Here is a 116,477-nt window from a genome sequence, read left to right as displayed (position 1 = left end):
GTATTAATGATTAGAAATTAAGAAGAATAAACGTGAATTCTAAAAAAAAAAAAAAATTCCAATAAAAATACTATTGAGAAGTTCAGACAGTTAAGGAATCTGACCCACCCAACAGGCACCTAGTTTTTATTAATTCTTGGTAAATTTTAATAATTTTCCGTAAATATTGTAATTTAAAATTCCCTCAACGAGGCCCTGAATGAAACACTAAAAAAAGGCAGTTTTTTTCAAAAATAGTTCAGTTTTGAATTAAGATTTTTCTGTATAAGGAAAAGTTTAGCACTCAAGCACTCGGGTCCCATTTTCAATAACCCAATTTGAAAAATTAAATTAAATAAACAAAATCTGTCATTATTCATTATTCACCCATCATGTTTAAGTTATTAATCCGAAAACTAATTAATTTTAGGCCCTGATTCTAAACCACGAAAGAGAGAGAGTTGGCTGGGTGAAAAGCGAAAGATTGTGCGATTTTTTGCTCTCTCTCAATTTTAGTTTTTTTCCACTAATTTTCGCATCAATTACTGTTCTGTGTGGTGAAAATTTTTATTGGAAAGTTTACGGTAAAAGTGGACGTAAAGTGAAGAGTTAAAACAACTTGTGATTGTCAGGGGCGTTTCGGTGGACGAGACCACTGCGAGTCTTTCATGTAAAAGACAGCTCTGATCGCTACACTGCAAACTAGTTACTCAGTAGGTATGATAGAGACCATAGCGTTAGCTTCTTTAAAATGGGTCTGTTCTGGATCTGGACCTTGCCCATGCCCATGGGAATTGCAATGGTTCGAGAAAGATGAATATATGTACCTCACTTGCATTAGCTTAATTCCCAAAGAATTAATACTCTTAATACGCTTTACCATAACATTAAACCAGATCGGGAAAAAATGAAAAAAAAAAAATCAAGAGAAAGTCAGGAAAAGTCAAGAAAAACCAAAAATAGTTGTTACCCGCTCGGTAATTCCCACTTAATTTAAAACCGGGATCCTGACTTACTAGAATTTTTTGTCGTCGTGATCTAGAATCAGGACATGTAAGTTTTCGGATTCACATGAAAACCATTTGTGAAGTACATGTTGTGTAAATGTAAGTGTAAAGAAGCCACTAAATTCATAAGAAACATACGTATTACTGCTGTTACTAATCAATACTTTTATTGCTAAATTCATAATAATTATTTAAAAAGATTTAATCATCTATTTTCGCCTCCAACTCCTTAATCGCATTCCTCCTGACCGATTCAAAACTGCAATGAACAATAAATCGCTGTCAGACAAAATCGTTTTCATTAATAATGTTCTTTCCACTTACCGTATCCCTGTCACCGTCATAACCAGTTGCAAAGTATAATTTATTTTGTCTGCTGGCCAACAATCCGTGAACTTTGTCTTAGGTGGAGCCAATTGTCGAATCTCTGCAAAATCTATTACTTCAATGTCGTCATCAAGATCATCATAAACCTTAGAATTTCGTTCAAATTTGCAACAAAACTTCAAATACAATGCGTCGTCATCGGACAATATCCGAGATTTTCCTTTCAACAAATCGAAGACTCTTTCATCACAATGCAAGTAACGCAATGGGATGTATTTCCGTTCCCTTAGAAGTACGTACGGAATAAATGACTTTTTGTTGACTAAGGTGAAACCAAATTCCAAACCGTCCGATTGTACTCGTATACCTTTCATCAAAGGCTGATGACAAAGGTCAACGAAGGTGTAATACTTGCAGGCATCGCTCAGTCGAACCAATTTATCTTTCATCGAGAACCTTTCCTTGCCGTATGCACCGTCGCAGTGCTTGAAGTTTATCTCATTCAATAATTCACATTGAACCAAAGACAGAGGGAAGTATTCCACATTTTCACTGCATTCTCCGATTTTGGTGGTTCGCTTTTTGTACTTGGCCAAAGCAGATTTTTCCAGAATCCTTAGAGAACAGAATTTTTCCGAATTATGCAATATGTAAGGCACCGCATGTGGTCCTATTAAAGTCCAACCAAAAACGCAATCCTCTCTTTTCAATGCTTCAGGTTCGACAATGACATCTTGTTGGCTTATTGACGTGGCCTTTTTACTGAAAAATTTGTCGATACTAAGCTGGTTCATGCTGATTGGCATCAGTGCTGATTTTTTCGTTACTTTCGGCACACGCGTTCGCCCATTGTTGCTTGAAGTCACTGGTTGTTGTTGGATCATAAGGTTTGACTGTATAGACGAACGTTCTTCGACGGAAAATTGATTCTTGGATTCTGTCGATAGACGATAAGGCCGTGGAGTGTCGCGACGTACAACGGATATTAGATTAGATTAGATTAGATGGGAGGGTGTAAGCCCAGCACCTAAGCCTCAGATGGGCCTGTTGTGCTATTGTACAAGTCTCTTGATCATATGGACTGTGATTTTACATCATATCTCTCCCGACTTAGATTGTTCACAAATCGACCGTGTGTTAACGTCCCATACGTTGTGAATTCTCCAAGCCGTGGGTGGTATGCGAATACCACAACCATCACTAATTGACCTGTACATTTTCCCAAAGATGGCGCTATCAACATTGTCATGTTGTAGCTCTTTCTACTATTGACATTATGTCGATATGGTTTCTTTTATGGAGAAAGCGAATGTTGGGTTTTTTGATATTTCCGACTTTGTTACGGTTACGGCTATTAGTTTTAGGTAATAGCAAGTGTCTAATCACCATAGGCCATGAGTTGCCTCTTCGTATAAATCGCCATGCCACCATGTGACTGAACTCGTTCTGGCGTTGCAGGTTGTAGCGTTTGAATGATTCGTATTTCGTCATATCCCTTGACATCCATACAACGTATCAATCAATAGATCTGTTAAACCTCGCGGTCATTTTGGAGTACAAGATAGTTTCTGTATCTTGGGATTGTACCACAGCAAATTTGTAAAAATTTGCTATGTGGTTTTGGGGTGTCAAATGAGAACCCGAAGCGTTTGTACCTTACCTGCACTAAAATTGACTGCCAGATGCCATACGGCAATGTGTCATTTTCGTACATTAATCGAGCACGTAATTTAGCATTAGCTTCTGGTAGAGTCGATTGTTAATCCGTAAACCGACGCCACGAAGCACATGTTAAATAACAAAGGAAATAACACAATTGTTGATATCGCACAATGAGGCGAGAACGACTTTATTGATCAAAGAGAAAATGACCTACGAGAACAACACTTTGACTTCGTTAATAAAACCTTTAAAATAATTTCACCATTTAAACATTACAGCAAAATAAAAACACCAAAGCCGTAAAAGTTGGCACAGAAATTAGACAAAATCGAAAATGAATTCACACACAGCCACACAAAAGAAACACTTTTAGAGAGCAACGCATAAACACGTCCGTTCTCTGTGACTGCCGTTGTCCAACCTACAACGGATATAGTGTCAACGTTATTCGGAGTGGTAACTGAATTGCGTTGTCGTTGATTCCCAGGGGTGGAGGCTGCAACTTGGTTCTCTTTACCAAATTCATTTGGAGTCAAAACAGCTGCAACAGCTGTCTTTCGTTTACGCTGAAATGATTTTTCAGTAGATCGCTGTTCGATGCTTGATTGATTCTGAGAGGTGGAGGTTGCAGCTCGATTTCTTATGCCAAAGTTATACGGACCCATGAAAACTGTATTTCGTCGTGGTCTCATTTCACTAATTATTAGCTCTTCACTCTTGTTGGCAGTGCGTCCCTGTTTCTAGTAATAAATTGTGTGGGTTAAAGGCCTTTCCTTAGAACAACAAACATACACACAACTCACATTGTTGCTCAATAAAACGTTTCCATCGGATCCTTTGGATGCATTTAACGTAGTTTTAGTGGAACGTTTTTCGACGCTTGGCTGGTTCTTGGAGATGAGTGGTACTCCCGTTTTCGGTCTTTTCGATGCAGAGTTATTTTGTTGAGCGTCGCTAGCTTCAGCTATCCTTTTAAGAATAACAACTGCACGACGTTGTCGTCGAATGGTATTGTCAGGCTCTTCAGGGGATTGTTCTTCGACGTTAGCCAGATTAGCCAGATTGCGACGTGGCCGTTTTACTCCAATTGAAGGTCCTGGAGTCATACTGGTGTCTTGTCCCCTTTTCTACAATTCGATAATTTGAGTTGAAACATTCCGAACACAAAATAGAACTCACATTGTTGTTTAATAAAACGTTTTCATCGGAACTTCTGGACGAATTGAGCGTAAGTCTGTGCGTTGATTTTCGAGCTGAATTCTACGGACGTAAAAACACGAGAGTTATTGTGAGCACTCTCTTTTCGATCAATAAACCGAAGCAATCGGAAGGATAATGTCTGGTTGTATAAATTACCAAAGAAAATGGAACTGCGTCTTTCTTCAAAACCACTTCGTTTCCGGTCCGAACGAGATATTTGCCATCAAAATGTTGGGAACAAACCCGAGACGATCTTAACGGTTTAAAAAATGACCTCCCAATAGAATCCAACCAATTTTGTTTCCTTGTTGGTGTGGATGGAAATCTGGTTGAACGTTTAGGGAAGACGAAACTTTATTTAAAAAAAAAAAAGAATTTTAGGTTACAAGTTTGCATACTCAAAAAACGAGACCACATCATGTGCCTTTTTGTCGGAATTTATATTACACGATAACACTGAACATTTAGAAACCATTTCTGCTCGTGATTTTGTGTAATGTGTAGTGGATATTCGCTGCGGCTAACAAAAAAAGAATGCCAATTTTAACCCTTCACGTGCTCACTTTTTTTAGCCTTGCTAATTGACAATCAAATGAGTCAACTGCAACACCTTTTTGTTAAAACTTCTGTATTTTTGAATCCTACATGCGCTGTGTATGCGTGTGAGGCTGATAATGTTGTCAATATAAACTCAAGCACAAATGTAATAGATTTTCGAATCCTTCTATTACGTCTATAGTACATTTCGACACAAAATTACTAATTTACGTGCTCTATTTTTTTCAACCCTACGCTGCTACGACATTTACTGGATTTTACCAGGAGCACATTTATTTCACCAGAAAATACAGTCGAAGAAATTTAGTTTTCGGGTTTTCCAAAGATATTAATCTTATTTAACCCACACTTTATCCCACAACAATGGAATCCACAAATTTAAATTTAGTTAACACAGCGGTCACAATGATGGCGCTGCAGTCACGATTTCAAAAAGTGATATATGGTGGCTAAACTAAATTTTGGTTTTAGCTACATTTTCGCTTGGTTTTTAATTATTACATTAGGATTCTAAATTAAGAATATCTTTATGCAATATAAAACGTTTGAGTTTGAAAAAAGAGGTTTTGTATCAGTGAACAATATAGGAAAACGTTCAGTACGTCTCAACAAACAAGAGAACGTAAAACATATTTGTACATTTAGCCACCCTACGTCCGTCATAGCTTCTATTGTCTTCAAAAACATATTGTGCGCTTGTCATGATATGTAGTTATCAGAAGTTTGTTTATTTATGTGTCTCATCTAAAATGCTCGGCAGCAAAATTTTGATCATTAAATTCAACGGCAAAATTGATCTAAATGTTAAAATAATTGTGAATAAAAGTGAAGTTACTGTGGTTTTGTTTTCTCCTCATAAAGGAATTTGCATCAGTTCGATGTTAAGTGCGGAGCACCATTTGAAAAAAGACTTGTCGCTTAAGAATGGTCAAAAAGTTGCTGGACGCAGTAGCTACAACTAATGCTTTGCAGGATATAGAATAAAAATTAGAGAAACGCCAAGAGCCGTCCATTTGAAATCTTCATCATCATCATTTCAACTAAAGGCTTTTTTTTTTAAACGAAACGGAAGTTCGCTTGTATCATTCGGAACATTCTTTTTGCAAAATTACAATTTGGCATAGTAAATAAATTCAACTCTTTGTATAAGTGAAGCTCATGATTGAGCTCAATCATGAAAACAGAATCTGGCCAGGAATAAGATAAGAATATGAATATGACGAACTTCAAAGTTCATGATTTATAAATGCCTGCTCATGCAGTTATGCTTGCTGTTACGATTTCCAAAGAATTTTAATATCAAACAGAAGTACAATTTCCGAATCGGTTTTCTATTTATTTTATTGTATTTCCGACCTCGTTCTAGAGTAATAAAATTTTCTGTGGATCATTTGTAACTTCATGAAAATATTAAGATGGAAAACCTCAGAAACATTCACATAAAAATTATGTTTTCCTAACTAGTGTTGAAATAGCCTTTTTGCATTCATTAGGAAAATAACTACTGGACAGTCGAGACGGTTTACTTGTAGTCCGAAATTATATTTTGGCTTCGTAGAACACAGATAAACACAAGAGGAATTATATGATATGCGGTACAGTAAATAAATAGAAAGTTGGACTAAGTGTTGCTTTAAAAAAAAAATCTTCTGGAAGTGTATCCATCCACACAGCACTGAAGTATCGTCAAAGTCAAATCTACAATATTGTATTATTTGGTGATTTGTCATATTTTGGAGTTTCTTCACACTTTGGCGATTTTTCTTGACAATTCATCATATTTAGTTGATTTGTTAAATCATCAAGAAAAGTCTCAGAAGTGTGAAGATACGCCATAAAGACAAATTTTCAATTCTCTATGATCCTTGGGCGATATTTCTTGGTTTTTCTTCACAATATGACGATTTTTCTTGTTGAGTTTTCGAATCAACCATAATCAACCATAATGATGAATTGCCAAGAAGAATCGATAGAGTGTTAAGAAGAGAAAAATCGCCAGAGTGTGAAGAAACGCCAAAGTGTAAAAATACGTTTTTAAAATGTCTTTACATTATCTTTCGTAAAATGATAGTTTCCTCGGGATCTTTCGTTAAAGTATGAATTTCCCAGTATCGAACAAGATGCCTTTACTTTACCTGACGTAAAATAAGAGTTTCCTTAGGATCGAACCAGGCAGCATTTCGTAACCTTTATAAAAGGATAGATTCACTAGCATCGAACAAATACCGCCAAATACGATACCTTTCGTAAAAGGATAAATTTCCAAGGATTGAACAAAATCATTGTGGTTGATTTGTTTAATCACCACGAAGAATTGCCAAAGTGTGAAGAAACGCAACAAAGACAAATTTATCATTATTTGTTTCTGTCGGCGTTTCTTCACACCTTGCCGATTTTTTATTTTTGGCGATTCTTCACGGGAATCTTGATTCACGACGGCTACGAGCTTTAGCGAAAAAGAATGTTGTTCCGATCCAAATCTGAGAGCGAACCTCCGTTTCGTTTAAAAAAAGCCTCACTTGAAATGATGATGATGAAGATTTCAGATGGACGGCTCTTGGTGTTTCTCTAATTTTTATTCTATATCCTGCAAAGCATTAGTTGGACCTACTGCGTCCAGCAACTTTTTGATCATTCTTAAGCGACAAGTTTTTTTTCTAATGGTGCTCCGCACTTTTCATCGAGTTGATGCAAATTCCTTTATGAGGAGAAAACAAAACCACAGTAACTTCACTTTTATTCACAATTATTTTAACATTTAGATCAATTTTGCCGTTGAATTTAATGATCAAAATTTTGCTGGCGAGCATTTTAGATGAGACACATAAATAAACAAACTTCTGATAACTACATATCATGACAAGCGCACAATATGTTTTTGAAGACAATAGAAGCTATGACGGACGTAGGGTGGCTAAATGTACAAATATGTTTTACGTTCTCTTGTTTGTTGAGACGTACTGAACGTTTTCCTATATTGTTCACTGATACAAAACCTCTTTTTTCAAACTCAAACGTTTTATATTGCATAAAGATATTCTTAATTTAGAATCCTAATGTAATAATTAAAAACCAAGCGAAAATGTAGCTAAAACCAAAATTTAGTTTAGCCACCATATATCACTTTTTGAAATCGTGACTGCAGCGCCATCATTGTGACCGCTGTGTTAACTAAATTTAAATTTGTGGATTCCATTGTTGTGGGATAAAGTGTGGGTTAAATAAGATTAATATCTCTGGAAAACCCGAAAACTAAATTTCTTCGAGTGTAGAGCATAAAGAATGAAGTACTGAAAAAAGAAATGTGCCGCCTCTACAGGCCATCGGAGGTTTCCTACTCAAAATCAAAATTCGTGTAATATTTTTGACGTATCTCTGGGGTAGACGGTAGATTTTAGGCAATTTCGCGAGTTGTAGCAGGCAAAAATATAGATTATTAATCGAGCGTGTAAAAGTTCGCGAGTCAGTCATATGCAGCTTAAAAGCGCTTGTAACGTAACGTTAAAAATTTATTTTGTTGAAAATGGGAGAAGATTATGGGAATCAATTCAACAACGATCGAGTCATGACCACCACAATCCTTAAATAGAAACTATGTCACATTGTCACACATTGATTCACGCCGTATGTGTGCCTAAAATTTGAATTATTCGGTGTATCGGTAAGCTAATATTCTACCGATGGATGAATTGAGTGACACGCTATTGACTTTCATTGATTGACTTTGGCTGCCCCATCGAATACAACTCTGACCTTATCTGGCTTTTTTGGAGATGTGATGCTCGAATGTCTTCGTCCGTTAACTTAATGGCGTAACCTTTCTGTAGATATTCTTTAATTGTGCGATCGATCACTTCAATTACTTTTGGTTTGTGTTTTTCTAAGCACTGTAATCTCTTCAACGCCATACCGTAATTTTATGGCAGCTTAAGACGAATCCACACATGGCTAAATAGTTGCCTACATTTCGGGTCAAAATTATTATTATTTTGATGATAATTTTGGACTCGAAGTCTTTTTCGAAAAAGTACGAAATACTGAGTTTTCTCGGACTGAGGTTACATCACCGCAAACATTTAAATTTTTGCTGAGAGCTAACTCATTTTAACACCAAACGATGGTCGTACTTTTTCGAAAAAGACTTCGAGTCCAAAATTATCATCAAAATAATAATAATTTTGCCCCGAAAAGTAGGCAACAATTTAGCCATGTGTAGATTCGTCTTAACGACATCATATTTCCATAGTAAAGCTGTTTCATACCGGTTCCCGGTCCGATGGCTTGATTTCAGTGTTCATTTGATTTCATTTTCATGTGGTGTATTAGGTCCCTTCTTTGACTTTCCAAAAATGAACCGCTCTTGTCTGGTTTACTTTACTCTGCCGTGATGATAGAATAGTTATTACTTAATCTGTTGACATCAGTAAAGTAAATCAGGCAGCAGTTGGCGATTTGACGAGTGACGCGTAATTGACAAGTAGAATGCTTTAAAATGCTTGATTTTTTTTTGTGAACCAGAGAGAAGTCATTTTATAGGAGAATAGAGTTTAGAAACTAAGGATAAAATCTATTGCAATTTAGTACTTTTCTTCATAAAAAGACTGCTGTCACTGAATTATTTTTTCATGAACAAACTTCACTGTTGTGACATTTCATGGGAATGAATCAATGTGAAGTTGTTACACAAAAAAATAGTCCAGTGAGATTGAAGTACTATAAAAAAATGTGGCGCCTCTACAGGCCAACCGACTAGGCGAATAAGAAATTAGAACGCAAAGAACGAAAAATTTGTGGCGCCTCTACCGACCTAAGTCAAACATTTACCAATATAGTTCATAAACCTTAATCGTATGCCATTAGTTATGTGTGGCAAATCGAGGTGTCCTACTAATGCTCATTGTTTTTGCCGCCACTGTCGATAACATAATAATAATAAAAAAAGCTTCATCAGAATACTAAGTTTAGCAAATAATTTAATGTCTGTTTAAGTATAAATATATGATTATACTGCTACGGTTTTCTATCTGTAAATTGAAATAAATGGAAAAATATCAAAGTCTTATTATTATGTTTAACCTTGGTTGTTGTGTCTTTTTCACTTTAAGGAGCAATATAAATAGTGGATTTTGTGTTCAGTTATGAGAAATGAGAGTAATTTTAAAAGTAATCGATGCTTCGCTGAAAATTCCTTTATTTCTACATCTATTTTACATCTATTACTCCTTTTGTTTACACCACTAAATGAGCTAAACTACTTTGAGCTCTACTTATAACGTTCCGTTAGGCTCATTTCCTAGCAAAAAGTAGTAGCAAAAAGATGCTATGTATACGAGTCACCGAAGGAAACGTTTCTAATAACAATTTTGAGTAGAGGTTGTGCTACGACGAAAATTTCAGACTAACATTTTCAATGCCTATATTCGCAAAAATATGTTCACGAATTTTCTCAAAATTTCGTGATTTTCTCAAATTTTCACAAATTTTTTTTTTGTGAAAATTTAAGAAAATTTGAGAAAATCACGAAATTTTGAGAAATTTCGTGAAAATATTGTCGCGAATGTAGGCACTGAACATTTTTGGAATCAATTTTCTTTTATGTTTTCTACATGCAATTATCCAATCCAATCATTTAATAGGATAAGAATTCACATTATAAGATTGAGACAGCTTCAATCATAGACATTATGTTACTACAATTTTTCATTACTGCCAGTCACGAAAAATTCAAATCAGGCAAGATTAATGTTCTTTTTTCGAAATTTAGGATCGACGATGCCCAAGTAAAGCCAAATTGATGTAGCAAGTAAAATTCACAGATATTCTTTGACAGCGTGCGTTGAAAAACAGAACTATGCAGCATTTTTGTTTATTAAATTTATAGTTTATTTTAGTGGTATTTTCCTTATACAAAGAGCAGAAATTTACAAACTAGCAAAAGAAGTCCGAACTTTTGACACAAAACTTATAATAAGATTACGTCATCGAAGCAAAAAATAAAATTGAAAAAAAAAAGCGCGAGTGGCTTGCAAGTAATTTTTATTTACTTTAATTTTAATTTAACTGAAGCTCGATTGTCACAAGACTGGGATGAGAGATGATTTCGTGTAACTGCGAAATTTCTCATCAATATGGCAATGGTCAATGACGTAAGCCTATTAAAAACTATGATGTTTTTTCTTTTGCGTTTGATTTTTCGAACTTGAAAACATTTCGTGTTGAGAGGAGAAAAAAAATAATTGTAACGTCAATCAAATCCAGTGTAAGTATCAACGGAATTCTTCACTGATAAAAAAATTTCGTCAACATACATCCAGTAGGTATGAAATGGCTGGCAGACAGCTTCCTTTCTGCCTTACTTCGGATATGTATATTCCAACGTCTGGCAAGTATATCGTACATGTTCGACGTACAAACATACGAGTGACACGAATAGTCACGAGCAGTACATATGACTATACGTCGGACGTGTACGATATACATGTTAGACGTTGGAATATACATATCCGACGTAAGGCAGAAATGAAGCTGTCTGCCAGCCATTTCATACATACTGGACGTAAATTTTTTTATCAGTGTTTCATCACATTATCTCACTGAGATGATAAAAACTGATGCGATTTTAATATTAACATCTAATTCATCTAACTCTCCACAATGTATAGTCGTATTGAAAGAGACGTCCCAATACATAAAATAACATACAAGTGGTGCAACTTCAAATGTGGAACAGATTTTACCCTCATGAGAATAGGAAACAGAATCGTGCAATTAGTAACGCACGACCAATTTTCACTTCAAGTGGATTGATAAAATTTAATTACCGAACCCCGATGCCGCTACGTATCGGCACGCATGGAATAAATACATATGTATATAGAGTACGTTGGTGTGAACTCATTTCCATCAACAATTCAACATTCCTTTCAATCGAAAATAATCTTCGATTCGAAAGTTCTAAGGGATGAAAATCAATTTCCATTTTGCCTTATTCCCGAAGTGGTGATATATGTTGTAAATTAGATATTCCGTCACACAATGTACGAGTAATATTGTAATATGCATGGTTGATTTCTAGGTTGATTTTCTAAATATATCACTTTCCTTTGGAGTAATATATCTTTTATGGCAGCGCAAAGACCATTAATCAATTGTTATTGCTTGCTATCGGAAGGTTTTTTTTATGTTAAATGGATTAACCGAGACGTTAATGCTTCCACTTGCAATGATTGCTCCAATTGCAAATTCTATTCAATTTAAAAAGGAAATCGTCTTTTCCACACGAAAAATTAAAAGTTCATGGACAGTGAAATGGAAAAAACGGAGCGATTTTCTCATTATTTCACTCTACTTCAATTATCTTGGGACTACAAATACCAACTTTTAATATTCATAAGAGCCACCACACATACATATACATATTTACACACCCGCAAACCTGCCTGGGAAAAATACACTTTTTGAAATTAAAATTTTTCGAATTCCAATGGTTGTACATCAGCGCATATCAACATCAGACGTGACTAACTGTTTAAAGCTCAAGTTCTTTCAATTAAAAATTTCCCTTCAACGAGTTTACCATTTAATCACACTGGATACTAGATGATGTTTATGGATATATATGCACTACACATCTACACAATGTTTCTAAATAACTATACAGTCGGAGGCAGTGAAATTTCAGCATGAATTTGCTTCAGATGTTTTTCAGCTGATCCGCACAAACAATCAAAACTGTTCATACGTCTTTATACGTTTTTACCAATACCATGCGCGTGCGTGTAGCAGCTTCGGCCTTATAAACAAGTTTAAACAGATTGTATGTGTTGAAGCAGCTGAAGCAAATTTCTTGCTGAAATTTCACGGCCTCTGACTGTAATAATTATTCAACGTCTTGAAACTTCACATATTATTTATACACACAACCCCCCACAGTATATACGATGTACGTACGTACCTACGACACTGTCTACATTAGTTTTATATATTACCAGTTTTGAAGTGTATAATTGTATCTTCGTGCAGAAGTTATGTTTATCATTCCAAAAACAATTCATGAGATGACCTAATAGCACAGAATCTGAAAACTTGAGTTTGTGGATTACAAAAGGGAAAATGTGTAAACTGGGTATGGTACTGGTAATATGGGAATTACGAAAAACGAGTGCAGTGTTAGACATTAATTAAATAAATTGGCATCAATTAAAATGTTGAAAGAGTTTTAATTATTCGAAAATTGTATTCAGAGGGTGTGGTGTGTAGTATGCAAATAGGATGAGGAATAATTTTTTCTCTATTTCAAATTCGTAGGAGATATTACGTTTTTGCACACTGAGTTACGGTTTTATATTGCGTTCTATTGCGATCGCTGAAATGCTTCGTTACAATTTGTTTTGTTGTTATGTGTGCGGTGATGGTAATTTATGTCGGACTATTTTTCAGACACCTTTGACCTCGATTGGGGTATATAAAGTACAAGACATGAATATTTTCGTTGCCTACAAATTAAGTAATATTTTAATTAAGGTGTTCATTGTGGACGCACATGACTGTTTAACTTTTTTTCATTGTTCCCATTGTTCAACAGGTCGGTTTTCATCTTACCAACTGTAATAAGTTGCTTACTTGTCTAGTAGACTGAATCTTTTCTGTGTCGAAAAACCGGTAGTTCTTTGAAGGGAAGATGTTTGAAATAAGACTCGGAATCATACCTGACATGAATCTGTAAATGTCTGACCAGATTTAGAACAGGTTCAGGTCTTCGTGAAATCAATACGTGAACTCAAATGAACTTCATTTTCCATAGACAAGTACACCTAAATTTCCATACAAGCTGAAACCTGACAGCCTTTTTAATTAGTCCTCAGGTTTCAGGACAATTCACACAGATCCACCTGACCTAATTTCGATCCTTATTTTGAAACGAAAACACTCAACCTTGTCATACAGTGCCGGACATCAGTGAAGTTTTAATAGAAATTCACTTCAGCTGATCCACTCGTGCAAACCAAACGTCTCATACCCTAAAACGCATGCGTGCAGCTGTTCCACCCGCAACTATTATCAGTTCTCTTTGTATGAATCGATCAGCTGAAGCAAACGCCCATATAAATTTCTCTGACGTACAATAACTGTTGTGCTCATCCAGGTACAATTAACAACAGGTAGGCTGATGTCATGACATCTTTATTTAAAAAAAAAAAAGTTTAACAAAACTGAGACAAAAATAATTTTTCGTCGACACAGTTACGCGAGTGTAGGATTAAAATGGTCCAAATAGTGAGGAAAATAATAGGTAAATAGAACGGTACATCAACATATTAAGTTGTTTCGTAAATTATAGCGTGGGCTCGTTTAATTTACAGAATATTAGATCACAATGAAAAATTGGTGTAAATGCCAACAGCAAGAACTTTCGCAGAGGCAAAAGTTGGCAAAGGTTATTCCACATTACGTTAATCAAAAAGCAAGATTGCTTATCGCTTCGGTTATTTTTAACGTAAAAATTGACGAAAATATTTACTTCACTTTTTGTTTTCCTATCAGAAGTGAACATACGACCAAGCAACCTTCTGCTTAACCTAACAAAGGTGTGGTTATCTCAAAAAAGGGCCTAATTTTCTAATATTTACTACGGCAGGCATTTAAAATACAAACTTGTCAAAATTTCTATTGAGATCCTCCAAAAAGTGTGTTCGTAGACACAATCCTCTTATAAGAAGACAAAAACACTTTCAGAAAAATCCATTGTCATCATCATAATATACGAGCGAAGCGAGAACAAATTTACACAACACGTCGTACGTAGCACTCAAATACAAGCTCGAAACTCAACAACGACAACAACGACTCAACCCGCACCAGAGCCCGACAAAATTGAATTAGGCTGGTTTCGGGTTGGGCTGGGTTTTTCTCATTTTCCATCGTAATGACCGCTTCCAAAACAGCGTAAAGAAGAACTGAGAAAAGAAAATTATTACTCGAGCAAGATGTGGCATTCAACAGGTTGTGAATTTGTGCTCTAAGATTGAACCTGATCTAACTGTGCTAATGAGCTGGATGTCCCATCAGTGAATAAAATCCCGAAAATTCGTTCCGAAAATGAAAGTGTTAGCATTTCTACAGATTCTAGGATGATCTGACATCGAGATAACGCCACCTTCGTTGGCAAAATGAATGAGACGTGAATGGTAAATTCCCTGTTGTTCGTTTTGTTTGGTTTTTATTTTAATAATTTTTATGAATTATTTCGGTTTAAGAATTTTTGTTTTTGTTTTTATTTGACAAATAGTAATGGTTGGTTTCAAGTGCATCAAAATTACAGCCGATACCAGAACATGGATGAACGGATTCGGTTGTAATCGGGAAGATTTTCAATCGGACCAACAGCAGCCACAGCTGGACAACGGTCATAAATGTATTTCATTGCAACATCGCGAATATTCTTCGCCGAAACGCTGTTGATTCGTCTCTCCAATTCGTGCAATGGAATCCTTTGGTTATAGCACAACTGTTGACGGCCAATGTCTTCGCAAATTGGTGTTGTACCTGTTCACGAGGAATGGGTGGATATGACGATGTCAATAAAGCGAATGTGACGAAAATCACAAAAAACTTACCGTCCAACTGCAGTAAAAAGTTGGTCTTTAACAAATTCTTGGCTCTATCGACTTCATTGTCGGTCGCCATCGTACATATGCGCATCCATTCGTTCTGAATGCTGGCCAACATGCCGGCACACTTCATTGGATCGCAGACATAATAAATGCCCCACAAGCCAGTGTCTTTATAGCATGTATTGAAGGACTGATAACTGTTACATAGCTCTGAAACCGAAGCCAAAACATTAGGGCCCATGTGAAGCAGAAGGTGCCAGACGTACTCACCATTTTCAGCACTTTCACGAGCCAAACTGGATGCGTTGTTGACGCCACCGCCTTGTGATCGATCCCAAGCTCCAATCAACGTATTGGCAACCATCAACGGAACATTGTCTTGATTGGTCCAGCCACAACCTTCTACGGAGATGGCAATATGTGCCAACGGTATCGAATCATCACGGACACGAACTTCACTGCCGGTCAGTTTTGGGACCTCACCATCGAATGTATTCTCCAATTTGCCCAGTTCTTTTTTAGCTAATCCAACCAATTCGTTGTGATTGACACCACCAGCAGCGGCCAACACAATACGAGCCGCCTTGTAATGGGTGCCGATGTAATTTTGTAGATCCGCCTTGCCAATCGACTTGATGTTTGCTGATGGTCCAAGAATTGTCTGGCCCAACGGTGTAGCTTGATAAGCTGTAGCATGCAAATGATCGAAAACAACTTCTTACAAATTGCTTTCCACCTCTTGCATTTCACGTAGAATGACACCGCGTTCGCGTTCGATTTCGGACTCGCCGAGCTTCGAGTTGTGAATGATGTCGGCTAGGATCTCAACCGCTTTCGGGATATCTTTGGACAAGCACTTTGCGTAAAACACTGTCTGCTCCCGAGATGTATAAGCGTTCAGATGTGCTCCCATATTTTCCACTTCCAATTCCAAGTCGGTTTGGGAGCGTTTGGCCGTTCCTTTGAATGCCATATGTTCCAGGAAGTGGGCAACGCCATTGTTTGTTGCATCCTCATACCTACAATGATGCGAGAATGTTACATTGCCGTTCGAGTTGAAAGCAAACAAACAACTGATGGAAACAAACCTTGAGCCAGCATCGATCCATAGACCAACAGTAGCTGTCTGTGCTCCCGAATCTTCTGAAGCCACTCGTAGACCGTTGTCTAGCTCAGTACATTGAGTTGCTGGAACATTGACTAAGGCAGCCTTAAAATCGGCGGCATGGGTTGACTTGAAACGCTGTAAGGCAATGCACACAAATTAATTGGGCGACAAAACGTTAATCGCCAACGAAATGTCTCGACAACGTTTGGGAATTTGAACCAGAAATTCTAACTTCAAATTACGTAATTTCGTCGATTGACATTGCACAAAAACACATGATTTTCCGCATGAAAAGAATGATCTCCGTCAATTATTTGACACTCACTTGGATTACATTGCTTCCCTTAGACAATGAACGCAAATTTGTCACCTCCTTTAAGTGCCCGACAATTTTTGTGATGACAATTTTTGTGATGTCACAAATAATTTGTGACAACACAAAATATTTGTGACAACACAATTTATTTGTGACATCACAAAAATTGTCATCACAAAATATTTGTGATACTCAATATTTGTGTTGTCACAAATTTTGAGCATCACAAATATTTTGTGATGCTCAATTTTTGTGACAACACAAAATATTTGTGACATCACTAAAAATTTGTGATAAAATTTTTTTGTAATATTAGAAAACGGAAAAATATGGTTTATTCGTAAATAACGGGGGTATGGGGGTCAGAACGTTTGAATGTCACTAGAAAAATGGGTGAATTCGAGCACACATTTTAAAATTAAACAACTCTGAGATAACAATGACAACACCTACGAAATCCGATGTTATCCAAATTAGAACTGTTCATTTTCATACAACGAAGATAACTTAAGCTACAAACGCAACACCGTTTGGTTCTCCGTTTACGTTTTAACAATGAAAAGTGGAAAGAGCTTCTGTTGTTTGTTCGTAAACGGATTTCTAAACGGCGCAAGTGTGTGGACATCGACGTTATGTCCAAAAAATTATTTTCACAAAAATACTCTAGATGCTGGTTTCGCAGGGAAACTCAAATTTAAGCTCGTAGCTCACTTCAATTCATAATAAAAATCGTCACAAGCTTTTTTTGAAAATATCTATTTTTTACTGGCGTCATTATTGTGAGCAGTCTTTTTTGAGCATATCTGATTAATAAAAGTCACAACCGATTGTATTTTTATTTTTAAAAACGAAAAAAAGGCTGCAATGCGCAACCAGTAAAAAACGATCTTTTCAAAAAACAAAGTAACAATAAATAAAAACCATCAATTCTACTATGGCCTAAAGTCCCCAAAATGCAACTAGCGTTTCTCCGTTGAATTGCAATAGAAACCTTTTGCAATAGGTAATCCATTGATCGTGGTTCGCCAGAAGCTTTTCGCATTAATTTCTTTATAAATGTATTTGTTTCAGGACCCATGCAGCCTAGTGATTCAAAAGCAATAGGTGTAAATAAGTAATTTTCTTTTAAACATATGTAATGATTATGCTTGAATCTTTCAGCATGTCGTATCCTTCATTTCCTCTATCCAATTATTCGAATCCTGATAGGTGGAATAAGAATGCGATGCTTTGTGGTTGACACAAAATATTTATTTTATTTAGTAAAATTCAGTAAACACTTCTATGCACGACCCGAAATCACTTTTCAAACACCTGTTTGTCCAATATATATACTTGTTCAGAATAACTCTCTCAACTATTCAACCTTTCCAGCCGATGGACAAAATACTTCTGACTTTCTATGTTCATTGCAATCGACCGTTCGGTACGATTGATATTCCACAATTTTCCTATTTTGCGTTATCAGCAAATTGATGCGAGTGCAATTGCACTTCACATCCGTCCAACCTCGATAGCGATTTCGTGGACAACACATTCTCATGATATTCGATTCCGAATATTTGAGAATTCAACGATTCAGCAAATTGTGGAATATTTTCATCGCCATTCGGCATGAGGGGTACCACAATACTCCCTCCTCAGAAAAATAAGATCATCGTTCAAACGGGATAACAGTTTTTCATCTCAATACTTCTCCTCACATTCTTCAACCTTCTACTATATTGTCTTGAGCCATTCGCTCATTTGACTAAGTTTTTGAGAAGTGATTTCGCGCTTTCACATCGGTTCTTAATCTATACAATCAAAAATATAAACTCGAAATGACCAAATGGTCCTAACTACGACCCCAAATGAAACCCCAAATATAATTGTAACAGTCTAAGTGACTATAAAAATCAAAAACATTTTAAATGACTATAAAAATCAGAAATTTTGACCCCCAACCCTACTCTAAAATCCTCAACCATTGAAAGATTGTCCCTGGATCGTGCCTGGATCGTGCCAATTCGTGCATCCGCTGTATTCCCTCCGTGGCACTCCGGAATATTGTGCTTCGGCATCGTATGTACCATACGATACCCGCCCCCATAATGAAAAGGACTGAGACAAAGGCCATCAACGACCAAATGGACCAACCGTAGCTTTTGATCTGGTCAAACTGTCCCTGGTGTTCTCGGATTATCGTTTCGTCACGCCAATCGTTTTCCAACTGTTCCGTTTCATGAATGGCTGAAATGATAGAGCGAGATAAGTCCGCATGCGAGCTTACCCGTAGTTTATCGATCTTTCTCTGCGGCATCTCTCTGTCTGCCAACCATTTTTCATCCCATAGTGGTTGTATCGGTGCCACCTCGATCACGCGTGTTGTCTCAATCTGTCTCTCCTGAGTGTCGATTTTTCGCCGGAACATCAATTTTGATTCGCCCACCACCACATCGCACGCTTCAGTTATTTTCAGGATTCCATTTCCCTGTATCACCACCGACTGTATGTTCCCCGAATTTTTGCAAATTGGACGAATCGTTGTGCGCCCATGAGTTATGACTAACGACCAAATTGACCAACCATGACTCTCGATTTTGTTGAACTGTATCTTGTTTTGTCTCACTACTTGCTCTCTCTTCCAGTCGTCTTCGATCCTCAACTTGTCAATTTATCGGTTCGACCCAGGTCCGTCCAACAGCCATTGCTCATTCCGCTAGGGCTGTCTTGGTGCAATATTCATAGTGTTCGTTGTCTCGACTCATTTCTCGTGCGTTTCAATCCGTCTCAGGAGCAACAGTTTCGTCTACCCGCTCATCCAGTTTATACAAGGCCTGCCGAAACAGTGACTGTCCATGGTTACGACCGTCGATGTTAGTGACTGTCCATTGACTGTCGGTGTTGGTGACTGTCCATGGTTAAAACTGTCGATGTTTGTGACTGTGTAAGTCAGTGATTGACCATGTTGTTCAAAGATTGTCAATGTTTCTAAAATAAAATCAAAAATATATAAAGCAAGAATTTTCAAAAAAAAAATTATAGTGACACTGCGACAGCGAGTGGCCGTTTTGCTGTAACTACGAAATATATCATTTACATTATCATTTCCCCATTGTAATTAATCGGATACCCAATGCATTTTCACCCAAGCGTAAAGATAAAGTAACTATCTCTAAAATCACCTCATCATCATTGAGGTTTTAAGCATTCGTCTTTTTCTCACTCGTGGCCTGGCCACATTCATTCACAGTATGCTATAGGTCTCACCTTTCATAAAAAATGCCTTCATATCATCAACTTCAATCATCATTCAACCCGCGTAATTCATTCATTCATAAAATTTATCTAAACGCAAATATTCATTTTCCCAAACAAATGCATTTTCCTATGCCCAAATCAAAGATTTCATATATGATTCAATCGTCCATCCATTCATCATTTACAACAAATAATATCGAGCTCAACAAATTTCAACCCGATACGAGACAAAACAGAACTTCAAATCGAAATCTGCAAAAATGAAAGTCGGATCAACAACCTCAACGCCAAAACATGGCAAGATAAAATTCTGCCAAACATAAACTTTTTCAATCCAAAATAACAAAAAGCAATTTCATCTTGCAATTACTGAGGGAACAAAAAGTAAAATCAAAACTCGAATCTAACTAAATCAAATTCAAACATATAAAATCAACAACTTGAAAAATACAACTAAACATGAATTTCGACCACAATGAACCCGATGTATCAACATTATTTTCCCAACGGCCTTTTCCACAAGCTGTTCGTATCAACGGAACATCCTTGAATTTGTCATATTCTCATATTTAGTAACGGCTATCATGTCATGTTTCTTCGAGCCACTATTCTCAGCCCAGTCTCATGTGTTCTGACAACAGTTTCATCATTTTCATACCTTTGCCAGTTCAGCTCAGCGGGTTAACCCAATTAAATTCAAACTCCATTTCTTCCACTTCTACTTTTTCGTCGTTTTACCAACATTTGTTTTCCAATGCTCATTCGTGTCCAACGTTTACAGTTCATATTTGCCATACGTCCATACGTAAGTACGTTCATCGACCCTTTCAACAATTTTCATCATGGATCATTACCTTACTTAGCAAGTACGTTTTTAACTTGCTATCGTAAGTACGTTCATCGACCCTTTCAACAATTTTTATCATGGATCATTATCCTGCGGCAGCGAGTACCTTTTTACTTTGCTATCGTAGGTACGTTAACCGATCCTTCTACCAACAATTTTCATTATGGATCATTACCCTACGGCAACAAGTACGTTTTCACCTTGCTATCGTAGGTACGTTAACCGATCCTTCCACCAACAATTTTCATTATGGATCATTACCCTACGGCAACAAGTACGTTTTCACCTTGCTATCGTAGGTACGTTAACCGATCCTTCCACCAACAATTTTCATTATGGATCATTACCCTACGGCAACAAGTACGTTTTCACCTTGCTATCGTAGGTACGTTAACCGATCCTTCCACCAACAATTTTCATTATGGATCATTACCCTACGGCAACAAGTACGTTTTCACCTTGCTATCGTAGGTACGTTAACCGATCCTTCGAACAATATCAATTTGTACCCAGAGCGCTATTGTCTCTGATGTTTCATTTCTATTTTACTAGCAACCAAAACCAAAACCGTTTCAACGAATGAGTGAGAAAACAAATTTTGAACGACAACATACTAACTCACCGTCTTTTTCACACTCACCCTTCATTTTCATCCGAGTCAATTTATATAAGCTCAGGCCCGTCACTCACAATTTTTGATCGTCAGTTATTTTACGTTTGCACCCTCTGAAGTTGTGTTTCTCTCCCCCACAGCGACGACATAGAAGTCTCCTCGGACATGTTCTAGCAACATGCCCCTTTTCGTTGCAAATATAGCATTCTTTCGCGATTTTCATAGTTTCACGTGTAGTCTCGCTTTCGCACGATCCTTCCTTAACAACATTCAATTTGTTCCCATTGCGCAACGAGTATATTTCAGCTAGCATTGACTTCAAATCGTGACGCAAACGCGATAATTCTTCCAAGTAGTCCTGTGTGTGACCCATGTTCTTCCAGTTGACTGTATTTGGCGCCGCTTCTGCCCGTTCTTTTTCGTTGACCCCATTTGGTATTATTTCCGCAAAATCTTTTTCATATTCCAGGGCAAGTTTCATCGTATCTTTGATGTTGTCAGGTGCTGGTCTACAGTGTAAAACCATGTGCTCGGTAATATCTGTCCTCAACAAACCCATTTTCATTGCATAAACGGCTTCTTTCTCCAACATTTTGTCGTAGAATTCAATTTCAAGCTGATTTTGGTATTCTGATTCGACTGCTTCACAACCCAATCTATAAAGAGTTTGCACTTTCAGTAAAAAGCATTCCAAGCTCTCATTCTGTGCCTGTTTGCAATTCCATAGATCTTTTTGACAGTCTTTGAATGAGTATGGTTTTTTATATTTCGAAATCAGCAGCTTTTTTATTTGTCCATACGTCACACACTTCTCATACTTCACTTCTAGATAAGCTTCTCCAGTCAGTTTCCTTTTAATACATTCCAGGATGTTTCCTTGCTCTTCGGGTCTTCCTATCTCCAACGCAATTTCACATCCTTTTAAAAACTTGTGTAAGTCCGCCTCTGTATATTTTTCACCAGGGAACGTTGGTATGATTTTGTCAGTTATTCCAATCAACTCAACAATACTTCTCATTCTTACAATATTGTTTTAGGCATTTATGCTTATACCCTAATTCGTTTCATCGACCCGAACACTTCTGAATTTCACATGTTTATCAGATACATCTTATTGTTTCGTCTCACAACTTACACGTCGTTTGTGCATGCTACATTCATCTTCTAGCCACCTCCTCAAAGTTCAACACGTTACAATTTAACCATCTTCTAAGTTTTTTCCCACTTATGTCTATCGTATCTATATAACGCAAAACTTGTCAAGAATTTCAAAATTTCATCAATTGACTTCTTATAATCGTTGGTTCACACACGTATATTCATCACCGTTCTCATTTTCATTCTAGTTTCAATTTAAAATTCTTGTGAGACGAGTCCCCATAAAATTCACAAACGTTTCTGTCAAAGTTCACTGAGTCTCCGAGTTAAATTTTCCTTTTTATTATTAAGATTTCTTCACCGCTTTAGTTTTCCGACCTTCACATTTAAATAAACAACACACTGCCCGTCATATGCAAGCTTTATTCATGATTAATGTCATATAGAAATATGCATACGGTAACAAATTCAAGCGCGAATTCATGTTTATGTGTACTGTCTTTCTGGTTACTTTACACGTAACATTACACGTAATACACGTAACGTTCTCATATTTTGTTTTTATATGCACATCAAGAATTGCACATTATTGCACATATACACAATTTCCATCTTTCAACGATAACCTGTCACCGAAATAAGAATTGTCCGGTATTTGTACATATCTTCATTGAATTCTGCATATTTATAGGCTTCATCACATATGCGTTATGTGCGAATGTCAAAATTATTTAACCGTGGGGTTTTCACGTTGGGCGCCATTGTCGTATCCTTCATTTCCTCTATCCAATTATTCGAATCCTGATAGGTGGAATAAGAATGCGATGCTTTGTGGTTGACACAAAATATTTATTTTATTTAGTAAAATTCAGTAAACACTTCTATGCACGACCCGAAATCACTTTTCAAACACCTGTTTGTCCAATATATATACTTGTTCAGAATAACTCTCTCAACTATTCAACCTTTCCAGCCGATGGACAAAATACTTCTGACTTTCTATGTTCATTGCAATCGACCGTTCGGTACGATTGATATTCCACAATTTTCCTATTTTGCGTTATCAGCAAATTGATGCGAGTGCAATTGCACTTCACATCCGTCCAACCTCGATAGCGATTTCGTGGACAACACATTCTCATGATATTCGATTCCGAATATTTGAGAATTCAACGATTCAGCAAATTGTGGAATATTTTCATCGCCATTCGGCATGAGGGGTACCACAAGCATTATCTGCAATTGATCCAGATTTTTTGGATGATTGACTTATGTAAGATGGAGCTAGTGTGTCTCTAATGGTTACATCCCACAAAATCGGTTTACCGTGACTCCATGAAATTAGAGTCATACCGTCCGGTCTTTTACCGTCGTCTCTAGAAATGCCACAAGTCACAAGCTTCATATATTTTGGACGGATTTATTATATCGTCACAAGCTTCATATATTTTGGTCGGATTCAATATATCAATATATCACAACCTTCATATATTTTGGTAGGATTCCATATATCGTCACAACCTTCATATATTTTGGTCGGATTCCATAAATAGTCACAAGCTTCATATATTTTGGTCGGATTTATTATAACGTCACAACCTTCATATATTTTGGTCTGATTCCATATATCGTCACAACCTTCATATATTTTGGTCGGATTTTATATATCGTCACAAGCTTCATATATTTTGGTCGGATTCCATATATCGTCACAACCTTCATATATTTTGGTCGGATTTATTATATCATCACAAGCTTCATATATTTTGGTCTGATTCCATAATTCGTCACAAGCTTCATATATTTTGGTCTGATTCCATATATCGTCACAACCTTCACATATTTTGGTCTGATTCCATATATCGTCACAACCTTCACATATTTTGGTCGGATTCCATATATCGTCACAGCCTTCATATATTTTGAACGGATTTATTATAACTTCACAACCTTCATATATTTTGGTCGGATTTATTATATCGTCACAAGCTTCATATATTTTGATCTGAGTCCATATATCGTCACAACCTTCACATATTTTGGTCGGATTCCATATATCGTCACAACCTTCATATATTTTGGTCGGATTTATTATATCGTCACAACCTTCACATATTTTGGTCGGATTCCATATATCGTCACAACCTTCATATATTTTGGTCGGATTTATTATATCGTCACAAGCTTCATATATTTTGGTCTGATTCCATATATCGTCACAACCTTCATATATTTTGGTCGGATTTATTCTATCGTCACAAGCTTCATATATTTTGGTCTGATTCCATATATCGTCACAAGCTTCATATATTTTGGTCTGATTCCATATATCGTCACAACCTTCACATATTTTGGTGTTTAGCATTCCGTCTACGAACGAATGGAAGATCTTCCCACTTTTCATTGTTAAAACGTAAACGGTGTAGGTGCGATTGCAGCTTAAGTTATCTTCGTTCTCGTTGTATGAAAATTAACAGTTCTAATTTGTATAACATCGGTTTTCGTTTAACTTTTAATTGTGTGCTCGACTTTACCCATTTCTCTACTGACATTTAAACGTTCTGACCCCCATACAGTTATTTACGAATAACGCATATTTTTCCGTTTTCTAATATCACTAATATCACAAAAAATATTTATCACAAATATTTTGTGACATCACAAATATTTTGTGACATCACAAATATTTTGTGACATCACAAATATTTTGTGACATCACAAATATTTTGTGACATCACAAATATTTTGTGACATCACAAATATTTTGTGACATCACAAATATTTTGTGACATCACAAAAATTGAGCATCACAAAATTTTTGTGATGCTCAAAATTTGTGACAACACAAAATATTTGTGACATCACAAATATTTTGTGATGACAATTTTTGTGATGTCACAAATAATTTGTGTTGTCACAAATATTTTGTGTTGTCACAAATTATTTGTGACATCACAAAAATTGTCATCACAAAAATTGTCGGGGACTTAAAGGAGGTAATTTGTCGACAATTTCACTAATCTGAATGCCATTTCTCGGTGCTGCAATCAGATATTTTTCTTCCAAGACGATTGATTCTCAATATTCGATGATGTTAGAGAAAAAAAAATTTGTCCGTTTAATTCCGTTTGGCTGTTCACACACAGTTGATGATTTCAAATGTTGGCGGCACACAAATTTTCCTACTCGTTGTCTTAAACGAGTAGGACAGAGGTAACTTAATGATTACAACTGATTGGTTGATTTGATAGGATAACTGGGAAAAAAAAAGTTTTTCTTTTCATTTGACCAAAATCTCAACCAGACGATAAGAGTTTGGAATTTCTTGACGAACATTACGCTCAATTTGTAGTTGGCTTTGTGACAACCTGCGACAATGGATGATTGATACATACATTCAGTCGCTTGGCTGATCATCATCACAAATAAAATTCAATTTTTCGACGCAACTTTCGATATTTATTTCCAAAGAACATAAAACGATTTCGACAACGAAATCCAAAGACAATACACATTCTACACTCTAATCACACACAAAACGTTTATGGTGACGATGTCACTGTAACTGTATCCTCCGTCAATTTGATTGACGTTGGATTTAAAGCCGATAAAATCGCCGCAAAAATGATATGTAAAATGAGAGTGTTGTGCTCCATCCAGCGTTCCTTCCTTACGGGCAGATGCATGTACGTTGTGATGAGAACCTGTTTCTCGAACAGTTTCACTTTCGGTTCACTGTCACCGTTATATTTCACAAATCTCCACTCTAGGCCATTCGTTGTAAATCCGAACGTATCACCGCCATCATTGTTCGTATCGTAGATGTGTTTCAGTGCAAGGATGCACTGTACCAGTCCAAAATCGGCATTGTGTCGCTTACATTCGATTACGACTAGTTTTCGCTTACCATCCGTCACCACGAAATCCATGCGCCCCCTCATGTGAATATTGAAATCTTTGAGTGGTGCTTCGCTTTGCACAGACAAATCGTATTGGTATTCTTTTCGAATGAATGCCGCGATGCTAAATAGTACGGAGCCCACGAAAAAGTTCTTATCACTTTCTTTCGTATTGATTGTAGGCACACCAAGTAACGAGATTAACTTGCACAGAGACTCATAAATTTCATTTATCACCGACATCCGCAACTCTCGCACCTTAATCATTTCGTTTATGTTCTCGATTTCGTTTCTAATAACGTCATCAATATTCACACCGTCGATCTCTTGCAGCTGTTCGATTTTAACGGACGTTAATGATGTGTAAGATGACCTAAAAATTGGACGAAAAAAAATGTTATCTTATCGATATGACCATAGCAAACAGCAAGGTCCTGCAACACTTACATATGACGGGAAATTGAATTCAATTTCGGTGAATTATTTTGAATTGGCATATTGATGAATGATGGCACCGATGATTTACTGTTGCAATAAGCCCTATGAAATGTTGATGTTCTAAATGTCGGATCCCGAGAAGTGTAACTAGCGTTCAGAACTACATCCCCTTTTAAGTCAGTTGGCGAGCGTTTGGATCTTCCTTGAGATGCCATATTTTCCGAAATGTGGGCAACGCCATTGTTTGAAGCATCTTCATACCTCGAGCCAGTGTCAGTGTAATGACCAACAGTACCAGTCTGTGCATTCGAATCTTTGGCAGCTACTCGTCGACCGTTGTCTATCGCAGTACATTGAGTTGCTGGAACATTGACTAGGGAATGACAAGAATTGAAACGCTGCAGAAGAATGCACACTTTGAAATTAACGAAATTTGGTTCGATCAAAAACCATCAAACGATGGCGTTGTTTCTACAGCACTCACTTGGATTGCATTGCTAGCCTCAGACGAAAATCGCAAATTTGTCAACAATTTTACTAATCTGTAAGCCATTTCTCGGTTGAGTCTTTGCTGCAAGAAGATATTTTCCTCCCGATCCGTTCACAATATTCGATGATTTTATGAGAAATGTGTTGGGCCTTTTCCGCCAAATTTTACGGCGTAACACTCGATAACTTGATAAGCACCAAAGCACAGCACTTGTTTTCAATACATTTTGACATTTACGTAAACAATGTATCGAAAATAGTCGTTCCGTGTGTTTCTGTATTAGTGACAAGGAGTGTGTTCGTTTGATTCAGTAACTGTTCGCCTGAAATTATTGATTTTAAAAATTAGCACAATCTTTTCCAGCTTGTTTTTGGTGTAGAATCTTGGGCAGCGATCGGAGAGCTCCGGATAATTTTCATAAGCAAAATGAACAAAAGTCTTCTAAACCGGAAAGTGTTCGATTCATAGTACAAAAGAACGGAATTATGAAAATGGCAGGCACATATTGGCAACAAGTGGAAATGGATCGTTCGGAATGGAAAGAAATTGGGGAGGCCTTCAACCAGCAGTGAACAGGCTGAAAAAGAAGAAGAAGAAGGGGTGGAACAAATGTGTTTCTAAGCCCTCACCCGATATGCCCGACATTCCTGATGACAACGCGAAAAGTCCATTGGCTCTGCGTCTATTGAAGGTATGATAAATGCAGAGACTTTGTCTAACGGACTCTTTTCAACTGCTATCAAGGTGAAGATTTTGGGTTATAACAAAAGACTAACAAACGCAAAGGTTCGTGAGTGCCTGTTCTTTCAGAACCTTTCGTCAAATACTCCTGTCAGAAACCAAAAGGTCATGTGTTCAATGGAAAATACAAATCAAGTACGGTCATTTGAGCACGGTTCTGACTATCATGTTTAAAGTTTCAAAATAATTTTTCGGTTAGGGGTAACAATATATGTAAGGTGACAGCGTCAACCGAAAACAAAAGCTGCCAGAGTTTGAATTCGATTAAGGGAACATACTTTGCATGCCAGTGCTTGGTGGTGTATGTAAATGTGTGTGTGTGTGTGTGTGTGTGTGTGACCGAGCACGTTTGACTCCTCTACACATGCACCATAAAAATACCGTCTCAGCTGTCAAAGTTTTGGTTTGTAACCTCAAAAACTTTGTTGGCTCAGAAGAGTATTGATACTTTTCCTTTAGAATTTTTTCTTCTAAAACTACAATGGCAACGTGTAAAATTAAGGAAGTCATTCCTTTGAGTCCCGATACAAATAATCCGACAATCGGTAAGAATAGAATATCATTGTACGACAAACTGTCACTGGTTATTATTGTTTTGACATAAAATCCGATTTGTAGCTTACTTCGAGCACGGTGATATTCTTCCGGAGGGAGCCAAAAGCTTCAATTGTCGCTATGCCGAAAATGTGGACGACAATTCAAGTTTGGCACTTGCCACAACGGATACTAACGTTTATTTCGGGAAAATAGATCACGGTTTCGCCACTGACTTGCAACGGACATTTATTGCAATCAGGAATGAAACAACGAATAAGGTAGGATGAGCTTCAAACCAACGAACGACAGTGCATTTCGGTTGTCGGGCATCTAACGCAAGGACAATGTAATGGGACTATCCCAGAAAACAAAAAACTGTTGATTGTACTACCAAATGCGTTCCAAGTGCTTTCCCATTCCATTTCCATATTTGTGTAACCGGCGAAGTTGTCGTTCACATTACCTCATGAGCAAACGTTTTGTGGTGTCATAGAGTCATAGTCTCCAATGAAATCTTGCAATTCAAATTTTCAATGTCATTTCAATCGTCCAACCAAGTTCTGAAGGGGTGAAATTAATGTAGTGGTTGAATTGCGCTCTTCTAAAACTATGACTCTGATCGCATATGCGAAGCAGCGGTCGTTCATGTTTCATTTCCGATCATCGAAATTTTCTTTAATTAATTGCTCGTTCACGCAGATTCGACTGGTCGAGGTGAATCAGTGTACCATGCTGAGCCAGCATTTCGATCGCTATACCTCGTCAACGGGTCAAATAACTGGCCGCAATTTACAAGACATACATAAGATGTCGCTGGATACATTCGGCAGTAAACGAGCGAAACGGATGTTTGGTCAGAAGGCGAAAAACAATTACAATCCCGATCTGGTGAGCGAACAATTGGAGGCGACGTTAGCTGGTAACACACCGGCACAATATTGGAAATTTTTCTCGATAAATTTCTAAAATTTCGGTTTTCAAAACATCAAAATAAGGAACCGGAAGTGGAAGACGAATTCGACAAGAAAAGAATGATGGGCGAACTGTTGTTGAAATCGCGACTACTGAAAGTCAACAAAATTGTGACAAAAATTAGCGAAATTTATCAACTGGATGGCCTAATTGACATGTCACTGCTGAGCCGGATGGACGATGAAGCGCTTGCTGTTTTAAATATCGAGGACTTTTCGAAAGAGTAAGATTTTTGTGGTTGCTGTTTAAATGTCTATCAGGCACAGTAAGTCACAGTTTTCCTCAAATTTTCAGCTTTAAAATTCCATTCATCGTCGAGGCTCTGGATGCGATCAAGAGATCCAAAGAACCGGATTCCAGTCACAATTTGAGAAAGGTAAAAGTTTGCATCTACCTGGACGCACTGATCAATTTCCTGTCTGGCATCAAGAAGCGCAACAACATGAAACGGGAGGATTTTTCGTTCGTAACAACGAAAGTCGAAGGTGACATTCGGTCGAAATTCGTCAATCCACATGACCAGAAAATGTAAATTGTTTAGGGTCCGGTCACATCCATCGTCCGTGTTGAACATGGTCGCAATCGAACAAGAGGAAATCGTCGTTAGTCGTTGCGGTATTTGGCTGGGATGCGCACAATATTGGAATGTGAAATTCTCACATCGTAACGTGTTATCACAGGACGGAACGGAAAGAAATTAGGAAAAAAAAGTTTCTGTTTCAAAACTCACCCGTCATCACCTGAGGACAGAAAATGTTCTTCGTTGATTAATTTCACATTTTCAATGCTACCTTTGTGGCCGTTGTAAATCAATTGTGATTTTCTATATTCGAATCGTACAGTCACGGCCACCGGATGTGATAGCCCGCTCTCGTATCGACGCATCGATGCCGGTTACGGGTGACTGATGGCCGAATCTGTCGAACATTTGACATTTTTTTTTGCATTAAAATTTATGTCGCCTCAGTTATCACACGAGATCACACGAGTACAGTACACATGATACAATTGTACTTACAGGATCTCAATGTAGGCCATTTCATCGACAGACCAAATTTTCACCGACCGATCATTGCTGGCAGAGAACAGTTGATGAGAGTCTTTTCGAAAAACTAAGGCCGTTACGGTGTCCCGATGACCGGTTAACGTATGCAGGTGGATTAGATCTTTCGGACACCAAATATGAATGGATTTGCTCATATCTGCTACTGCCTGTGATGGTAGAAATAATCCTTACTGTTTATGGCATCTGCTTTTCTTTAATTTCCGAAGCTCAATGGCATTCAGCCACATGCAAGACGTTCCAACTTACCAAAAATTTAAAGTCGGTCGACAAAGCCATCGCCCATATTTGCGGTCGATGTTTTTTACTGGATCCATCATTTGTGTTTGGCACTTTGAGGCAATCGAAAAATCCTATTGGTTTCAAGTCCTGCACATTCCATTTAACAACGAACTTCGACTTGCTGCCACTAAACATAAAACTTCCATCCGCTGCCAGGCACACGCATGTGATCGGAACTTTTTGTAATTTATGTTTCAGCACAGTAACACAACTGTCATCATAGCCGGCCAATTCATCAGCCACAGTGCGTCGCAATTTGCCTACACTATCCAAATACTGTGGCGTTTCGTTGTCCTCTTCATTGGAGAATTGAAAATTTTGTGCCGATTCGGAATGTTCCATATCCTCTTCGTCATCGCTTGGAATTTTTTCGTTATCATCTTCTTTGGTGGACTTTTCGACAATCTGCTTAGTGGACGACGGTTTTTTGTCGTTCGGGAACTGTAACAGAATTTCGACGAATATGAACCTGACTTATGTGGACTCACTGATGACGAATGATGTTTACCTTTCGCTTTTTGTTTGGTTTCGGTTTTTGCCTATATTTCTTGTTCAAATTCAGAACTTATAAATTGATTGAGGTCACCAGAGGTCTATTCATTCCGTGTTCATGAACTTTAGAATAATGATGCTAATTGCGCGCAAAATGTGCACATTTTGTGAGCAACTTGTGCACAAAAAGTGCACATTTTGTGGACAAATCACGCACAGTTCGTGAATAAAATGTAACCATATTGTGCGCAAAATATGCACATTTAGTGAGCAACTTGTGAACATTTTGTAGACAAATCACACAAAAACGTCTGTCGTCTTTTATCACCATATAATAATTAAAATTCACAATCAACAAAAAATGGATTTCGTCGAGGGAAAGAAGTCCGTAACAACGAACAAACAAAATGCGCAAAAACTGTGCATAAAGTATGCGTAAAATGTGAACAAAATACGCACAATTTGTGCACAAATGTGTACTTCGTACGCACAATAAGCGTACTTCGTGCGCACCAACCGTTGCAATTGGCCTGAATATTCAAATAAGTTTCTTTTGGTCTCTTTCTTGACTCAAGTGATAGTTAAAGATTAACCTGTTTTTGGAGGATTTTATTTATTGAAATTGGAAAATCCTGATCACAAACTCAGTTCCAGCTAACCAAATGTCTACATTTCTTCCATAAAATATCGATATAAGTCGACTCATAGCCTATGGACTTTGACTTTTCGATCACTCATGAGGCAATGGGTAGAGATTAATTCGAATGCTTTAGTTTTCGGAAGGAAGAGAACCATTTGCTCTAGAGCCCTAACGACGGTAGCCCTAGCCGTAGTCCCTAGCCCTATCAATTGCCTTATGAGGAATCGAGTAGCCCATGGGCTCTGAGTCTATATAGGTCATAAGAAAAAGGATTTCTCAAAAAAAAAAATTCAGAGATATTCGGCTTTTGAATTCCGGCCATTTTCCATTTCCCGGAAATTTTCAAATCATAAAGTGGAGAAAACCATCATCCAATTTTCGAATTATATATTTTTATTCCCTTGACTGAAAGTCAGGGTCTAACGGTCGAAAATGGTTAAAAATGAGGGTCCGTAACCCAATTTTTTTTTATAAAAAAATGAAAATGAGGGTCCGTAACCCAAAAAATTTGGTTGAAAAAAAAAAATGTAAATGAGGGTCCGTAACCCAAAAAAAAATGGAAAAAATGAAAATGAGGGTCCGTAACCCAAAAAAATTTTGTTGAAAAAAAAATGAAAATAAGGGTCCGTAACCCAAAATTTTTTTTTGAAAAAAAAAATGGAAAAAATGAAAATGATGGTCCGTAACCCAAAAAAATTTTGTTGAAAAAAATGAAAATGAGGGTCCTTAACCCAAAAAATTTTGTTGAAAAAAAAATGAAAATGAGGGTCCATAACCCAAAAACATTTTTGCCACCATTGTTCAACAGGTCGGTTTTCATCTTACCAACTGTAATAAGTTGCTTACTTGTCTAGTAGACTGAATCTTTTCTGTGTCGAAAAACCGGTAGTTCTTTGAAGGGAAGATGTTTGAAATAAGACTCGGAATCATACCTGACATGAATCTGTAAATGTCTGACCAGATTTAGAACAGGTTCAGGTCTTCGTGAAATCAATACGTGAACTCAAATGAACTTCATTTTCCATAGACAAGTACACCTAAATTTCCATACAACCTGAAACCTGACAGCCTTTTTAATTAGTCCTCAGGTTTCAGGACAATTCACACAGATCCACCTGACCTAATTTCGATCCTTATTTTGAAACGAAAACACTCAACCTTGTCATACAGTGCCGGACATCAGTGAAGTTTTAATAGAAATTCGCTTCAGCTGATCCACTCGTGCAAACCAAACGTCTCATACCCTAAAACGCATGCGTGCAGCTGTTCCACCCGCAACTATTATCAGTTCTCTTTGTATGAATCGATCAGCTGAAGCAAACGCTCATATAAATTTCTCTGACGTACACTGTAGATATTTCAGTTGGCAGCCGCTTTTCACACTACTCAATAACTGTTGTGCTCATCCAGGTACAATTAACAACAGGTAGGCTGATGTCATGACATCTTTATTTAAAAAAAAAAGTTTAACAAAACTGAGACAAAAATAATTTTTCGTCGACACAGTTACGCGAGTGTAGGATTAAAATGGTCCAAATAGTGAGGAAAATAATAGGTAAATAGAACGGTACATCAACATATTAAGTTGTTTCGTAAATTATAGCGTGGGCTCGTTTCATTTACAGAATATTAGATCACAATGAAAAATTGGTGTAAATGCCAACAGCAAGAACTTTCGCAGAGGCTAAAGTTGGCAAAGGTTATTCCACATTACGTTAATCAAAAAGCAAGATTGCTTATCGCTTCGGTTATTTTTAACGTAAAAATTGACGAAAATATTTACTTCACTTTTTGTTTCCCTATCAGAAGTGAACATACGACCAAGCGACCTTCTGCTTAACCTATTTTAATATTCGCACAATCAAAACCGAATGATTATTTAACGCTAATTGTTTGTTGGTTTATTATTGTTGGCATATTATGTGAGAAACAATCGTATCACATTTCGTGCGATAATACTGCGAACGATTCGTTAAGTGAGCGACTTTGATAAACTCTCGCTAATCGCACAACGATTTCATAGCATTCAAAACAAGCCTCCCAAAATTTATATACATTTGGTGGATTAGGTTTTTTTTATTTGTTTATAATTTCTGTTGTTGTTTAAATATAGGAAATACGTGTATGCATATATTATATCAAAAAGGAATAAATGGAACAGCAGGTTTAGTGCGTCAACGTCTATTTCTGTGATGCTTGCAGGGCCGTCTCTAAATCGTCCAATAAATCTTGCACATCTTCTAGACCAACAGACAAACGAATCAAATTGTCCCAAATGCCCAATGTCTTTCTTTGATCCTCCGGAACGGATGCATGTGTCATAACAGAGCTGTTGCGAGAAAATTCAATTTAGTTCAAGTTTGAAATGAAATTTCAATCAAAGCTACTTTTGCAGTTAGGAAGGTCTCATACACAAGTGAATATTCGAGAGAAAATGAACGGATCGAAATTATTGAAATTTCTTTAAAAATGTGGTGCACAGGGTGCGATTAGTTCTAGTAATCTAGATCAGCTTGAATTATTGTTGTTGACAACTGCGACTCTATTCTCCGTAAAGATTGAGTTACCATCTTACGATTCCCAACCATCTCTAACTAAGCATGTATTACAAGCAGCGCTTTTTTGGGAACTTTATTTCTGAAAAAAATGACAAGTCATTAAACGCACTTATTACTGGTCTGTTAGTACAGGATCTTCGCTCGATTTTTTAAAAAATTAATAGCTCATCTTCGTCATTATTTTTCAAATCAATGTGGCATCACCTGCGGGTAGTTTTTCTTAGAATTATCATTTCAAAATGCTGCAAAACTTAAGAGTAAATTCAGTTTACCCAACCCCGATACAAAATTTTACACCAACCAAGAGACAACGAGCATGTTTGTATGAACGTTTTATCAACGTTCGCAATCTGTTGGAATGGTTTTGCCATCTCTCGCATATAAAGTTAACACCCAGATCAACATGACAATCTTTGTGGAACAACTTTCGTGAACGTGTATTTTCTTTCGATACAGCGAAGCAACCAGTAAAGCAAAAATAATCAAATTTCCTATCAGAAGCTCTTGTTTCAACGCAACTCTAAATTGGCATTGCAAGTCGCGAGATATGACTACAAAACTATATCAAATGCCTTTTCATAAGACCTACGTATATCCACTCCACATAGAAATACGTTCAGCTTTGTCTTGACGAGTTCGATAAAGAAGATATTTTTGTGGTGTGAGACGTCTCCCATTTTATAACAACTAAATTCGATTATCTAACTGTACTCTTAACAGTAGTTTTGTTTTAGTGACACCGATCAATGAAACTTACGGTAATTCAGCTAAACTTTCATATCCTCCCAAACTTTCGGCCTGAAAAAAAAAAAACGAAAATCGTAAAGAGAATTATCAAGCCCCATTGCACATCGTTATTCATAAAATATTTTACGATGCTACACAACCACCTACCAACGTAAAAACTTTGATGGATTGCAAAAACTTTTTCGATTCGTTCAGTCCGCCTTTGATGTAAAACGACATAATGCCGCTGTGCCCGTAGGTCTGCCGTAATGCCAGTTCATGTTGCGGATGTGACGGTAGACCGGGATGTAGAACTTTTTCAACAAATTGATGTGATTCCAGATATTTAGCTACAATTAACGATGATTTGCTGTGCTGTTCCATTCGTATGGCCAATGTTTTCAAGCCACGGTTCACTTGATAACAATCGAAAGGTGAAGGAACGATGCCGGATGCTTTTGGGAAAAATATTTATGTTTGATGAAAATTCGCTTTAAAAGTTTAATTTTACTTTCAAATATTAACCGGGCGGGAATACGAAAATGGCAAATGTGAAAGTGCTAAAGAGTTCAGAGTCGAGAAAATTGCCAGTTGGTGGTAGTTAAATGTGATGGCTTCAAGTCATATTATACCGACCGAAACCAGTACCAGCCATTACAGTTTGTACTAATGTACACATTAAAATACGAAAAGTGATGTTTGCTCATCTAGGACAATGGAATCATAACTTTTACTATTGTAAATGCGAGCGAAGGTTAATGCATAACTTCAACATAATAATTCTCGTTGATCTTCATTTTAATCTTTTCTCCGTTTTTTTTTTATTATTTCGCTGTAGATGAGATTACGTGGGTTATAAAGTCAACATTATATTCTTGATTTTATTGCTCTTTATACCAGGGCTCTGGGTAGGAAATTTCATTACAACAAATGGGCGGGGAGTACCAAGGAATCATAAACTTTTTATTAGAGCTACATTGGAAATGTCCACGTCTAAATTAAAAAAATAAAGAAAATTTACTCTGTGTGAGTCAGTCTGTCTTCTGTGTCTCTATACCAATATATACATGTATATACCAATGCAAAATTTATATAAATTAAATTCAATTTGAATGTTTAGCGATAACGTCTGTTTGGAGTGTTTAAACAATCGAATTAAATTTTTTGCAAATAGGATCTGTTTCGCTGAATATATTATTACGGATGTTATCGTAATTGTAGCACGTTATCTGAGCAAAAACTTTTGTTCATAAATAGGTATGATAGAAGCCAATAATGATTACGTTATCTGAACAAAATATTTACGCGAGCAACGAAGACACACGGGTGTAGGTAACAATAAATTGTTATACGAAAATGTCAGAAAAGGTTGTTGTTTTTGGTGTATTATGATGGATTTCACAGTGTAATTAACATGAGAAATTCTTGTTGTTTCCAACGAACCATCTGATTTCCATGAAGAAACTACAGAGTACAGACTAACGAAACAGAAAACTTTGTAGGTTTCTAACGAGATGTGTTACAATTACAATTCGAACTCACTGGGTTCTTTAAGTAGTTAACGGGCGTCTTCAAAATGAATTGTATTAGCAAAGTTTTCGGATATACAAGTAGCTTACGCTGTACTGAATGTACCTCTCATCTACCTTAGTCTCGCATTTATCCCTTTAGTACAAAACTGTTTATCTCGATATAGCTGTTCTCGACAGATAAGATAGTGTTCCCACCTCTGTCCAAAATTTTTATTTTGACGATATGGATTATGTACCACGCCTTAGGATCGGTACATAGAACTTTCAATACGTCAAGGTGAACAGAGGTGAATAATCTAGTTTTGTTTGCATCATCAGAGTTCCCACGGCTTAGGAAGGCTCCTAAAATTAGGAATTTTAGGAAATTTTAAAGGCAATTTTAGGAGTATTTTAGGAGATTTGGAAGGTAATTTTAGGAGAATTTTAGGATGAATTTTTTAAAATGTGGGAAAGGTTGTATAAGTAATTTCCGGAGGAATTTTTGCTCTGTTTCTCATACACTTCGTAAAATACTAAAAATGTTTAAGAAAATTGACAAAAAGTTTTTTTTTTGTCAAAACATATTTTTCCTTATGTAGTTTAATAATTGAAACTTTTATGATTTCCTCTTTTCTGACGCCAGTCTCGACTAGCCAGCAACTTTGTCTTTATCAGGTTTTTCTTGTCGACTGCGCCTTTCGAATTAAAAAGATTCACCATAATTTTGTTTCCATCATTTATCAGCTCTTGTGCACTAAAAAGTTTTTTTCTACTGGATCTGGAGAGATTTCTCGATTTCGGAAAGTTTTTCTGAACTCGATTTTTTTTGTGAAGATGCTTTATTGAGATTATCTTCCGCCTCTTTATTCATAAGAAGTAGTACCATCTCGACTTTTTGTTGTTCGAGAAAAGTAAAGTACATTGGAGCACATCTGGAAAATACGTCGATTCATTAGGAAGTCAGTGACGTTTATATTATTGAATGTGTCCTTAAACGTTCGAAGTGACACGATAGTCGCATCTTCTAACAAACTGCGATCCTCGATAATGTATTTATTTTCGCCAAATCCACGTTCAGGATCGCTATTTGCATGACTCAAAGAAAGAAGTGTTTTCGCAAGTTGAGTCAGGTTCATACAGAAGTTCAAATTCACTGCCGCATAATTTTGCCGTTTTTACCGTTTTTAGTTTTTCAGTATTATTAAAAAATTTCTTCGAGAGTGTGAGCTCATTTTAGGAATTTTAGGAGTTTTAGAAGATTTTAGGAGATATTAGGAGGATTTGGTCCATTTTATGAATTTTATGAATTTTAGGAGGAGTGGGAACTCTGCATCATTCATACTGACTCTTAGCCAATCGCTTTTGAACCGTTGTACTCATGGGTCAGAAATCTTACGAAGCAACCAAGCATGCGCTTGTAAAACATCTTGGATATTGACATTTTTTTGGGGAGAGCACTTCTAATTTTTCAACACTAAAGACTCATATGACTTACTGACATATTTGTGGCCAAGACATTCTTTAAATCGATTCTTCCACATGAAGACATGATGGCTCATTTTTGGCCAAATGGAGAAAAATGTAGATCTAGTTGTGAATTACAGTTCCCAACAATAAGCCCTGATTTTGACACACCAAATAATCAATTACTATGCTAGGTGCGTTGTTTGTACGGATCCATATCGATGTGAAATGAATAGGAAGAATTGGATTTAAATTGTCGGTCAACGTAATTCTCTAACAGTGAGAAGTTTTTGGCGAATGAGATAAGTGATTTTTTTTTTGAACTTCTTGAATTGTGGTCGAACTAATCATTATATAACGTTGCATACATGGATTCAATCTTAAATTGAATAATATTCCACTGCTATAAATGCACGTAGATCAAAGAGGCAAATTATCCATCGAAATGGAACGCAAAAACGGAACAATAACATCATCCTAGAGAGACAACACTAAACTTAATTGAATTGCCTAAGAATGGCTGAGCGATATAATAATTTGATTTTCTTTAGAAAGCATTGCATCCATTTTTCATGGCAATTTAATATTCCTTTTAGCTCGCCTCTACACACACATATACTACCATAAAGTGAATATAGGAATTTTCTGTGCATAAAATGAGATACGGCGGAGGAAAAAAAGCTACTTACCATTTTGTAAAAATCGCAATTTATTATGAATGTCTTCATTATTTGTTACAGCAGCTCCCATAATAACGTCTGAATGGCCATTCATGTATTTTGTTAGGGAATACATAACGATATCGGCTCCCAATTCCAAAGGACGTTGGAAATACGATGTTAAAAATGTATTGTCCACAACAACAATAATCTGCAATCGATGTAATTGTTTGAATATTAAGCTACAGTCCATAAAATCGATAATAAAATTTCATCTCTTACGTCTGGATAGGAATGTGCTACTTTTGATATGGCCTCGATATCAAGCGCTTTCAGTATCGGATTGGTCGGCGATTCCAACCAAAGAAGCTGTGGAATGGTTTTTTACAATAAACTCAAATGTTTACCGCAAAAATTTTCATTTATTAAATTCAAACCTTTGTGTTCGGCTTGATAGATTTCTTGAGATTGTCCAGATTTGTTAGGTCCACCATATCCACTTCTACTCCCTGATTACGTATCACTTTATTAAATAAACGATTTGTACCGCCGTATACATCATCACCGCATAAGATGTGGTCACCAGTGCTCAGTAGTTGAGTTATAGCTGTTGTGGCGCCTAATCCAGATGCGAATGTTAGACCAAACTTTCCGTTATCTAGGGCAGCCAGACATTTTTCCAAAACTACTCGTGTTGGATTCCCGCTCCGACCATATTCGAATGACTAAAATTAGAGATTGAAGAATTTTGGTAAACAACAGTTGGTAGCTTCAATTGATACGAGTGATACATTAAAGTAGACCAATACTATAATATAGACGAGCTTGCAAGAGCAGGCGCAGAAAAACTCCCTCTAGGGCCGGAGCCTCGACTAAAAGCTCCCCCATCCTACTTCAAAAAATTAAACCTAGAATGGAAAAATAAAGCTTTCACGAAACATTGGAAGTCTATCACACACGCCCGTCAATCTAAAAACAACATCTCAATTAACCAAAAGAAGTCAAGATACTTCCTATCGCTTAGCAAGAACAACATCAAAAGAATCACCGGCGTCCTCACAGGTCACTGGTTTCTTAAACAAACATGCCCATACAATCGGTATACACAGCGACCCCCACTGCAACAAATGTGGAGAAATAGAATCATCCGAACACTTCCTATGTAAATGCCCAGCGTCCATAACCGAAAGAGCCAAATGCCTAGGAGCTTACATCCTCCCACATAACATAATATGGAGCATTTCGCCTAACCACATACTTGATTACCTCAACATAACAAACAGGTTGTAGGTAATTCACGCCGTAAGTGCGGTCGAAATTCAAAATGGAAAGTGCGTAACACTTTCTAACGCAGCGTCATTTTCATACAAGAAAGCGTTGAAATTTACTTTTCGGTTCACTTTTTCATCGAATCGTTCACTTGAAATTCAAATTTTAGGCACACTTACGGCGTGAATTATAGATGGGTAAGCACAACAGGCCCACTGGCGGCTTAGGTGCAGGGGTTTTGCCCCACCCACTAAACTAAACTAAACATAATATAGAACAATATTGTAATTTTTCGCATCTCAGAACAAAGTCTCTGTATTTTTGGGTGACTGTAGCAAACTTTCTTAACTCACGTGGCGCATGAATTTCAGAGGACAGTCTCAGTTACAGTGAGCTGAGCAATATAAACTGTAGGAGATTACGATGCGTGAGCTCTAAGAGAAGTCAGCAATTTACGCACTTTTCTCTGGTCAAATTACCTCAAACAAATCTATTTTTTATTGAAAGCTATTGCCAACGCACTTCAAGCAAAAGTGGTACTCTAAATAGGGTACTGAAACTTGACAGTGCTCCATACAAAAAATTTTTACACTGTAAAAAGAGTGGGGATAAAATTTCATACAAAATAGTAATCTATTTGACAGCTGTCATAAATAGCACTTTTGCTTAAAGTGCGTTGTTATTGCACATTTGAGGTGTCTATTGCAATTCAACATTTTTCAAATGTGATTTTTGTATAAAGACATCAAATATAAAATAAAATCCGCCCAAATGTAGGCTAAAATATCAGCGAAGCATCAATTATATTGCTCTTAAACGGTTAATCAGACAGTGCGGTTAACTAGATCGTACGGTGTAATGTTTCCTACCGTGTTTAATAATTATATGTGTTGTCGTATAATATACTCAAATTATCGTTTAAATTCAAGTTCGACATTATACAGAATAAAAATTTAAAATTAAAAAAAACTAAAAATACGCTCACATTGCATTCTGAAAAATTGAAACGAAATTTTCCATTCAATCGTCGATATATTAATTCACAACACACATTCTACCTGAAATAAACATCACCACACCACTAGGGCAACAGCGTCACTAGCGATAATTATTCGCACACTACGAAAGCAGAAAATTACAAATTCTTTTTGTGTTCAATGTCAATGACTAAACTTAAGAAAATGATAAACCAACGAACGGTTAGTAAAGGTAACAGAAAATACATTTTCCGAGTGAAAACGATAATTATTTTTCCGCCATTTCGTCACTGATTTTAACAAGATATACACAGAATAGATTTGAAAGAAGCACTATCCATAATGGCAATGATGTGCTCTCGTATTAGAATAAAATGAAGTTTTCCAATGGATTCATCCTTATGTCCATCCTTATGAACGTCCCAAAGATCATTTGCACAATGAATTGTCTCGTTTAGTTCTTTTGTACGCAGATACCTACTTCCAATTAAATCAAACCATATTATCAATCCTGTCGCGAGAGGTTGTCATAATAACTGTATGAATACCTAGTGGTTGTACACAACATAAAACCTCATGCTTCTTTCGAAATAATATTTTAAAACTATCATTCGTACAGTGTTTGGTGTTAGTGTATCCTTGAATGAGTCATGAGACCGAAATATAACATATGAACGTCACAGTCGACGCTTTTGGAAAAAGGAAATGTCTGGACAAACAAAGATCGCAATGACTCGATGCTATTATTAAGAATGTTTACACCCTTTTTGATTCTATACACAAAATGGACAAAGTGATCAACCTCCGATTGAAAATATATTTTAAAAAGATATTTTTGGAACAATAACCCAAGATGCACCTACACATCTGAAGGAAACTAAAAATAACCGAACCAATTTCCACTAGACAGAAAATATCAACAAAGAAATTGCAGTTAAATTTGTTGAAGTTTTCCACAAAAAAATACGACAGAAAGGAAAATGAGAGAATCACTTGAATTCATCGAACAAAAGGCACGTTATGTCCAACTTTGTATATCAAAGAATTAAATTTTCTTTATGACTTGTCGTTCTTTGTTTCGTTCTTTCAATACATTTCGTTTTGAATTCTCACTTCCTTTCATTTTTACATTTTCATTCGAAAGAAAGTGTAGCTAAATGAAATGTTGGTCAAAACAATACTCATTCGCAGAGGGTCCAACTCTGTTCGAATTTTCTTGTCCGAGAGTTTCACACAGAATACTATTATTATATCGACCGAGTTATGCATTTTACTTTTCACAACTACTAAAGAAAACTCGACTTTCGCCACACGTTATGACGAAATTTTACATTTTCACATTTACACGTGTATTCCGGTAGGCGTTTGTGATAATTTATATGAAATTTGTTTGGCAATTATTCGAACGCGTACAGAAAATTTCGTTGAACATTTCTGAAACATGTTGCATAATGCGAAAAATTTGGATGGCATGAAGGTTGATGCTTACGATGCATTTCGTTTAGGTTTACTCGATCAATAGTAACCACCGGTTGATTGACGCATTGCTGATAATTTATTTTCGATGTAAAATCATTGAGACAAAAAGTCACAACTGAAATTAATCTTCAAGTGAATGCGAGATTTTAAGTTATTTGCGCAAACTACCTAATTCAAACACTAAAAAATTTGGCTTTAAGCTAACCTAAGCCAAATTTAATTGTGTGACGTTTGTAAATCAAGATCATGTTTCTGATAATCAAACAAAATTGCTTGGATTGATTTAAGCAAAGAACAGACGGTGAAACTGCTTACGTGTACAGAAATTTTTAAACAGAAAAGTCCTTTCGTTGATAACGTTGACCATGGTCTAAAACAATCGAAACATTAATATAAATAGAGAACAATCAGTGCGGTAGAGGCACCACAACTCAAGATCTTTGAGTGTAAGTTCAACAGGACAAGTTGATATTTGGAGCGAGTGTTGTCCAAGTGAGATAATTTGACTACATTACCAGACCAAAGGGCCCACTGGGTGATGTAAGCGAAAAAAAGATCTAAAAAATTGAAGCTTTTATACAAAAAAATTAAAAATTCTAGGATGACCAGTCCGGGCCTAGTTTGATACACCACATTGAAGTTGAGTTGAGTTGAACTTAACTTTTTTTTTTAACTTATCATCCCAGGTAGTGTCAAAGGTCTCTCTCTACGCAACAAACATTTTTCGAAGAAAGAACACCACGAAAAATTGTTTGAACCACTAATAACTAAACAAACTTTTTAGCGATTGACTATTAGTTGGACTAAATGGACTAAATGTAACTGAAGACTGTCATCTGACTTTCTTGATAAAACTAACTAATTTTTAGTTTTACTTCCAGTTTAATTACTTCGACTTCACGAAAGTTTTTAATGTTTTGGCCGAAGAGCTTGAAGAAATCTAAGTAAAAATTCGAATCCATATAATAATACGAATTGTAGACCATCAATTGGTCTGCAGATGGCATCTTTAACATTCCGACCGTTTATTGGTTCATCCCTATCCATTATTTGAGTGGCCAAATAAAATAATTTATTTTAACAACAACCACCATCACCACCGACAAACAACTAATTTCAATAATTAAATAAACAGAACTGCTTGCAAAATGTAAATTTCAGCAAATTATGCATGTACTCTCTAAATGAAAACGATGAGTGTGTATCGTATCACACACCAACCTTTAATATATTTAGTTCCCAAACGAACTAGTGAAAATTTTTCATACCAAAATGAAAGCGATCTAAATTGAAATCGTCACGAATTTTATAGAATTTATGCAAAATCAGTATTTGAAAATCGTTGCATAAACGGCTTCATAATTACATGCTATTTGAAATTAACATTTTAATTTAAGTTTTAAATAATATTTGATTAAACTCAATTAAGAGACTATGAATATCGTGTGGTACATTTTATCAACTTGCACTGAAGTATAACTGTAAGTAAATGGAACGTTGGTTCAGTGACTCGTTTCTATGCTAAATGCAAATATATGCTTTAAAAGGTCACGGAATTTTATATTATAATTGCTAAATAGGAAGTTCTGTACGAAGTGTGGAGCCTTTCCTAAATTTCACCGACCAATGCTGGACTCATTTGGTCATGCATGTCTGCACATTGCCACTTTTCACACAATTTACTTATGTCCCTCAATTTTGTTGCTTCCGATAAGAATGACAAAAAAATGCTGTGAATGAATCTTATAGACAACGCACGAATGAACAAAAAAAAAACTCAAGAAAAAGTTGTCAACATCAATTCTAAATTAGGTCGACTCCAGTACATTGAGTTATCTAAGAACGGATAACAAATTGAATAACAAATTGAATTACATCAGATTCGATGGTGCCCCCAGCGCTCGGATCTCTTTAACCACTTTATTTTGAATAAAACCAGATTGTACGTTGAATGCTCGTTTCGTAATTACACTAAGCACAAAACAATTAAGATTATTTTGCGATTTTCTTTTTCTTTTGAGTAAAAGAAATGTGTGGAACTTAGAATGGAGTCCTGTTTAGGCCCAACTAAGCAAACAATCATTTTTGTCTTCTCTTTCTTGTAGTCTCATTAGACAGTTGTAACTCGTAAGAAAATCTATCGGTTCGGTTATGAAAAGAAACTGCATCATAGCTTGAAAACCGAAAATTGTAAGTTGAGTTACTGCTCAGCCGTGGGTTCAGTTTAATTAATTTTATCACGACACTTGTCGTTGTTTTGTTGATTGCATGTGGAGACTCGTAATTAGAGTATTCCATCCACGCGATTGTTACATAAAATTATATAAAAATTTGTCGGAAATTAGATAAATCAAAAACTATCATTAGCTCAACAACATAAGCCATTCGATACTTTTTTTTGTTTAACAGCTTCTGAAACACTTAATATGGGGAAGTTCTACAAGTATTTCCATATACTACATCCGCAAACCTTGAACTTGCATCATTTTTTCATGCATTATTGAAGCACTTCTCTCAACACCCTCAACAAGTGAAATCCTTTACACCCTCTCAACCATTAATGACTTAGACCAGGGGTATAAAATAGTAACACTCGGCTTGTAACAGTTATTTGCATTACTTGGAGTGACACGTTGAACGAAAACGTTTTCACGAATTTTTTATTCATTTCTCATTGGTCTTCGTGATAGACTGATAATTTTTGTCGAATATGTAAAATTAACAGAAGGTAAGCATCACGCGTGTGTAAGTGGTAAAACCGTATAAAAATGTATAACCAGTTTTGTTTGCATGAGGGAACCAGCTGGAATACAGCTGGATCAATTCCTACACATATATCACTGACGTCCTCTGTATTGTATTCCATTTTGCTCCAAACATTCAATCCCATTTTGTTTTCGTTGTTGTTGTCGCTAACAGATAAAAGAACGGCTTGTGAAAGATTAAGAAGTTACAACTGCACTACTGCTCATAAACTAACTGGTGTTATATGCATCACATGGATGACCCTAAAGTTCATCATTAGCCTATATGAATGTCTATCTCATATGGGGATTCCCCATAACTTACACATTATTTTTGAGTCAACTGAAATGATGTATTTGCGCAACGTGTCTAGACCAAAAAATATTTCGTCGCTCAAAATTTTACAAATGATTTCATGTTTGTTATTATAGCTTTAAAAATGCTGATAAGACAAGACATTTTATTGCACTAATTCAATACCATGCATGATATTTGAGCAACAATTATTTCTCATTAAGGGGCCGTTCATAAATTACGTAACGCTAGAGGGGGGAGGGGGGGGGTATGAGGCAAGCGTTACGGTTCTAACAAAATTGGGTCAAACTTGACCCTTTTAGCGTTACAGACCCGGGGGGGGGGTCTGAAAAATGTTGACTTTTGCGTTACGTAATTTATGAACGGCCCCTAATAGATTAACTTTTGTCATTCGGTTGGATTTTCATGATCGAAATGAAATTATAAATCATTATACATATCAATAATAATACGTTTGCTTCCTGACTGTGTGTCAATCTTGTTGTTTATGAAGAATTCTTTACGTGCACGTTCAGCACCTGTTCCACTTAGGTCAATGCTGTAACCCAAAAGGTATATTCAAAAAAGAGAATAACAAATGAGAGTTTTGGGTGCATTGTGGACGATTTTTTTTTGCTCTCTCTTAGTCAACATTCTTAATGGAAACGGATACCTTTTTGTTGGCACAAAAACAAACAGAAAATTGAAACGAATGAAAAATCAATTATTCAAAATCTGAGAGACTTTTACCTTCGCATTCAGGGATGACTTAAATTAACAGTCGACTTATTCTGATTTCTTAGGTTGGATGTAGGCGTGCGGGCGATAATCCTAAAACATTTTCTTCGACATTTTCTACCAAGCTTCCAAAGGGAGCTCTGAAATTCAAGTTTTTTTCTTCAGAAACCTCCGTACCTCGAATCCGAACCCTTTTAACGACAATTTCATTGCTAGAGCTGTTATTTCTACTCAATTCATAAATTTAGAGAATTAACTTCCTTGTTCCACGGTCTGTGTCATAGTAATTACGTCTATCAAGTTCAAAACCTTGAACCCAGACAAATCAATTTCCAAACGGTTTGACAGCCCGTTTTCAACCAAATCTAGAGTGTAGCATGCAAAGGACAACCTTTGTTACTATAGTCATTCCTCTAACATTTTATTAAAATGACCATTACATGTCACACTCTAAGTTTGTTGAAAATATAGTCAATTCAACCGTATGAAAAGTAACGCAACCCAGTCAGAAATTCGTATGCCATTCCGTTTCTAGTCTCTGTTTTACGTTTCATTGAATCTTTACATTAATGGTCTGACAATGTTCACCGTAATGATCGTAATAAATGAAGGGGAGTTTGAGCTTAGAAAACATACACAAAACATTATCGAGAATTCGATTGAATATGCAAGTTGTGGTGGAGCACAACACACCTTTTGTTCAATACATTTGATCAAATCCATATTGCATCTTCCTTCCAAACCAAACCATATCTTCCTTTGATGTGGTGTTCATACAAAAAGCATCACATGTTTCTGTGTTTGAAATCGTTTGTTTCGTTTTATACGCACATGGATATTCGAATACTCGAAGGTGCCATATTTTGTGTGATCAAGTGTTTTTTCGTAATTCTTTTTAATTATTAAATTGAAAATGCACTCCACTGTGAATGAGTCTATCAAAATCAACGATTTTTGTTCGCAACACCCCCCCATTTACATTTTAAATTATTCGTCGTCAAGCAACTCTCTAAAATGATATTTTTTATTAGACTTCCGTTAGTCTCGAATCACGCTTTACATTTTACTAAGTGCCTTATACTATCGTGCAAACTTTAATTTCGCGAATGTTGTACTTATCACATGGCTGTATCTCTTTATATATAAAATATTATACTCTAAATAAGCTGCGATCTGCGCTCACATCAAAACCTATCATTTTCAACGATAACACTCTAAAAACCACCTTTATTAAGCCAGCGGCAATAACGAAAATTTCGCTATACGATCAGTAATGTAATGCATACTCACTTTAAAGTCTGCAGGTCCAAATTGCTTAAAAGTCGTAGACGTGACGATTGGTGGCACAACAGATAAATGAGACCATTGCTCGGCTTCTTGTCCCGAATGAATTGCTTTGGTTGCAAATCCTTTTGGTTGTTGTTTAAAACTCATTTTGAATTTTTTTTTATTTAAATTGAAAACTATTTTCGTTTAAATATCAATTTAGGTGTGACGTTATTAAAGAAACACGTGTAGCGTAATATGAAACGTTTTTTTGACGGAAAAACACTAATATATTGTTGACAAATTCAAAATTAAAAAAAGTCACTCAGCACCAATAGCAACACAAACAACAAACTAACAACCGACTAGAGCCACTGACTAACCCGGTATAACCATACATACATCATTATCAGCGGTATTTATATGTTCATTTTAAATTTATCGTAACAGACCAAGTCATCGCAATATATGCGTATGTCGGTTCAATTGAATTTTGGCAGTGTTTCAACTGTTCAAGTTCAATGTCTCTTTGTTACACAAGTCGTTTTGCTAATTCTACTGTCTCGTGTTTTTTTTCGCTCATGTATTAATGGGTTTCGATATATTCTTTTCTACCTAGTGTTCGAATATGTGACGCTATAGCGGCATATGCTACACGAAAACTTTTTTAAAGTTTATCATATGTCGTTGTAAAAATGATGTAAAAATGATTTAATGTGTGAGAGTTGATAAGAAAAAAAATTATTAGAGAACAAGTGCCGGCCAGCCAATTAAATTAGTACCTGGTTGTGTCTTTGGGACTTTTATCAATGAGAGAGTTTAGGTGCAATAGGTGTTTGGGTTTAGGTGTAAAATAAAATGAACCGCTGTGGTTTCGTTATTAAATAAAAATTGTACGGGTCAGGCGTCAGGGTGTGCGTCACAGCGTTGAAAATGTTGAAGAAATTTCACCAGAATTTATCGTTTCCCGACATAGATTTTCCCTTTTTTTCTTATGCAATAAAATAGAGTATTGACATATGAGGGGAAATCTCCGCAAACCTCGATGCTTCCCCTCATATGTCAATAATCTACTATTACGTAAAAAATTTGACTCATAAATTAGATCCTTAAGACCTTTAATTACTCTCTAAACATGTGAAAATTTTGTGAAATAATTTGTATTAACTGGGGCCTGCCCTCCGGCAATTATTTTGATATTTTCAGTACTCTGTTGTATGCTATGAAAAACATACGTAAATTCCTAACATTAATGATAATACGAACTACGCACATCCCACCAATTTGTTCCACTTTACGGTATTTCTTCTCAAACACATTCGGGCTTTCATTATAAAATTATTAGACCGCTGTTGGTACACTAAGCCACATTTCTTATATGATTTATATTAGACTCAACAACGTTATCAGATGGATGGCGTGACACAGCAAATTTTCCAATAATTTAAATGTCTTGACCTTGCACTCTCGCCAAATGTGTTGTGAATTTAAGATAGAACGCACAGTGTGTAATACACACTGTGTATGCGTATACGGAATGGTCTAATAAGGAAAAGTGAAAACAGAGAGAATGCAATTTTCTTTGTGGCGCATATTTTAATAATTTCGATCGACCTTCACACGGTAAAATCGTTACCTCGTGTCCTTTCTTCAATTTTGAAAACAAATTAGTTATCTGAATAACAAGGAATAGTTTTGATCTGTTTGACAGGCGGGACATCACATAACGTGACTGTTTTAATTGTGTATGAGTTTCGCTTTGTCACCTAGCAACAAAACGAACTCTCAGATATGATATTCACCCATATCTCTATATTCTATAATAACAATATAAATCCTTCATGAACAGCCACTTTATTGTAAAGAAGACTGTAACGTCCTCTTCTAGAGTCTACTTTTGTTTTAGTCGTTAATGGATCAGCGGAAAAGAGGATAATAATAAAGAAAAGTGGTATGTGTATGCTTCCTGCTACTATACCGTGTTTATCGATCTCGGTGAATTGGCACAACCTGTTTCAATGAAGATGTGCTATTTTTACCATAGAATTTTTAATTGGATTTTTTTTTCATAATGAATTAAGCCACAAAATATTGAGCATAATTATCAACACTCTAGATAAATGTCCGCATTAATTACATTTTCACATAGTTAAATCTGACGGATATGAGAGTTGTATGTATGCTTGTTTAGCAATCACCGTTGACGAATGAACGGCTGTACTGATGTTCACAAGAACTTTGTTTATAACAAAAATTTCATGAGATACATACAGCCGAATAAGCAAAAATAAAAGCTATCTGTACCGTGCAGGCGATTCTATGCCTAGCCACCACACCGTACGGAAACCCTAGAAAGCAGAGCTCTCCATAGTATGTATTCACATTACTGTAAATACGATTCGAGTTTGCGTAATAATGTGAGTGGACACATTTTGCCATCGAGGCAAGTTGAGTAAGACGTGTATACACATAGGATATGATGCAACATTGGAAGAAAATGTCTAGTAGTGTGATTCACACTAAAGTGCAAAACGTAATTTTTCCGTTTAGCAGATGTTAGATACCCTTTACAGGTGATATGTAAACGATTTTATCGTACAAAATTTTGATTGGTAACAACAATATGTATCAAACATCGAACCGTTAGACGCGAAAACGGGAATTCCTCCTAATTCGATTGAATATATCACTTTACTACAAATAATTTGTAGAGCTTGTGTTTAAACTTTAATGATTCGTTAACGTACACTAACACTGATTTTACAATTTTACACCAAAATCACTGTACGGTTCTTGAGAAAAACCGAGAAAATTAAATCTGAATGTAGGTCGTGTTTACCGCTGTCTTTAACACATGTCTTCGATTCTATAGTGATGTGTTTTCCTTTTCTAACATTTGTATTATAAGGTTAGGGATATCCTTGAAAAATGTCTGAAAATTTAGCATGATGCCATCTATATTTAGCTGCAAAACATAATTTCAGAGAATTTTTGTTTTCTTCTACTGCGATGTGAGAAAATAACAGAGCGTTTTCGTCTTGTGGATATGTTTGCATTCGAGACCTCCAAAACCCTGACCAGTTAACCCGATGACGAGAACCTCATCTGATTGTTTTACAGTCTATTGCAATCCACTCTGCGCTGGAGAGCACGTTGCATAAACTGACCTTCTCTATTAATTCCCTACTTCAAATTACAGCGTTAAAATCCAATGTAACATCAGGTTCGGTATAACCTACCATCGGGTATTTGAAATGATAAAGACGACATATATGGCGGTTCGTATAACTCTATAATATCTCTGTACGCGCTGTACACACTTAGCAGTTTCTGCATGAACCGCCAACAGATGTCTCTATTTCACTGCCAACAAAAATAATATATGTCATCAGTCGCTGATGTACGCTGAGTTTGACATTACATTTTGAAAAACAAAAAAGTTCAAAAGTGGATTTGCTGAAGATATTTTAATTAAATAAAAGCAAGGCTTTTGTCGATAACAGCCCGTATTCGTTCTGGTAGTAAGGGCTCTATTCTATATACCATTGAATTGTCCAGAATTAATAGAAAAAAGGGATTTGCAACACTAGCTACATATCGTCAGTGAGTCAGTGAATCAAAATATTGATTTTTATTCTTTTGTTGTATAACGTTAGGCGTAATTTTTTTATAGAAACAGAAAATTCCCTGTGGGATTCTTGCATTAACCAGTACACGACATTGAAGTAGACTAAATTAGCCATGATGTCTGTGGTAAGTAGGATTATTAACGAAATAAAATGTTTTTCCATTCAATTGACTCACCGAAAAATAATCCCAAAATCTCTATCATCCAACGAGACTTACTCTATCGATACATTGTTTACGTTTCAATTTTTCGGTTCAATTTCATAGCGAATGAAGGCCACAAAGTGTCCCACTGACGAGCTATCATTAACTAATAAAGCCATTGTCAACATATCAGACTTTCAAGATGAAGTTCAATATATCGAAGTGTCCACTGGTCCCGGCCAACATTTCGTGTTTGCAATTCATCGGTCGGACGACGTTCCACGGAATGCAATTGGATTTTCATTGCTACAACGAAAATGGGCTACACTGTCCATCAATCAGGATATTGACATAAAACCATATCGTTTCAATCCCACCAGTGCGACCGAATGTCTCTGCAATGTGGTCATGGAAGTGGACTTTTTACAGAAGAAGACGTAAGTGTTAGATGAACATTGTAGCCAGAACTTTGTTAAGACAGTTCGGTGGTCTCTATGTAGTACGACGCTGGAACCATACGATTCGGATTTGATGGCGAAAGATTTCATTATGCAATTTTCGGGCCTAGCACTCACCGTCGGTCAGCCGTTGGTGTTTAGCTTTCAGGATAAGAAACTGTTGGGCTTGGCAGTAAAAACATTGGAAGCTGTGGATCCACATCTTGCCATGAAAGAGAACACAGAACCGAAGAAAACGAGGTTCGGTAAACTATCCGGAAATTGCACGGTCACTTTTGAAAAATCGGAGGGATCGTCCATAAATTTGGTTGGAAAGGCTAAGGGGTAAGTAGACGCACATTCATTCGATTGAAAGTTATTCTAGCCAAGACCTTAAAAATACAGGAAAATTGTGCGTCAGTCCATCATCAATCCAGATTGGGATTTCGGTAAAATGGGAATCGGTGGTTTGGACAAAGAGTTTAACGCAATCTTTCGTCGAGCATTTGCTTCGCGTGTATTTCCACCAGAATTGGTCGAACAGTTGGGATGCAAGCATGTCAAAGGAATTTTGTTGTACGGTCCACCCGGAACCGGTAAAACATTGATGGCTCGTCAAATCGGCACAATGTTGAACGCACGCGAACCGAAAATTGTCAACGGTCCACAGATTCTGGACAAATATGTCGGTGAATCTGAAGCCAATGTTCGACGTCTTTTCGCCGAGGCCGAAGAAGAGGAGAAACGGTTAGGTCCGAACAGTGGTCTGCACATCATCATTTTTGACGAAATTGATGCGATCTGCAAGGCGAGAGGATCCGTGGCTGGAAACAGTGGTGTGCATGATACGGTTGTCAATCAACTGCTGGCCAAAATCGATGGTGTTGAACAATTGAACAACATTTTGGTGATTGGAATGACAAATCGACGCGATATGATTGATGAGGCGTTGATGCGTCCAGGTCGTTTGGAAGTTCAAATGGAAATTGGTTTACCGAACGAGGACGGTCGTTTCCAGATATTGAACATTCACACAAGACGGATGCGCGAATATAAGAAGATTAATCCTGATGTGGATTGTCGTGAACTGGCAGGAAAAACCAAAAATTTCAGTGGTGCCGAATTGGAAGGTTTAGTAAGGGCTGCGCAATCAACAGCAATGAATCGATTGATTAAAGCTGATTCGAAAGTCGCAGTCGATCCCGAGGCCATGGAAAAGTTGTTGGTGAATCGTGAAGATTTCTTGCACGCTCTGGAGAACGATATAAAGCCTGCGTTTGGTACAGCGGCTGAAGCTTTGGAATCCTATTTGGCTAGAGGAATTATTAACTGGGGCACTCCGGTGTCGAATCTAATTGAAGATGGTAAATTGTATACCGAACAGGCAAAAGCGTCTGAGAGTGGAGGTAACACATAAACCGAAAGTACTTTGCAGTTCTTTTTCATTTAACTATCAACTTCTTCGGCTAGGTTTGGTATCCATTTTATTGGAAGGTCCACCGAATTCCGGTAAAACGGCACTTGCTGCAAAATTGGCTCTAATGTCAGACTTTCCATTTGTTAAAATTTGTTCACCTGACGACATGGTCGGTTTTACGGAATCAGCAAAATGTCTACAAATTCGGAAGATCTTCGATGATGCGTATCGATCGACACTCAGTTGTATTGTCGTTGACAATGTAGAACGATTGTTGGATTATGGTCCTATCGGTCCACGGTATTCCAATTTAACTCTACAAGCTCTGTTGGTGTTATTGAAAAAGCAGCCGCCTAAGGGACGAAAACTGCTGATTTTGTGCACTAGCAGCAGACGGTAAGAAAATTACTTCTGTTCCAGTCTTGTTCAGCTATTGAATGCTTTGAAAATGGATGTTTTCAGGCAAGTACTCGAAGACATGGAGATGCTGTCAGCATTCACAGCAATTTTGCATGTTCCGAATTTGTCAAAACCGGAACATGTCCTGGCTGTTCTGGAAGAATACGATCTCTTCAGCAAATCCGAACTGAATACGTTGGCTAAGAAAATGAGTGGACAGAAGTGAGTACACAGCCGACGAAATAATTGAACATTCTCTTGACAATCAAAATTTGCAGAATTTTCGTGGGCATCAAAAAGCTCCAAGGACTCATCGATATGGCACGTCAAACGGAACAGGCATATCGTGTCACAAAATTCCTCTGCAAATTGGAAGAGGAAGGTGGTCTGGATGCGGGCACCAGTATCCATCAGTAACTAGACGGGGCAGAATAGCATATTCAATTTAATGTTGTTACGTTTAACGACATTTTTTGATCGACAAACACACCAATATATTTGACATTTAATTACTTATAATCAATGGATGTGAATTTTCGTTTGTCCGGTTCGGTTTTTGTGTAGCGCTCAGCTGTTCGTGTGCTGACAGCGGAATAAGTGAGGAGTTTTTTGGCTGATAGTTTTTGCATTTTGTAACGAGATGTGATTTTTTGCATGAGAAATTGTCGGTGTCACAGTTTTTGTTTTTTTTGTTAATTTGATCCCAAGTGCAATGTTCAATGGCGGTATCACACATCAAATTTGTTATTAAAACACAAAACGGTGGGCCGGCATTTAATGTTGTAACCGAAAGATGCATTCCATTTAAACTTTTACCAATTCTATTTGAACCGGTCAACGTGCTGACGTTGGTCCGGTATCAATGAAATTTTGATGTGAAATTTTGTTCCGGATAAATTATTGAAAATAGTGGAACACTTAACAGCTATAAGAATATAAATGCACTGCAAGTAGTTTGATTTGAAATTTACACTTTTTGTTACGTTCAATAAGCAACAATTTGCGTTAAACGAAAAATCTGCCATTCGTATTGTCGTCGTACATTGTACGCAATTACGCGAAAGCATTTTATGTTGGATTATCTCATCAATTTTAGTGACTTGAATGTTGATCGATTCAACGAAATTTGTTCAATTGACACACGAGTGTTATATTTAGCGATACAATCAGGCTCATTAAAGTCCAAGTCAAAGTTTATACATGAGTTTTGACGCTTGTACCCTTTTTAAATTACCAGATACGGAAAACAATTTCCTGCAAGGCCCCTAAGGAAAGAGGACACACAGGTGAAACTTAATGATAAAATAGTTTCACTTCAAACAACAACACTGTCGTAGCCGCACTGTGTCTGGTTTGACTTAAAGCCATAAAGCCAAAACAAATTGGGGCTCCCCATTTTCTTTTAAGAAATTATCATTTGAGTGATCACCGACAGACAAGGAAGAGACAATATGGTTACGTGTCGTCCTTAATACAATACCTACAATTACTACTACAATTTCAAAGTTGGACCGATCTGAACACATTCAATTCATGTTTATATTACTATATGAGCCATAAGGAAAACTTAGACGCCATGTACAGTCAGTAAAATAACCTAGCGTGTGTTATACTCAAAAATAAAAAAAATATTTTGTCGATTAGAGTTGATTCGCTGCCGATTGCGACTGAAAGACTGATAACCTGGCTTGCATTTCGTTTGTAAATAAATTAGAAAATCTGTCTTGTTCGATGATATTCCCACTTAGCATGCGATTATAGTTGATATTATAATCGACAACGTAAGGGGTCATCCATTTAGTCCGTCCACACGATTTCCGGATTTTTTTGAACAGAATTTTTTCTCTTTGCGGGCGTTCTTTATGGTTGGCTCCTGCAGATCACTTCGCGCTGACAAACTGTTTGCACATGCAGCCAACGTGACTTCGTTATTTTTTGCATATACTGCGAACACACTGCGAATGCGGCGAATGTTCCAACAGATTGACGGAGTTCGAAAAGTGACGACATTATTTAAGTCATTTACAGATCTAGTTTTAAATTATATTTGACCGGCGACACCCAGTTAGAGTAGATGTGTGCAAATAATTATAGTTCAAATTGTAGATTGGGCTGGAAATTCGACAATTGGAAACGATGGTTGTCCGAGAGTAAGGAACGGTTGTATCTTTGCTAGTCATAAAAAGAAATTTCTGAGCAATTTCCGTTTACCATTCAACAGTTGTGTGATTGGTAGAACTTCCTTGATTCGCTGCTACACTCACTTTTGCAAATTTCATAAAATATAGCGGAATGGGGTAATGGCGATCAGTTAGACCAAAGTCAAATAAAATTTTAAGATGATCGAAATTACCCGCTGGTCGCCATTAGCCCAGATTAGTCCGGAAATGAGATTTTCGTTCATCGTATAATGTGGTTCGTAATTGCTTAGTAATCACTTTTTATGACTAGCGAAACTGTTCTACTAATTTCCACACTCGTCGAAATTAAGAGCAATGACTAGTATCAATGGATGCATAGTGTTGCCAAAGCAAAGTGTAAATTTCATTTCACAGCACCACAATCAATTTTCGCTTCTTTTGTAGGAAAAAACATTGTTTATTTTGAATGAATTTTTATCGATTGGTTGCATTTTTTGATAATAAAAAAAAAACATTTTGCATCAATGAAAATTTAAAAAGAAAGCAAAATTAATCAGGAATTCAATATAAAATGAATATGGTACGTTTAAGACAAGCAATACAATTAACGATATTAAAAAATGCATCAATTAAGTCAAATGCGGGAAACTATTATAGTGCTACAATGACGAAAATATTATACATACACACGTTGAGGTGATTACCAGTAGAGTTAGAAAAATTAATTAAAAATTATTTATCAAAATTAAGCGTAAAGATAGCTAAAGGCAAAAAAATAAAAATAAATTTAAAAAGAAAACGTAAAATCAGTGACCAGGACCTCGATAAACACCTCCGGACAAGTGATAAAATTCAGTTCGGTTGGTGAGTTCGTTCCAAACATTCCACATCGTAGAGTCAAGTATTATTCTCAACCGTGTCAAAGATACACGTCCTACGCTTAAATATATACGAGCACTTCTACCCTCCGGTATTTGATCATTTGTTAACCTTTGAACCTTCTCTTCTTCAGAATTATTACTACAATAAACTCTCGTGTCGTGTGATAACATTCATTGAATCTAAACCTCCTATGCTCGTTAGACAGTTTAATAAAACTACACTCGTTCACTTTCTATGAACATTACACCAACTGTAGCCATGTCAGCCACATTAGCGTAACAAAAACAGAAAGTGCGTTCTCCAAATTAAATTTGTTGTACTTAGGTCCTCGTCACTAAATAAAAATTTAAATCCATGGTATTAAGTGTGTCCTTTCTATCTCTCTTGTCTGCGTATGATACTTTGTTACTAGCAGGTTATATTGTTCGACTTAATTAATTTTTTAAGTTTTATCATTATTGTCAGTCTCGGTTTTATCGGTTTAAAAATGAACATCATTGTATTAACACATATAATATAAATAAACCTTCTGCTGTTTGTTGTTATAATCTTTGAGTCTATAATATTTATCGAATGTAATTGCATTTAAATAAGAGATCGTTTATTCAAATGATTAGCGAAAGAAAAGTTAGATCTAAAAGAAAATTTTCCATTTTGTTGATTTTAATTTTTATTATTTTTGAATTTATTATAAAATTTAGCGAAAATTGTTCAATAAAAATAACTAAAGATAATTAAACAAAAACGTTTTCTTGTCTTGTCAACGAAGAGATCATCAGTAAATCTTAATCCTACATTAAAATGATATATTATTAGAGGCGCTTCTGTGAGATAAGAATATTAGACTTTTTTGAGGATTCAGTGATGGAGTAGAACACCGAAAAGTGCTAGGAGTTTTTTGTGAATGCGTCAGTAGAAGCGGAGAATGAAATATACAGGGAAATATCGGGTCTTTTACCAGGCATTCGTAAAGTTGACAAAACTTCTTTCGAATTGCTTGGAGCTCCTATTTTCGAAGAAGGTGTCCATGGATTGTTTTCGACTAAGGTTGAAAGCGTCGAGCTGTTGTCAAAGCATTTACAGCTTTTGGACGTTCATCCTGCTTTGTGTGTTTTTAAGAGTTCTCTTTCAGCTCCCAGGCTCAATTATCTCTTGCCCGATGTATTAGACAGACTTCGTACTACGCTTAAAGTTATTACGAACACGAAACTTGGAGTGGTTCCCTGGAAGCAGGCATCTCTCCCTCTTTCGTTCGGTGGTTTTGGGATTAAAAAATCCTTGGGGTTGGCCTATCCAGCGTACTTGTTGTCTGTCCATCAGTCTTCGAAATTGTCGAATGAGATCCTCAGCAAATTTGGTTTAAAAGTGTTAAACCGTGACGTTCTATCGGTTTTGCAAAGTCTTCCTTCTGAATACTATTTGTTAAGTGAAAAAGCTAAAAGTATTCAAAAGAAATGGGACTTGATAGGTGTGCGAAATATTTTTGGCGAGTTGTTGGCTTCTATTTCTCCAGTAGACCGTGCTAGGTTACTTGCATCATCAACAAAAGAGGCTTCAAAGTGGTTGCAAGTTATAACTTCAAGTAATCTGGGGTTACTTTTAGACACTAATGCGGCAAGAATAGCTGTAGCGCTTAGATTGGGTTGCAAGATATGTGAAGAACACCGTTGTGTTTGTGGGAAGCTAGTAGACGAATTAACCGTCATCATCTTGTAAAAAAGTAAAGGATGGATTCCGAGACACAATAATATTAACAAAATCTTCTCGCATGCTTTTTCGTGAGCCGGTATCCCTATTATTTTGGAACCACCGATTTCGAAAGACGATGTGAAAAGGCCAGTCGGAATGACATTAATTCCGTGGAATAGAGGAAAATCACTGATATGGGACATGAAATAATATTTTTGACATTTTAACAAATTGGTGAGTAAAATTTTTGCTTAAAAATCGAGCAACTTATCGAAAACAGCTGTGTACTTTTAGTTGAATGTCTTGAAGGATATCGAAGGTCGTTAAAAAATATTGTTTGTACAAAATAACTGATTCGCAATACATATCGTCAGACATATTTCTCAGAACAGCTAAATACACTTCTGAGTTGATCACGAACCTTCCGTCGTTGCTGGAAAATCGAAAGAGTGACACTTTCAAAAATTCCGCTAAAAATTTCTTCGATATAGATGTCGTGGCTGTCATGACCTGTCATGCACTACAAATATTTTTGTAGTTTTAGTTTTCGTTTTTTTCGATTTTGTGTATGGAAATTATTTGTGTTGGTTTTGTATCTTTCATCGCAAGCTGTTAAACACTGTTAATCAAAAATGGTTCTGCGATTTTCAACATACTCAATTCCTTACCGCAAGGAATTTAATTCGGCTAACAAACAGGCCGACGAAACACTGAAAAATTGGTACGACCGTTTGAAAATCCTAGCACAACCGTGCGACTACGGACTGCATTCGGAGGCGTTCATTCTGAACCAATTCATCTGCGGCCTGGATACATTGATTCTGGAATATTTGAATGCGGAACAGAAGGTTTTGTCGGTGAACGATGTGTTTGATTTGACAAAGAGTTTCGAGCACAGTAACGAGCTGGTGGATGAGGTAGGTATCAGAAAACGAGACACTTTTTGTGACTTGAGTAGTTTAAGATGTAGTCCGCTCTGACACAGAAACAAGTTTTGGAGATCATAAAAACAGAAGAACTCAATTCATCCGATGGTGAGAACTTCAACGACGATTCGGCCAGTGATAGTGAGGAAGGAACAACAAATGAGGTAAGGAATTGGCGACACAACCGTGAACCGATAGATGAAAGTGGAGTGAACAGTAAATCGCGAAAGGATAACATTCAGGCGATGACGGAAAAGCCATTCCCATCGTTGAAAAGTACAAAACGGTTCGAGTGCTACTTGTGCCACAAGACTTTTAGAACGGCTGGTAACACTGCGATCATTTACTAATTGGAACAGTAAATTCTATTTTTTTTTTCGATATTGCAGGCAAATTAACTTATCACTTTAACCGTTGCCACTCAATTCGAAGAAAAACGAGATCCACTGTGAAACGAACAATCGAATCACAGGAACTTCCAACATCGTTCGAGTGCTACTTGTGTCAGAAATCTATGAATACGGTTGGTAAGAAGAAAAGATTTTGAACAAAGAGATGTCATAGGTAATATGGTTCCGATATTGTAGGTCACTTGCTGCATCACTTCACTCTGTACCACACAATCGGAAAAACCTCGAAATGCATCCTGTGCGGAAAATGGATTACCAAAATGGTTTATCATTTGAATGCGCATCTAAATGTGAAACCGTTTCACTGCAATATGTGTGATGCAGCGTTCAGACGGCCCGAAGTGTTGAAAAAGCATTTACTCAGTCACAGCAATCCGCACGTAAAACAGTTTAAGTGCTCCAAGTGCTCGAAGGTTTTCATTACGAGGATGCAATTCAAGACACATCATAAAGGGCACGTGAGTTTAGATTCGCAGGCTATGGATTGTGCTTAGACTTAGACATTACGGCTGTTTCATTTCTACAGAAACGACCTGACAGGAGTCTGAGTGAAAAGTTAGATGATTTATACAGAAAGAAGAAAGAACAAACGACCGTTACTGGCAAGTACAAATGTGATGTTTGTGCGACAGAGTTTGACAAAGAAGGTAGGGAGGCCTGGTGTTGCATTGCAAATCGGGAATCTAAAACAAAACTTTGCAGGTCAGCTAATTGTGCACTCAAAAGTGCACAACCAAACCGAATGGCTCTGCCATCTATGCGGAGCCAAACTGAGCAACAAGCGAAATTTGATGGTTCATTATCGCGTACATACAGGAAAGCCGTTTCAATGTAACGAATGTGATCGAAAATTTTCCACCAAAGCAAAGGTCAACAGTCACGCGAAAATTCACACTGATGCAGGTCGACCTCACAAATGTACGATTTGTTCGAAGGGGTTCATCCAAAAGGTTCATCTGGCCGGTCACATGAAAGTTCACGTGAGTTGAGTACCATGGAGATGGAGCATATTATCGGAATTGTTGCGCTTTCAACATCGTTTCGCCTTGTTTTAGTTCCCCGTCAACCGGAGATTTAAATGCGATCAATGTCCGAAGGATTTTTTAAAAGAAGATCAATTGACCAGGCACAAGCTTTTGCATGCCGGCATAACAAGACCGTGGCAATGCAATTACTGTAAAAAAGGATTCAAGACGAATTATTGTCGCGAAGAACATGAGCGAACGCATGTAAGTGAGCCACAAGTCCTCTAATTAGGAGATCGAATTTCTGTAAATCAATTTACAATGAACTGAAATTCTAGACCGGCGAGAAACCGTTTGCCTGTTCAATTTGCGGCAAGAAGTTCGCGCAGCAGTCATCTCTGCGCGGTCATCGAAAAGTTCATTTGAAACCTCCTAAGCCAAAGACAGAACATCCGAAAAGGAAGAGGAAGCAGTAGAAAGATAATTCGATTGCAAACAGTATTACAGGAGAGGCATATTTTGGTTGAGAATGTAATTTGCTTTGATTTGACTATTTCTTAATAAAGAAAATGAATACGATATTGCGCTAATTTTATATGGATGAAGGTTAAACCACAGATATTTTATTCGCCTTACCTCTTAGAAAGCGAAATGAAAAATTGGCGAGCTACTCGGAATACGTATGACACGTTCGATGACAAGTTCTTCTTGTCAACATTTCAGTTTAAAAGTAACTGGTTACGATGTTCTGATCAAGACAATACAACTCTCAAATTAGTCGAGGCCTGTGTTGAGATTGAGGTTTGATTGAGTTCAATGATTGAGTTTATTTTTGTGCAAATTTTGTCGTTATCATCGAAGTGTATCGTTGTTTGTAGAATAGAACAGGAGCGGTTCATTTTTGAAACGTCAAATAAGGGACCTGATGCAATGTATGAAAATGAACTCAAATTAACGCTGACACTTGCGCTGACATAAATTGAATCTATTGTCGTTGGAAACTTTAATAGTGTATACGTATAAATAACCGAAAAAAGAGAGAAAAAATCGTACACAATGTCAAGAAGTTTTGTAAATGGGTTGTTTAGCTTACATTTTGTCAACTTCGCTGTTTTTTTTTTTTTCATTTAAATAAAAAACGAAAAAAATAGAACATACCAAACTTTCGAGAGAAGTTTTTATGGAATTCTATTGGTAACAGTGGAATATTTCATTTGTAATAAGGTAAAAGCTCTTCAAATCTAACGCTGCAGTTCTATAGTAGTCGCCATAATAGTAGATTACTTTGGATGCTGCGAAATTAATTTATTGCATAAGGTAGAAAATTTGGGATAATAGCAAATCAGTCAAAAAAAACCCTTAAAGGTTAAATGTGACGCAGGTCCAAAAAATTTTGAAAGAAAATTTTGCAAAAAGAATTTTACGTCAAAAGTGGCAGGCGATTCGGCTTTCTTCCGTTTAAATTCTTTCAGTACATTTTTGAACCGGTTTCCTAACAAAGGTTTCCTCAACATCTGCATTCTTCTGAAGCAAATTTCTTTTTGTAAAATTTTCTTTCAAAATTTTTTTGGGTCAATTTTTTGTTGATAAAACTTTTGCAATAAAGGACTTGCGTCACATTTACCATTCAAGGGTTTTTTTTGACTGATATCACCACCTTTGATAAAAGCTTATGTAAGTTAAAAAAAATCTAGAGACATCAGTCTGAATCCTAAAATCTAGAACCCCATCTTGGAACACCTCACTCATGTCGAAAAGAACCCAAATCCATCAAAAAGTTCGATGGAAGTTAGTTAGTGCCAGAGGAATCATCCAAAGTTTTAGGAACCAACCTAGTGGTTTGAAATAATAACACAGATGTGTTTTTTGATTAACGGCCTCCTCTGACTGTCTTTTCGACAAAAGTAGAGTTTGCTTATGCGAGCCGAAGGCGATGTATGCAACTATAAACTTGTCGAAAAACATTTACTGAAACAAGTTGTTTAAAAACAAACAAGTCAGTTTTCGGGTATCACAAAGTTGGTTCCGAATTAATGAATTACGAGGTCGCATCTAAAGTATTCTAGTTTATTGTAATAAAGTACTTCGTGAAAGTTTGAGACAATCTTCTGTAGAAGTTCATGACGAGAAATGGAATTTAATTTTTAGAAATTGTGGTACAACACCTTTACTCCTTTTTAGGGCCAGACTGGCTACCAAAAAAACCTTAGGACGTTCAATGAAGAAAATTTGAAAAATGACCTTCACTCATACACGATTAAAAAAAAACCCAACGATCATAGGGCCCAACGCTCATCATTTTTCAGGCAATAATTACTCATGATACCTCTAATAGGTTCATTCATCCGTTAAAAGAGGAAAAAAATCACAAAACATTCTTCGCTGACACTACTACTACGGCCTAATATTGATAGATATTTCATTTAATTTCACTAAAAAATTCACGAATTTCAGGTCCTGAACGGTAGGAACATATAGTAACGCGAAAAAGACCTAATTACCATTTTTCTTTTTCAGACAGCAGAAAGAAAAAATTGAGTTAGGTCTATTTGGGTCTATTTTGCGGTATGTGTAGTTGGAGTAAGAAACGATGTACAAAAGGTCCTGATCCCTATTTGTTGTAATCGAATCGGTTATTGGACGAGATGGTTCGAGTTGTCTGGTATACGTAGTGATACCTTTGAAGTATTCCTCAGCACCCGATTGTCCCAATTTCTGTTCATTTGAAATTGACCACTTAATGACAATAGGATGGTCACGGAAAGAATCCAGAATTTAAACAGAAGAAATTCGTCACACTTTCATAGTTATTCTTAAAATTCGCAACGATATTTACATATCTGTTTAGGTTTATACTGACGCCCAAATGGTGGCATTCTCACACTAAATTTCATTGACAGCTGCAGCAATTGCGATTTAGGACAGAAAAAATTACTGGCTTCATTAGTTACGACATTTTCGCCATGAAAACCAGGGCAAAAAAAACATTTCGTATGTGGACAGCATCATCAGCATCAGCATCTCTGAAGATACGTACGATTTTCCTTGTAGAAGAAGTCAACTGCGAATGGTCAATATGAATGCTATTCGCAGATTAATGGTGCTTCGAAAATTCGTCTATTTTGGATTTTAGTAGCTTCGGCAATGATTCACTAGAGATTTTTATGGATTCATTTTTTTAGGTAGTAATTATTTTGTAATTTTAATAAAGTGTGCAACGGTTATTGCTTAAGTTGCTAGAAAGATTATTTCATATTGCTCAACAAATTATTACAGTTGAAGAAAAATAAGAAACTGGCAATACAATCCAATCAATGCTATTTATCCCACAATCCCACATGCATTACCAAACACTTTTCTTCGTCTCTACAGATTCGGATAGTGAACCTTCTTAAACGTCGAGAAAACACTTTTTAAGGATATAAATTGCTACCAAATAACAAACCAGAAAATCAAACCAAACTTCCAAACCAACTGATATATTAGTCAAAAACACTCAAAGAGTAAAAGTGACGCAATTCCCTGGACATACTTCCAAAACAACTGATATAGCTATAGGTGACGCATTCTGCGCTTGTACGCAAAAATTGTCAAAGCAAAAATTAGGCCAAACAAATTCTAGAAGAAAAAGTTTACCAACAAATTTTTGCGTCACAAGTTGCAGATGTTGAAGAAAGTACTTTTAAGAAAATTGCGTTACAACCCGTATGTTACACGAATGATTTTAATAAAATGTTAAAAAAAAAAATTGTTAACATAGGGACAAATATGTTCTGAAATTTTTTTGGTAAAATTTTTGCGTTGACAATTTTTGCGTACAAGCGCAGAATACGTCACCTATATGGACTTGCGTCACTTTTACTCTTTGAATGTTTTTGACTGATACGAATAAACCACGCAAAATTATTGAGATCTCAGGATTACCTCAAGAAAATCTCGAGATGACTTCACCTACATTGCCGAAAAAAATTCCGTATGTGTTCTCATTTACGTGGAACTTTTCTTCTGAACCAACTTTACAGTAATGATGTTGAATGACTTTAGCGAAACTAAAAACGGTTCGAAGAATATTGTACCCTTAAGTAAACAAACAAAATGGCCAACAATATTGACATAAAGAATGTTTGGCTTCTTTACACTATTTGACGGAAGCATACCTGACACAGCATAGGTACTTTGTATTCCCGAATATAAGCCCAAAAAAAATGGTCGAGTAATGACTCAAGACTTATCTCAATAGATATAACTATTTGATTCCTTTGCGTGACTCCTTTTAATTCGTTTCTAGTCATAGTAAAACTAATGTTAAAACTAATGACTCATTAGAAAAGATTTTGAATTACAACAATGCACTTCAAGCAATAGTGGTACTCTAAATGGTGTACTGAAACTTGACAGTGCTAATAGCACTGAACCATGCACTAGAACAGATTTGTTTAACGGAAATGTAGCCTCTCTAATATGATCTGACACAAAATAAACAACATTTTTTGAACCGCCGCAAGTAAAAATTTAATGAGATTGAGAGCCTTTAAAGTGGCACAAATTTAAAATTTTTAGTTCACTTTAAAATGTAGACAAGTAGGTCATTTCAAACAGATTTATAGAAATTCACACAAATAATTGTCAAATATTATTATTTAATGAAAATATAGTACACCGGCAACTCTGATCTTTTATAATGGCAACATAGTTGGGTTGCAGAAAATCTGTTCTACTGCTTGGTTCAGATGCTATGCAGTGCTCCATACAAAATTTTACACTGTAAAATTTCATACAAAATAGTACTCTACTTGGCAGGTGTCAATCGAAGCACTTTTGCTTGGGGTGCGTTGATTCCAACTTTGATCAAATGAAGTAACAGATTCGTGAATGATATTTTAGGTGCTATAGTAGCTGTTCGGTTAATCCATCCACATAAACAAATATATTCCACTTAAAATAACCTCTCATTCTACTTTGTAAGATTTTCCATTACATTCTTGATAATAACTTGACTTCAAAGTATTTTTCTACAAAATGTTTGTTTTTGTAAAACATTTGTACAGATACAGATAAGCGGATAAGTCAGCTGCGTTTACATTTTTCATAACACAGAATAAGTTTAACTTCTTCACAGTATCTAAAAATACCTGTCATCAACTGGTTTTATTACCTCAGTCAGATCGTACTTATCTAAGTCGAGATAAATTTCTTGCTTTTGACGCGAACACTACGTGTGTCTTCATCATAATATTTATATCAATGTTTGACTTGCCACAGGTCTTGAAAGTGATACAAACATGACACAAAAAAAATTTACATTATCTCCCCGTTTAGCTGTAATCAGCGTACGATACGACCGATCGGAGAACACATAAATATTAATTTCTGGTGTTCGGCTTCAGTTTACAAGTGACCATTCAGTGAAGCAACAACAATGACGGCTAAAGTAGCATTTAACTTTAAAGGACTTATGGCACCGGTGTTCACTGCGTTCCATGATGATAAGTGAGTGTGACGATTTTGTTTATTTTGTGTGCAAATTTTGAAGTTTTTTGTTTGTTTGTTTACTCCAGACGAAGAACCGTAAATCTAAATCAGATTACCCCGTACGCTGAGTACTTGAAAAAGAACGGCGTTGACGGTGTTTTAGGTGGGTGTTCTTGAATTTGGTCAACTTAATTTAAACGTTTCTTTAACTGCGTATGTTATCAACAGTGAATGGTACGTCCGGCGAAGGTATGAGCTTAAGTGTTGATGAACGGAAACAGACGGCAGAACGCTGGCAAAAAGTGAGCCAAGATTTGAAAATAACGACAATGATTCAAATCGGTGGTGCACCATTCGCAGATGTGATCGAATTGGTAAGACTTTTTGTTGTGCGCAAAGACGGTATAAATTTACAAAATTCCGCATTCACCAGGCAATCCATGCTGAGTCGATCAAAGTTGATTCGATTTTATGTCTACCCGAATTGTACTTTAAGCCGAAAACCGAAGAGGAGCTGGTCAAATACCTGAAAGACATTTCGCAATTCTGTCCGACTACTCCATTATTGTACTATCACATACCATGGATGAGTGGAGTTAACTGTAAGAAATTATTCTTTGATAAACCGTTCTATTAGCTGAGGTGACCTTGACCTTTAACCATATCTATTTACAGTGAATATGCCAAAGTTCTTAAATCTGGCCGAAAAGGAGATTCCCAACTTTGTTGGCTTGAAGTATACATCCGGTGATTTGGAACAGGGAACAGCCTGTCTGAAACCAGGACGTAGTGTGTTCCTTGGAGCCGATACTATTCTGTGTGCTGCCGCAGCTATTGGTTTTGAGTCATCCATTATGACGACCTTGAATTTCTGTCCAGAGTTGTCGCTCGAAATTATGAAATACGTCAGAGAAAATCGATTGCAAGAAGCTCGTCAGACACAGGAAGTGCTGAGCAAACGAGTCCAGAAGATATTGGAAAATGGTAGGTTGCCTCTTTTGAGTAGTTTATTTTTCTTCGTACTAATTTGCGAACCATTAAGGCGAATGGGTTCCGGCAATGAAACTTGAATTCAACAAAATTCATCCGGCATCGATGGACTCGGGGCCAGTGCGTCTAGTGAAACAGCTTTAAGTAGACCATTCGATTTGAGACGATTATTTTTTGAGAATTTTTGTGTATTTTGTAAAAGAAAAAGAAATTGAATGAAAACCAAACCAATAAATTTGTAAATTTATAAACATAAAAACGATGAAAATTTCATTTGAACCCACCCATCCGATCAGGTATCCATATTTTAACAAATCACATTTTGCTTATTGGTCGTTCGCCGACTCTTAACAATAAGGAATACATAGCTTCAAGAGCTTCAGTCATTTGATGAGCCATTACTTTGGAACAAGTGTCCGGGCAAGAGTTAAACGCCGAAATAGCAAACAGCATGTCATCATCTCGGGGATTGTAGCAAAGGCCGTATCCATCATCAACAGCTGGTCCATAGCACATGAAAATACGATTTACCGATGCAACCTAATTATTGAAATTCAATGTCATTAAACACATCGGCCAACCGAATTCTGATGGTCGTCCAACAAAGAGAGTCGGCAGGTTGCAAGACAATCATTTCAGACACTCACTTGACTAGTGGAAATCCTGTAATGTGTACTCTTTACAAAACCATCATCCGCATACAACTCCGGTATGGGCAGACCATTCTCCTTGGCAATCATTTTCAAGCCCAATAAATGTCGGTCGATACCTTCACCTTTCATTGCCATGGTGGTATAGTTCTTATGACCGGTAACGGCAGCCTTCAAGGCTTTCAATTTATCCGCGTCGCTGACCGTGTTGTCGCACATAGCCTTTGCAAACGCTAATGACTCAACCGAACACGAACGAATGGTTTCGGTTCGGCCGTGGATGAAAATACGTTGCTGGCCGGTCTCATAATGTGCACCAGCGACACCATGATATCTGCAAATTTAATATTTGATTGAATATCGTACGCTTCGGTTGTTAACATTGTTCGTAATTTACTTGTAGAACGCATACTGCATGGCCATCTGAATGAAGCTGTCTGGACTCATTTTCTGCGATTTGATAAAGTTTTTACCGTATCCCTTGTAGTCGAGGACGGTCATTTGTAAGTTTCCAGCGAGCCTTCAAGAGAACATTGAAAATATGAGTTTCGAATCAAGCAATCTACACGAAAACTTAAGTCAAAAATTAGAGGAAAATTATTCGCTTAAGGTTCTAAATTTCAAGTCAAGTCATGTCGAATATTTCCACTTACCAACACGATTACTATCCACGCATAGACATGAAAAGAGTAAAATTAAGACCAATTCAAGAAGTACAACATCTCGCCGAGAAACAATTATCTCTTCCCGACCCAATGCCAATTAGAACGACGTCAATAATGGCTATCAATCATTGTCTCGTAAATCAACCGAATCGCTATTTGGCTAACCTTCCTGTAAACAACGGTGCGCTCTACAAGAAACTCAGGATATTGACGCCATCGGACGTGGAACGTAGTCGCAATTTTTTGCGAACGAAATCGACCTATCAAATTGACTATGGTCAAGCTAAGGAATGGTTGGATGGTGTTTATTCGTAGTGTTCGGTAGATGGATCCTAGATTGGTTGATTCTAAATAAAATGACCGAAGCGACAAAAAATGTTTTTCGCTAAAATTTTGCGACGATCTCATATAATATGTCGAGAACACGTTAAGGCTTCATGGAGATACAATTGAAGAAATTGTCATGCATCTAGTTGGTGTTATTTTGCTGAGATAAGATACATTCAGTTATGGTTTGCTTAATTTCAGATTAGCGATTCCCTTTACACTTCTCACCACAAGCTTATTATGAGTATCAATCAGAGATTACGTGTGACGTCACGCAGAAGTGAAAAATTAAAACATCTGATTTTGAATCTTGCGTCATTATCTAACGTAATTGCTATGGGAGTAGACAATAAAAGATTCGCGACAAATTAACATTCGTTCATTGCCAGTATTCACCTTTTAGGTGTCTAAAGTCTAATATGGGATTAGTTGATGATATATGATCAGAGTAACTGATCATAGCGTGATTTAAGCAGTTTCTCATCACATCAATCGACGATGGATGGATAGGTGATACAATCATCCAGCATATGAATTTAGAATCTGACTCAGAATCTGGAGATATGGAAGTATTAGGCATTCCCTCAGGGATTTGTTACTTCGGAGGCAAGTTGTAGATCTAATCGAATTGCGTATCCTATAGCTGGCAATTGGTAACTAGGCCGTTTTGTATATTGAGCTGAACATTCGCCCACTGTTTCAATCTGAGAGAAAATTAAACACGTCTTTCGACGTTTTGCATTGATATGCAGTTCAAAAATACCATTTCTCATATGTGTGGCTTATGAAGGTCTGAAAAAACTTTATTTCTTCACGCTCAAACATATGTGCAAACATTTGATTTGCTTATCTTGAGTTCTAACTTCTAACAGTTTGTAAGTGTTCCGAATAAAAAGCGGTCTAATTATTCTATACGTAAAGTTCTGAGAGATAAACGCGAAGGTGTAAGTCAAAGCCTGAAGGACATCAGAAACGGAAACGGGGACAATTGTTCTGGCACCCTCAACTGACTTGATTTCGACACTTCGCATCGTTCTCTGCAAGACAATATTCAGCTTTGTGAAACACTGTGGAATTTTACACAGACAGTTTTTGTTGGGCAATACTTTTCCTCGATGCGAATTATACAGGCAACAACTGCGCACTTCTTTTATTGAACAGTGCATATAAAATATTGTTGTTGTTCCTTATAATGAATCAAAAAACAAATGGTTGATGAAAAGGCTACGAGTAGAATCAACAGTGCAGACAAAACCTAGGTTACATTTTTGAGTTAGATGTGGTGTAAGATGTACAAGGCATCCTGAATCTGGTATTGTTCATCCAACCGTTGAATTATACGACAAAACAATTTCAGATTTCAAGAGTTCGTCACAGTAAGAGGCATCCAGTGCCTGGATTCCAGGCAGAGAAATCTGCTGAAATCTTTGCCTTTAACTTATAGTAAGAATAATGACAATTCGATTAACGCTGTAAAAAGATTGAGTATGTCTTTGAATCTACAGTGGACGCGAGTGGAATTTATTTAGAATTATCTTTTTGTTGTTTTGCTCACACAAATATAACTGTTTACGCTTTTTTACACGAGAGGAATGGTGAAACCGTATAAAGACGTGCACGCAGGTTTGTATAAGTGAACTAGCTGATGTAAATTCCTATCTAAATTTCACTGACGACCAGAGTACAATTTCCGAGGCAGATCGTTCATTCATGTAGCATTCTACTTACTCATCAATATGTGCCGATGCTGCCAAAATATCTTTTTCAGTCTGCTGTGAAACGTTGAATTCCAACTTTTGCGGTTGAATTGTTTGCTTCGATACCCTTGGCTTGGTGTCGGATGGTTTGCTGTAAAAACAATCGTTTAGTTCAGTAAGCAATATTATTTGTATCAGCGACACTTACAGCACTTGAGTGTTGATGTAGTCAGCTAACACAGCGATGGGCTGTCCTTCAGCCGGTGAGTGTTCATAGTTTAAGCCGTTCAGTCCATTTTCATTGATAATGAATTGAATCGTTTTATTGAACCATCGGTTTCCGGAATTTTGCTTAGAACCACCGCCATGAATCAATTGATGGCTGGCAATATTCAGTAGTTCCGATTTGTTCAATGGAACGGCTTCATCAAGACAAACAATGAATAATGCTTTGGTGATGCTATCCATGGATTTGGCATTTTGGGGATCTGTGACAGAAGAGCGGTTTATTAGAAAAAAATATTTTTTGTGTGGCAAACGATCCGCGTACTTTTAATCAACTCCTCATACGCCTTGGCCAAATCGTCCCGCTGTTGGGAAGACAGCATTCCAATGGGTACGTTTTGGTTACTTTTGTTCGCAACAATTAACTGAAATTGCTCGACCAATTCCGACTCGCTTAAAATGTCATTGGAGTTGTTTCCGTACACAGGAACTTTATAAAACTGAAATTTTTGCAGATTTTCCGTTAAAAAAATTCAATCCGAAAACAACATTGTTCTTCACTCACCCCATTTCGATAGGCAACCACAATATGTCTCGAGCCGGGATTGAATTCCACCTGGTCCATGTTATGCCCGGGTATACGACATGTACCGAAAATTTTCTTATATTGTCCCATATCCAACAATGCCTTGCCCATTTTGTCTTTTGGTATTTGATCGAAGTCGATCATTTGCTTGTACTTCAGCGCAGCCGAAGTTACTTTCGCCGAATACTTTAACCAATCGTCGGTACCGCGAAATTGTTGCGCCGATAAATATAGTCCCGGATTCGAATAAACTACAACCGGCGAACGCCATGTTAAGTACGCAGCAATTAACCACCAATCGGATAGCCAATTTTCATGAGTGTCGGCACGTTTTTGAAGTAGTTGTTGGAGTTTTTCGCCGAGGCCATTGGATTTAACGAATTCCCTGATTAGATTTTCGGTAGTCTTGTACGACTGTGTTGAAAGCAATGGTTGAACGGAGCGCAGAAATTTCTGAAGAGTGTCGTTCAGCTTCGGTACAGGAAAATGTGGAAGATTGTCGGGATTGGTGGCAGACGTTTGATTCCTTGAAATGGTCGTAGTAATCGATGGATTGACCACTTGGGGTAATGTGCGTACTGGTTTCTGTAAAATGGGAAACAAAAAACTTTCAATTTAAACGCAAGCAAGATCTACTTATGGGTTTGTGTGTGTTTTGAGTTAGAAATTCTAGTCGAGTCTAATACTACGAGCAACATTAATCGAATATCGAAAGCTTTCGAGGAAGGAGGATCATCGGTTGAAATGCAGCAAGAAAATTCTTGTTTCTTCAAATGAATTGTTTGAACTAATTTCGCAAAAAGGGTGGAGATCAAACAACGTTACGTTCTCCATGCATGCAATAAAAAAAAACCTGAGCTTAAAATACCAAAAACTAATTGAATTATTAAGGAAATATTGGCCAGCTTAGTACAGTTCTGGTTCTACTGTTTTCCTTTCTCAAACATGTTTACCCACCCACCATATTTTTGGATAAAGAAACCGTACTTTAACCACCAATACAAATCTTCAAGTTGAACTCCCACAACAAGTTTAACACAACAAGAGAATCAACAATTTTTGTGAATGTTTATTTCATGCGTGGCATATGATGTGTATCTCCCTGTGACCACAAAATATTTTGTTGTTGTCAGTCGATGCTTATCTAATGCTCGCAAATTTTAGCAACAAAAATGCGTCGTTGCATTTTGAATAGTTTAAAAGGAAACTGAACGAACATCTTATATCCAAATATTTCTGTCGATTTCCTATTATAGGCAAAGATCATTAAGTCATTGTCTCGGCACATAAACTAGCATTTTAAGCTACAACCGCAACAACACTCATCGACTTTGTTTTTTTGTAATTCTGATTTCGATCAAAAATTATGAATTCATGATAGGTAAAAGGTGAATGCGTGGTAACATTGATAGGTAATATATATACCAACAACGAACCTTTGCACTCCTTTCCGTAAAAATTTAGTATTGCAACTCATCAACATTTACTCGGCTCGATAACGAAAGCGATATTCATTGTTATCAATAGATACAACTGAAAAATATGAGGGAAAAAACACTCACCAAATGATTGTAGCACCTAGATGAAAAGCGCAGCATATTGATGTGTTCTTGAATTTCTTCAAAATTCAAACTGGAAAACATTTAGAAGGAAATTTATATTGAGAAAGTCGTCGTCTAAAAACTGTGTTTAGCGAACTAATTTAACGTCTTCAGATGTTACAATAATTGTTAACCTTTACACACTCGACATGAAAGATAAACATACAACCAACAAAACGTAAATAAAACTTGTGTGTGATATTTTACAACAGAGCTGAGCGACGGGCTTTTTAAGTACTGATATTAATAAGTATTGTTGTTGAATAAAACGTCGTTTGTGCAGTCTTGGCATATGATATAATGAAACAACATACAGACTCACATATTGTATACACTACACACTCTTCGCAATTCGGTTGGCGTATTATACAAGTGAAAGTGAATAAAAAAAATGTTTTAGTTATCATACAATGGAACGATGGTTGGGGCCCACAAGATTACGATGTGAACGTTTTTTTTTTCGTTTGCGGGGAGAGTTGGCTGGCAAATTAATAATTAACTTACTGAATGTTGATTGTGTGTATGAGTATCGAGAGTTCCTTGTCGTACCGGTTTAGCCAGTCCATTGTATTTACGAAACGATATGAAATTTTGGATTCGTGGCAAAACGTAAGAGATAAGTGGAGCTCTTATTGTTTATTTCCTTGGACACATTCACTTTGCTGATTTGGTTTTATTGTTGTTGAAACTGAACTGGAAATTCAACTCTTTTTTTGACAAGGACGACAATTTCGATCAACCACAGTCTCACTTCTCAAATACTCTCTCGCACTCTTTCGTCAATTCCGTGGCACCCTTTTGTCTTGTATATGAAATTTAATAGATTTCGGAAAAGTGTGACTGTGGTTCGAAATTGTCTGCTCGGGAACGCTTGGGAAGCATATACTGTACATACATTCCTTCTCATTTATGGATAAATATTAGAATAGAAGTAAACACGTCCCGTCGTCAGGGTTTATTTTAGCATATTGAATGTAAGCTAAGCTGAAGCCCAAAACACACGAGACATCGAAAACATGTTTCGATCAAAATTCTCTTTATTATAGTTTCGTTAAACTTCAAAGAACAATGAATATTTTGGTCGAAACACGTTTTCGATGCTTCGTGTGGTTTGAACATTTACTTAAAGCATTCTGATATGATCGTGTACTCAAACACTTGTCCACTCAAGGTAGAAAAACTAGTGTATGAGTTAGCATCTGAACTCTGTAACTAAATCCGTATAAATGAACGATTTAAACAGATATTTAACTGTTCAAAAGAATGATCTGACAAACCCGAATATAGAAACCTAAAACCCGTACAATGTCCGGTATTACATAAAGTTGACCTTTGATTATTTTCTTCATTATTCTCGCGACGTTTAAAGAAAGGAAATCACGGTGGAATGATATTTCACGACAAGTAACACAGCTTACCTGTGACCGAGCTTAGACAAGCAGCCAAGATTCAGAAAATAATTTATAATTCAGGAAATAAAAACTAATTTTCGACTCTAAAACGAACCTCTTATCAAAATGTGTAAACAAAAACACTTCATTTCTTCTTTACAACATTTGGTTAAACATACGTGTTGAAGTGTACGATCCATATAGCTTGCCATTTAGTGAACATTAAAGCGCTGAGGAGAGGAGAATAGGAAAGAACTCTTTGCTTACTTCTGATGCCAAAAACACTGTGAATGCATGGTCGTCGACATCTAATTCTTATACTTGGACACGAAGGTTGATTGATACTGAGCACGATGAATGAAAGTTTTCTCGTGGGCATCAATATTCATCAATAATAGTCGGTCGCTGAACTGTTTCAATTTCTAAAAGCACTTCTAAAGTGTATTCTATAACAAGTAGAGGCGGAATAACTAAGTCTATAATCGCATGTCTCTTCTTGTAAGAATGTATTCGTTGGTGTTGGCAGAAATTGAATCAGTTGGAGCTTTGATAACGGTTGGACTTATTGACTGCACTAATTCTTCTTCTTCAAACATATTTTTCTAGACAACAACCCTGTTGCCATTGAACATAATGATTTATCGATCCAACCCTGCTGAAATGTATTAACTGACGATTTAATTTAAATGTATTCATTCGTCTCTTTGCGAAGGTCTGTGTGGTCCAGTTGGTAAGATCATTGACTCCACGTCGAGTGGCTCCAGTTCGATTCTCGTTCATGACAACTTTTTTTTTTAAATAAAACTAATAAATTTGAGTATGCTTTAGTAGAACATATTTCAATCAACCATCCGCAACTAAATGGCCGAGTCGGTTAAATGTTGGACAATAGATCCAATGGTTGTGTGTTCGACTCCGTGCCATGCCTTACATACGGCTATGTCATCTGTTATCGAAAAAAAAAGTTTAACAAAACTTTTTTGTATTTTGTTTGAATTTTTTCTAAAGTTTTTTTTATTCATTCTGTGGGCATATTATCTTTTCAATGGCCCTACTGAGTAATATAGAGGGATTTTTTTTCCAACCGATCTTTTTTGTGCAATTCCGGCCACTGTGTCGTCAGGGGGAGGTGACCAAAATCTGAAAATTGCAGTTTTCTTACCTTTTTTTCTCGACGAGTCACATGACGGACCATGGTATCATTGGATAGCCGAGGTCATGTAATTACGGGCCAACATGGGTTATGTGGGTTGTCGATATGCGATATATTTTGAAAAAATGAAGATTTTATACTGAAATAGTTGAACGTTGGAGGGTGCTGTCCATAACTGTCGATACAACAAAAATGTCTGCTCATACAGCACCCTGTCTCACATGCGTGAGTCCTACAAAAAAACTCATGAAATTTCATATGTGAAACTTTTGGGGTAGGGTAGTCTCGCACACCATACAATTCATGGTGTGCGAGACTCACCTCTAAATAGTGAATCTCGCACAATCATGACTTTTCGTTATATGTCGTAAAAGGACGCATACTATGGTTCGCGTGTGCGAGATTCCCCGACACCAAACTTTTCTCCACTAAATACTCAACGAACTGAAATGTAAACCTCGAAACTGAATGTTATCTTGACGTATCATGGCCTAATATTTGACAAAGTTTCACAAATGTTTACCGAATGTTTCACAAGTGTTTTTGTGAAACGTTTGTTAAACATTTTGTGAAACATTTGTTAAACATTTTATGAAACTTTGCCCTGCGTATGACTATGCCATCACTTCCAATGATGCCCCACATATGAAACATTCTTTTGGAGCAAATAGTGTTGAAGTTAACTCCATTTAAAAGATACAATCACTAGCCCGTATAAAAAAAAACCTGGAGAAAAGCAAACAATATAAAGGAATGGCACGGAGTCGAACTTGCAACAATTGGATCTATTGTCCAACAATTATCCGACTCGGCCCTTTAGTTAAAGATGATCATACTCTTTATTAGTTGGTTTAAGAGGGCAGACTAGGTGTGAAGTAGGCTATATATTGAAAAATTGGTTTTAAAATTAATGTAGACCATTTAATGAAAATCTGTTCCAGCAATTAGATGAGCAATATGTTTATCTATCTCTAAAAAATGAAAAACGATTTACAATAAGCAACAGTTGGAAGAAAACCGATTTCCAAAAAAATATTGCATAGCCTAACTTTAAGCGACGTTCATATTTTGGAAATCGGTTTTCTTCCAACTGTTGCTTATTGTAAATCGTTTTTCATTTTTTAGAGATAGTTAAACATATTGCTCATCTAATTGCTGGAACAGATTTTTATTAAATGGTCTACATTAATTTTAAAACCAATTTTTCAATATATAGCCTACTTCACACCTAGTCTGCCCTCTTAAAAAAAAAGTTGCCACCAACAAGAATCGAACTGGAGACACTTGACGCAAAGTCAACGATTTTACAAATTCGACCACACAGACTCTCGCAGAGAGAGGAATGAATATATTTAAATTAAACCATCAGATAAATCAACAAGTCGTTATGTTAACAACAACCCTGACTCTCCCGTAGAGACGATAAAATACGTTCATATTAAATTATCAAAAAGTGTTTTACAGGATCAATATATCGTTATGCTTAATCCTGTTTCTCGGGCAAGATAGGTTTAGAAGCAAAGAAGAATTATTTCACACTCTATGATTTCAATACTTGCCAGATAAACATAGCTTAAAAAATAAAATCAATCGCTTTCGATGACAAGACTTGTGATTTACCAATTTGCCACAAATTACATTATCTGAAGGAGTAAGTTTGTTGAGCAATTTTCGTGGAATATTTTTGGGAGAAGTTTTTCCCACAATTTTCCTAAAAACATTTTTTGCTAGAATCCACGCCATTAGTCGTATAAATTTTTACTATGCTGGTGCATGTAATAAGGCTATTACATGTATAGGCAATAGCCTTTACATCACTCGCATAGTAAAACATCGTACGACACACGGAAAATAAAGTGATATCTCGTATCACGATGAGTAAATGTACCTCGGGCTAAAGCCCTCGGTTACTTTTACTCATCTGGATACGAGATATCACTTTACTTCCCTTGCATAGTAATGTACTAATACGTCAGAGAGAGAGCTTTTTTCTCCTTTGTTACGATCTGTCTGTTTTTTTATTTTGCAATTTTGTATGGAAATGAAAACTAAAATTGAGATATCTTTACTGTTTTAAGTGGTTTTTCATATTTTTTTGGACCAAAATGTTTTAAAATGTGTTTGGAATCGATTAACATCAACAAAATGATAAAATAGAAAAAAATATTTTCACACAATTTGTTAATGACAATCGATTCCAAACACATTTTAAAACATTTTGGTCCAAAAAATATGAAAAACCACTTAAAACAGCAAAGATATCTCAATTTTAGTTTTCATTTCCATACTAAATCGCAAAATAGAAAAACTGACAGATCGTAACAATGGAGAAAAAAGCTCTCTCTGACGTATAACTTTATACGACTAATGGCGTGGATTGCTGTTGGACTTCGAGCGGGTTCACAATTATGTGAAAAACACAAATGTGTTTGCAGTAAAACGGTAGAAAAAGATGGTTTACATGGTCTATCCTGCGTTGTAGGCGCAGAAGGAAAATTTGCTAGACAAGATAATAACATCTTTTCTCATGCTTTCTCTAGTGCAAGTATTGTACAACCCACAGGTTTTTTAAGAGATGATAGTAAGCGGCTAGATGACATGACTTTAATACCATGGAAGATCTTTTTTGTGGGATGTGACTGTAAGGGATACCATGGTCACTTCATATATCAATGAAAGCGCGCTCAATGGGACGTTGAACTTTTGACATTTTTTGTATTTAGATTAAGAATGTTATTGTAAACAAAAAAATGTTCTACACTAGTGCCGAATTTTCAAGTTTTATACTTTTAATTTATACTTCAATTACGACTACGACCCAAATTCAACCCAAAAGCATACCTTTTTCGTGAGAGAATTAAGAAAAAATGACATGAGAAGAAAAGAGAGGCATATATAGACGTATAGTCTTTTTTATGTTTGACTGATCTTTGAAAATCAGAAAACAATTAATTAAAAATATAAATGTTTATAATTTATCGATAGTGTAGAATAATTTTTTGCTTAGAATTATGTTGTCTATCGAAATTATTGAAACTTCAGTCCCCCATTGCAGACAAAGCTGAGATACATAAGCATATTTCTTTGAAACGACTTTATTTTCTAACTACCCTTGCTTGTGAGACTTTAGGCTATGGATCCAGAGACAAAGAAATTTATTAACAAACTGGGTTCATTAATGAAAATTGCTACGAGTGAGGTCAAAGCAAAGGATTATCTTTTACAAAGAATTTCAATCGCAATTCAACGTGAAAACGAAGCTTGCATTTTGGGAATATTAGGGAAGCAGAAGATTGATGATACTAACTTATTGTGATTTTTATGAAAAGATTGATTTTTTACTGGGAGCGCTATTATAGACTGTGAGCCGTCTTTTTTGTCGTATTTTTTTTGAAAATCTAAGAAAATATGTGAAAATTGAAGAAAATGTGAAGAAGAGTTTTTCCATATTTTCCATAAAATTGATTCCAAATTTTTCAGAAAATATGGGAAAATCAAGGAAAAAGTTGGAAAATTCGAGAAAATATGGAAAATTGTTTTCTGAAACTAGTCACGGACTGGTAATTTTTGTACAAAATACTTAATGCAAACTCGGTGCCCATAATTGAACAAATAACAAATTTATTTTATCAAAACATTTTCAATAATAAGCATATCAAGTAATAAGTACAACATTATAAAGTACACAATTAGAACAACATCGACAGTCATTCTCTGAAATTAATATTTTTTTCTCTTTCTACATAAATTACTTAATTATTTTACATTGGCATTACATAACACTTCTACCGCCTTCGCTACTTCTAGATTTTCTTTATTATACATTTTGAGCAGAGCAAAAATTATAAATTTCATTTTGTTACTCACTTTTGTCACTATCATTTTGATCTCTAGTTCTACGTTTTTAGGTTTTAGACATATTTAATCCGAGGATTGTGTGTAACCAGTGATTTGTTTCTAGACGCCTAATCCATTGGGGGCAAAATGGCAACATTTTCGATAAATATATCAGTTGGAAAATGGTGCAAAAAGAAAGTCGAATCGAAATAGCTCATTCTTTTGCATAGTTTCGCATTCATGTCGTCAGCTTATGAAATAAATTTAGCGGCTAAATTAAGGACTTGAATCAGAGATAAAATCCTCCTGAGCTATTGTGAACGCAAACGAAAATTTATTATTTCATGAGCTGGTGTCATGAACCGTTTATCCCAAGCATTTTACCTCTTAATTAAGATTTTGTGTTACAATTACTCATCAACACAATCACAGATGATCACACCATTTCGTTTAGATTTTTGAAATATTTTCTTTTTTTTGTAAATTTTTCTCGCGTTGAAAACAATCAATTCACTGACGATTGCATGGTGTCACGAATCCACACTGCATTTGAGGTAATTTTGTCGTACATTCGGGGCCGTTCCAATCCACTTTGTGCACAAGCTATTCGCCACGATGCGATACCAATTAAAGCCCATCGATTGCCCTGTGGTAGCATGCAAATCACTGGACTACCGGCAAACTCTTCCTCCGTACAGTCTTGTTTATGGTAAGCGGCTTCGGTGCACATACTATTCACTGTCGCAATGGAGACATTTTCACAGGCTGCCATGTCACCGATTTTTAACTGAACTCTTTGCAAATGATCTCTTTGCCTTGACCAGCCCAATGTGTTACAGTTGATCCATTCGGCTTGGGATGGGGTCTTGTCGGCCTGTTTCGGTAGAGTGTTTGTTACCGATGTGTGAAGTTGACGATTGTCGTAGAAATTGGACGTTTCGGGTTGCGTGCTGATCGGAATCGGATAGTTTCGGAATTGGGCTTCAGCTCGTGGAATCTGTTCGCCTTCATCGATAAAGTCGGCCTTGTATTCTTTCGAAAAAGTTCCGCCACTTCGTTCCTCAGCTGAGTCAGTCACTTGGATCGGAGAGTGGAAATATTGGCGGTTTTCGATGACTTTGTTCGAACGCTTCTCGGGATACTTTGCTACTACACCACTAAGTTGTTCTGAATGTGGAACGTTTGCCGAAGCTTGCGGAGTGTCTTCGTTTTGGTACGATGAAGATGCTGCTTTGTCGTTGCTTAAATCCTCCGGTAGACAAATTGGTCGAACAAAGTCCGAATACACAACGCTTGTCTCAAGGCGAATCATTGCTGCTGTTGAGCCTTCAACAGGTGATTTGACCATTCCGACTATTCTTCTTCGTTGAGTCCACGGAGCGAATGAATTTAGTCGCACAGCTCCAAATACAGCGATCCATGTTGCTTTCGGCTGTCCTTGGAAACAGGAATTTGTTGTTAATACCCAATCATTCGACACAAGAGTGCCGTCACAAACATGCGTCTCATCTCGGAATAAAGCTACGTGCCAAGGCCAATCTCCAGGAGATGCCATTTTTGGTAAACTATTCAAATGCTTCGGTGACAGCACTGACTGTACCCCACATTCTAATCAACAAAATGGAATTAGTAAATCCGTCACAACTCGATTGGATGTAACAAACCTAATTTATCGCATGACACGTATAAGGCTTGCTTCTTGTAGCATGAAGTCCGGACGAAAGAAATCTCCTGTGCTCGTGGATCAAGAACTCTAACATAATTCGTGTCTGGTTCGGAATCATTCCGGACTTCAGAGAAGAGCACGTTTCTGAAACGATGTGAACATTTTTGAAAAACTCTTTTCATCTAGCCAACAAAAATCTGTACTTACTCATAGCCCAATGCTTTACATAACGATTCGGCTACAGTTCGTCTGATTGTTGATTCCTTGTTGGAGTCTAAACCTTCTGCGCACAATTTTCCAGTCCCTCCTTTCTCCGAAAATACAGCAAATCCTTCAGAATAGAATCTTGGCCGATGTGGAGTCAAGGGGTACGGATTTGTAAAAGCTGAGACCATGGGTGCTATCGATACTAAAGAATAATTTACGTTAATTTGACATTCTCTTCATATTCCTCTCGCATTATTCTTACAGCAATCCTTTTCGTCAGCGCCGTCAGGACAGTCCATCACGCCGTCTAATATGTTGGAATAGAAAACATGAATTTTTCAACAAAAATGTTTTTACTTACCACAACGTGATGATTTTGCTACACAAGCCCTTCCTCTGCCACAATATAACGCGTTTGGTGGACAATACGAACAGGTCGCCTCATCGGATAAATCAGGACAGTCAGGAATTCCTGTAATTTTCGTTTTGATTATAATTGAGGCCAAAATCATGCTAGAATGCAACCTGCCTGATTTTCTGTCTTAAAAATAAGTACAATTAACTTACCATCACAAAGTCGTCCGGATACTCCGTTTTGTTGCAATTCAGCCGCACATCCAGGCCGATGGTGACACGATTGACTACCCGTTGATTCGGGAAACCGTTCACAGTCAAAATATTTTTTAAACTTTTCCGGCAATCGATTTCCACATCCTTGACGGAAAGCTTGACAATATTCTCTGCATATTTTGCCTGGTTCCGGTTCAAATGGAGGCTGTTCCATACACGGTGGCTGCATCAATCGACATACGAAATCAAAAGCTTGACGAAAGCATTCACCATCGACCAATTCACGGAAAGCTATAACATCGGCTACGACTTCTTCAACTGAATTATGACCCAGCATATTGGGATAGGTCGTTACGTTGTAACCAATTGATTTACAATAAGGCAATCGTAATGGTTCACAACGTCGAAGCGGAGCTTTAAATTCAATAATTTCATGTATGACCTCATCGCCACCTAAAGGTGCCGCAGCAGTAACAGGTACATCTCCTTGTTGATTAGATACTTCATTTATTTGTAAGCTAGCCGGATCCAACGTTATATTTGCAAAGTATTTTGAATTTTTTGAATTAAATTCGTCCAAAAAAATCGCTACAAGATCTCCAGCCGATACAAGACCTCTGTATGGATCGAAATGGAGATTAAAGTGGACAATGAGATCGTTGCCTCCATCGGATCTGTTAAAAAGTAATGTAAAAATATGTGATTACGTTCGGCTTAGCAACAATCATATTCGACAGTAATATACCCATCTAAAGCCAAGACTTCGGATCCTTCGTACGATTCACGCAAGTCTGAGCGACGTATGACTAGGTTTATACGCTCTCTATAGTCTCTTGCTTTATGTTGGAAGCGAAGTGAATTTTGATCGGCTAAATCCGACGACCATACATCACCGTTTATGACTCTAAATTTGGAGCGGAACACTCTTTCTGGTAATGTGTCTGGCTTAAAGTACGTGACTGAAAATGAAAAAGAAAATCAAGATGATAAGAATGTTGCATTAACACATTTCTAGGAATGTCCTAACCATGGCCTAGTGTTAACTTAGTCGTCACACATTGTCGTCAAATTGACTCATAAGTTGTTATTTACTGAATTTTTAGATTAAAAGTCGTTACTTATAGACCTGTGTCCCGTTTGATACACTTTTATTGAAGGCGCTTTCCTTAGAACAAATGTCCGTATTTAAAGGCCATAATTTGGCTTTCTTAGATTTATTTTTATTCATTTGGCCAACAGTTGGCAACTTGACTTTAATTTAACTTGATAAATTTAGCGAGTGAATTCATAGATTCGAGTGATTGAATATGGTGAATGACATAAGTGCTTATGCAACTCAGCATCATAATGTTCTAAAATTGCGAACTTTAGATGCCTCTGGTGCATAAAACTTTGTATGAATCTCGGTGCAAAGTCCTTTAATAAGCCTACGACCCTAATAAAGTACTTTGCTCTCGATGTCATAAATAACTATTATACGCACTGAAAAATAGCTGAAACATATGTGCCACTTATTTCAAAGTCGCCGACTGTGTACTGTGATTTACTAGAGGTTTACTAGTTTACTTAAGTAAGTACCGCAGTTTTTTAAACGCTGGTTAATTGATAAAAATGTATGGCCGATGCTATTGGTACCCGGGTACAAATAGCCAAACAACACAGGCAATGCTATTTGTAACACAGCTGATGCTATTTGTCCCCAAACGGTCTGCTATTGGTACCCGGGTACAAATAGCCAAAAACACAGCGCTTGCTATTTGTACCTAGGTGCAAATAGCCACGTAACACAGCAGATGCTATTCGTACCCAAATTTTAAAAATTTAATTTGGCGCGCGCCAAAGATTTTCAAATAATGTACATACAAAAAATAAAGTTAACGACCGCAATAACGACCACCAATCGACAAAAAGAAAGTTTATGCAATTTGAACGACCGACACGTGAGGTAGAGCAACATAAGACATTCGACCACTGTTTCGATCTGAGAGAAAATTTAAATACGTCTTTCGACGTTTTGCATTAATATGCAGTTCAAAAATACCATTTCTCATCAGGCCATGGCGACAGTGGTACTCGATCCAGTGCTCTAAGAACACTATACCGATTTGCACACGAAAAAGTTTAGTGAATCATAGTTGAAATGAAGTTTCAACTCATCATCAAACTTTTCTAACTCGTGGCCAGTCCGGTGGTTTCTTTACCAAAAGCCCCCACACTTGGGCGAAACCAAGAAGAGTTTGCACATATGTTTAAACGTGAACAAATGAAAGTTTTTTCAAACCTTCATAAGCCACACATATGCGACTATGGTTGATTCTTCTATAGATACGAAGTGCAATGTGTTAGGTAGAGCACTTAATGTGAACAAGGTAAAGAGCGGCAAGCAGTTTTTACTTGTAGGTCGGTCAAATTTGAAGGGTTTCCACAATTTTTACTTTGCTAGACAGGTATTGACCGTATCAATCAAGGAAAAAAAATGAAATTCAGTTCACCATAGCGTTTGCTAGATCCCTTGAAGTGTGCTCATATCCGGCTACTCGGCCGTACAGTGCAAGGCTGTATACTTTGGGGAGGTCACGCAGATCGCCATTATATTAGATACGCGGGAACACACCTTTTCCATACAAACAAATTCACCAAAATTGAATTTGTATGGCGTGGTGAATTTTTTGTATGAAACGTGGTGTGTAACCCACAGGGCCTATTTTACGGAAACATGTTTCTCAAGTTTTTGAAAGTTTCCAAAATGTTTCTTAAAGTTTCTTAAAGTTTCTTAAAGTTCCTTAAGGAAACTTTTCTAGAAACTTTAAGAAACTTTGAGAAACTTTAAGAAACTTTTCAGAAACATTTTGGAAACTTTCAAAAACTTGAGAAACATGTTTCCGTAAAATAGGCCCTGGTAACCCGCGTATCTGCATCTGAGTGACCTCACCAAAGTATACAGCCTTGGTACAGTGAATGTGTAAAATAGTAACTTATAATTATCTTAAAGCTGTGCTCGAGTAATTGTTTTCAAGGGAAATTATGAGAATCTTGGCTTTTGTCTATTTAAACTCTCGGTCTTTCGGTTGGCAGAAAGTGTCGTGTGCAACACGTTTTGAATAGTAATTTGTTCAAGATTATAGACCGCAATAACGACCACGAATGTGTTAGTTGTCAACAAAAAATAGATTCGGTTGCAGCAGTTTGACCAGCTTTGAAAAAAGTGAGCAGCTAATGAAAATTTCATTAAACTGCTGACTGTTCTCGGAGCTGGTCAAACGACTACAACCAAAATTAATTTTTTATTAAAGTTAACACCGGTCGTAGATTTTAAAAAGAATTTTGATGAAAAGTTATCATCAAAACTGAAATACGAGACACGCAATTGTAGGCTACATTTTAGCTAAGCATCGATGCCTCCCAAAATCAATTTAATTTATTTTTGCTGAAGCGATTTCATTTCTAAGAAATTCCTTTCTTTTCGCCAATAAAAGGCCCTTTTTCTAGCACAGGTTTTCCTGATTTGGGTACAAATAGCATTGCCTGTGTTGTGTGGCTATTTGTACCCAGGAACAAATAGCAAGCGCTGTGTTGTGTGGCTATTTGTACCCGGGTAAAAATAGCAACTGCCGTGTTGTTTGGCTATTTGTACCCGGGTACAAATAGCAAGCTCTGTGTTGTGTGGCTATTTGTACCCGTGTGCAATTAGTCACTCCGAAAATGTATTGCAAGAAAATATCTAAACCTAATAAGGAACTGGATCTCCGTGTCTAAGGAGCGAATTTACATTTAAAAATCGTTCACTGTTAGATTTATAGTTGCAACTGAAAAACCAAACTAAATTTCTACTTTCTTTCCCTTTTTATCATTCAAGCGACTGACGATATGCGTGTGGCATATTTCCAATGAAAAAAAAACGTATAAAACGAGAATTAATCAATAAAAAATAGATTTGTAACAATGAAAAATATTTGAAATATATCTCACACCATTTCCAAGAAAATAAAATATTTTTTTATTTTTATTTTCACTTCTTTTGTCTGGAAAAGTGATTCAAAAGATGCATTTGATATACGTCTTTTTCTCAAGTTCGTTTGAGTGTTTCTATCTTTTCTGCAATTTTCGAATACCGACTATTTATAATATTCAGATGAAATACAATAACAACATTAATTCTATTGATTAAAGTCAATTCATTTGATTTCTTTTATTTAAAAAGAAATATGTTTTTTTTTCATAAAAATGGTAATGTATATGCAATCAGCATCAGCCGCACATAAAATTTAAAACAATAAGTTATACGCCGTAAAAATTAAACTAATTTTGCAATGGATACTTTTAATTACAAATATTGTTTTAGTGTAATGTTCAATTCTTGAAAAGCAAATTCCCATCATTTAAATATTTTTTTACATTTTTTTAAAAGAGAATTCTTATTTTTACAGAAACATTTTATTTCAGTTTCATTAATGAATTATTTATTAAATCACAGTTGTGGCAATACGTACTACAACAGTATAGTAAGCACTTTTACGTTAGCAAATACCGCATTGTTTTTTGTGTATTTCATTTTTTTTCTGTTTTTAATTTAATTTCCCTGATTCCACTATAATATATATTACACTGACTCTCTGAACTGATTGTATGTTTTAGATAAAATTATTAATAAACTTATTGTTTAACTAATTGGTATTTTCACGGTGGATGAATATGCCACACACTGAATTTAAAACATTCTTGATGTTTTGATTAATGTTACATCGATCCGAATCAGACAAGATTTTGGTGGAAAAATCAAATATTTGTTAAAAGTTGTGAGAAGAATGTTCGGCTGCAGGAAGTAGGTTAATCGCTCGATTCGAGATGGAGGTAGAAATGTGAGAAATGAGTGAACGACCATTAGTAAAGTCCTGGAGTTTTTGTTTCAAAACTTTTTTTTTGGGCCTATAGCGGCAGATAGTTTTAATAAATGGTCTGTATCTTGCAGAATTGCCCATCAGTTGCCGCCATATCGAGAAACGTAAGCGATGATCTCTGGTTAATGAGATCCTTATATAGCAAGTGGAAACGAATCAAGTAACATATTTCGTGATTTTGATCAACCGAAGTAACAGATTCGATAATTTCACACACGATGATCTCTGTGGTACATTCATTATTCTTCAAACGATGATTGATTGTACAGAATGAACGATTTGAGACCTCAATAGACACACTACGATTTAGAAGGATAAGACATTGGGGTGAATTTTGGCAAACATTCGACAAACGGAAAGATTTGATTAGTAGTGTTTTGGAAGTTCCTGATCGAGTAAAATTTTTAGCATGTGGCTGATGAACAAGACCGTGGATGACGGTAGGTCTAAGTAATGAACACGAGGCGAATGTATGCGAGCAAAACTGTTACTGATAACAACGGTAATGCTCAAAACAAACGAAGCATTGAAAACGTGTTTTGGTCCTATTTTTCATGACGAAATTTTCGGAACTGTCAAATGAAGTAAGAACTTTTTCTATTCAAAATCGCGACTGCTGCATCTGTCAATGAAAACTAGGACCAAAACAAGTTTTCAATGCCTCGTTTGTTTTGAGCATAAAGTTTCAGTTTTTTCATTTATGCTGATGTGATATGTGAAACAGATATGACGCCTAAATGCTTCATTTTAGATCCAGTAGAAGCGTAATCAATCAGGATGGAAGTTATTTTCAAATATCAAAAAACTTAATTTAATTTGAACTTTGTAATAGTCAAACCACATGCCACCAACAGCATTTCAGAATTGCGTGTATTAACTAATTAATTCCGCATTATAATCGTCGAAGCATTCACTAAACCTACACTGGTTTGGTCTTATTTGTCTTATTAGTCATATCCACTTCTTAAATTGTTTGTGTACTCTCCTCATATGTCGTACATCAACGTTCATGACGAGGAAACACATCGTTTGTACTACTTTCGGTTTATAGTTTCTTCCCATAAATAGTTAAATCGAACCGTCAATTTAACATTTATCTTCATACGACAAAATAATGTGCATGCAGGTGGACATCATTAGTTGTACAACCATTTGCTTAAGAAATCTACGTGCAACAATTTAATGATTCGAAAAAAGTCACTTACATCCGAAATATACACAAACGCCAGCTAGTAATAATGTGACTAAAAATCCAGCTATCACAGCACAGCCACAACGTTGACTGTCACCCAATTTTCGTCTTGTAAATCGAATGTCTGAATCTGTGGACATAACCGAATCTGCTGTTCGACTTCGTGACGATGAATGTCGGCTGCATTTTCGTCGCGGTTGTATGTTTGTCACCTAAAACAAAAAAATTAAATTAAATTAGAATGATTCATAGAAAGTTACCCTAAAGTATAAAGTATAACAGGGTGTGATGGTAATTCTGCAGGAAAGGTAGAATCGTACAGAGGTAGAATCTTAGTTCTTTATACGATTCATTCCAGTGTCATCTTCATTACATTTTAGAATTCTACGAAACTCCATAGAATTTCAAGAGAGAAATAAAGAATTTCTCTAATTTTTTATTGAATTTTGTAATGAGCGATATAAGTGAACCTATAAAGAGTTTGCCATTTCAGCTGACTTATTACTTATTAGTCATCAACACAGACATCGTTTTGAACAATATTTTAACAAGAGAACACACTAACCTACTAACCACACCACATAACCATACTAACCACAGCTCTTCGACGACGATTTAATTTTTTGAAGTGCTAACTTGTCTGTACATAAATGCCTCATGATGAAAACATATTTTGCTTATAGAAAATAGTTGCACTTTAAATTAAATCTTCCGAAGCCACTATACCTACGGTTACAGTCATCGCAGGTCCCATCATAGAAACGCAATGGTGTAATTTTTGAATAGCCAAAGCCATCATTTATCGACTGTAGGCATTATCATTAACATAATTAAATTGCACCTACTAAACTCGACATATAAATCTACCCAAACATGCAAATAATGTGCAATCGAATCGCGGATCTAATTTTTCTTCTTTTTTTTTCGTTCATATTTACCTCTCGATGCACATATTCGACATACTCACAACACACACATTTAATGTTCAACCATAAGAAATGAACAAACAATGAACATTGGCGCATTGAGGTTTAATTTAACAATTAGCATACAATGGGAATCATATGAATCATGGAGAAGCAGAAAAAATAAAGATTTTCATATCAAAATCCAAATAAATATTGAAATGCGAGAGATTATATTAATGAATGGAATGGAATATTATGACTGTAAGAGTTGATCCATTCGGTTGTATATTTTCAACGATCTTTTGTGTATATAACTAACTTTGTTCTACAAGATGATACCAAACATCAACTTTCTATTAACCATAATAGAAATGCCATACAATAATAACATTTACCTACATTCGTGGTTTATATTATGAGCATTAACAAACGTGATTTTTAATTTTTAATCAGCTAAAATTCGAATGAAATGTTATTATTGTTATGGGAAATTGATAATTATGGGTAATTTAATTGGATAACATAAAACCGAAAAGTCTTACGTTTTGTGTCGTTGGCTCGTTTTACTATATGAAGACGATAGAAAAAGTCAACACATCGCATCTTAATTCTATATGCTTTAATTATGTGTCGATTTCATTAATTACACATCGTACAGTCTCACAGAATCGTATATACAGAGAAAACCAGACAGATGAAGAAAAATGGTTACAAAATTTTATTTCACTGAAAGTAACATTTCTACATTTTGAAATGTTTTTGATATGGCTTGCCTGAGTATACATCTTATACAATAAAAAATAATAATGTGAGTGTGTGCTTGGCGATGAAAAGATAAATTTAATTTTAATTAAATTAAATTTCGTTTTTCATTTTCATTAAACTTTATATTTTATATATGCATGCGTCGCCGCGCCGGTTTTATTCTGTTCTCCTTTTACTTTAGATGAGAAATTAATTCGCTGGCTCAAATGGTTAAACTATATGTAATAGATTGGTGCTGTGGAAATGGTCATCGTGAAATTCGATACAATCTTATCATTTTATATATAGCAAAGAGGCGTTGCTATTCATGCGTTTAAATTTTACCATATCGAAATCGTGAACGCATTTGATTTATATTTTAAATTACCAAATTAGGTGCGTTTGATATGTTGTGTGTGAGTGATCTTCGATTAGCATCCGCTATAATTATCCCATATTACTAATATCGTTGCTTTTAATTTCTAACATCCGCCAATACAAAATCACTATTTTTGGTATATTGTGTCACATTTACATATTCGGAAAAAAAAGGTAGCAGAAATCGAGTATTATTAGAGATTTGAGATGTGCATATAGTCGTTCCGAAGTGATAAATAAGGTCAATAATTTTTTATTATAAATAAAATGGGGGAAGACAAAGAAGAAGGTTAAAAAACTGACGTCCATTCATTCAAAGTAAAATGATGAAAATCCTTCCTAAAACGCTAACATCGACAACGACAAAAAATACTCTTGTATGTGCCAGCTAAAAATCGGTACAGGTCATGTTTACCTGAACGTTCTCTGAAAATACCTGAGCCCATTTTGTTTTACCTCAATCTATTTTGTTCTCAACCTATTTTGATATGAACCTGATATTTTCAACTTTGACTTGACATGAAGTAAAACTTGAGTATTGTAATCAGGTTTAACCTGACCTGGAAGCTCACTGGTTATTTGAAATTTTCTTATGTTTGGTGGGGACCTTCTTAACATTACCTGGCCTGTCCTGGCGATCTGTAACGATTTGAATTTGAACCATCTTCTCCCATATTTTCTTGTGTAGGATAAATGGATATATCAGATAAATCGAGTCGTTTTTTTTATTTACTGTGGGTAAATTGCTACATCTTCCCACAAACGAACTGAAAGTAATAAGTTTGAAATGACAGTGCCAAAAAACGTTATAATTTTAGATTTCTGTTGCATGCATTAGCCTAGCAGTCAGATCCTATTTTTGGGAAACGATTTTCACAGATTTTCTTAGATTTTCCCAAAAGTATTTTTGAGCAAATTTGTGAAAAATTTGTAGAAATTCGGGAACATATGGTAAATAGGTATGGTAGACATTATCTAGTACGAAAGCGCTACCTCATAAAAGTTCTGGTTATGGTTCTTTTTGCTAAAATGGCTCGTTTTAATAATATTCTAGAATTTAAATGGGTGTTTCACAACCTCCGGTCAAAAACACTCAACCGCAACCTTAATTATCTGGATAGTTGTATCGCTGGCTTTTGTTGCACTTTTGGTTTTTGTAAGTAGAATTCTTCGATCAATTTTTGGAGGTCTCAATGTGAATGGTAACTGTAGAAGATTATACAACCGTGAGCTGTATCAGCTTTACAAGGAGTCCAATATAGTCAAATTCATCGAAATCAATTCACGCCGTAAGTGTGCCAAAAATTTGAATTTTAAGTGAACGATTCGATGAAAAAGTGAACCGAAAAATACATTTCAAAGCTTCATTATATGAAAATGACGCTACGTTAGAAAGACCTCCGCACTTTTCATTTTGAATTTCGACCGCACTTACGGCGTGAATTGATTAAGATTGTTCGGTCATTGGCAAAGAATGAATGAGGAACGTGTACCACTGAAACTGCTAAATACAATCCCGATTGTAACCGAAGGCCAGGAAGACCGAGAGCGAGATGAAAAGGTGCAATTGAGTCTGATCTGAAAGTTGGCTCGAAATAGGACCGATTGGAGAAGATTGCTGGAGGAGGCCAAAAACAATAGTAGGTTGCAGTGCCCGCATAAGTAAAAAGTAAGTAAGTTTCACGAACTTGTGAATTCCAGAGGTTGGTTAGCTTTAGGAGTTCCAGATTCGCAGAGACTATTTTTCGTTATACGACAGAGGATGTAGTTAATACCCCGATTGTCCGAAGGCCATGGGCTTGAAATTTGTTTTTAACGAAAACTTACTAAGTTCCATGAAATTTCGTCTTTTGCTTTAAATGAGTTCGAAGTTCCACATCGCGAGTAACTGCTACGGGTCAAAACCATTTTTTAAGCTGACAATTAAATAAATTGTCCATGTTTGTGGAAATAAGATGTTGAATTAGTTTTTTTTAAACTCATTTCTCAAAGTTCTGCATCTGCAGCTTTAACAGTCACTGTTTAAATTATGGTTATTATATCGACCAGAACGAAAATTACCAACGCTATGAATAAATTTGTCGTTAACTAAATTTTGATTTGAAAATAAAACCAGCGCCAGCGAAGTTTGTCGATTGAGACGATATGTTCGGTATTTAATATCACGAGCATATTGTAATATTAAGATGTAAAGCAATTCGATCGCTTTTAATTGAAATATTATGTTAATTTGTCATAAATACTCGAATACCTACATTACAACTAGAGTGTAATGTATATAAATAGATAGACACAGTAATACATATTGTAACACTGTGCTCATTAAATTCATGTAAAACGTTGGTGGATTTTTTTTTCTTTAATTTTTGAACAACGTTCTCGATTATATCTGTTTTGAATTTTAATTGAAAGCCAATAGTAGTTAGCTTATCATAAAACGTTATTTACTTACACTCATATCACCATAACACAATGAGGTCGTAATAACAAATGAAACAGTCGTACTTACATGTCACGTCGTAATAATAACAAGAATGTTTCGCAGCCATGCCTCATTGTGGTGTTGACACCAAAAATTAGGAAAACCATCCCAAACATTACAGAAATTATCAGATGTAAAATTTCGTTGGTTCAGTTCGAGACAGTTACAGTTATACGAATTGTAATAAAAAAGTAATGACTAGGGCATTATCGTTTGGTGATTGTAGGTTGAAAATGTAGGGCTCATGCAATATAAGACGTAGAATTTATTTATGGGCTCATCCCAATGGTTTGTTCAAACGAAACATTTTCAGAAAATTGTATAAATAGAGGATATTGGTTTAGCGAAACTACTTATATTTCCTGAAATTCTCCGAATTTATGTTTCAATAAAAACGGGCAAAGAAGCACCCATGGGGCAATTTTTTGAAATGGACCTAGCTAAAAATCTAAACATTTTCCATTTTCAAAAATTCTCTCGTTGGTGCTATCTAGCATTATTCCCCATTTTGGGTTTTAAAAAATCGAGTAATTTTCTAGCTTCAAATTACGTCTTAAGGCTCAGCTCAATTTTTCCAAAAACCTTTTAGGTGAGCACATTATCTTCTACGTATTGAATTCGAGTAAACGAGAAGTTTTCAAGTTTTAAATTAAGGTCTCAACAATCAGATCAATTTGTGCTGGTAGGATAACTTCAAATGCAGTAGATGATGTGCGAAAATACGACAGTAATGTTGAGGGGATACATGGCGAATTTATTGATTCTTTTTTAGAAGAATATTGAAGAAATTCTACAACGACAATTTTCGCAGACATTTATTTTAGAAACTTTGGATTCCAAAGCTTGGAAGGCGATTTGTCGGACCTAACATTCGTTTGAGAGGCGAACATTAACTTTACACTAATTACCCTAATTAAAACATTTAGTGATTAGACGCATCGCTGTAAGTAAAGCCTATTTTGAGACATTTAAACATTCACTAGCTCCAAATTCTACATTTTTTTTTTTGCAAAAAATAAGTTCAAAACGTGAGTCTTCGACTTTTGATCCTACCGTAGCAACCAAGGCTGTATACTTTGGGGAGGTCACGCAGATGCAGATACGCGGGTTACACACCACAGTTGATGATAAAATGGCCGATTTCATACAAAAATTCACCTACTCTGATGATTCTCGTCGTCTTGATGATGTGGTGAAATTTTTTACATGTAAAATCATCAGAAGTGGTGTGTTCCCGCGTATCTAATAAAATGGCGGTCTGCGTGACCTCCCCAAAGTATACAGCCTTGGTAGCAACTACAAGAATTGTATTTCATTCACTGACGTTAACTTTAGTCGCTCAGTTAATACTGTCAAAGTTAACTGTGACGTTAGATTCTCCACGGCCGATTTTGTCCGTGAAGAATTAACTTGTCAGTGAAACTTGACATTTTTAATGTAAAAAGGTTTTCGATTTTCGTGTTGATGAATAACAATTATTTTTGAGTGATGACATTGTGTTCAAATAGTGAAAATCAATTAATTAAATTTTGTTTTTATTGCAACACCATCAGTTGTCAAAATTCACTTTCATTAACTCAGCGCGTTTACTGAGCGACGAAAAAGTAGAATTTCTGTACGAGCTCTAAGTAAGTGTAAATAGGGGTGTTGAGGAATTTCGTGCCGTGTCATTCACAATAAACCACAAAGTGACATTTTCCTTATACAAAATGTGTCATTTTGGCAATTATCGTAAATGACGTGGCGCGAAATTCCTAGCAGCCGTCTTTAAGTGCTAGGACAACATTTAATAATTTGGGGAAACATCGCACGTATGGAATTCAATTAAATTTCTGTCGCCTCAGTCTATTCGCGCCAATGACTGCTAACAAATTCGTAACTGGAAAATACCTCCGACGGATCTAGGATCATTTAACATCAATATTAACCATCAACACTCCAGTTTCACTAAAGACTCTTCCGCATCTAGCTGCATTTTTCGATATAAAAAATAAGCGATAAAATCATCCCTACCATGCATAACCAATTGGCCATATGTAATTAATCAGCCTACAAAAAAAACGCTCAAAACATTTAAACGCCTTGCCAATTTACAATCAAGTTGTCACATTTTAATGTTAATTGAATGCCGGTGAACTACATACTTCCTCAAATGTGTACTTTATAACAAATACCATTTGCAATAAACCAGCAATTAACAATCTATTGCTTCATAGCCTTAATAAAAAGTTACGTTTTTTTTTTCTTCTTTCTTCTCTCGAGTGTGTGCCTCAGTACACTGGGCTGTGCATACCTTCTTTTAATAGTAAGTCGTTATTTTGATGAACTGTGGATCGGAGAAAGAAATGCGGTTTACATATAAATATGACTTAGGGGCCGTTCATAAATTACGTAACGCAAAAATCAACATTTTTCAGACCCCCCCCCCCGGGTCTGTAACGCTAAAAGGGTCAAGTTTGACCCAATTTTGTTAGAACCGTAACGCTTGCCTCATACCCCCCCCTCCCCCCTCTAGCGTTACGTAATTTATGAACGGCCCCTTATCTACCTCATGGTATATATACTATACACAACGTATAAGTACTCGCACAATCGTCATCGTGACCACAAAAAATACACCGTTACGTTTTTATTAAACTATAAATGAAAAAAAAATGGAAAAGAAATTTATTAAAAATGGTTATAACGAAGACAAAAAAATGTACAGAAAAAAAAGCTGTTGTAATTTGGACAAGGTCAAGCGCTAAGGTTGACTAAAGAGGAAGGTAAAAAAGCACAACAACGCAATTTCGTTATAATTTTCTGATTACTGGGCATTGTGTTCAGAAGAAACCGAGTACTTTATCAAGACGATTATAAGAGGATGTTCCATCCAAAATTTAATTGGATTGATCGAGGTCCGCGAAGCAAGAAAGAAATCGTGGTGTTCCTATTACGGTGTTTATATTATGTATGGTTAGGCCAATTCATTTAATGATGAGTTTATTTTAGAAGGCAATCAACCGAAGTATCCTCCAATAATAATAATTGAAATCGAACGGAAATCGATATTGGTTCCTCTGCTACCGTAGATTAGGTTTTTACAACAAGCCGCACTTTAGAAGCTTCACTCTCTTTTTTCATCTTGATAAAGTACCCAGTCATTTTCGAAGTAAAAAAATGATTGAATTCATAGAATTACCACAGCAGATAAGCCGATGGCCTCTTCACTAAAAATTCAATATCATACGCAACTCGAACGAACTGTGTTGTTCTAAATGTTTTCATCTGTATTCAGTCAAGCATTTTTCCAACCACTTATCGATGGGTAATAGTGCATCACAAAATTATATATTATTATTTGCACTATTTCTTTTGTGCAAATATGGTGTTCCTCTAGCAGATTCAACGCCGACGATTAAGAACATATCCAATAATAACGAAAAACGTTTGAAACCTCTTAAAAACAACGTTAACCCACACGTTCACATTTTTTGATTAATGGCTGGAGATCGTTTAGTGTGCATTTTATGGATGTTTCGTATTATAAAATTTTGTCTAAACAAAAATGCAACAATGAGACGACATACACTTGCATCTCAGAAAAAAAAAATGAGTTGCGCAATCAGTTCTTTTATGTGAAGGAGTTATTTTCAAGATTACGTTACAACACTAAGATTTGAAGTAAAAGAAGAAACAAATTTTTACTTAGAAACATATTATGTACGCACCTTTGCTGAATCCCACGGTTCTTTGTGTTTGCTGTTGCTGTGATGATGAGTTTTATTTTTGTCTGTGGTAACTGTCATTATGATCTGCAATTAAATGAGTTTAAGATTATTACTTTCAGTGCACATATCAATTCGCATATGAATATATAACTGTAAGATTAAACGAAAACCATTTATGAGAGAGATAGAGACCATATCATACACAGTTGTAATATATATAGCCGAAGCAAGCCAATTTATTATCTTCAATTTATTATTATTTGGTATTTAGCAATGGTCATAAAATAGATGAACTTAAATTAAAATGCTAAACGTAATTTACTTGCTCGGACGAATGTGGCGAGAGTTTCGTAAAAAGTATTGTAATTAAAAGAATGGAATAATGTTCGGTTATTATGTGTTATAACTAAATAAATGACACCAGAACCACATTGTAGCTTGTAAAGTAAAATCGATTAGTACTCTCTAGTAAAATAAATATTAATATGTTGGTCACGGCTTAGCAAAAGGACAAATCATATAAGTCTTACTTCAGGACGCTTTAAGATTTGCCAGTGTTTAAAACTACCAACTATATTCCGCAATGGATTACGTATATCTGTCTTACAATAATTTACTATTGTAAAAACGCGACAACAGACAAAATGATTTACTTAACAAATAAAGTATTAGATTTTCCAGTCCCGAATTCGGACTGTGAAAACTTTAAAATCTAGTACTTCATATGTGGCCCGAGTTATGCATTTAAAATCGAAAGAGACGACAAATTGAATCGAGATCAACCTGGTCATCACCTGGTCAGCGAAAACAAAAACCATGTTAAAACTAATGAGTTTAAAGAATTGGTGTCAAATTGTTAGGTCAAAAGAAGTAACAGACTCAACAATTATGGCATGATTGTTGTCTGTTTAAACTTTAACCGTTTCTGACAACAGTTTCTTAAAAGCCTCCAGTGATTCATCCTGCTTTCGAAAAGGTGTTAAATACCATTAACAATAGCTCCGAAATAAATGATCGGTAAAGAAGGAAAACAAAATTAACCGAAAGGTATCCACACATTTGAAATTATCATAATTACGAAATTTATTCTCTACTAGCAACATGATATTGTATGAAACGGCTATACATTATAAAATGGATATAATACTCATATAGAATGTAGATAGATAATGTATTCTCACTGAAATGAAATTTAAATATCATGATGTATATAAATACGAGAAATTGGATTAGTTTCTTGTTTCTTGATTGTGCAAGATAAATGTCTTGACATTTAAATGGAGCTCTTATTGGACTTACAACACTTTTACCTTCGAAAGCACATTTGACTCGACTATCAAAGTATTTCGTTTTGTATTTTTGCTAAATTAATTAATGTTTTGATCTTGCAAATTTTATCAAAATTACCCGGAAAATGAAACATTTTTTCGTTTAATTAAACTTATAAATCAAGTAAACTATACAGTAAATTGTGTTGGTTATATTTCTGAATTGTTGATACATTTTGTTCCTATATACGTAAAACTAATCGATAACCAAAAAAACGTAATTCAGTTTGCTCACACAAATCAATTAATTAAATTTCCACTCGGTGCACTTTGAAAATATTTAACATTCTGAATCGAAATTATTGAAGCATGAAAATTCTCAGATCAACGGCATCACGGAAAATGTATCACCAACCATTTACGTACTATGTACTGATTTTAGAAAAAAATAATCATCATACGAAGAACGGATATCTCGTAGCTGCAGAGCGTATCGACATTTTTTTTTCGTTTAAAATTTTTTTAATTTTGCGATGGTTTTTAGATCTTTCGTCGATTAACAATATTGATTTTGCATGAACTGTTTGAAGAGAGCCTTAATGTCTAAGAACTACAACTTTGTTCGAATTAAATCATTTATCAGTACAACCTTATACAACAACGTTTAGCGAACGAAACTCGAAAGGTTGGGATGGTAAGAACATTCAAAGCTCTACTATAAAACGTCAGTCCACCCTACTATGTCTCGAAAACATGAGATAAAGTTTCGCCTCCAATCATCTGTTAATGATAGACTGATAAAAAGAAGTAATCTATACTACCTCAAACATCAAACATCAAAAACTATATATTACTTTGAACAAGATAAGTAATAGATTTAAAGACTGCATCGCCATCGGTACGCACTTTTTATGTTTTGTTAGAGACACCATTTTCGATTGTAATAATCGATCGATAAATCGGAAATTTAATTTACTCTATTGATACGAACCATATTGAGCTCTGATTTATGCATTTTACACCCACACGCCAAAAGTAAAAGTACACAATGGAATATACAGTTAAAAATGTAGCGTGAAAATGTATCGGAACTTCGTCTTTTGTACACAAGATACAAAATCAGTTCAGATCAATAATGACAAATGTTTGCAAAATCAATTTTAAATCTGAATCATCACAATCACGTGTAGATTTTGTACATACATTTAGAATCAATTCTACAACAGTGTTTAGGTTCAGAAACACATAACCGTTTGCCTTACGATTTAAGTTGTTGTTTTTTTCTAATCGAATCGAGGTCGATCGTGCATTTATTTGCTTATAATCAATGATAATCGTATCGGTTTTTTTGGTCTTAAAATTTTAACATCGAATTGTGTTAAGAAAAGTCGATGGAACCAAGATTCCAATAAAAAGAATTTGTAAAAAAAAATTTGTGCTCCGCGCGCAAAAGGTCTAATACATTAACCGAACAACAACAACTTTTTTTTTTAATTTCGTTGAATTAACATAATTTTTATGAACGATACAATTTATGTTATACAATTCAAACAAACACATTATATTGACCTAATTACTTCGGAGAGTTCATTAGCTACAGATAGAGCGAGATAAAAAATACCTTTTTCCAAATCCGGTATTGTATCGAACACCGAATTGAAACATATATGCTTAAATGCTTTACCAGCAAATGCAAACATCATTTCGAATAGACCTGCGTGACTTTTAGCATGTGCCGAGCCGTAATTTGTCAAAATAAAGTGTTTCTCAAGTTCAGCATAATAATATTTTCTGGCCATCGTCGAAGACACTTTAACAATAGTTCGGCCTCTTCCTCTTTTTATAGGTGTTGTAAATTGTGTAATGGACCAAATAGATATTATTACTCACAGCAACCGCACCATCATTAAATTAAATAACAAATTATGGTAAAAAAACGAAAGAATTGTTCACACAGAAAAAGAGTTACAAAAAAACGCTACATTAAATCACAACAATCGTTTATAAATAATGGGAGGTTCGTTACTTGCTATTTCGCAATCGAATTAGTGTTGATGTCTTTTGCTGTTAAAACGAGAGAAGTTCATTAATGAATCCGTATTTGTAATGTGATTTTGTTTCCTATTTTCTACTTAATTGCTTTTAGAAACTTTCTGTATCGTTACAAAATAATGCGAAAACTTGCCCATTCAGTATTATACTGGGCTGATGCCGATGCCGTTGCACTTTACGTTAATTAAGAGACTGTCTATACGTTTCAGGTGACAATACTTTTTTTTCAGAAATACAGTCGGTGACTTTGAAATAAGTGATGCGTTTACTTTCAGCTGATCTATGTATATACAAACAAAAGAGCTGAAAAGACGTAAAAAAAACTATTATTTGGATGAGTGGATCAGCTGAAAAACACATATCTATCGATTCTGTAATCAAAAATGGTCAAAAATCATCTCATTTTTAAATTTTGGTTGTCTTCAAAGCTTTTTACTAAGAACAAGTAGCAGTACTTCTATTGCTTCCAGTAATTTATAGTCTTTGATGTTACACAATCTTTTACTTCATTTACTACACTTTACTATATAAGGGGATGAGGACACAAGACAGGGGAGACAGTATCTTTTTGTCATTGTTGTTGTTAACCAAAATGCGTCACTTAATACAAAGTCGCCGACTGTAATATTTCCGCAATTATGTTGTTAATTGTTTATCTCTTATCGCCTAGCTAATTGATTTTTGTAATAGATTCAATTTCCTATGTTCTGATGTTTACTCATTTAATGAAACGATGAGATCAGAATCGGTACTGCCTACCACTCAGAATGGAATATCCTTTGATCACAGTTTATTTTAAAACAAAACTGGAAATTTTCAATTATAATTTGTAAAAAAAAAATTAAGATAATTTTTGTCGTAAAACGAGAATAATAATTCCGTACAATTTAACAGGTATAATCATAAGAACGTCGCATTTCATGAGTGTCATACACACAAATAGAGTCAATAATCTCTTCACAATAAAAAAAATTATCTAAAAATATCTCCTAATATCAATGTCATGATCGCACATCACGCCGGAACCGATTTTTTTTTTGAATATTGTTAAAAGCTTCTGCATTGAATTTAATGAATTATATGTCGTGAAGTGGAAAACCAGTTTTCTTTCGAAGCAGAAAAATGAAAAAATCTTATGCTTTCAGCCTCTCTGTGTCAGAGATTATTTTTAAACTTTCTTGATGCCAATGCCTGCATAATTAATTAGATTTATTGAATATATCTACGTTTTCTGAATTAATGTCTACGCTATAGAGATTATAAATTCTATTAAAATAAGATTTAATTGTGAATTCCAAAAAAAAACGAATGTGAGGATGGTTAGCAGGAAAAAAAAGTTTTTTCTTCTATTTTTACATTATTTACAATGAAAAATGAATGATAAGAAAATCATTTTCAATGATTATTATACACTGAAATCTATTGTTGTAAAATCGTGCCGCAAAATGCATTTTTAATACATATATTCAATTTTAAGCGCGCTCCGTTGTTTTATATAAAAAATATATTTTGTTTCTTCTTCTTCTTATTATTATTATTATCTTGGTTCATCATTGAGCCATTTTAAGATGGTGAAAGTAGTTGTATGTTTACCATTGGAATTGTGTGCTTATATGGATTGACAGTGTAAAACAACATGTATAAATAAAATACGTTCAGTTCTGTTTTGTGTATGGTTTTATAGTATGTATAACACATTTGAACAATATATACTACAATCATATACACAAAAAATGTAAACCAGAGGAAATTTCATAAAATTCATTTGGCTGAACTGCAGATTATTACGAAAAATAAACAAACAACTGGAATGAAAGAGTTCCTTTTAATTTACTGCTATTAATCAATGTTGTTTTATGGTTTTAAAATGTTATTAAGTTGTTAGTCGTTTGTTTTTCGTTTCTTTTTTTACATAAAATATATCGAAGAAAATGATGGCATTTCCAGTGAAATGTTTATTTGGCCTCAAACTAAAACTAATTTTTATTTTTGATTTGTTGGATATTATTATGCGTGTTTGACTGATGCCTTTGTTTGTTCAAATATTTATCTTACCGTCATATATAATACCAAGTCCCATTACAAATGCATCTATGTCTCGGCATAATATGCAATATAAGTATATCTTACTGAGCGAACACGAAAATGGGCAAACATTTTTTTGTATTTTGTTTTTCGAATCTATAAATTGATAAATGTATCGAGTTTAACGAACAATAAAAAAAGGTTGAGCAGACAAAGGCACCGTAATAGCTATAGTGAGAAAAATTAGCCTAAATTCGGTGTTAATACTTATGCGTTGTACATAATATGCATTCATTAATTAAAATTCCATTTTTTTTTTTCACTTCCAATTTTAAATTCAAGGTAGCCAATACAATTGTAATTTGTCTTTTTAGTCCATTTATTTGCTAATGCTTGTTCAAAAGTACTTAAAACCAATTTACAAATAAAATGGTTTCACGCAGTGGCACATTAAAAGTAACGTTAATAAAGTAGCAGCATTTATAAAGAAACAACTTCAAAAGCAACTACACTTTAGCACGTTCATGTTTTTCGAATTTTATTACAGAAATTACATTCTCTTTTGACATTTTTTGAATTTTAACCATTTAAATGCTATAAATAAATGCAGAAAATCTCATTGTTGCTGATTCAAACTTCGTCATCAATTCAATTTGAACTTGAAAATTCGCAGTCATTTTAAGTGAACTGCGAAATAAAACAATTAAAGGGGCATTTCGTACTCCCAATTTAAAAAATTCTCGTTCAAGTCTTTATTGAAAGCTCTAAAACAATAACATGCATTCGTGTAATAATTGGAACTTTATAAAAAAAAGATATAAAATTCTGCTTGGATGAGGATTCGTGCAATTTTATTTTGTGAATCGACCACAAAACAATTATTTCTGGATCATCAAAAACTTTTACTTGAGGTGGTGATCACATTCTCGTGAATTTTTACGAGACCAGTGAGAAGATGATATTTTGAAGAATAATCGGTTTCGGTTGAAATGCAAAACAAGTTAATACCACAATGTTTGCACCAAGGATTTGGGGGGCCAGAAAATAATTCTTAATTACATGATCGACCTGTCATCATTAGGCGGCTAGTTGTAAATTTCCAATCACTCAAGGATATTTTATAAATAAATAAATAAATATTTTGTCCGACGGTGCACCATGACAAAAAGAAGGTTTGACGAGCCAGGTAGAACCCGTAGTTTTATGCCTCGATTTTCTCTTTCACTACTCGTAACTGGCTTATCAGTTAACATATCATATTTAAAAAGTACAACGAGCTCAGATGACTTCTTTAGCAAAATGCACATATATTTGAACAAGTGATAGATTTGTAATCAACCAACAGGCAATGCTTTAATCAATAGAAGAGACGCTACGCGATCCGTTAGCCATTCCTAATTTATTTAGCTAAGTTCCTGTTATCCTAAAAACAAGTATTGGAAAATATCTAATTATCTGCGACCAAGCAATCGAGAATCAGATGCTCGACTCTGCTCGAAGAATATTTTATGCAACAAATCCACTATATTCACCCAACTAGAACTCATAAAATTTGTCAAACTTGCATTTAACATTAACTGCATAGTAAAACGAAATATTTACTCAACCTCAAGCCGTCCTCAGTTTCCACACTTAATGCACATCCAGCATTTGTAATCCAGCAACTATGTAACAGCAAATAATATTTTCAGAACATAAATTGTTTGACCTTTGCATCTTAAATTAATCTCGTTAATGCACAAGCAACAAGAACAAAGACCAAGCCTGGGTTTAGGTGATACAAAGATTTAATCTGGGTCACATTTTTATTATGAACTTTAATAATTTTGCTGCATTCAACGATTTTTTTTACTTATTTTTTCGTTTTTATGTGAAATGTGTAAAAACAATCAACGGTTGATTGCATAAGATTGGTCGGTATTTACGTTGATTAACATCACAAAGCGAACAGAAAAAAAAATAATCTAAAGACCAGAGAACTTTAAGTATAACACGCTTGTAACGGTAAATCACTAGACATTTTTTTTTTCGCTTTATTTTATTGTGTTTTTTCAAATGATTATAAAATGACCAAACAATTTAAAATATATTTTTTCTGTTAAATTAACAATGCAAAATGGAAGGAATTTCTTAATTTCATGATTTTACAGCTTAGACAGACAGCTTTCATAAGTTTTTTTTTCTGTATGGGAACCGCATTAAGTAGATGCGAAAATTATTTTTCCTCAATGGTTAAATAATGGATATCCACATTTTATAGTAGCCACCATATAGTACGACAGGTATATATACCTCTATATATGGCGCTTATTGTTATTAAAGTGTTTCTATCCATTAAACCATATTGTCCGATTATGCAAACATTTCCAAATGCGACATTCTTTGTATACCTTTGTTTGGAATTAGATTACTCCAGATTCATTTTGTGAGTTGAAAATTTGTCAATCTACAGAAAAGATCAAACGAATGTGAAATGCAAATGTGTTGTGAATGGGTGAGAACATGAAACTATTAGCTGCGGACTAAATCGCATTTATTTGCACCACGAAACTCATCAGATTTTTTTGACGACAGGTGTTCATCTCAATTTTATGCCATGGACAATAAAATCACTGAGAGGGATTCTTTTGAATTTCGAAAGGCCCCCAAACCAGTCTCAGATATTTTTGATCTTCCATACCTGGCTGGTTGTCAATGGCCAACGAAAAATGGGGTTTCGTAGTCCGGATTTCATTTCCGTAAGGTGGCGAGGACACGGGCGTGTATGGGTTCGTTGGAAAGCTGATGTCGAGTACTACCGGGGCAAATATTACCTTCAAAAAATTTTATGATAAACGGCCGAAAATATGACCTCCAGAAAATTTCTCAGAATCTAAAACACCTCGGTGAACTTTGATGACAGCTGTGACTCACTAATGCAATTATTTGGTTAAATTATTACTTATTGTGAATGTTGAGGACCTCAGCTTTACACCGATACCCATATTTAGTAGTTTGGTAGGTTACTATGTAACAGATGTAACAGATGAAAACTCTGTGTTTCACTCCGCCAAACTACTAAATAAGCAGAGATCCTCCACATTCACAATAAGTAATAATTGCATTAGTGAGGTCACATTACTCATCAAAGTTCACCGAGGTTGCATAGATTTTCAGAAATTTTCCGAAAGTCATATTTTTTGCCGTTTATCATCAAATTTTATGAAGGTAATATGTGCCCCAGGAGTACTCGACCTCAGCTTTCCAATGAATCCATACACGCCCGTGTCCTCGCCACCTTAAGGAAATGAAATCCGGACTACAAAACCCCATTTTTCGACATTTTGCCGATGACAACCAGCCAGGTATGGAAGATCAAAAATATCTGAGACTGGCTTTAGGGCTTAGGCACGAAGGCCTAACTAGGCATGTATAAAAAAGTCCCGGAATAAATAGCGCCGATTTCGGTCAGTCAAAAGAATCCCTCTGAAGGATATTTATAGCCACAAGAAATTAGACAGGGTGTGATTGATTACAGGAAGTTTAATTATTTTATTTTAGTTATCTAGTTAGTGAGAACTGGTTCACGCTAGGTGGAAATTATTATCATTTTTTGATAGATTTCTCATCCGCTAGGATGTACTGTCTCCAATTACGCGTCAAAATCGCTTCTAGGATATTACCAAGGTAAATATAGTGAGGAGGTAATGACATATATAACCGACTCAGATGTGCAGTGGCATCTCCTCCCCTTGTTGAAAGCAAAAAATGGAATAGAAAGTCGGGCCATCTGTTGTGAGATAGTGAAAATATTTTTGTGAAGTATGTACAAGTAAATCATAGTCATCCATTTTAAAGAAAGATGTCACTAGCATCGAACTTATGTGCCGCGCGCGTCTGAATGGTATTACCTCCTTACTATATTTACCTTGGATATTACAATGGCTTGGCATATGGAAGGGTTTTTTTAAGGGAATTAAATTTCTTAATTTTTAGTCGCTCTTAAACATTCTATGGCTAAATATTGAAAAACCTGTGAATTTTCAGTTGTCTTTGATCTTCGGTAAGCCGAATAAAATTCGCAAATTGTAAGCAATTTTCGGGATTTTTAAGGAATTGAAAAAAATAATTTCCCTTAAAATAGGCCCTGTATGTCATTGTACCCTGAGCCCTGAGTGGGCCAGTTTGAGTAGGACATAAATCTCGTCATTGATTTTCACGATTTCTCTTTTCCAAGGAAGTTTCATTCTACGACAAGATCTATATGCTTTTTTGTAGAACGATTTTCCACTCTAAATTACCAGATTGTTATGTGCGCGGTTTTCTTTGCATTAAAACTTGTCCATAATGTTATACTTTCGGTTTATTGTTGCTGCCAAATGGTTTTACTTTTCATTGTTGGTATAATTATGGACCATTTTTGCGATTGCATAAAGCTGTTTTGTTAAAGCAAACACACCACAGTATTTAACATTTAAATTGTAAGTGTAACCGTGATGTTCCACATGAATGAAACAAATATACTCGTAGCATTTTCGTAATAAAAACCCAAACCAATGTATAAAATCCAATATTTTCTTTGAGCCAACTCTTTCATTTTGTACATTATGCACTTACTATTATCTATCTTATTATCGAGCACCTAAACATTATTTTATTAATCTTGATTTTTCGCGCCTTTCTATAAATTATGCATTGTCTATAAGATAGTTGATTTGATCTCCAGATTCGATTTGTTTCGTTGTAACCGTGAATGTAGATCATTAAATGCAGAGTATACGAACAATTTTATCGGTTTCGATGTATTGTTATAAATACAGCTGCACAACTACGTTACAGACTTGAAAGAGAGATTCATACACAAGAATGGAAAAATCATTTTTCTTTCTATTCAGGCACACCATAATCAATTGTTTTGATTTCCGACCAAAGAAATGATTTTGTGTTTACATTTTTGAATTGATTTTTTATGCTTTCAATTTGTGTTGAGTTTTGGGAATTTTTTTTCTGTAAATATTACATTTTGATGACTTTGCATAATTGTTGTTTAATTCGACAATTGCTTCTACTTTCAGTAAAAGTATAACATTATGCGCTGAACAGAACACATATATTTGTATTGTTATTGCTCAGTCGAGTTGATTTTAAATTTCAATTGGAAGAAAGCAATTAGCATGACGTATGTAAAAAAGAAGATATGTTCCTAATAATGTAAGAATTGATTGAAGTTCATTTCATAAGCTAAATTTGAATGTCATTTAATGACCACCAACAAAGCCTCTTAGTTCTGTGAAATTTTTTCGATGCTCGAAGTAGATTCGGTTTAATGGTCACCCAAAAATCTAGAAATTTTACTAATTTGAGTAAGAGGCTATGCAGTAGGGTGTAGCGTTTTGACGAAAGTATTTTGTTTTTTAAAGCCTCCGGGTAGGTTCGATGCAGAATGGTCATATGATCACGAAAATATAAAAAAAAAATTGAAGTTCGAAGCTCCCATGCGCACTTTTTGGTCCCAAAGCCACAGTGAGATCAGTTCTGGCGACTGCGTGGAAAAAAATTTGTTAAGTGTATATGATAATTACTCGTAAAGACCGTGGCGTCAATTTAGCATACTTTAAAATAAAAAAAAAAAATTGACTAACTGATGAAAAATTACAAAAAGTGCTCCCGACCATGACTTTTTGAGAATTTTTTAGGATTTAAACACGACATAGTAAAGTTAATAGACAGGAGCGCTGATTTGACTAAGGACCTAAGTAATCTCGTAGCCCAATATTTTTTACGAATAAAATTTTTCAATTTATGTTAGTGTTCATTTGAGTTAATTTTCATCCGGTGTATTAGGTCCCTTATTTGACGTTTCGAAAATAAACCACTCCTGCCTGGTTTATTTTACTCGGCCGTGATTTAAAGCTTTCTGAAATCTGTGACTGGAAAGGAATATAGTCGTGTCGTAGCTAATTTTAAAGGGCTTAAAGAGCTTTCAAACAAATATAGACTCGACGTAAAGTGTCACCGGGTTGCAGATTCGTTGACCTTCTAGTGTGTAAAAAATGGTACGAGAAAAATCATATTTTTTTACTTTTTCACAGTATTCAAAAACGGTTCAAAAATGTTCTCAGTATTCCTGGCGAACAACCCAGTGAAACTTTACGTCGAGTCTATATTCGAAAATTTCTTGAAACTGTTTGAAATTTTTCATCGTCGAGCCAAATTTTTTCATTTTTTTTTCGTGATCAGGGGACCATTCTGCATCGAACCTACCCCCAGGCCTTAAAAACCAAATAATTTCGTGAATACACTACTATGCAGAGATTACCTATTACCACATGTGTTCGAAACCGTACCGCACTTTTTGGGTTAATTTAATGCAAGGGGTCATGGATTTATGACCTTCAAACCTAGCTAGCAAATGACTAAATAAGTAGTTTGCGCAAGAGATTTGAAACCATCGTGTATAGTATACACTGTTTACGTAAAACATTCATTCTGGCCACGAGTTAGAACCAATAAGATCTACACATAATCTACCGAAGCAAAGTTGACGTTTTCGTGTTAGTGGTGTGTGTGATATAATTTTTCAATGAATTTCGGGTCTTTATTTTTAACCAAACTCTACACGACAATTTTTTGGTTGTAAACGTTTCAATGAAAATGGTCCTTACTTCATATAGTTGTTTGAGACACATTCCATTTGTTGTTTTTTTTTCACTTGCAGAATATGTTTATTCATGTTTTACAAAATTATAATTCCACTTGTTAATCTAGGTGTTTTCATCCAAGATAAAAGCTATCCATTGTGATAGTTGTTTAAAACGATTTACGGCTAACAACGTTTTTGATAAATTAAAAACCAAAATGTTTACAAACGCTCGAATATGTAACCAAAGTCAACGATTTTAATTTTATTATCGAAGCAGCATCTATCTAACACATTGTTCATTCAATTTAGAGAAATTATACTAATTTATTCTACCTTCTGTGGGTGACGAGTTCAGTATGACGAAGATTATTTTGTCAAAAATAAATAAATATACATTTGATAATCGAATGTGTTAAATCGATTTGCTTCTCTTCTATACTCTTCTGTTTGTCTAACGTTTTTCGATGAAACATTATTATCTTCTTTCAGCCATTATTTACCAATATTTTACCGTCACTTTATTACTTTTAAGTCAGAGGTATTCTGTGTGTCTTTCTATCAACAGAAATATGAATAGAATGTATACGCTGTACGTTGATCGTCACAATCATTTAGGACGGCTGTATGATGGTAAACGACCAATTTTTCGTTTTTTAGACAATTGGGTACATCTTCATTCATGTATGGTTAACTGTGCTTTATCCATTTTTAGGTTATTATTACTATTATTATTCGTCTATGGAGAACGAATAGTTGTACAAGCAAGTCGATTAACAGTTTTGGGATATTTAACCATTATATGCGACATGATCAACCGTTTTTTTTTTCAATTTACATTTCAATGATATCAAATAAATCACACATTTCATGTACGGATTTTATTTTATTTTTTCATTTTGAAATTTAAGTTAAACGTGAAAGACGGATTTCGAAGTTTAAGACACGATTCTGAAATTGATAGATCTAAATTTATGATAAATTAGACTGACAAGCTCGTATGGGCTTAAGCTCAAATACAATATAAATTAAGATCTTATAAAATGTCTACTTGGGGTCTTTTAAATCCAAAACGTAATTTACCTATGAACGTGTATCCATCAATTTTAATGCGAGTGACTATCAAACGTTTGGGCTCCGAAAATTTCGGTCAGAAATTATAATTAGATTTTCGGATTAAAAACGTTTCGACTTAAAACAGTTTACATAAAAGGAATAGGTGGAAAGGAAAGTTTGATAGATAGAAAGAAGCGATCGAAAGCCGAAGATGTACTATGTACTCACAGCGCCTATTACATAGTTTATTACGGATTTCGTAATATATTCATACAAACACATTGTGTAAGACACATCGGTCCCATATTAGTATATCAAGTAACTTCAACTCGTTCTACTTCCTAGAAATCTTAGTTGTTTCCATACTATTTTGCAATGTTTCGAAAAAAAATGAATCCCTAAAATCACTAGCTACTCCTTTTTCTGCATAAAATGGATTAATTCTAATTTACGATTGAATCTTTTGTGTGTTACACTTGTGTCATTTCAAATTTACAGACCTACCTCACAGTAATTAATAAAATACAGAACAAAAACCCGAGAATGTTTTTGGAAATCATTTTTCTATATTTTCTCAAATTTTTCCCCATTTTTTTTTTAGAAAATTGTGGAAAATTAGGGAAAACTTGAGAAAATGTGAAAAATACGGGAAAATGATTTCATATGTGTGGCGTGATTTACCTTATTTGATAAAAATTCGGTGTGGAAATTTGTCACTTTTTTTTGTTTTCAAAATTTTTATAATCGACAATGTCGATTCGACATTCGGTTCACCTTGGGGAAAAATAAAAAATTCAAACTAGAGCGATTTGAATTTCGCTTTTTTTCTCCTCGGTAAAAAAATAACTATTCAAAATTTTGTGAAAGCTGCATATTGTGAAACTAATAATTTTAATCATTTTGTTAACCTCATCTGCTATCGACAGCTACAATAAAAATAAGCGACAAGCCCATGCTATCTTATGTAGCAAAATGTAAGTGAATCCAAATGATGTAAGAGATTTTGTATCTATCTATAGTAAGTGTTTAGATCAAAAGAAGTAATAGATTTGATGCAGTCGATTTATGCTGGTAGTGTCTGAAACATATTTTCACTGAAGAAGATACAAAAGTTTAAGGATATCGAATAGAAATTAAGTTTTCTTTCAACATTCCTTATATATTGCAATTGCTATGGCACAAAGATTTTCTTTAAAGTTTTGGAAGTTTTGTTTTTAAGTGCTTTGATGGTAATGCCATAAAGATTCTTGTTCGTTTTATGTTCTTACAGGCCGTACATATTTAAGAGGTAATAAATAATACAGTTGCATGGTTAGTAAATTAGATAAATTAATTTAATTTTATGGAAGAAGTAATAGATTTTGATATAAATAAGTAGGTAAAATTATAAGAAGCCAAGAGCCAAGTGTTTTACATTACGAAAGGTGTCTACCATGCGATTTTATTATCTGATATAAAAACACACCGTTTTCGACCGAAACAAAAAAAAACTTAACCAAGCATCTGTTTAGTAAAAGTTAAGTGTTTTCGTTTTATGCTAATAAGAATGTTATTATATAAAACAAAAGTTAAAAGAAACTGAATTCGTCGACACGACACACATCGCTACGTATACAAAAAGGGGAAGATTCAAAAAGAAATAACTGAAGCATTTGAACATTTGAATAATAAAATGAAAATTTTCGTCGGACGCATAAAATTCACTTATATATAACGCAACAAAATGCAACGTTTTTATATTGTAACGAACAACCAAAATTTTTAACCGGAAAAAAGTAGTAACGACCTTTATATCTAAAGATTAGGGGAAGAATTAATGTGCAACTTACCAGAAATATTTACGGCTGTTTGAACAATGTGATAATATATCCTCAGCTCTCTTTTTATCTTTATCCAAATTGACTGTTTACAGTTGTAACTTTGATTTATAGTTTCGAAATTCACATTTTTTGTTTTAATCCGAAAAACAATGGTCCATTAAACGAATCGTTTCTTGTTATATTGTACACACAGTCCAAAAATTTATTCGGTTTTGTTTCCCGAATCAAAAGTGTTAAAATTGGTGAATTCTGTAAATTTGCGTTTACTTTTCAAGTTCTTTTATAAATTGAATGCTTCAATCGATGATCATTTTTCTTTTCATTTTTGTATATCGTTAACGATAATACAAATGTGAAAGAAACTGCCAATAAAGAGAAATATAAAAAAAGAAGAAAGAAAAAATAATCAAAAGAATTTCATGGAATATTAACATGCTGAAGTGCAAAAAGAGAAATTTCTGTTGTTGCTTTTTGTTTCTCGGTATTGCCTGTAAAATTGTATGGAAAATGGATTATTTCTCCGCTGTCGTCTAGTTCAGATATGGGTTAGAAGGTCGTTGAGAATGTAACTTGAAATGCTATCTTAAATCACTGCAGTGCGTCGTTAATTACAGCTACTCATTAAATTTTTCGTTTAGAGTGGACATTACCAGTCAAGCAGAGTACAAATTATGATGGAAAAGACATAGCAATTGGAACATTTTCGAAATCGAAAAATTATAAACAATTGGTAATTTAATAATTTTAGCTTCTAGCAGAACGTATAATGGGGGTTAGGGGTTGCATGTTTAAGCTTCTATTATAGCGAAATGTAAGATAAAAGTAATTTGAATTAATAGATTCTGAATAGAACACAAACGAAATTACACAGATGAAATTAAAAATTGGATGGTAATAATCGAACGTTATTAGTTTTGGGTTGAGCGTTAAAAATAATTCCATTTACCAATATTTCCATCTAATTGGTACCAATTTGATGATAATAACGGTAGCGAGAATTAAAATATTTGTAAAAGGAAAAATTCCAATGGTCGTCGATCAAAAAATATTGGTCGAATATAATTTCCCATTAAAAATTTAATAATTTCGTTGCGATATGATTGTCGTTTCTAAGTCTCTTAGAGAATCGCTTTTAGGAGCTAAATCTAGGAACTGATGAAATGTTTACTCTTCTAATGTTATCAAAACAATTTAAAAAAAATGTATCGCCAAAGGCTTTTAATTAATCGATTCCAGTTCGTAGCGTACACCTTAACCATTAACTAATACTTGTTAATCCTTATACAATTGCATCGTGTGACATTTTGCTGAACAGAAATTGTCGCATAGCACAACGACAAAATAAAAAAAGAAATGAAAAGAAAACGCGTCTCATCGCAGTCTTGTTAACCTTATTTAATTGTATAAATGCATTCAAACAACTAAAAACAATTTTTTTTATATAAAATTTATCAGCGAAAACATGTATTACACACACCGGAAAAAAAGTTGTCGTTTATTGCACTTTTTTGTTGCTGTTACTTATACTGAAAAATATCGCGTTTCAAGCAAATTATTTAATTACATGAACAGTGTGGTATAGACAGATATATTTTCTAAATCACTAGGACTAGATCAGTGGTTATCGATTCCGTTGATAAATATCTCCGTTGCTTACAATTTCAAATCAATAATTTTTAATTGTTTATAGTCAGCGTACAACCAATAAACTGAACGTATGCTATACGATTATAACGAATTTCTTATTATACTCAATAAAACTTTTTTTTTTCAAACACGACGTGAATTTGTTCACCGTGGTACGAACATGAAGACTGGTCTTCGTGTGTTAAGTTAGTGTACAATCTACCAACTGAAAGAGTTTTTATTTTTTGTATTAGCAGAGAGTATGATCTGAGTACGTGAATTGGTAGGAGGAACATTAAGGGGAAATCACGTGAAGTGTCTTCTTTCAATTACTTCGTTTGTGAAGAGATTGGTGAGAATCACATTTAAGAGATGATGTTGATACTTAAATTGATTGAAATATTTCGGGTAAATTAATGATAAGAATTTTTAGCATTTGACAAAATGTGATTTTGAATAAATTAAATTATTTAAGAGGCTCCAAGCGTTCAGCCTGGACACAAACCAAATATTGAATAATAAATAGCTATAATTACAGTCTGTTCACCTTTAGAAAACACAATTTTAGATTTATCAGAGTTTTTTAAATGCTTTAAAAGACATCGATACTCTGAGTAAATTAAGAGATTTTGTACCAAAATATCATAACCTAGAAACACTTTATTGACTGGGAACTTCGACCCTAAAAAATCTTAAATATGTTTTTGTTTTTTAAATAATTAAATTTATTATCATCCCTTAACCTATGGCGTGTGGTGATACAATTCGTGCTTGGTACATTATTAGGTTAAACAGGTAAACGACTTGAGTAAACTAAAATTAAAAAAATAAGAAGAAAATAAGAAGAAACAAACATAAATCAAAAAGGGTATCAAAAATACTCGTCCAAAACGAAAAAACAAAATCCTTTGATACAAAGTAGTCAATCAAATTAAAATAAGAACCTTCGGTACATACAAGGTAGTCAATCAAGACAAATTAAGAAAAAACAAAAATTAAATAAAATTAAATCAAACACAATCAATCATGCATCGGGATTAGAGTCATTATTTGAGGTGAAAATAGGGTGATATCACTCCAAATTCGGAACCACAGTTTCTCATAACTTCAATCTTAAGCTTAGTCTTGAAAGTCTTTATACACGTTGTTGTTCATACATATTTCGCAGTGTAAAAATAAAAATTCTTTACAGTTCAAAGTTATAGACAAGAGTTAATTTATTCGATGACAAGTTCAACTTACATAAAGACAACAGAACAAGCCTAAATCAAACGTCCATATGACTAGTACGAATTACAATTCCAACACACCTCCATAATGCGTACGGTCATATCAAAACAATAATGGGAAACTCCCTTAAACTGATCAATTCGCTTCAGTTAAAAATTTCAAGGCAAATTACGTAAAACAACTACTTCACTGTCTTCAATAATTAAAAATCCTTTCGATACTTTAGAGTCTACTTCTCTTCTTGTAGAATAATTCGGCGTTCTCTGTTCTACTTCTCTTCTTGTAGAATAATTCGGCGTTCTCTGTTCTACTTCTCTTCTTGTAGAACAATTCCATTCTTCTGTTTCGCGTTCTTCGTGGTTCTTCGTACAGTCTTTCGCCATGTGACCCCTTTCACCACATGTATGACAACGAAACCTAAACGCTCCATTTTTCGACGATCTTACCATCAATGCACCACCGCGACTTTTCTTCGTAGCTAGTTTCGGGTCTTGTAGAAGCAATGTCTTCACAGAATCCAACGTCAATTTCGCAGTAGCGGTTTACATTCGATCGGTAGGTTCGCCAACCTTAGTGATGCCAGCAATTTATCGTCCAGTTTCAATCCGGTTTTTGTTACTTTGAGTGACGTCATCGTCAATCGATTTATATAATCCTCCAATGAGTCACATTCTTCTAAAGATAGTTGAACCAATTCCTTCAGTAGTTCGACTTTCCGACACAATCCGCTGTCTTCGAATCCTTTTTGAAGATTATCCCATGCGTCCTTTGCTGTTGCGGTATCAATGATGTACGACAAGATACTCTCATATGCTTTCAGATCCGTTTCTTTGTTGATTGCACTCGCGTTTTCTTCCAAAAACCTTTGATGGCTAGAAACGATTTTGCGTACACTTTCCACGTATCATAATTGTGTCTTCCCATCAGCTTCGGTACTGATCGATTCGTGCTCGATTCTTCACCTAACATTTTGACGACCAGCGATGTTGTCACAATTCAATCTGAATATTTCCCAGCAATCTCAAAACATCCATTCACGAAAATCAATTTAGACGATTCACTTGATTCTTATATTTGATTTTCGACTTTTATTTAATGCCAACTGGGCTGCCATAACCTGTTGTTCATATATATTTCGCAGTGTAAATTAAAAACTTCTTTACAGTTCAAAGTGATAGACAAGAGTAATTTATTCGATGACAAGTTCAACTTACATAAAGACAACAGAACAAGCCTAAATCAAAAGTCCATATGACTAGTACGAATTACAATTCCAACAATATCGGCAATGTAGATTATGAAATGCAGTGGGCCCATCTCCCACCCTTGAGCAACGCCAACTTCGATAATTCGAAAGCTGCTGCAAAAGTCCTTGTGGCTGTATTACGATTGCATAGGTATCATAAGGTCGGTAGCTTTGGTAGAAAGGCCAATGCGTCTTAGTTTGAGTGGCAACCGTTGTGAACGGTCCACAGTACCGAACGCACGTCTTAGGTCGATGAAAATGACTCCCTGTGGCTCCTGTTCAGAACTAAAAAAAACCCACTGTAGATATATAAATCTGTTAGACTAAAGTTATAGTAAAAGATATTCTCCTCTAACTAAAACAAGCAAATTTATTGAATAATAGAAGAATCGTCCAAAGTCACTCACAGTGGAGTTGTGGCGCAAGTCCTTTTATCCACTTACAAAAGAACTGATATCAGTGGGGTTGACGCGTACAGCTTCCACTATTAAAAAGAAAAGAAAAAATTTTACCGAAAAAATTCTAGAAAAAAAATTAACAAAAAAATTTTCCGTCACAAAGTGGCAGATGATTCGGTTTTTTTCTTTTTTTTCAGGACGTATTTTTTACTATTTTAACAATTTTCTTAACAGTACTTTCCCTCAACATTTGCCACTTGTGACGCAAAATTTATTTGTTAATTTTTTTTTCTAGAATTTTTTCTGTAAAGTTTTTGCTTTTCTTTTTTCGAGTCGAAGCTAAAGACGTCACTCCCACTGATATCAGTTCTTTGGAGGTGAATAAAAGGACTTGCGTCACAAGTTCTTTTGTAAGAAGATTTTTTTTGAGAATTTAGTATGACGCAATAAAAACAGCCAGTTTTTTGAAAAACCCAGAAACACGTGTCGACTAAAATCCAAAACTCTTTAACTTTCCCTTTGAACCGTACTTTAAACCCTTGTAACAAGTGTCGATTAGAATGTCAAACTCTATAACTTTGTCTTTTAAACGAACTGTCCATCTGTCATATTTTCCGAGTAATAGTTGACATAGCTTGCACTTAAAACGCTCATAGCTCTAAAATATGCAATTTTTGAGGAAAACCATAAAACACGTGCGAACTAGAATTTGAAACTTTATAACTTTGTCTTTTAAACGATCTTTCTATCTGCCATATTTTTCGAGTTATGGCTGACATAGCTCGTAGTTAAAAATCTCATAGCTCCCAAATAAGCGATTTCGGTGGAAAACGATGAAACATCGATCTTTTAGAATTTGATACATTTATGATAGTACGATTTTTTATCCAAATAAATTCAACCCTCATAATGTTTTTTTCTTGTTTTTCCAATGAAGGGA

The 116,477-nt window shown here is 35.5% G+C and overlaps 11 protein-coding genes and 1 pseudogene across 22 annotated transcripts; 4 read left to right on the top strand and 8 right to left on the bottom strand.

Annotated features, from left to right (window-relative positions):
• Positions 1-1,134: 1,134 nt before the first annotated feature.
• On the bottom strand, positions 1,135-4,854 carry LOC119067247. Of its 3 annotated transcripts, XM_037170115.1 has the most exons (8): positions 4,574-4,854; positions 4,332-4,500; positions 4,155-4,235; positions 3,779-4,102; positions 3,410-3,715; positions 2,157-2,299; positions 1,311-2,126; positions 1,135-1,245 (listed from the first exon to the last, which is right to left on the bottom strand). In XM_037170115.1, the coding sequence occupies exons 1-8, from the start codon at positions 4,648-4,650 to the stop codon at positions 1,188-1,190; spliced, it is 1,974 nt and encodes a 657-aa protein (XP_037026010.1). In that variant the 5' UTR covers positions 4,651-4,854; the 3' UTR covers positions 1,135-1,187. The 3 variants fall into 3 exon arrangements, with proteins under 3 accessions (XP_037026010.1, XP_037026009.1, XP_037026011.1); XM_037170114.1 differs by having other exon boundaries at positions 1,311-2,299; XM_037170116.1 differs by lacking the exon at positions 3,779-4,102 and having other exon boundaries at positions 1,311-2,299.
• Positions 4,855-14,963: 10,109 nt separating this feature from the next.
• Positions 14,964-25,667, bottom strand: LOC119067248 (mitochondrial-processing peptidase subunit beta-like). Its single transcript, XM_037170117.1, is given in 6 exon segments — positions 14,964-15,278; positions 15,350-15,556; positions 15,617-16,365; positions 16,435-16,589; positions 16,780-16,817; positions 25,573-25,667. Coding segments are annotated over 6 exon segments (1,410 nt in total). The 5' UTR covers positions 25,604-25,667; the 3' UTR covers positions 14,964-15,048.
• LOC119067249 lies at positions 18,545-23,797 on the bottom strand. The gene is made up of 2 exons (XM_037170118.1): positions 21,501-23,797; positions 18,545-19,743 (listed from the first exon to the last, which is right to left on the bottom strand). The coding sequence occupies exon 1, from the start codon at positions 22,489-22,491 to the stop codon at positions 21,547-21,549; it is 945 nt and encodes a 314-aa protein (XP_037026013.1). The 5' UTR covers positions 22,492-23,797; the 3' UTR covers positions 18,545-19,743; positions 21,501-21,546.
• A 347-nt stretch (positions 25,668-26,014) lies between the features above and the next one.
• LOC119067246 lies at positions 26,015-27,656 on the bottom strand. The gene is made up of 3 exons (XM_037170112.1): positions 27,393-27,656; positions 26,918-27,306; positions 26,015-26,843 (listed from the first exon to the last, which is right to left on the bottom strand). Exons 1-3 carry the CDS (start codon positions 27,459-27,461, stop codon positions 26,114-26,116), a joined length of 1,188 nt encoding a protein of 395 aa, XP_037026007.1. The 5' UTR covers positions 27,462-27,656; the 3' UTR covers positions 26,015-26,113.
• Positions 27,657-28,542: 886 nt separating this feature from the next.
• LOC119067244 lies at positions 28,543-30,403 on the top strand. The gene is made up of 6 exons (XM_037170111.1): positions 28,543-28,684; positions 28,758-28,954; positions 29,376-29,564; positions 29,672-29,871; positions 29,943-30,133; positions 30,190-30,403. The coding sequence occupies exons 1-6, from the start codon at positions 28,621-28,623 to the stop codon at positions 30,216-30,218; spliced, it is 870 nt and encodes a 289-aa protein (XP_037026006.1). The 5' UTR covers positions 28,543-28,620; the 3' UTR covers positions 30,219-30,403.
• On the bottom strand, positions 30,215-31,606 carry LOC119067245 (annotated as a pseudogene).
• A 2,575-nt stretch (positions 31,607-34,181) lies between these two features.
• LOC119067243 (cystathionine gamma-lyase) lies at positions 34,182-50,626 on the bottom strand. 2 transcript variants are annotated; one of them, XM_037170110.1, is made up of 8 exons: positions 50,565-50,626; positions 47,836-48,462; positions 39,481-39,768; positions 39,326-39,412; positions 39,074-39,254; positions 35,578-35,864; positions 35,441-35,481; positions 34,182-34,454 (listed from the first exon to the last, which is right to left on the bottom strand). In XM_037170110.1, exons 2-8 carry the CDS (start codon positions 47,977-47,979, stop codon positions 34,307-34,309), a joined length of 1,176 nt encoding a protein of 391 aa, XP_037026005.1. In that variant the 5' UTR covers positions 47,980-48,462; positions 50,565-50,626; the 3' UTR covers positions 34,182-34,306. The 2 variants fall into 2 exon arrangements, with proteins under 2 accessions (XP_037026005.1, XP_037026004.1); XM_037170109.1 differs by lacking the exon at positions 50,565-50,626 and having other exon boundaries at positions 47,836-48,468.
• Positions 50,627-51,197: 571 nt separating this feature from the next.
• Positions 51,198-56,775, top strand: LOC119067235 (vesicle-fusing ATPase 1-like). Of its 3 annotated transcripts, none has more exons than XM_037170094.1 (8): positions 51,198-51,418; positions 51,485-51,564; positions 51,706-52,019; positions 52,083-52,364; positions 52,425-53,425; positions 53,490-53,832; positions 53,899-54,061; positions 54,114-54,233. In XM_037170094.1, exons 2-7 carry the CDS (start codon positions 51,553-51,555, stop codon positions 54,059-54,061), a joined length of 2,115 nt encoding a protein of 704 aa, XP_037025989.1. In that variant the 5' UTR covers positions 51,198-51,418; positions 51,485-51,552; the 3' UTR covers positions 54,114-54,233. The 3 variants fall into 3 exon arrangements, with proteins under 3 accessions (XP_037025989.1, XP_037025987.1, XP_037025986.1); XM_037170092.1 differs by having other exon boundaries at positions 51,199-51,414; positions 53,899-54,057; positions 54,114-56,775; XM_037170091.1 differs by having other exon boundaries at positions 51,199-51,418; positions 53,899-54,057; positions 54,114-56,775.
• Positions 56,776-59,059: 2,284 nt separating this feature from the next.
• LOC119067237 (zinc finger protein 883-like) lies at positions 59,060-61,422 on the top strand. Of its 2 annotated transcripts, none has more exons than XM_037170098.1 (8): positions 59,060-59,464; positions 59,518-59,800; positions 59,863-60,000; positions 60,061-60,341; positions 60,410-60,530; positions 60,586-60,863; positions 60,939-61,112; positions 61,187-61,422. In XM_037170098.1, the coding sequence occupies exons 1-8, from the start codon at positions 59,180-59,182 to the stop codon at positions 61,322-61,324; spliced, it is 1,698 nt and encodes a 565-aa protein (XP_037025993.1). In that variant the 5' UTR covers positions 59,060-59,179; the 3' UTR covers positions 61,325-61,422. The 2 variants fall into 2 exon arrangements, with proteins under 2 accessions (XP_037025993.1, XP_037025994.1); XM_037170099.1 differs by having other exon boundaries at positions 59,061-59,464; positions 59,533-59,800.
• Positions 61,423-65,965: 4,543 nt separating this feature from the next.
• LOC119067238 (N-acetylneuraminate lyase B-like) lies at positions 65,966-67,568 on the top strand. The gene is made up of 7 exons (XM_037170100.1): positions 65,966-66,110; positions 66,168-66,338; positions 66,407-66,483; positions 66,549-66,694; positions 66,754-66,922; positions 66,996-67,304; positions 67,363-67,568. Exons 2-7 carry the CDS (start codon positions 66,268-66,270, stop codon positions 67,452-67,454), a joined length of 864 nt encoding a protein of 287 aa, XP_037025995.1. The 5' UTR covers positions 65,966-66,110; positions 66,168-66,267; the 3' UTR covers positions 67,455-67,568.
• On the bottom strand, positions 67,505-74,599 carry LOC119067236 (carnitine O-acetyltransferase-like). 3 transcript variants are annotated; one of them, XM_037170096.1, is made up of 9 exons: positions 74,480-74,599; positions 73,023-73,092; positions 71,440-72,045; positions 71,200-71,374; positions 70,858-71,137; positions 70,681-70,800; positions 68,358-68,480; positions 67,958-68,294; positions 67,505-67,850 (listed from the first exon to the last, which is right to left on the bottom strand). In XM_037170096.1, the coding sequence occupies exons 2-9, from the start codon at positions 73,056-73,058 to the stop codon at positions 67,626-67,628; spliced, it is 1,902 nt and encodes a 633-aa protein (XP_037025991.1). In that variant the 5' UTR covers positions 73,059-73,092; positions 74,480-74,599; the 3' UTR covers positions 67,505-67,625. The 3 variants fall into 3 exon arrangements, with proteins under 3 accessions (XP_037025991.1, XP_037025990.1, XP_037025992.1); XM_037170095.1 differs by lacking the exon at positions 74,480-74,599 and adding an exon at positions 73,566-73,752; XM_037170097.1 differs by lacking the exon at positions 74,480-74,599 and adding an exon at positions 73,384-73,428.
• A 4,610-nt stretch (positions 74,600-79,209) lies between these two features.
• On the bottom strand, positions 79,210-112,890 carry LOC119067603. Of its 4 annotated transcripts, none has more exons than XM_037170697.1 (11): positions 112,737-112,890; positions 111,047-111,286; positions 96,198-96,281; positions 87,989-88,187; positions 82,631-82,844; positions 81,883-82,559; positions 81,677-81,787; positions 81,578-81,622; positions 81,316-81,517; positions 81,107-81,252; positions 79,210-81,050 (listed from the first exon to the last, which is right to left on the bottom strand). In XM_037170697.1, the coding sequence occupies exons 3-11, from the start codon at positions 96,273-96,275 to the stop codon at positions 79,948-79,950; spliced, it is 2,775 nt and encodes a 924-aa protein (XP_037026592.1). In that variant the 5' UTR covers positions 96,276-96,281; positions 111,047-111,286; positions 112,737-112,890; the 3' UTR covers positions 79,210-79,947. The 4 variants fall into 4 exon arrangements, with proteins under 4 accessions (XP_037026592.1, XP_037026589.1, XP_037026590.1 ...); XM_037170694.1 differs by having other exon boundaries at positions 112,428-112,878; XM_037170695.1 differs by having other exon boundaries at positions 112,515-112,878.
• Positions 112,891-116,477: the final 3,587 nt, after the last annotated feature.

The sequence above is a fragment of the Bradysia coprophila genome (genome assembly GCF_014529535.1).
Source record: "Bradysia coprophila strain Holo2 chromosome X unlocalized genomic scaffold, BU_Bcop_v1 contig_12, whole genome shotgun sequence".
Taxonomy (NCBI): Eukaryota; Metazoa; Arthropoda; class Insecta; order Diptera; family Sciaridae; genus Bradysia; species Bradysia coprophila.
The sequence above is the reverse complement of the archived record's forward strand: the minus strand, read 5'-3'. Positions and strand labels throughout refer to the sequence as shown.

Bases quoted from the DNA above. Each gene is read 5' to 3' on its own strand.
- LOC119067247 (XM_037170114.1), bottom strand. From the start codon at position 4,650: ATGGTTTCTAAATGTTCAGTGTTATCGTGTAATATAAATTCCGACAAA. The intron at 4,103-4,154 runs GTGAGTTCTATT...ATCGAATTGTAG, and splicing joins ACGTTTTATTAAACAACAAT to AAAAGGGGACAAGACACCAG. The intron at 2,300-3,409 runs ATATCCGTTGTA...TAATCTAATCTA, and splicing joins CTCCGAATAACGTTGACACT to ATATCCGTTGTACGTCGCGA.
- LOC119067249 (XM_037170118.1), bottom strand. From the start codon at position 22,491: ATGAGAAGTATTGTTGAGTTGATTGGAATAACTGACAAAATCATACCA.
- LOC119067246 (XM_037170112.1), bottom strand. From the start codon at position 27,461: ATGGCTTACAGATTAGTAAAATTGTTGACAAATTTGCGATTTTCGTCT. The intron at 27,307-27,392 runs GTGAGTGCTGTA...ATTCTTCTGCAG, and splicing joins AGGCTAGCAATGCAATCCAA to CGTTTCAATTCTTGTCATTC. The intron at 26,844-26,917 runs GTAAGTGTTGCA...TCCAATTTTTAG, and splicing joins AATTCAATTTCCCGTCATAT to GTCATCTTACACATCATTAA.
- LOC119067244 (XM_037170111.1), top strand. From the start codon at position 28,621: ATGGCAACGTGTAAAATTAAGGAAGTCATTCCTTTGAGTCCCGATACA. The intron at 28,955-29,375 runs GTAGGATGAGCT...TCGTTCACGCAG, and splicing joins GGAATGAAACAACGAATAAG to ATTCGACTGGTCGAGGTGAA. The intron at 29,565-29,671 runs GTGAGCGAACAA...CATCAAAATAAG, and splicing joins ACAATTACAATCCCGATCTG to GAACCGGAAGTGGAAGACGA.
- LOC119067243 (XM_037170110.1), bottom strand. From the start codon at position 47,979: ATGAGTTTTAAACAACAACCAAAAGGATTTGCAACCAAAGCAATTCAT. The intron at 39,413-39,480 runs GTTTGAATTTAA...ACCATTCCACAG, and splicing joins CTATCAAGCCGAACACAAAG to CTTCTTTGGTTGGAATCGCC. The intron at 35,482-35,577 runs GTAGGTGGTTGT...TTTTTTTTTCAG, and splicing joins CCATCAAAGTTTTTACGTTG to GCCGAAAGTTTGGGAGGATA.
- LOC119067235 (XM_037170092.1), top strand. The intron at 52,020-52,082 runs GTAAGTGTTAGA...GTCTCTATGTAG, and splicing joins GACTTTTTACAGAAGAAGAC to TACGACGCTGGAACCATACG. The intron at 53,426-53,489 runs GTAACACATAAA...TTCTTCGGCTAG, and splicing joins AAAAGCGTCTGAGAGTGGAG to GTTTGGTATCCATTTTATTG.
- LOC119067237 (XM_037170098.1), top strand. From the start codon at position 59,180: ATGGTTCTGCGATTTTCAACATACTCAATTCCTTACCGCAAGGAATTT. The intron at 60,342-60,409 runs GTGAGTTTAGAT...TCATTTCTACAG, and splicing joins AGACACATCATAAAGGGCAC to AAACGACCTGACAGGAGTCT. The intron at 60,864-60,938 runs GTGAGTTGAGTA...GCCTTGTTTTAG, and splicing joins CCGGTCACATGAAAGTTCAC to TTCCCCGTCAACCGGAGATT.
- LOC119067238 (XM_037170100.1), top strand. From the start codon at position 66,268: ATGACGGCTAAAGTAGCATTTAACTTTAAAGGACTTATGGCACCGGTG. The intron at 66,339-66,406 runs GTGAGTGTGACG...TGTTTACTCCAG, and splicing joins ACTGCGTTCCATGATGATAA to ACGAAGAACCGTAAATCTAA. The intron at 66,484-66,548 runs GTGGGTGTTCTT...TGTTATCAACAG, and splicing joins CGGCGTTGACGGTGTTTTAG to TGAATGGTACGTCCGGCGAA.
- LOC119067236 (XM_037170095.1), bottom strand. From the start codon at position 73,627: ATGGACTGGCTAAACCGGTACGACAAGGAACTCTCGATACTCATACAC. The intron at 73,093-73,565 runs GTAAGTTAATTA...AATGTTTTCCAG, and splicing joins ATACACACAATCAACATTCA to TTTGAATTTTGAAGAAATTC. The intron at 67,851-67,957 runs GTGAGTGTCTGA...TTCAATAATTAG, and splicing joins ACAGGATTTCCACTAGTCAA to GTTGCATCGGTAAATCGTAT.
- LOC119067603 (XM_037170697.1), bottom strand. From the start codon at position 96,275: ATGACAGTTACCACAGACAAAAATAAAACTCATCATCACAGCAACAGC. The intron at 81,623-81,676 runs GTAAGTAAAAAC...CCAACATATTAG, and splicing joins AGCAAAATCATCACGTTGTG to ACGGCGTGATGGACTGTCCT. The intron at 81,051-81,106 runs GTTTGTTACATC...TTTGTTGATTAG, and splicing joins CGTGTCATGCGATAAATTAG to AATGTGGGGTACAGTCAGTG.